The sequence below is a fragment of the Macrotis lagotis genome, chromosome 1 (assembly GCF_037893015.1).
Source record: "Macrotis lagotis isolate mMagLag1 chromosome 1, bilby.v1.9.chrom.fasta, whole genome shotgun sequence".
NCBI classification, from domain to species: domain Eukaryota; kingdom Metazoa; phylum Chordata; class Mammalia; order Peramelemorphia; family Peramelidae; genus Macrotis; species Macrotis lagotis.
Window position 1 is genome coordinate 364,823,724 of NC_133658.1, and position 144,179 is coordinate 364,967,902.

The 144,179-nt window shown below is 35.5% G+C and overlaps 2 protein-coding genes, 1 non-coding gene and 1 pseudogene across 3 annotated transcripts in view; 3 read left to right on the forward strand and 1 right to left on the reverse strand.

The window, feature by feature from the left end:
- Positions 1-26,396: 26,396 nt before the first annotated feature.
- SPINK5 (serine peptidase inhibitor Kazal type 5) lies at positions 26,397-89,277 on the forward strand. Its single transcript, XM_074212354.1, has 29 exons — positions 26,397-26,529; positions 31,773-31,798; positions 43,054-43,184; positions 44,115-44,178; positions 50,253-50,380; positions 52,649-52,730; positions 54,676-54,803; positions 56,251-56,314; positions 57,372-57,499; positions 59,857-59,944; positions 60,721-60,848; positions 63,007-63,073; positions 65,096-65,223; positions 65,791-65,857; positions 68,990-69,117; positions 71,320-71,413; positions 71,796-71,923; positions 72,355-72,424; positions 73,512-73,639; positions 75,717-75,771; positions 78,210-78,337; positions 80,076-80,151; positions 82,641-82,729; positions 84,062-84,164; positions 84,359-84,486; positions 85,315-85,405; positions 86,124-86,254; positions 87,724-87,811; positions 88,472-89,277. The coding sequence occupies exons 1-28, from the start codon at positions 26,424-26,426 to the stop codon at positions 87,794-87,796; spliced, it is 2,757 nt and encodes a 918-aa protein (XP_074068455.1). The 5' UTR covers positions 26,397-26,423; the 3' UTR covers positions 87,797-87,811; positions 88,472-89,277.
- Positions 65,390-65,492, reverse strand: LOC141510526 (U6 spliceosomal RNA). Its single transcript, XR_012474998.1, has one exon. It is a non-coding gene; the product is annotated as a U6 spliceosomal RNA (small nuclear RNA).
- Positions 89,278-109,626: 20,349 nt separating the features above from the next.
- LOC141517924 (nuclear pore complex protein Nup50-like) lies at positions 109,627-110,972 on the forward strand (annotated as a pseudogene).
- Positions 110,973-139,696: 28,724 nt separating this feature from the next.
- The window catches only part of LOC141505983 (double-headed protease inhibitor, submandibular gland-like), a 10,443-nt gene continuing 5,960 nt past the window's right edge, over positions 139,697-144,179 (forward strand). Inside the window, exons 1-4 of the mRNA XM_074212355.1 lie at positions 139,697-139,834; positions 142,375-142,412; positions 143,021-143,145; positions 143,687-143,729. Coding sequence (XP_074068456.1) covers positions 139,768-139,834; positions 142,375-142,412; positions 143,021-143,145; positions 143,687-143,729 — 273 coding nt within the window. The 5' untranslated portion in view covers positions 139,697-139,767. The remainder of the gene's footprint in view (positions 139,835-142,374; positions 142,413-143,020; positions 143,146-143,686; positions 143,730-144,179) is intronic.

The following is a 144,179-nucleotide window of genomic DNA, read 5'->3' on the forward strand; positions in this document are numbered from 1 at the left end:
TGGGTTCATTCAAATCAGAGCAAATCATTTGAACTCTTCAGACCTCCCTTAATTAATCTGTAAAATGAAATGAACCAGCTGTTCTAATTTTTGAATAACTGTATAATGAAGTTCTTTCCCACCTCCATTTTCACCGCTTCAAGTCATATTGTCAACACTCCAGCCACGTTTTTCTCCCATTAGAACTTGGCTCTATGGATGAACTTTTGCCTTATTTTGCACAGAATTAAACCATCATATTATTTCCAAACCATGTTGCAACATATGTACTCCACTCCCCATCCTCTTCTTGCTCTTCTTTGAGCTTTAGTCATTTTTTTAGTTGTGTCCAAGTCTTTCTGGCCTCATTTGGTCTTTTCTTGGCAAAGATGCTGGAGTAGTTTGCCATTTCCTTCTCCAATACATTGTTGTTGAGGAAACTGAGGCAAATGGGTCTAGGTGACTTGTTCAAGGTCACACAGCTAATAAGTATCTGAGTGAACAAATTTGAACTCAGGTCCAGCATAAAGTACCACCTGGGGGTGGCTAGGTAGCACAGTGGATAGAGCACCAGCCCTGGAGTCAGGAGTACCTGAGTTCAAATTCAGTCTCAGACACTTAATAATTACCTAGTTGTGTGGCCTTGGGCAAGCCACTTAACCCCATTTGCCTTGCAAAAAAACCCCTAAAAATAAAACCAAAGTACCACCTGGCTGCCCATAGGGTGCCATTTGTAATTTTCTGGGTGGAGGTGTCCTTATTCTCTTGAATGTGTTCCAATTGCACTTAAAGAACTGTGGGCATATATTTGCTTTTTCATACCTTATTTGAGTTGAAATTTACTATTCTGTAACTCTAAATCATAGCTCTCTCTAGGATCCCATAGAGTAAGTCTCATCATGCCTTCACATGACAGTCTTTTAGACAAATACTTCAATTACCTTTGGAAGTAATTAGGAAATAAAATAAAATTAAAGATTTCAAGGAATCATTCATTATTATTATTATTATTATTGGTGTCCTGGAGCCAGCTTTAACTAACCTTCTTGAACTTATTATTAAATTTGCAATCTGAGCTTAGAAATCAACAAATATTATATAATTCAGAGGTTGAATTATTGCTTTGTTAATTGAATGGACTTATAAAAATGAAGACAATGTTCATAGTGCTTATTAAACACAAAAGTGTGTAATGGATACAATTTTTCCTCCAGAGAACTGGCTATTGAATATTTACCAGTACACCACTGATTATCATCTTACTTATGCTTACTCTTCCCCCCTCCCCAGTTTTCTCTTCTCTATACTAAATGTCCTCCTTTATTCTTAGTGATTCTTCTCTGGTCATCCTTTAACTTGCCAATTCTTTTTCTAAAATTTGTCACTAATTGTTATATTTTTAGTGACACGTGACCTAACAAGGACAGTGAATTGAAGAAATTTTATTTCCCTCAAAAATTATACCTATAGCTACCCTTAAGGTCTCATGAAAAAGTATTGTTACAGTTGTTACAGAGAGAGAGAGAGAGAGAGAGAGAGAGAGAGAGAGAGAGAGAGAGAGAGAGAGAGAGAGAGAGAGAGAGCTGATTTTGGAATCAGGAAATCAGGAAGACTTAGGTCCAAGACTTATCTCAAACACAGATTGGGTAAGTCATTTAACTTCTTGGCATTTCTAGGCAACTCTCAAAGATTACAAGCTTCAGAATTGTATTGGTAGAGGGAGTTTCCTCACTAACAGTTTCTATACCAATGAAGGAAGGATATATTTGGAAATATAAAAACAAAAGATTATTATAGTAAAATGTATATATATATATATATATGTATTTGTATATCATCATGCATATTAAATAAAAAGAAAGTGGATATAAGAAAAGAAAAAATTTGGTAATGACTTTAGCATGAGAAATGAGGAAGAGAGAAGTACCAATGAGGATCTCAAAGTTTGCCATGTGGAATACTGGCTAAGTAGAAAGTACCACAGAAAGAAATTAGGAAAATCAGATGGAAGAGTCAATTTAGAAAGAAGCAACATAATGTCAGATTTGAGCTGAATGCTTGAATATTGAGTTTGAGGTATCAGGGAGACATTCAAGCCAAGTGGGTCTATAGGTAACTGAAGGTTTTAGTTTGGGAAAGATTTGATGTAATAGCTAGACATAAAATCTTGGGAAAGATCTATTCAAAGATAACAGTTAAATCAATAAACAAAAATGTGTCAAGTGCCTACTATGTTCCAGAAACTGTGCTTGACCCTATTGACACAAAAACATGAAATAGTATCTGCTCATGAAATGTTTAAATTCTATTGGGGAATTCTGAGGAGGTTTAGGAACTATTAGGAAAGGTTCATGTAGAAAGAGGTTCTTGTTCAGAGCTTTGAAATAAGATAGAATTTCTTGGAAGCAGAGATAAAGAAGGAGAGCACTCGATGTATGAATGATAAAATTTGCAAAGCCATGAAATCAGTCAGTGAAAAAGCATTAATTTTAAAAATTTAAATCTTTCTTTTCAAGAACCCTCTCCATCCCACCTGCTCCCTCCCCCACAAACAACTATAACTACACAACTTTGTAACAAATTGGCATCATCAAAAAAAATCATATTCCCACATTGGCCACGACCCAAATGCATCTAATCTATTACCTCTCTGTCAATAGCTTATTCTAAATCATTGATTATCTGGAATTGTGGATAATCATTGCACTTATGAGAGTTCCCTTTTTTTTAGGTTTTTGCAAGGCAATGGGGTTAAGTGGCTTGACCAGGGCCACACAGCTAGGTAAGTATTAAGTGTTTGAGGTCAAATTTGAATTCAGGTCCTCTTGACTCCAGGGTTGGTGCTCTATCCACTGAGCCAACTAGCTGCCCCCGAGAGTTCATTTTTAAAATGTTTCTGTTGTAAAACAAATTATTCTCCTGCTTCTACACATTTCACTCTGCATCAGTTCAATGTGTTTTTTTTATTTGTATAGATTTTTACTTTGGCATTCTGATAAGTGAGATAATTTTCCCCAATTCTTCTCCTTTACTTCTCTTGTACATCTTTTTTTTCCTCTTCCTTTACTTTCTTCTTTTAAGATTAAACCCTAGCAAAAATCACTTCAAAATATTATATTTTATTCGACTCATTCTATAACCCCTTTTGAAATTATTGATCTTAGGAGATTCTTATGTTAACTCACTGTAGAGATTAGAATGGAAATACTTTATCTTTATGAAGTCTTTTCAGTTTGTTTCTTTTCATTTATCTTTTAATGTTTCTCATTAGTCCTGTGTTTTTATTTCAAAATTTCTACTATGTTCCAGTCTTTACATCTAGGATATTTTGATTTCCTCTGTTTCACTAATGGTCCATTTCCCCCCATACAATTATACTCATTTTACTGTTATTCTTGGATGAAAGTCTGTCTTTGTAAACATTGTATTTCATGATCTCAGTTCCTTTAAATTAGTGGGTCCCAATTTCTGTGTGATCCTGATTAATGTTTCTTGTTATCTTAACACCTTTTCTCATCTTGCAGTACGTTTTAAAATTTAATTTTATGTATATTTTTATTGCATTTTAAGTTCTGAGCAAATTAAAACAACTGTAAGGTTCCAACTCACACCTATAAGATTGGCTGAGATGACAAAAAAGGGAAAATGATCAATGTTGTAGAAGTTGTGGGAGGACTTGGACATTAATGCATTGATGGAGGAATTGTGAAATACTCCAATCATTCTGGAGAGCAATATGGAACTATGCCCAAAGAACAATAGAACTGAGCATAACCTTTGACCCAGTAATTCCAATGCAGGTCTATATCCAGAAGAAATTATAAAAATTGAGAAAAATTCCACACGTTCCAAAATACTTGTAAGCAGTTCTTTTTCTAGTAGCAAAGAATTAGAAATTGAAGTGATGTCCATCAATTGGGGAATGACTGAACAAGTTATGGTCTAAGAATACTGTGGAGCATAAGAAATTATGAATTGTCCGAGTCTAAAGAAGCATGGAACAAATTGCAAGAACTGATGCTGAGTGAAGGGAGCAGAATCAAGAGAACATAGTATACATTAACAAAAAGTGTGTGGGGGCAGCTAGGTGGTGCAATGAATAGAGCACCAGCAGTGAAGTCAGAAAGACTTGAATTCAAATTCAGTCTCAGGCAGTTAATAACTGCCTGGTTATGTGACCTTGGGCAAGTCATTTAACCTCATTGCCTTAAATAAATATATATTTTTTTAAAAAATAGCATTATGAGTTGATCGACTTTGATGGATACAGTTCCTCTCAGCAGTTCAGAGAGTTATGGAGACCTGCTATGGACAATGCTATCTCCATTCGGAGGAAAAACAAAACAAAACTAAAGAAAAATCTAAATGAATGATTCATTCACTTTTTAAAAATTTCTCTTATGTTTTTCTTTTCTATCTCATGCTTTTCATTCTTTTCCCTTAATCCTATTTCCTCATATAGAAAATGACTAATTTGCAAACATGTTAAACACAAATATGTATGTATTATATTCACTAGACTGTTTGCTTCTGAGGGGAGGGGGCTAGAAAGGGAGGGTGGAAGGAAATAATGTAATTTAAAAATATGCCTATGCATGTGGATGACTGTTGAAAAATTTTCATAAGGTAATTGGAAAAATAAAATATCAATCATTTTTAAAATTTTATGTATATTTTTGTTGCATTTAAAGCTCTGAGCTGTCTCTCTCCCTCCCTATTTCACTAGGCAAAGCTATTCACATGTATTTCAATAATTATTTGTATTTCAATAATTTCATTTCAATAATTATTTAGAACAATTTAGAACAATTTTTCTTATCTATATATAGTGTTTTGGGGTTTTATGCAAGGAAATGGGGTTAAGTGGCTTACCTAAGGCCACACAGCTAGGTAATTATTAAGTGTCTGAGGCCGGATTTGAACTCAGGTACTCCTGACTCCAGGACCAGTGCTCTAGCCGCTCCTATATATAGTTTTGATTTCTTCATTCAAAAATAACCTTTTAATATCCTTTGTCTATCAATTTGGGTATGAATCATTCTTATAAATTTTTAACAAATTCTCAATGTCTTTGAAATCTCAGAAACTGTCTATAATATTTTTTCTCAATATTCTGCTTTCCTTCTAATTTTGACCATTTTGGTTTTATTTATACAAAACCTTTTAAATTTAATTTAATAAAAATTATGCATTTTTATCCCAGAATGCTTTCTATTATTTATTTATTTGTGAAACCTTCTTCTATCCAAAAAGTCTGATAAGTGTTATGTTCCACGTTCTTCTAATTTACTAATATCTCCCTTTACAATTAGGTATATATATATATCCATTTTGACTTTGTCTTGGTAAATGGTCTAAGATATTGGTCTATAAATTATTTCTACCTGACTGCTTTCCAGTTTTCTCAACAAGTTTTACCCATTGGTGAATTCTTATATCACAAACTTAAATCTTTACATTTGTCAAATACAAGGGTAATATATGAATTGCAACTTTGTATTTTGTGTCTCCTCTATTTTACTTTTCTATTTTTTAGCCAATATTAGAGTTTCAACAATTAACACCTCAACACCTCATAAAAGTTTAAAATCTGATATTGCTAAACCTCCTTCTTTTAATTTTTTTCTTAATTCCTTTAATATTCTTGACTTTTATTTCTTTTTTATTTAAATTTATCTATTCATTTTCATCCATATGCCCATGCACATTTTTAAGTTATGAAATTTCCTTCCATTTTCCCTTCCCATCCCTCTCCCCTCAGAGGCAAACAGTCAGGTTACATTATACATACATATTTTGATAAACATGTTTAGATCAATTTTCAGTTTGAGGAATTAGGATTAAGGGAAAGAGATGCATGAGAGATAATTTTTATAAAGTGTTCATCAGATTCTGAAGGGTTATATTTTTTGTGTGTTTTACATTGTTTTGTTTTTCTTCCTCTGGATGAAGATAATATAGTGCAAAGCCAGTCTAATACAGCTATCCTAGCTCTCTGGACTGCTTGAGAGGGACTTTTTAATTCTTTCAAATGAATTTTGTTTTTTATTTTTTCTAACTCAATAGATATCTTTTGGTAATTTAACTGGGATGATAAATAGAAAAGTTTAGATAGACTTGTCATTTTATGTAAATAGTATTTTATTCCTCAAATTATATGTAAAATAATTTTAAATATTCTTTTTCATAAGATTTTTTGAGTTCCAAATTTTTCCCTTTTTCTCCCCCCCCTTCCTAAGATGGCAAACTGATATAGATTATATATGTGCAATTATCATGTCTATAATTCCCCATTAGTCAACAGAAGAAAAAAAGAAAACAACCAATTATGAAAACCACCCCTGCCCCAAAGAAAGATAAAGTAGTATATTTTGCTGTTCAAATTCCATCAGTTTTTCCTCTGGATGTGAGTAGTATTTTCCATTATGAATCTTTTAGATCATTGCTTTGCTGAGAAGAGTTAAGTATATCATGAGTGATCATTATGCAATGTTCCTATTACTGTGTACAATGTTTCGATCACTTCGCTCTGCATCAGTTCATGAAAGTCTTACCAGGTTTTTCTGAAATGCAGCTGCTCATCATTTCTTTAACAAAATAATATTCCATTACATTCATATACCACAAATTGTTCAGATATTTTCTTTTATTTATATTTTATTTTTCCAAATACATGTGATGAAAGTTTTTCAATGTTCATCTATGCATATACATACATACATACATACATATCTATATCTATATCTATATCTATATCTATATCTATATCTATATCTATATCTATATCTATATCTATATCTATATCTATATCTATATCTATATCTATATCTATATCTATATGTTACAAAATTTCCTTTCATCTTTCCTTCCCACCCCCCTCCATTCAGTGGCAAACAGGTTAATATTGTATATACACATTTGTGTTAAATATGTTTACAAGTTACAAGAACTGATGCTGAGTGAAGGGAACAGAATCAAGAGAACATCATATACATTAATAATAAGATTATGGGGGCAGCTAGGTGACACAATGAATAGAGCACCAGGAGAAAAGTCAGAAAAACCTGAATTCAAATTCGACCTCAAGTGAATGCAGTGTTCTTCATATTCTGAAGCTTTATTTTTTTTTTTGTTTGCTTATTTGGGTTTTCTTCTTCAGGATGGGTATAGTATTGTTCATAGCTGGTCTAATAGGATTGTCCTACCTCTCTGAACTTCTGAGAGCAGCTGCATTCATCAGGGTTGATCATCTCACAATGTTTTTGTTAATGTGTATATTGTTCTCTTGGTTCTGCTCCCTTCACTCAGCATCAGATCCTGTAATTCATTCCATGCTTCTCTAGAGTCCAAACATTTATCATTTCTTATAGAATAATAATATTCCACAATATTCATATACCATAACTTATTAACCATTCCTCAACAGACATTTCCCAATTGGTCATTCCCTCAATTTCCAATTCTTTGCCACTACCTGCTAAAAATATTCTTGTGTATTTGGTCCTTTGCCCTTTTTTATAGTTTCTTTGGCATTCTAATCTAGTAACAGTATTGCTGATCCAAAGAAGATGCAAAGTTTGAGCCCTTTAAAGTCCTGTGCATAATTCCAGATTGATCTCCATAATGGTTGGATCACTTCAGAGCTCCACTAATGATTCATCAGTGTCTCATTTTTTCACATGTCCCACATTTATCATTTTCCTTTTTTGACATATTACCCAATCAGATAGGTATGATGTGGTACCTCAGAGTTGTTTTAATTGGGATTTCTCTAACCAATAGTTATTTAGAGCATTATTTTCATATTACTACAGATAGCTTTAATTTCTTCATTTGAAAACTCCAGGGTCATATGCTTTTGACCCCTTATCAATTGGTGAATGACTTGAATAGAATTCCCTTTTCTATTGCATTGATTTTGTCTATCCACGATCAACATTTCTCCAACTATTTTAATTTGACTTTTTCTTTAAAAGGGTTTTCTATTTATATTTATGCAGTTGCTAGGTTTGTCTTGGCAGGTGTATTTCCAGTTATTATATGATCTCTAGCATTATTTTAAATGGAATATTTCTTAGCCTCTCTTCTTTCAGGGATTGCTTGGTGATATATAGAAATGCTGATGATTTATGTGGGTTTATTTTATATCCTACTAGTCTGCTAGAATTCTTAATCCTCTTAGCTAAATTTCTAGAAATTTTTAAGTGTATTATAATATATCTGCATATTACCTTATTGTACATTCTGATTCCTTCCTTTTCATTTTTTTCTTCAATTGTTATTGCTGGCATTTCTAATATAATATGGGTTAATATTGGGGATTACAGTTATCCTTGTTTCACTCCTGATCTCATTGGTAAGGTTTCTAACTTATCTCTATTATAAATAATGCTTGATTATAAATAATACTTAGATATTAACTATTATTTTGGGGGAAAATCAATTTATTCCTATGCTTTCAAGTTTTTTTGTTTTAAAATAGGAATGAGTGCTGCATTTTACCAAAAGCTTTTTCAGTATCTATAAATACAATCATATTATTTTTGTTACTTTTGTTGATATAATCAATTATTTTTATAATTTTCCTTATGTTAATTCATTTCTGCATATGGGCATAATGTATAATCTTTTAAATATATTGTTACATTATACTAACTGGTATTTTATTTAGGATTTTTTGCATTCATATTCATTAGTGAAACTGATTTATAATTTTCTTTCTCTGCTTTTGCTCTTCCTGGTTTAGATATCAGCATCATATTTGTTTCATAAAAGTAGTTTGGTAGGATTTCTGCTTTGCCTATTATGCCAAATAATGTATTTAATAATAAAATTAATTGATGTTTATATGTTTGGTAGAATTTTCTTGTAAATGATGCATCTTCTTCTGTTTTTTTCCTTAGGAACCTCATTTATTGCCTATTCAACTCATTTTTCCCCTAAATTGGTTTAATTTGATATTCTGTACCTTCTTCTATTAATCTAGGTAATTTATAATTATGTAAATATTTTTCCTTTTCACCTCAATTTTTTAATTTTTTAGCATATACTTGGGCAAAACAGTTTTAATAATTAATTTGATTTCATCTTTATTATTGGCATATCCACATTTTTCATTTTTCATGCTAGGGATTTGATTTTCTTTTTTTAAATCATATTAATGATGATTTATCGATTTTATTTTTTTAATCTCACCTTTAATTTTTAGGATTTCCAATTTGGTTTTAAATTGAGGTTTTTTTTAAAATTTGTTCTTTTTCTAGTTTTTTACTTACAAACCCATTTTATTGGCCTATCTTTCCCCTCAGATTATTGATTTTGCTGTATCCCATAGGTTTTATTATGTTGTCTCATTATTTTCATTCTATTTTATAAAATTATTTATTGTTTCTATGATTTTCTCTATTAATTCTTTAAGATGAGGTTATTTAGTCTCCAGTTAACTCCAGTTTCCATGGTCCCTTATTAAATATAATTTTATTACATGATGATCCAAAAAAAGATGCAAGATACATTTAATATTTTTGCATTTAAAGGTAAAATTTGTAATCCACACACACACACACACACACACACACACACCACACACACACACACACACACACACACACAAACAAACAAACACGGTCAATTTTTGTAAATATACTTTATACTACTGAGAAAAAAGTAAATTCTTTTCTATTCCCATTCAGTTCTCTCCAGATATCTATCATATATAGTTTAACCAAGATCCTATTCATATCCTTGACTTCTTTCTTATTTATTTATTTTGCTTAGATTTATCTAGATTGAAATATCCCACTACAATAGGTTTACTATCTTTTCTACTATAATTTATTCAGCTTTTGCTTTAAAAATTTGGATGCTGCAGAATTTAGTGCATACAGATACAATATTCATTTTTTTTTTTGTTTTTTTGTAAGGCAATGGAGTTAAGTGAGTTGTCTAAGGTCACAGCTAGGTAATTAAGTGTCTGAGACTGGATGTGAACTCAGATCCTCCTGATTCCAGGGCCAGTGCTCTACACCACCTAACTGCCCTGTAGTATTCATTTTTTATGATACCTTTTATCTTAAAATAACTTCCCTGTTTACCTCCTTTAATTAAATCTATTTTGGTTTTAAGTTTGTCTAGGATCATATTTGCTATCCTTATTTTTTAATTTTTATTTGAAGAATCCTCCAGGCTTTTATTTTTATTCTGTTAATTTCTCAGTTTTAAATGTGTTTCTTGTAAATAACAGATTGTTAGATTCTGTTTTTTAATCCATTTTGCTATCCATTTTTATTTTATAGGTATATTCATCTCATTTTTCTTTGGTTATAATTACTTGTATATTTCTCTTCATTCTATTTTTCTTCACTATTTATCCTTCTCCTCTCCTTTGGCCTTACTCTTCTTTAGATTTATAATTTATTTCTGACCCTGTATCCATAATATGTACCCCTTCTAATTCTCCCTCCCATATCCTTTCTCCTTATCCTCCTATTCCTTAATAAAACCACCCTTCTAAGAGTCCCTCATATTCTCTCCCCTTATCTTCCTATTTCTTGATCCGCATACACTTTTAAGAATTCCTCCCTTTTTCTATCCCTTCACCCTCACTAAGTTAAAAATATTTTATATGCTCTTCAACCAGTTCTGATAAGAGGATTCTAGCATTATTAGCCCTCCATCCCTCCTACCCTTTACTGTTACAGCTTTTTTAATTCATTCTTCATTTCTATAAGATAATTACTTCATTTTTACTTTATCCTATCCAGTTTCAATTTTTAGCATCATTCCAATAACTCATTCCCAAGCTCTCTATATATTCATGTTCTTTCATATCGTCATAGTAATGATAGCATTCATAAGAATTACAGGAATTATTTTTTCCCATATAAGAAGGAAGCAGTTTGGTCTTATAAAATTTCTTATACTTGGTTTTTCATGTTTATCCTCTTATATTTCTCTTTATTTGTGTAGGTTAGATTCCTAGTTCTATTCTGTTTTTTTAATTAAAAATACCTGAAAGTCCTTTAATTCATTATTAACTTTTTTCTATATGGTATTATGCACAGTTTTGTTAAGTAAGGTATTCTTGGTTGCAAATTCAATTCCTTTACTCTTTGAAATATGTTGTTGGAATATCATGACCTTTTGAACTTTTAATGTAGAAGTCACTAAATCTTTTTCTTATCCTGACTGTAGCTCCATAGTATTTAAATTGTTTCTTTCTAGTTGCTTTTAGTATTTTTCCTTGACTTGGAAGCTTTGAGACAGTATTGTTGTGAATTTTTATCTTGGGATCTCTTTCAGGTGGTGATTGCTGCTTTTCTTCAATTTTTATTTTACTCTTTAGTTCTAAAATTCTAAAATTTTAGAGCATTTTAAAAATTAATTTATTGAGTTATAGTGCCTAGGATCTTTTTTTTTCAGGTAATGAACAATTCTTATATTTTTCTTCTTCCAGCTGTTCTTCAGGTCAGTTGTTATTTTTTCCCTAATGAGATGTTTCAGATTCACTTAGAGTTTTTCATTCTTTTGATTTTGTTTTATCATTTCTTGGTGTCTAATGAAATCATTAACTTCCTCGTGCCCAATTTTAAATTGTAAGGAGTTATTTTCTTCTATAAGTTTTTGGATCTTTAATTGGCTTTCTTTTTATAATTTTCTTGATTCTCTTGCATTTCTCTTATTTTTTTCATTTAATTTTCCCTCAACCTTTCATATTTGATTTTTAAAAGCCCCTTTAAATGAGCCAAGATCCCTTTCTTGAGTTTGTGAACATTTCATACTATATTTGGGTTTGAACTTAGATCTTCTCTATTCCCATAATAACTATCTATAGTAGGATTCTTTCTCTTTGCTTACTCATTTTTTCCTTTTTGGAGTAACTTATTTCTTGGCTGTTAACTTTATGTTAGAGTTGGACTATAGTCCCACAGGTTGGGGATAATATCTCAAACTTTAGAGTTTTGTGTTTTTTTTCTTGAAATCTTTCTGGAGGTCTGACCTCTCCTGAGCTGTGACTTGAACCCTTAAAACACTATTATAACAAACACTCCTACTCTATGTGGTCCCTCAATTGGATACAAGCTTTTCCTTACCTCTCTGCCCTGGAATCAAAACCAGGGATTCTAATCCACTTTGTGTAAGTAAGGTCCTCATTCCTGTGCAATCATACTCATTGTCACGTGCTTGCTCCTCTTTCCCACAATCATAGACACATTCACAACACAACGACAACCCACAGCATGAGACCACGTCTAGTCAGTGCACCTGGGCCCTATGTCCAGTGCTAGCAGAGGAATCCCTGATTAGTCATCTGACCTCCACACTCTTTGATGGGTAAAAGTTCAGGAAACTGAGTTTACCATCAACACAGCTGCTCCCAGGGCTTGTTGTGTGTTGATTGGTGGCATCTGCTGCAAGGCATCTTTTTTTTTAATCAAACATGGACTTCAATACTCAATAGTCTAATGATCCTTAAATAGTCTGTCTTTGATATGTTCTCCAGGTTAGCTATTTTGAAAACAAGTAGTATGTATTTGTTTTTTTAAAAAATCCCTTGACTTGATTTTAATGTCTTGTTAGTATTCATTAACTTCTGATTGATCCATTCCAATTTTCTGGAGTTTGCTACTTGGGTCATTTTTTAAAACTTCTTGTTCCAAGCTATTGTCTATCTAAATCTATATTCCCTAGAAGAGTTTTCTTTTCCTTTTCTTTTTTTCTATTAGTCTCCTTTCACATAGAATACCACTTTAACTTATTTTTAAGCATTTACTTCATTTCTTCTATTTATTATAATTGATCTTCTGGGTGTAGAGTAACATCTGGTACATACTCTATGCATACCTAAAGAAAGCAAGAGGGTCAACCAAAGACAAATGTTTGAGAGGACAATGAAGAGTCATTAGATCAGAGAAAGAAAGAGTGCTGATTGTATAGGAAAATAGTGTCTTATGTTATCTCTGAATCCAAGGAAAGAAAGATTTGAAGTTGGACAAGATTATTGAATTATAAAATTACTGAACAACCATTATTATAAAAATGAAAAGATGAGGTATGGTGATTCATTGAGAGATAAATAGAATTGAAGCAGAAGTCAGATTACAAAGGACTGAAAAAAAAGTTGGGAAGTAGTGATAATATGTAGATCCAATTAATTAAATATCAAATTAAAATTTTATACACACATATATTTGTATATGCATATATATGTATATATGTGTGCAATATACATATGATCAGTTACACGACAGAGTGAATAGAGTGGTGGGCCTGGCATCAGAAAGAACTGAGTTCAGATATGACCTCAAACATCTACTAGCTGGGTGACCCTAGGCAAAGTTGCTTAATCCTGATTGCTTCACTTTCTTCATCTGTAAAATGAGCTGGAGAAGGAAAAGAAATCATTTCAATATCTTGGAAATCACAAAGAGTTGGATATGATTGAAATTATTGAATAACAATATTATATATATGTATTGTTTGTATATGTATGTATATTTGCACACATGTCATTTCTCTATATAGTCAATCCCCCCCCCCCCCCCAAGAAATGTAGTAATTATGAGAAGAGGGAGAAATAGGATAGTAGTTGGAGAGGTAGACCTGGTAAGTATATAGACATATTAAATATACACACAAATCATATATATATATATATATATATATACAAATTATATATGCACATATGCATATATAAATGAAATCTACAGAGGGAGAGAGAGAGAGAGAGAGAGAGAGAGAGAGAGAGAGAGAGAGAGAGAGAGAGAGAGAAAGAGAGATTCCATTTGTTTTTAAATGTAATATTCTATACCTAATGTTTCCTGCATCTGAAAAGAAGGGAATTAGGACCTAGTTATTTCTTTTCTTTGGGGCTAAGCTTGGTCATTATAATTTGACAGCATTCAATTTTATTTTTTAATTGTTTTTTCAACTTAGATTGTTATGTTTATTAGATTTAATGTTTTTCAGGTTCTGCTTATTCCACTTTATAAAAATTAATTTGTATATTTCCATACATCCTTATAACTATCATATTCACCATTCTGTATAGCATGATAATATTCCATCTTATTCATGTATCACAACTTGTTAATTCATTTCCTCATTTATGGATATTTCCTTTGTTTTAGTTCTCCACTACAAAGAGTGAATCTAAAAATATTTTGATGTATTTGTAGCCTTTCTTTTACCTAGCAATGGAATCTCTGATTCAACAGGTATGAACATTTTAGTCATTTTCTTTAGATAATTTCAAATTGCTTTCCTGAATGCTTAGACCACTTTATAACTGCACCAGCAATAGTCTAGTATACCCTTCTTTCCACAACTCTCACTATATTGATATTCCTCTTTTGTCATCTCTCTCTATATAGTCAATCCCCCCCCACCAAGAAATGTAGTAATTATGAGAAGAGGGAAAAATAGGATAGTAGCTGGAGAGGTAGACCTGGGAAGTTATTTTAATATTGATTTTATCACAATTCCTAAAGCAAGAGGTAGATAGAGAAGTATGTGGAAGAGTTAGCCATGTTAAAATATAACATGACCAGGGTAAAGAAACAATGATTGAGTATGGGGCTGGATCAAGACAGAAGACATGAGTTAACATGGTAGCAAAGAAAGGGAATTATTGATCTGGAGCTAGAGGACCTGGTTTCCAATGTTCCTCTGACACAACCTTTCTGACCTTGATTAAATCACTTAAAGTATTTGAGGCTCATCTTTCTCATTTGTAAAATGAAAGAATTGGATTAGATGACCTCTGAGATTCCTAACATTTTTATTCCTACAAATCCATAAACCTCAGAGCAGAAGTTCCAGTTTGGATGGGTCAGGCCAGAGCAAAGATTTATGGCCATTATTGGATCAGGCAGTTGCTGAGGATGGAGTACCTGTCAAACAATCTGGCCAAAGTTTTGGGCCAAGAATTTAGATCAATTTTTTGATTTTTGTACATTGAAGACCTCATCCACTCTGGAGTAAATAAGTAGAGGAGTTTAGCTGTAGGAAGTTATTCAGAAATAATGATTTATAGTAAGGGAATAGTGGAAAGTTGAGAGTTAGAGAGTCTAGGTAGGTTAGTAGCTGGTAAAGTACTAAAATGTCAGACAAGCTAATTTAGGTTGGTGAAGTGAAGCCACAGAGCAACTTGGAAAGGGAAAAGGATAATAATCTTTGGTGGAAGATTGAAACTTTCAAGCTTCCTGATCTTGGAAGAAACTTTCCTCAGAGATCATGTATTCTTAGGTTTGATAATGCCGATTGTGGCTGAAGTGGAAAAGGAGGTCAAAAGAGGGCAGAATTAGTTAAACATTTAACTAGTCAGGTTGTTGCAACATTCCTCAGTATGAACAGAAGTCCTTGAGGATGAGGGAGGACAGTGGTTTTTGACCATTTGGGACTTTACAGTGATGATTCAAGGAGGTTTACCAGTAAATAACTATAAATAATATTAAACTTTATAGTGACTTCACAATATATTAGTTGTTGTAGGATGGGGTTTTAGTAACAAAAAATATATTAGGAACCATTTAGGTTGGAAATTTAAAGGATAGGAATATCATAATGAAGTGAAACTACACCTTTAGGAATATCAACTAAGTAAGAAATTTGGGAGAGAGTCTTAGAGCTTGGTAGATGAGTGCAACAGAAATGAGGAGGTCTTATGTAAATGAATTTTATGGACTTCAAAAGAGGAAAGATGATTAGAGTATGGTAGTAGAGTCATAGCCTAAAAGTGGTAATGGGAAGCAAAGAATATGCTTAACCTGCTTTCTAGACTTCTGGGGGAAGTATAAGACAGATTGACCTCTAGGAGATTTATAAGGAATGTGATGGTTTCTACTTTCTGTATTCTAAGGTTCTTTTCAGTTTTGACATTCTATTATTCTAAGATCCTTTCCAACTCTGACATTATATGTTCTATGATCTCTTCCTGCCATGAAATATTTGATTCTAATCTCTTCTGCGTAATACATAGTACATAAATTCATAGAGCATATCACATAAGGAATGGAGGGAGGAGAGAATGCCTGGTCCAGTGGTAGAAATTCCAGTCCTATTAGTGACAATAATACTCTGTCTGTCTGGGAGAGGCCTAGTACTGTGGGAACTGACTATTGGCTCTGGGAGTACTATCTGCTCTAGCTTATCACTGAAAGGGGAGATGAAGGAGGTATTGGGGGAAAGTCTCTTTTGGTGTAAAGCACCTTAAATCTCCTATTTCCTATTTCCCAACTGTCTTCTTCCTCATCAGGTTCCCCTTCTTAAGAGGAAAGGGGAAGGGAGCATGCTTAAAGTGAGGTGGCCCAGTTCAGTTTCATCGCACACCAATTAATTAGACACTGAGACACACTGGGGTGTGGTGATACTGGAGGTCCCCCACACCCTGAGTGAGCATTGGCTTGGCCTTCTGCCTCCAACCACCCCAGCAGCTCTGGCATCTCATATTGCAACTCCACCCATATGGCAATTCTCTGTCTCTATATCTCTCCATCTCTGTCTCCCTCTATTCTCCCCATTCTGTCTCTCTGTCTCTGTCTCTGTCTCTGTCTCTGTCTCTGTCTCTCTCTCTCTCTCTCTCTCTCTCTCTCTCTCTCTCTCTCTCCATCCCCTCCATCTCTTACATTTTGCTTTTAAAAATTGTAATAAGATTTGACAGAGAGTTTTCAGCTAGGTTCTTTTCAGTTCAAGTTTCCATAGCAGAGTGAGCTATTCTGATGCTGGGAGATATTTATACAGGGGAAGGTAGAAGAATGCAGAAGAATGATTATACTCCAAATACATATGGGGTTTAGAAAAATGTAACTAAATTGAAGTGTAGCGCTTAAAGAAACCTGAGGGGAGTCAGAATGGTTCATGAAAGGTGACAATACAATGTGAAAAAAAATACTGTATCTGAAGTTAGAGGGTTAGAAACTGGCTCTGCTGTTTAATATTTGTATGATCTTGGGCAAATTACTTAACTTTCCTGGGCCTTAGTTTCTTCATCTATTAAATAAGTGTACTAAGCCAGAACCCTTTGAGGTTTTTTCCATATACAAATCTATGATTTATGCAAGGGGAAGAGGACATATCTGGGAGTAAGTATTTGAATCCAAGATTTTCCACTATTTATATAATCTAGGCTAAATCTCTTTATCTCTCTATGGACCTCAGTTTCCATGTCTATAAGATGACTGTCTGTAAGATGGTTTCTAAAATCTCTGTGTGCACTAACAATTTGTAATTCTGTATTCTGGGATGACTGGGAAAGAGGACAAGAGGACTATGCCCCTCTCCCTCTTCTGGATACTCTGCATCTTTTAGCAATGATGAAGTCATGTTAGGGTTTTGTTTTGTTTTGGTTTTTTTGGTTATGATGTCATGCTCTATACAGTTACAATTTCTAACAGTTATTGACTCATATTTCTATAGTATTTCAAAATACCCTTCTGAGGGAGGTAGTGCCAGTATTTTTTCTTTTACAGAAAGGGAAAACAAAGTTATATACTTTTTCATGATTATAACTCATTATTGATTTGTTCACTGGGATTATGTCATTACTATGTAGATTGTCACATTGGGGCATATGTGTATCTGCATATTGCAACTGAGTGTTACTGACAATGACATTGAATTTCTTTTCAAGTGAATTTTTTGGAAATAAACAGGTCAGTGAATCATCAATTCACATAATTGTTATGTGCTGGGTGTAAACACAGTCCCTGGATTCAAGGGGCTCCTGAAAAAGATAGGGCTTTCATTGAGTGCTGAAAGAAGTCCAGAAGCTAAGATCAGTATAATTGGATCACAGAATATATGGAGGGGAGTGAAGTGTAAGAATGTTGGGAAAGATGGGAATAGGTTGGGTTATGAAGAGCTTTTAAAGTCGAGCAGGACATTGCATTTTATTTTAGAGTTAATAAGGGCCAAATGGAGTTTACTGATTGGGGCAGAGAGTGTGAAATGTGCTCTAGAAAAGTAACTTTTGATAGATAATAAGTGTAGTATGAATTGGAATGCAGAGAGTCTTGAGGTAGGAAGATCCACCAGAAGATTATTTGCAGTGGTATAGATGAGAGGTAATGAGGGGATTGATGAGGTGGCCATGTGAGCACAGAGAAAGCAATATGGACAAAAGATGTTGTGGATCTATGTAGAACAAGATTTGACGACCTATCATCCCAACAGTAATTCTGTTGTTGATAGCTTCTGGGAGGATTTTTAAGCATTGTAAATAACTATATTATGGCATTAGAGTTTGGCATGCTCATTTCTCTTTTCCACTTGGCTCAGCCAAGTCTCTAAAGACTAATCAGTGAAACTCTCCTCTTACGATTTCTTGCTATGACTAGACAATAAAAATAATAACCATAAATAGCCCTCACCACACAATCAACAGCTGTTGTAATATTATGCCATTCTATTCTAAGGGCAACCCATTGGATTGCTTATCTTAGTTGTTGCTGGGCCTATGTCACAAACACAGTCTACTTTATAAGGAGGGGCTGAAGAATCAAATTGTGAGAGGAATATTATGAAGAGATGGTGGTAAAGCAAGATCTGGTCTATCCAGTGCTTTGCAAATGAGAAAACAGATTCTTAAGTGCAGGGAAGAGAATAGAATCACCAGACTGAGTGGGAAGGGACCTCAAAGGTCAGTAAGTCCAAAACATTTCTAAACAGGAATTCTTTCTGTCTACCTCTTTCTGGATAAATGGTTTATCTAATCTCTACTTGAAGATCTTTGCATGAAGGTAAACTCACTTCCATTCCACTTTGGAATGGCTCTACTTGTTCAGAAGATTTTTCTTTATATTGAGCTAAAGTTTGCCTTTTCACTTTTGCAGTATGAACTTTTTCTTGGGTTTGTCTCCTAGAGTCAAACAGAACAAGGTGAATCCTTTCCCTAGGTATTATAAACATCTGGAGCTAATTTGTCTCTTCTCCATGCAAAACCTGCCTAGTTCCTTCTTTAGATCCTAATATGATAAACGGGTTATTTTTTTTCTGTTGTTACCTTGAATATTGTCCTCTGGGTACCCTTCAGATTGTCTGTGACTTTATGAAAAATTATCTCCCATCATTGGACACAATCTTCTATGTTAAGATTACAGTAGAAGATAGTATGACTTCTACCTCCCAAATAGTGCACACTCTGTTTCAATTAATACAACTTAATCCTCAGGATCTTAGCTTTGGAGTCTGCCTTGTCACACTGCTGACTCAACCAATTTTATAGCCTACTAGAATATAATAATATGGAAGAACAGTGGAGGGGAGATATCAGATTGGGAAGAGGTGAAAGAGGACAGATGAATTCCATGTTGACAAGTCATTAAGGACTCTGTTGCAAGCATAGAATTTCTGTACCTGATGACTGTTGTGTGTGTGTGTGTGTGTGTGTGTGTGTGTGTGTGTGTGTGTAAAGAAAATTTCATATCTTCAAGTCACAGGATATTAAAATTGAAAGGATCTCAGAAGTCAGCTCTTATGTGGAAAAGGAATGAGTTCTAGAATGTTTCAGCAAGTAATAATCTAGACTCTACTTAGAAACCTCTAGAAATGAAGAAATCACTCATTCTCAAGACAATTCCTTCCATTTTGGGAAACCCTTGACCATTAAATGGTTTTTCATTATATGAAATCCAGAAATCCTTCTGCAGCTTTTATTCATTGCTCCCAGTTTTATTCTCTTGGTCCTGACATATGACAGGATTTTAAAAACTATAAGATAACTATTATTTTACATTCCTTCCCAAATCTCCTTTAGTATTGTCCTCTTTTTCTATATCAGAAAATAAAGCATTATTTATTATTCATCACATGATTTATTGTTTGCAAAGATTTGGTTTGTTTGTTTACTTTTAGAATTTCCAGGATAATTGCATCACATCTTTTTTTTTATATTGACTTGTGTCTATATAATTTTTAATTTGGGAGTATTTCATCTAAGATTGACATTTCTGGGGTAAATGAGATATTGATCATGATGGTGATGGTGGTAGACATAAGAACCTACTCAACTTTGCTTAAACATATTCTTTGTCCAGGGGAGTGTTTTCTTTTCTTTCTTTCTTTTTTTCTGAGAAGAGAATAGCAATCATTTAATTAGAATAAGCATTTCTTAAGTTCTTACTGTGTACGGGGTACTAATAGCTGGAGGACTGAGAAAAACCACTTGCAGTAGAGGGCCCTTAGAGTAAGTCTTAAAGGAAGAAAGGGAATTTTAGAGGCAGAAGGTAAGATGGAGAGCATTCCAGCCATAGAAGTCAGCCATGAGAAGGCTTGGAGTTGGACTTTGGAACATACTGAGTGATGTCAGTGTGAGGAGTAATCTCTAATAGGCCTGGAATGATAGAAGGGATCAAGGATATGAAAATCAAGATATCACTGGAGGCCTCAAATAATGAATATTTGCTGAGAATTCTTTACTCATCAAAATTGGTTCAAAGGGGGAATAATATACAGACTCTATTGATTATAAAAATCCATTGTTTCCTATAGGATAGTTAGGAGGGAAATGGGATAAGAGAAAGAAGGATGATGTAAAGGAGGGCAGATTTAGGGAAGGGATAGTTGAAAGCAAAACACTTTTGAGGAGGGGCAGGGTGAAAGGAGAAAAAATAAAATAAATGGGGTTGGGAGGAAATACAGTTAGCAAAAGTAACTAAAAAAATTTCTCAAGTAAGTTTCTCTGATAAAAGTCTCATTTAGTAAATATAGAGGACAAATTCAATTTTTTAAAAAATAAATCATTCTCCAATTCATAAGTGATAAAAAGAGATGAACAGTTTTCAGATATGGTTATCAATGCTATCTATAGATATATTAAAAAAAATTTCCAACTCACTATTGATTGGAGAAATGCAAATTAAAACAATTCTGAGATACTGCCTTATAACTATTAGATTGGCCAATATGACAAAACAGGAAAATGACAAATGTTGGAGAGAATGTAGAAAAATAAAGCACTAATGTGCTGTTGGTAGAGCTGTGTATTGATTCAATCATTCTGTAGAGCAATTTGTAAATATGTCCAAATGACTACAAAACTTTGCATACCCTTTGACTAGAAATGTTACTAGTAAGTCTAAATTCCCCAGCAGAAATGAAAAACAAAAAAGAAAAAGGACCTATACACAGATGGATATTTATTTTCTGGTAATTGGACATTGAGAGGATGCCCATCAATTGGGGAATGTCTGAACAAATTTTGGTATGCATTTATGATAGAATGCTCATTCATCATAAGAAATGATAAACAGTATGCTTTCAGAGTTATCTGGAAAGACTTATATGTTCTTATACAAAGTGAAATATGGCATGTACAAGGTAAGAGCAATATTGTGGAATGATCAACTATGAATGGCTTAGCTTTTCCCTCCTCTAAGGCATGGCTCCCCTCCTAGGAAGTGGAGTGGTATGTGCCACATCTTGTTGGTAATGAGGTTCTAAATAGCAGATTCAACTAGTCCCAAAAAGAAAATTTAGTTTCATAAACATTCCACAGTTAACATGTAATAATCAAGATATATTTGTTCTACCAAGGGTCATTAATGTCCCAGGACAACTCTGAAGGACTTATGATAAAGAATGCTATTCATCACCATAGAAAGAACTGATGGTGTCTGAATATAGACTGAAGTCTACTTTTTAATGTTTTTTGGAAATTTCTTTTGGGAGGGCTGTTTTTCTTTCACAACATGACTAATATGGCAATTTTTGCATGACTACACATTTATAATTTGTTAAAATGTTTGCTTTCTTACTGGGGGAGGGATACAAAGGGAGAGAATTTGGAACTCAAAAGTTTTAAAAATGAATGTTAAAAGTTATTTTACATGTAACAGGAAAAAATAAAATACTAAAAAAATGCAAGCCAAGATCAAACTAACAAGATAAAATATGATTCAATTATTTTTTAAAAAAGAAGATAAATAATTCTTTATGATGGAGAGGAATAGTAAAGATTGGATGGAGAAAGTAATCCCTGAGCTGGGCCATGAAAAAAAAGACACTAAATGAGCAAATAAATATATTAAGTAAATTTAAAAAACATATAAAAAACAAGGTTTTAGAACATCATAAACAGGTTTAAACAATACAAAAATACTTTTGGAATAAGCTAGTAATACTTTATTAAGCAATAATAAGGTTTATAATGGGAATATGGTAGTGGATTTGTCAAATATGATAGACTGTCTTTTATATCCAGATAGAGCTTATAAAGTGACTAGGATTCAATAGTGTAATCAAAAGGCCTCCCAAAGGTGACTTCTGTATGAACTGAGTCAACAAAATGTCAATAAAGAAATGTAACCAATATTTAAGTCATGCTGATTTATTTGTGGAAATATAGTTTAGGATAGCAATTCAGAAATTAGTGATCTATGTAGTTCATGCAAGGAAATAGGAGATACTGTGACTATACAATTTAATATATTCTAAATATATAGTAAAAAGTGATCTAGTGCATCATATATCAGAAGTTTGCTATCAATTTGGCTGAATTATAAAGCATTTGAAAGACAATTGGGTGGAAATGTGGTTTGGCATTAGATTTTGGAGGTCTTTCAAGACTAGATTAATGAGATTGTGTTTTCTTCTGGAATCAATAGAGAGATGCTGAAAGTTTTTGATGAGAGGAGTGACATGGTCAGACTGGTGCCTTAGTAATTTATTGAGGCAGCTGTGTAAAGAAAATATTATAGAGCAAAGAGATGAGAGATGAGAAGATCAGCCTCTAAATAGGCTATCTCAATGGTTGAAGAGAGAGGTAATAAGAGCCTTTTAAAAGTGCAAGCAATGTGAATGAAGTAAGAGAGAACATGTGGAAGACGAGGAGATAGAATCATTGAGAGGTGAAGGTGAGAAAAGAATTGGTGACTGAGGTTTTGAATCTAAATGGCAGGAAAGATGTTAGTATTATCACTAGAAAAAAAGAATTTTCGGGGAGGAGGAGATTTTTTTTTTCTTGAGAGGAAGTGGGTTTTGGGGATATGATGACTTTAGTTTTGTATATGTTGAATTGGGTTCAGCGGAGATGATTAGTACCAATTGGATATGTGAATGCTATAGCTCAAACAAGAAATTAAGGTGGGAGATTTACATATATATATATGTGTGTGTATGTGTATACATATTTATACACACATCCATATATAGCTATATGTGGATATACACATAGATACATTTATATGATTTAGAAAAAGATAGACACAGAGAAATGGTCATGATATTTACTGCACACATATTATACATGTACTTATGTAAATAAAAAGATAGAAATATAGACAGATAGACAAGACTGACAGAGAGATGAAGGTTGTGATTTATGGAACTTCTGAATAAGGAAACTTCTTTCTACTAATGCTGATTGGTATCTTTTCTGCAGCTTACAGCTCAGAGAGTTACTAAAAGCATGGAAAGGTTATTTGATTGGCTTCAAGTCAGGATTTGACTCATGGCTCCAAGGCTAGCTCTATCTGTTTTGCCAAGCCTTCTCTTCCCCCTCAGCTCCCTCTGGAAATGGATGGCAAGATCATTTCCTGAAAGATAGGAGTTGGGGTAGAGAGAGAAGCTTAAGGCTTAGAACAGCTATTGTGGAGAACCTGATAGATATATTGAGATAAACAGAAGGATTCCTATGTACCAATGAGAGTACTGTTGAGATTGGACAATAAAGATTTGTAGTAAATATGTCTTACTGCAACATTGTCACTGGTTCTGTGGTAGGTACAGCAGCAATTTGTATTGATCTCTAGTAAGGTGTAAACATTGGGAAGGCTAAAGTAGCAAAGAATCCAGGGGTAGAGGACAATGCTTTGTGGAGCTGCTTAACAATAAGGTAAAGATTGTGGCATGGTGAAACATAAAGGTCACTGGAGCTACAGTTAAAGGAAGGACCTGATTCAAATCCTGTCCTTTCTACTTTTTACATATGGAACTTCAGGTTATTACTTAACTTTTCCAGATCTCATTTTCTTCATATTGTAAAGTGAAGAAGTTGGATTAAATAACTTCTTAGGTTCCTTTTAACTATGACCCTTTCACTATGACAATGAAGAAAGGAAGGCAATATCAGAACAGGGGTAATTAGTCCTAGGTGAACTAAGAGTCAAAGAGAGACTATGGGAACAGAGGTTCTAATGAAATATCAGGGATTTTGTAGAGAAGGGCACTTATCAGGTAGAGATTGTGTTAGCTACCCTTGAAGGTCCTTTTTATCTCTGAGATACCACAATTATGTAATTTTTGTTTTGTAATTCCGTTCTTTGTTGAGACAAAGAGGGTCTTCCTTGGTATCCTGGCATTTAATATCTGATGCTCTCTGACTACTCCCTAAACCTGACCGTGATTTTGACCCCAACCACCTCCCCAATCCTTCAGAGCCTCCAATCCATCCCTGGGATTTTCCAGGCTCACAAAAAGATTAGCAGAGTGCTAAGTGATTCATCTCTAGATCCACAGCATTCCTTAGCTAAAATGGAAAGAACAGCATAAGAATAGCCCATCTGGAACATTCTTCTAATAGATAGATTCTCTAAGCATTCTCCCACAGATTCTCTTCTCTGAGGAGAATGTCTTAGGTTGGTCCTTCTTAAAAAAATTGCTCAATTTTTGAAGTTTAATAGGCATTTACATCCTCTATTTCAGTCATAAGAAAAGCAACTCTCACAATCTTTCCTCATAACTTAGATTCTTCAGTTGGTCAATCATCTTATAACCACTGGCTCTGCCCTCCTCTAAGGCATGGTTTCCCTCCTAGGAAGTGGATTGGTGTGTGCCACATCTTGATGGTGGTAAGGAGGTTCTAAATAGCAGATTCAACTAGTCCCATCAAGGAAATTTAGTTTCACAAACATTCAACAGTTAACATTTAACAATCAAGATATATTTGTTTTTCTAAGGATCATTAACATCTATCTAGGACTGAAAGTACAGGCTTTAGGATAAAGATCTGGTTAAGGGTCATCAAGTGCTTTAATGTTTAAAAAAAATAGAATCAGGAAGGCATAAAAATACAAATCCTATTGCTCCTATCCTATCTACTTTACCAGTGACTGAACACTGGAAATGATCTCAGAGGCAATTAAAAATACAATTATACAACACAGACCATAAGAAAATTTCTGTGAGAAGGAATACTAAATGATAGAATATCACAGATTGACAGAGAATATTCTTCTGAAATTCTTTATTTTGCAGTGAAAGAGAAAAGAAAAAACAGAAATACAGGGAGAACTTGATCCAGTATATATATATATATATATATATATATATATATATATATATATATATATATATAACCAAATTAATGGCAGAGATAGGACTCCAACAGCAATTTCCTGACTCTCATACTAGGAATCTTTCAATTATACTAACTTGAGCTTCAACAGTAATTCCATTTGTTTTCTTCAGTCACTAGTTTAGTGGAATCATAGATTGGCAACAAAGGGATTAAGTATTAACATTTGGGCAATATCCTACTTAAAGAGGGCAAATTTTCTTCAATTATATGAGAGTATTTTTAGACAAAATAAAGTTGAGTGGTTTAAAAAAGTGAAAGATAACTATGGTGTAGTTCTAGGAAGAGAACTAGTCTTTGAATCTGGAGTTCTAATGCCACACCTGCTATAATATTAATCTGGACAAGTCTTTCTTTTTTGTTGGCAATCATTTAATCACTATGGCTATTTCCAGCTCCATTCATAGCCTATATTATCATTTGCCTTTCAGAACTACCATTCTATGTTTTGAGTCTCCTTCTAGATGTATCATTCTATATTTTCATCTAACTCTAATATTCTATGTTCTAAGATCCCTTCTAGCTATGGCATTCTATGCTCCCATCCTGGTTTTACATTCTACCTCCAAAGACCCCTTCTAGCTCTGAAATTCTATGTTTTTAAGACCAGTGCCCATTTTCTCTGATTCTTGCAATGAATGTAAGTGGAGTCAATGGCATACATTGACAAACCTTACTCTTTCTCTTGAATTCTGGGATTTTCTTTTGCCCAAAGTCAGGGTCCAAAATATCTTTGACACAGGTGAAATACAAAACATAGAGGAATCTTTCATTTTAGATTTGAGGAAATTGTATTTCAAAGAAGGGCAGTGTTTTGCTCTAATACTAGTCCAGTTGGTGGGAAATTGGGGACGAGTACCCAGGTCCCTTTTCTCTCAGTTCAGGTCTCTTTCCTATATATTTACAAAATCCCTCCATTCCAGGGAAGTAGCCACTATCTACTTGGGATCTGCTATTTGGGCATGATCTCAAATATGTCCTATGCTATGGAAACTGCTGTGCACATTCATCAGCACTACTCTCAACAAACTGGTTTATATTGTTAATGATGGCTTTCAGAGGAAGGATGGTGCAACCCCAGGGGGGTGGAGCTCTTGTATAAAATAATTGACTCCCCATCAGCCTTGTTCCCTGTCACAGCATCCGGTTAGCGATGCAATGTGCCCAGTCGACTCATAGACGCCTTGCGAGACCTGTCTTGACAATGAAGAGTTCAGCCCTATTTGCTCTGCTTATCGTGGCCTTGGGCTCCATTCCAAGTAAGTACTTGTTGCCTGCCACCTGCAGCTCTGTCTAACTGGGAAAGGGTTTCCATCCATAGTGTCATGCAAAGAAGGAACTTTATAGGATCTTAGGATAAAGAGCTGGAAAATGTTATGAGTTATGGAGATCCAGTGAGCTCACTCATCAGATTTTAAGAGATTTTACAAACCTTAAGTGCTGGTACATGTCAGTGGTTGCCATTATTTGAGATATATCTAGTTAAACCACTTCATTTGACAGGGGAGGAAACAGAGACCCAAGGAAGAGAGTTTGTTGGTTGAATCACTCAAAGAACCTCATATAGCCAGCAGCAAAATCAGGTCTAGAATTTGGGTTTTCAGAGCTTTGATACAGTATGTTACATCTTATCCCATGGAACCATTCATTCTTCTAATGTCATCCACTAGTACTCCAAAGCTCTTATATTTCTTTTTTCAGATTTGCTTATGTCTTAAGTAAATACTAAACTTAATTCAGTCAGAAATTTAGGGATTTAAAAAAGTACTAGAGTATTTTTTTTAATTTGTGTTTGTTTTGGCAAAGAAGAGGAAGGGGGGATGTGAAATAAAATGTTTTTTTCCTTTCTTTTCCTTTTTTCCTTTCCTTTCTTTACCTCTTACTTTTCTTTCTCATTTCTCATTTTTCTTTTTTCTTTTTTCTTTTTTTCTTTCTCTTTCTCCTCTCCTCTCCTCTCCTCTCCTCTCCTCTCCTCTCCTCTCCTCTCCTTTCCTCTCCTTTCTTTTCCTTTTTTCCTTTCCTTTCTTTTCCTTTCCTCACTCTCTTCTCCTCTTCTCCCCACCCCTCTCCTCCTCTCTTTTCTTCCCTTTCCATGATTTTTTCTTTAGAGCTTGCATAGCATGTTCATGATATTTTTGATCTTCTTTTCATGTTGTTAACTCTTTCCTTGTCTATCCTTGAACCATGGGAAAAATAAAAAGATCATCAAATGGTTCTAGGTTTAAGGTTGGCTCAGAGATTATTCATGGGCAGGAAGAGGGTCCTCGAGTTATTCATACCTTGAATCAGATGCTGAATCATGTTCAGTGATTTTACAAAACGGGGAGAATGGCAGTTATCTTTATGAAAGATCATCCTTGGGGTGATAGAAATTGGTCTAGAGATAAAGAATGGACTAAGTAGGAAGTGCCAAAATCTTCAACACTGGGAAAGTGTGAAGCATTGTGCTGAAATATAGTGAGACATATACAAAAGGGATGTCTTTCCTGGGATAGTATTGCATTCTCCCACTCTGGAAAGACTGGATAACCAAAATGAAAGCATTGAATCCTTGTCCAATCTTTTAAAACTCAACTCAAATGCCATAACAGTCTTTAGGAAACCTTTACTGATCCCTAGAGCTAGCAAAAATAGTAACACATTGCTATAACACTTTAAAGGTTATAAAGTGTTTTCTCTATGACAGTCTTGAGAAATGACAAATGCAGGTATTCTTATGAAATGAAGGTCAGGGTATTGAATTAAAGAGACTTCAGGTTTCACATAAGTTCAATATAAAAACCCAGAAATATAAAAATCACCAAAACAATTTATAGAATTCTCATAACAAAGCAGGATAAGACCTGGAGAAGAAGCCAGTACCATAGTTCCTATTAATGGGCTAGAGTATCCTGGGAATACTTTTTCTCGCCCATTTTGGATTATTCCTATGAAGTTTTGATCTCCTTGGTTTTTTTCAAGCTTTCCTATTAATGGGAACCCCAGAAGAGTAAGTAAGCATGGGGACAGGTCTCATCTGAAGGGCCTTCCTCCAAACTCAATTCTTTGGGTTGAGATGTGAGATCAAAGCAGCTTTTCTGAAAAATCTGTTTCCTCCAAGGAAAGCCAAATCATCAGTCTGGCTTAACTGGACTAGCTATTAAGACACTTGAGTTCTCAGTCTTATTCCAATACCAATTCTGACCTCTGTTTACTTTTTAGTAATAATAATAATGATGATGAGAGAAATATAGTGCTTAAATCTTCATAAATCCCTTTACAAATATCTCATTTAATCCTCACAACAATCATAGATGCTATTATTATTCCCATTTTACAGTTGGGGAAACTGAGGTGAATAGCAATGAAGTTAGAAACCTGTTCCCTGGGATATTATACTGATAATTCTATTCCTTCCTAGCTTTTATGTATAGGAAAAACTTCTTGGTAATGAGAGAACAAGAATACTTTCAAGGAGTTATGAAAAAGGTATTCTGTGAACCTTAAAGCACTAAAAAAAGAGGCGCTATTATAATTCTAATTACATACAAGTAAGAACAGAAGCAAAGTACCATATTCTCAAGGGAGAAACTGAGTCCCTAGGGGTCTTACTTTCTCAAGTTCACTTAGTCAGTCTATGGTAAATTCTGAAATAGAACTTTTGAGTCCACATCTGATCCACTTTATTCAAATAAAGGACAAGCAAACCCAGGGTTTTGTAGTAACCTCATTTAATAATTACTCTTCATCTAGTATTTTAAGCTTTACAAGGTTTAATAACCCTGAAAGGTATATAGTACAAGTATCAATATTTCCTTTTTTACAGATTAGGAAATTAAATGGCACATCTAAGTTTACTAGACTAAGAAGTTCTAGAATATAATGTGGATCCTGGATTCTAATCTCTAAGTCTCCCCCATTTTTCTCTATACCATACTACTTTGTTTAACTGTGGATAGATTTGGGGTCTATGAAACTATGTTTAGAGCACAGACCTGAAGGGCAAAATACATAACCTAATTGAAGTAGAGCTATCTTATGTCTAGATTTTGCTGTTGTTCAATTGTTTTCAGTTGTATCTTTATGACCCCATTTGAGGTTTTCTTAGCAAAGATCCTAAGTAGCTAATTCTTTAGCTAATTTTGCAGATAGGGAAACTGATGCAATTGAGGTTAAGTACTTTTGAGCAACAAAATTTCCTTCCAAACTTCCTTCCCAACCCACCTCTCCTCAGTGGTGAACAGTCAGGTTAATATTATACATACACATTTGTATTAAACTTTTTTACAGGTAAGTCATTTTTCTGATTAAGGGAAAGAAATACATGAGATATTTTTTTAAAATGCAGTCTAGTCACATAACCATTAAGTCTGAGGCTGAATTTGAATTCAAGAAGAAGAGCTTTCCTAATTCCAGGTCTGGCACTCTATTTTTGCATCATGTAGCTTCCCTTTATGCATAGATGTAAAGCATTGTATTAGAATTAAGGAGAGCTGAGTTTGTGTTCAAATTATGTATAATCTAGTGGTCTTAAGTCTGCCAGCTATTGCAGTGAATATAGCACTGATCTTGGAGTTAGGAGGACAGGAGTTTGAATCTGGATACAGTCACTTGGCAATTATTAGTTGTGTGACCCTGGGCAGATCACTTAATCCTGGTTGCCTCATATTCAGAACCACCTCTAGTATTCCTGATTGATAATTGTCTTTGGACCCAGATGATTCTGGAGGAGAAAGTGAGACTAGTGACAACACAGCTCCCCCTCACTCAAATCCAGTTCATGTATTTATCATGGCATCACCTCCCTGATGTCATGGTATATTTGAGAATGAAGGACAAACATCATTATCATCAGTCATGACTTCAGAACATATATTTAGAACTGGAAAGGACTTTATAAGTCTCTCTTATTTTATAGATGAGGAAAGTGAGTCCAAGAAGTTATGTGACTTGTTCAAGGTCGCCAAGCTTGCAAATGACAAAAGTTGAGATTCAAAGTTGGTTACTCATCTTTCAAATCCATAACTCTTTCCTCTATGCCATCAACGACTGTGTTTTTCTCTTTTGTAAAAAGTAGTGACTTTAATGATTATCTTAAGAATGAGACTTGGAGGGGCGGCTAGGTGGCATAGTGGATAAACCACCGGTCTTGGAGTCTGGAGTACCTGGGTTCAAATCCAGTCTCAGACGCTTAATAATTACCTAGCTGTGTGGCCTTGGGCAAGCCACTTAACCCCATTTGCCTTGCAAAAACCTAAAAAAAAAGAATGAGACTTGGAACAGTGCTTGCATTTTAAAGTTTCATGGGAAAAGAGTGTTATATGTTCAAAAGTTTTTCCTGGGTCAGGCATTTATTCTTCTAGTACCTCTTAGCTACAAGACACTATTCAGTATCAAGGAAATATATACCCCATGTTAAGTATTCAATATATACACATACCTGTATACACACATATAAAAATAAATATACATATATGCATATATATGTAAATGTATGAGACTCCTCTCTGATCTCAGGAGTTTGGTTTTATTGAGGCTTACAGAACATCACCCTCACAATAGCTTTGGAGTAAAGTGATATAAGTATCATCATGCCTATTTTACTGATTAGAATACTGAGACTTAGCGGAAAGTACTGATTTGCCCAAGGTCACACAGATAAGAGTAAGTATCAGAGCAAGGTCTTAACTTCTGGTCTTTTGATTCCAGGCTTAAGATTCTTTGTACTATGTGACCTTCTCTCTCAAAAGGATAAAAAATGAATACAGATTATTGTAAAACAGATTTGACTTATGGGAAATGCTTGAGAAGAATATTAGGTGCAACCAAGAGAACAATATACACATTAACAACAGTGTGAGATGATCAACCTTGATGGAAGCAGCTCCTCCTAGCAGTTCAGAGAGCTTCCACAACCTTCTTAGACTGGTTATGGACTAAACTATACCCATACAGAGGAAGAAAAACCAAACCAAACCAAACCTTCAGAATCTGATAAACACTATGTTCACTTTTTTAAAAATATCTCTTATGTATTTCTTTCCCTTAATTAGAAAATGACTTATCTGTAAACATGTTTAACACAAATGTGTTTGTACAATATTAACCTGACTGCCACTGAGGAGAGGGGGTGGGAAGGGAGTTTGGAAGGAAATTTTATTACTTAAAAATATACATAGGTATATGAATGAATGTTGAAAAATTTTTATAACATGGGTTTGGAAAAATAAAATGTCTCTGAAGTCAAATGAAGGAAAAATTAGTTTAAATGGGTGGGAGAAAGAAGTAGCATTGAAGGTCAGCTAGATATAGTTTCAATAAGCAAAGAAAAGGGAGGGGCAGAATTAGGAGAAAATGTTAAGGGATCATTTGAGATTTCATGCTAAAAAGCCCTAGTGGGTTCCACTGACAACACTCACTTTGGGGGAGTGGTTGATTGGGTTCAGAAACTATACTGTCTGTGAATTATGTGCTTTTGATGATTTAATTACCTTATCTTCTGCATCTCTGCTTTTTTTCCCAGATGTTGCCAGTGAAGATGAAATTCAGGTTAGTCCAGCTTTTCCTCTGTTCATTGATTCTATTCCCAGCCTCCTGAAGACAAATGATTGGTGATGGACACCTGGGTGTTAACACTATTCAACCTACTGAGAGGTGCTAATGGTTTGCATCAGAAACATAAACACAGCTCCTTCATGAATCATTCATGAGCAAAACTTTACAGGGCATGATGGATGTCTACAAGGGTTAGACAAGAGATTTGAGAACAGAGACTGTTCTCTGAATCACTGAACCTAGGATATTAGAGTTTGATGTAAACTTAGAATGCACATCAGAGATAATAGAGCTGGGTATATAGTCTGTATGCACAGTATAGAGCATCAAAGAAGAATTTAATGCTAGAACATAGGACATAAACACAAAACTTCAGAAAGGATAAGATTTTTAGAATATAGAATATCACAGCTAAGAGGAAATTTAGAATATATTATGTCAGAGCAAGGAGGAACCTTAGAATATAAAATGTCAAAAGTGGAAGAGGTCTTAGCGAATAAAATGTCAGAGGAAGAAAGAACCTTAGAATATAGAACATAGAACTGGGAGGGATCTTAGAATATAAAATGTCAAAGTTGGAACAGGACCTTAAACCATAGAACTTGTTCTATATTAGAATTGGGAGGGATCTTAGCACACAATCACTCAGAGCTGGAAGGCATTATAATGCCCATTTTTATACTGATTGAAGGTTTACAAAATGGTTTCTTTACAATGACCCTTTTCATATATATAATAGTATCTTCATTTTATACATAAAGAAAGGAAGAGGTTCAGTTATTTGCATGGGTTTATATTTTTGTAAGTTTCAGAATCAGGATTTGAATCAACTTCTCTTTCCTGAGTCTATTACTCTTCTCCTTGCAACCACAACTCTCTTAGAAGATAAAATATCTTAGTTTGCAACTCAAAATAATAGAACAGAAAAGAATCTTAAAAACAAGAAACTAAGAGATAGTAAAAATTCTTAGAATATTAAAGTTAATAAAGGTCTATAGTTGAAGTGAGTTAGATTACCTTGACTCATCATCTACATCAGTCTCTTGATTTTTCAAATGAGGAAAATGAGGACCATAGAAATGCAATGATTTGCTCAGAATTATACAGTAAATGAAAAGAATGAGACTCAAATCTAAATCTCCAGATCCTCCCCCTGATAGAGGAAGGATCTAAGTTTTCTTCATGTTTTTTTAATTAGCTTTACTAGTTTTTTAATTGGTGTTTTCATTTGAATCAATTTAAAGTATAGACTTTTAATATTCATACTGTTAATACCTATTAATAAAGAGAAAAATTCATATATTAAGTTTAACATACAAAAAAAATCTTAGGAAATAGAATGTTATTTGTGGAAAGAGCATTAATTTAGAAGCAGATGTTCAGGGTTCATATCATAATCATATATTACTTGTGTGACCCTGGATAAATCACATATCTTGATGTATGAAATTGGGCAATATTACTTCCCTTGTTCCACATCTGAAAAATCAGGGTATTGGACTAGAAAATCTTTAAGATTCTAGCTCTAAATTGGTGATGTTATAACCTTGTTTAGAAATACTTTCTTACTTTAAAGCATAAGGATAAAATCTGTAGATGACCATTTCCTTTCCTTAGAAGATAATGATGGTAATGGTGATAATACATCTAGTAATAATAATAAAATACTAACACTAAGATTTGCAAGACAGCTTGTATCTGAGGCAAGATTCAAACCCAGATCTTAGGATTCCACTTTCAAGTCTCCATTGTTGCTGTGGTCTTGAAATAAAATTGTATATTTGTTTGTAGTTTAAAACACTTGTCTATTCAGTTAGAGTTCCCATAATCTTTTTTTTTTCCCTTCATTCACAAAGAACTGTTCACCTAATCAGAAGGAACAATTAGGAAGACCACACAATAAAGTGTGGGGTAGTTTGTAAGGAAGTCTGGGAGATTCAAAGTCAGATCATACAACTCCCAAAATCTGGGCTTTTCCCAAAGCACCTAGATCAAGTTATGCATTCTCAATGCAACCCCAATTTCCAATAATGGGAAAATGGAGACATGGAAATATACTATGTAAAATATCAGGAACAAGAGAATTAGAATCTTATTGTGTTTTCTGGAAAGATAAAAATATTTCTTAGAATGGTGATATAGTGGAAAGAACTTTGATCTTGAAGCCAGAAGTTCTGAGTTGAATCTTGCCTCTGGCACCTACCAGCAGTGTTTTTGAAGCAAATCACCTTTCTTAGCCTAACTTTTGTCACAATTAATAGAGGTTAAAAATTTCTTAAGAAACTAACCTCACAGGGTTCATGTTATGAGAAATATGTTTTGTAAATTAAGTGTTCCAGTAATGTGGGTTGTTTATTATTAGATGTTACAGTTGTAGTAGTAGTATTAGCAACAGTAACAACAGCAGTAATAGCAGCAGAAATAATTACCAGCACAATTCCAAAATAATAGATTCCCAAAACTTTATTACTGGAAGAGATTTTCAGGATCATTTAGTCTAACATTTACTTTCTACTATTATACAAAGAACTTGAAGTCCTTTTTATTTCTTCCTTAAGGATATGATTTCTCTCTCATCACACTCAATTTGGATCAATGTACAACAAGGAAACAAAGTAAAGACTGACAGATTGCTTTCCATGGGGGGTTGGGGGGAGGGAAGTAAGATTGGGGAAAAATTGTAAAACTCAAATAATATCTTTAATAAAAAAAAAAGACTGGAGCAGGACAGGGAGTAACAACCTTCTTGCCAAACCTCCTCATGTATCAAGTCCCTTCCTCAGTTCCTTTTGTCAGCTGATCAGTTGGGTTTCATGAGGAAAGATATCTATAAAGTTAAGTGACCCAAGGGAAATGAACCTTTAAATCCTTACATGGATATTTAGTTTAGCAATGGCTTAGAAAAGGGATTTCTCTGTAATATGACCAAGTAAGCCAACTAATCTTTATTAAAACACTTCTAATGAGGGGAATTCACCTCCTTTCAAGGTACTTTTCCCCCTCCTTTTATTAGACAACCTTCTTTTCTTAGGAAGACTTTTGCTACAATGCACCTAAATCTGCCTCCTTGCAATTTTTTCCCCCTTTGCTACCAGTTCTATTCACTGAGACCCTGAAAAAAAGTTGGATCTCCTTATCCTTTGTCAGTCCTTTGGAAATGGTCATTTGGATTACATTGAACACATTTCATGAAAATGAACATACTATCTAATGGGTGAACCAGTTCTACTCTTGGATAGCTCAAATTATTAGAAAACTCAACCCAAGTCCACCTCTCTGAAACTTCCCTAAATTAGTCTCAACTCTGCTCTATGGAGTCAAGAAGAATAAATTTAATCCCTCTTAGCCAAGATAAGCTTTCACACAATTCATTAATTAGGTCTGCTCTTCATCCTTTTTCATCCTTTCATCCTTGATCTTTATTCCCCCCATGGATCAGTTCTTAGAGGGCATAGTGAAAAGGACATTGGCACTGAAAATAAAAAGCAGATACAATTTGCCTGTGACACATTGAGCTAACTAGGCATGGATAGTCCATCCCTCTCAGTGAGCACTCAAGCAAACACACCTAGACTGGAATGTCTAGACCACAATTCCTTTGCCTCCCTTCCAGAGAAGGAGAAGTCAAAGGCTAGAAATGGGTCAACCAGGTAGTGAAAGATGCTAACATTCCTGCTCCATCAAACAAAAGACCACTTGCCACAAATTCAAGAGAATTTTCCTATTAAATAGAGAGACTAAAATATATTTATTTTGTGTTCTTTTAATAATATTCATTTCTATCATGCTTTAAGGTTTGCAAAATACTTTCCTTAGCACAGAACTGTGAGACAGATAGTGAAAATGTTACTATTTATCCTCATTTCATGGTGGAGTAACATGATTTCATAGTGGAGTGAGACCAACTTATTTCTAGTTGTAGAACTTAGGGCTAATGGTTCAATCCCTTTAACATTAAACAAGGAGGAAATGGGGATCTTAGATTGGGAGACTGACTTGTTCAAGCTCACGTGGGTAATAAGTAGTAGAGTTGGAAACCAAAGCCTGGATTTATGGCTCCAAATCCAGTGGCATTTAGTGCTACTATGCTTCTTTCTGGGATGCAGAAAGTAAATTTGCTCCTCACAAATCCAGAAATTCTGCCTAGATTGATAAATAGACTGAAATCAGGACAAAAGTAAGGTCAGAAAGGGATGAGATTGGGCAGAAAGCATCAGTCAGTAAGCAAACATTTATTAAGTCCTCATTAATATCAGGTACTACGTTGATCCTAGAGTATACACAGAAAGATTCAAACTCCAGACCTGCACTCAATTGCCCTCATTCCAATGGGGATGGGAGGCACAAAAATGGAAGTAACTATGCAAATGAAAAAGAGATGGAATGTCCTGTGTTAGGTCATTCTCTCTGAAGATCAAAGAAGTAGAGGAAGTCCCTCTCAAGCTAGACACTGAAAGTGAGAAAGGATTTCATCTAGTGGAAATTGAGAGAGAGAGAGAGAGTCACATGGAAGATATTGTGAATAGATGCATATAGGTGGTGGGCAAGGGTAAATGCAGTCTGACAGGAACATTGAGCAAAGGAAAAGCAGTGTGAGATCAGGCTAAAGAAGAAGGTTAGAATCAGATGTACAGTCTTGAAATGCAAGGATTCAGAGATTTATCCTTGATTTTCTGTACATGGGATAGATTCAGTGGAATGATTGCTAAATTAAGAGTCAAAGGTCCTAATGTGAATCATGGTTCACTTACTAGATTTGTGACCTTGGATAAATCAACTCCCCTGTCTATGCTTTTATCTATATAAAGAACAAATGGGACCAGATGTTTGTCTTTCATTTTCAAAGAAGGTCATCACACCAGGATGGTCACACTATGGCAAGTACATGAATTGGATTTGAGAGGGGGGGTGCTGTTCTAAGTCACCAGCCTCACTTTCTCCTCCACTGGGTAGAGTGACTTTTGTGAATCAGGATGGCCCTGAATGCAAGGCAATCAGGGTTAAGTGACTTGCCCAATGTCACACAGCTAGTTAGAGTCAAGTCTGAGGCTGTATTTGAACTCCTTTTCTCCTGAATTCAAGACCAATACTCTCTTCACTGAACCATCCAGCTATCTAAGTTTCCTGATCAGTGAAGGACAATGTCATATTCTCTGATCTAGACATAATTAAAGTGTTGAATAGTCTGTGTGTGTGTGTGTGTGTGTGTGTGTGTGTGTGTTTTGAGAAGGGAATAAAGGTAGAGAGATACAGTTAGACTGTGAAAATAGTGCAGGCAAGAAGTGATGGAGATCTTAAGCAGGATAATGGTTTTGGCAGTGGAAAGAGACTGAAATGGGAGACTTTCCCATCTTACCCGACTCAGGCAAGAATTAGGTTTAGTCAATCTCATCTGTTTTTCTAATGAACAAAAAGGAGTCCAAGTCAGCCTTTACTGAACTGGTGAATTTGGAAGGGATTCCCACAAGTGAATACCCTGCCCTCAACTTTGTGAGCTACAGTCCTGAAGCCTTCATAATAGCTTGAGCCTTCTCAAGTACTTTCTCTGGTTTCCCAGAAATACCCATTCCTGATTTAACTGGCAGAGCCCTAGCCTGGATATAATATACCTCACACACACACACACACACACACACACACACACACACACACACACACACACACACACACACACACACACACACACACAGACACACTCACACACAGAGATGCTCCAGAACTCCTTTAACTTCTTTCTTTTAGTGATAAGATTTCTCAGTTGTGTAGGGCATGGCAGTTCACAAAGATCTTCTTCTGAGGATCTTTGCCCAAATGCATATTAGCTTTGTCAGGAACCTTAGAGATCACTGAGTTCATCTTCCTAATGTTGAACTAGAGAGAGATAAAATGACATGCTAAAAGTTAGCTGGATTCTCAGAGGTGAGAATAAAACTCACATTTTTCATTGAACCATGTTTCCTCCCCTCTGTTCTCTATCACCCACTCATTTCCTATAATTCTTCCTCTTCCTTTCCCTCATCCTTCATCTTTTGTATATTCTTGGTTCTCTCTCTTGTATTTGACAGATGTCACAACTGAGGATCTGAGAGATTCAGAGCTTTGCCCAGCTAGTAAAGGTCAAAGCTGAGATTTGGACCCAGGTTTTCTAATTTAAGGAATCTAAAAGAGTAGTTAGAACTGGGCACCCTCAAATTAACTATTGCATTTAAACAGTCATCTTCCATTGCAATATTTCTCAAGTGTGCCTCATGTGTCTGTTCCCATGAGATATTCAACTAAGACTGCAAACTGTTACTCCTCTGCCCAAGGCTCTGTTTGGACAGCCAGAGTGTTCAGCAAAATTTTACTGAATTGGACTGATTGCATGGAATTGTCTTAGGTTTTAGCCAGGTTTATGAAGTTCAGCTCTTAAAACAAGTCTTTGATCTCTATTCTCTACTATGAAGTTCTGCTTCTATAATCATGAGAAGCACCCTACATGGTCTGAAAGAATAAAATCACAACATTTAGCACTCAAGGGTACCTTAGAGATCATTTTCCCTCACTTTACAGAAAATTAAATTGAGGCCCAGAGAGGAAGATGAATGTGCTTAAGGTGGCAGAGTCCAGATGCAAATCCTTCTGTAGTCTCTATGGAGTGTTCCTTTCCCCCTTTGTGTAGAAAAATGATTCTTTTAAAAGGATGAAAATAATGGCTTCAACAGTGACAGCTTCTGGGGGGTGGGGGATGGCAGTTTTATGGGTTAGGTTATAGACTCTGTCTGAGAAGTCAAAGAAGAAAAAGATCCATATGCACAAAAACATAGGAATTCTTTTGGGAATTCCTTTTGGAAAAGGGCTAGAGATTAAGAGAGTGCTGATCAATTGGGGAATATTGAATTTCATCAATCAGTAAACATTTATTAAATACTATTTACAAACTATTGTGCTCATAATATAAAAAGAGGCAAAAGAGAGTTCCTGCTCTCAGGGAGCTTATAATCTAATTGGAGAGAAAAAATGACAATAAACAAACACAAGCAAATTATTAATAGGTTGAGTAGGAAATAATTAACAGTAAAGACATTGGAATTAAGAAAGGTTTGGAATAACTTCCTTTAAAAAGTTAGATTTTAGTTGGACCTTGAAACTAGACAGGTCAGTAGTGAGAACAGACATGGGAAGCAGTCAGAGGGAATAAACACCCCAGACATGGAGTGTCTTGTTCATGGAATAATCAGGAAGTCAGTGTCACTGGATCATAGAGTGTGTCACATAGTAAGAAATTTGGAAAAGTAAAAGTGAGGCCAGGTGATCAAGAGACTTGAAAGTATTTTTGTACAGATCTTGAAATCAATAGGAAACCATTGGAATTTATTGAGTAGGAGGCTGACATCAGATTTGTGTTTTAGGAAAGTTTTGGAATATTATTGTGCTGTAAGTAATGATGAATGGGATAACTTCAGAGAATCCTGTGAAGACTTGCAAGGATTGATGGAGAGAGAAGTGTGTAGGAACAGGAGAACAATTTATATACTAATAACACATTCTGGAGAAAATAAAAATACATTTTCTACTAGTAGATGTTTTTAATAGTATTAGCATGAAGGGAAGAGGCCAGAGGAGACTGAGTTTTAAGTAACTGAATGGAATCAGTAAGTTAATATATTCCCCCTGTGTATTAAAATGTGCAGGAAAGAAGACCTTTCTAAGATTTTATTCATAGAGAACTAGTTCTTCCTCAAAAAACAATGAGAATTGGGGCAGCTAGGTGGCATAGTGGATAAAGCAGCGGCCTTGGAGTCAGGAGAACCTGGGTTCAAATCCGGTCTGAGACACTTAATAATTACCTAGCTGTGTGGCCTTGGGCAAGCCACTTAACCCCGTTTGCCTTGCAAAAAAACTAAACAAACAAAAAAGAAAATAATGAGAATAGAGCTGTCAAAGTCTATTTTGATCATTTATATAAATTCTCAGCTTAGGGTGGAAATGTTCTTACATAGGTTAGTCATTGGTATATCAATTTTTTAGCTATATAAACTAATCAAACTAGCTACTAAGCATTGTGAAGAGAGTGAATGACCTGGATTCAAGAAAAACTTGTGCAGCAGCTAGGTGGTGCAGTGGATTGAGCACTGGCTCTGGAGTCAGGAGTACCAGAGTTCAAATTTTGCCTCAGACACTTAATAATTACGTAGTTGTGTAGCCTTGGGCAAGCCACTTAACCCCATTTGTCTTGTAAAAAAAAAATGAAAAACTTGATTTAAATCCAGTTTTAGATATTTAGGCCTTTCAGCAAATTACTTGACTTTAATTTTCCTCCATTTCCTCATGCATAAAATGGGAATAATAATAATAATAATAATAATAATAATAATAATAATAATAACCATTTTCTCTAGGGTTGAACATATACTGGAGGGACTTTAGAAAATAGAATGTTAGAACTGGAAGAAACATTAAGAAGCAGAATATTGGAGGATGGTGTGATAAAAATGAATAGACAAGTACAATATATATTCTATGTATATCCATGTTCTGAAGGTAGAGAAGAAAGTGTTTCCTTCATTTCTCATCAAAGTCAGAACTTGTTTGGTGTCTTCTGAGACAGTAGACATTGGTCATGTAGTTAAGGTAAACTGAGTTCTAGGCCAGGTGCTTTCAAATTCATGTTGTCACAGTAACTTCTACCCACTCTCCACCCTAAACATACCAAAGCTGATGACTCCAGGGAGCATTCATGGGTGTGTCAGTGTGTGGGCCTGAATCAGCCTTGTGATAGGTGGGCGACATTCATGTGAATTTGGAACAATGGCTCACATATGGCTCTGTAGGCAGGAGTGGAGTGGTGAGAAGGGTGACTTGGTGAGTGGTCCTGACTGATCATATTGAGAACCCTCCAGCAAGTTTAGCTCAATGCCAGGTTAATACTCAATTGGGAAAATTGACAGTCAGAAAATTAATTTGAAAGAATGGGAAATTCAAACTTCTTTTAACTGAGAGTTCGTATATTCAACAGTTTGCTTTATACTGGGAGGGCCAGAAGTCTATGTGGAATGTGGATTCTTAAGGCAGAAAAACAACTGCTTAGCATTGGGATATTTTTACATTTACTCACCAGATATTTCCACAGAATCAAAGTTCTCTACATATCTTCCTCTGCTTGTTTACAGTGGGAAAGTGGCTTGGATGACTTTATCTCATTAACCCTACAATTGTTCCTAGGAAATGACTCACCTATTACTATTACCTTATATGATGAAACTAAGGAGCAGAGAGTTTAAAGAACAGGGAGAACATGTCAAAGTAAAGAGCAGCATCAATTAATAAATATTTATTAAGTACCTGCTATATGTTAAGCACTGTGCTAGGTACTGGGGGTATAAAGACAAAAATGAAACAGTCCTTGACTTCAAAGAGTTTATATTCTATTGGAATAGAAGCCAGACTTAAGGAGCCTCTGGCTATCTCTCCAACTGGTAAAATGCTGCTCCTTTTTGAATGTCAGATTTTTTTTCCCCTGAAAAATAAGAAAATTGGGGACAAGATGGTTTTTAAGTATCCTTCCATCTCTGAAATTGAGTGTTAATTATTGAAGATCTCTCCCTACTTTTGACATTCTTATGTTCCTTACTCTAATGTCCATTCCATCTCTGACATTCTGCATTCTAATGTGGACTCTAGATATAATATTCTTTGACTTCTAAAACTTGATCTCCATAAACAACCACGGACAAAGATGTTATTTTTAAAAATTTTATTCCTATGCAGTCATGCAAAACTTCTTTCCATTTAAGTAATGTTGTCGAGGAAAACAGAAAAATAAACAAGAAAAATGAAGTTAAAAAGAGGATCTTTGATCTCCATTTAGATTTCAGCAGTTCATTCTCTGGAAGTAGATAACAATTTTCATCATAAATCCTTCAGAATTGTCTTGAATTACAGTATTTCTGAGAATAGTCATTCATAGATGATCATAATATAATATTGTTGTAACTATAAAATGCTCTCCTGCTTCTGTTCATTTCACTCTGAGTCATTTCTTGGAAGTCTTTCTAGGTTTTTCTGAGACCAACCTGCTCATCATTTCAATAGTTCAATAGTATTCCATCATTATCATATGCTACAACTTGTTCGGTCATTCCCAATTTCCTAATCTTTCCTACCACCAAAGAAAAACTACTGTAAATATTTTTGTACATATAGGTCTTTTTCCCTTTTCCTTTAGTCTGTTTGTGATACTTATCTAGTCATACTATTGCTAGGTCAAAGGGTATGCACATTATACAGATAGAGCCTATATTGAATTATTTGCCCTCTCAAGGAAGGGAGGAGAATTTGGAACTCAAAGTTTTACAAATGGATGTCAAAAATTGTTTTTGCATATATCTGGAGCTAATAAAATTCTAAATAACCTAAAAAAGAGCAGGATATGCTCAGTTTTAAAATCCTTTGAGCATAGTTCCAGGTAGCTCTCCAGAATGGTTGGATCAGTTCACAATACCATCAACAATGCCATACCTCATCTTTAAGTCAGATGCCAAGGATTTTCTTAGATTAAAGAGATATGCTTAATAAGGCTTTCTTAGGAAGGGACCACACAAAGGACAGGGAAGTTTTATTTGTGATGTACTATAATTGAACTGGATTTCCTACTGTGGAAGGATTCTTGAACTGGGAGTCAAGTAGCTGGATGCCTCTTCGAGTTTCGTCATTAAGCAACTGTGTATGACACACACACACACACACACACACACACACACACACACACACAAACATTCCAGTTTTCACTGAGCCAATAGCCTCATCTTTAAAATAAACAGAATTATACTATATGGCCTCTTAAGATTACTTCTGACCCTTAAAAAATGAAATAACCATAAGAAACAAAATAACAGCAGCAAACTTCTAACTAGAAGGCATGACAGATTGCTCTGTCAGAAAAACCTTGATTTTGTCTCTTCTAGACTATATTTATGACCCTGGACAAGGTTCTTTTTGCCCTTGGATATAGTTTTTATCATCTACAAAATGGAAAACAATAATTTTTGAACTACTGGTTTCAAGGGGTTGTAGTGAGAAAAGTCCTGAATAAACTATCTAGCACTCTAGAAGGTGGGTCTATTATTATGTTGTGATTCATTCTTGCTAGGACAGTCTCATCCTCTCAAAGAGTAGCAATTCTTTTTTTACCCTTCTTTTCCTCCTCAGATGAGTATTATAGAGGAAATAACTCATTTCATTATTTAGAATTTTTTTTTACTTTCCAGGATCCATGTAGTGATTTCCGGAAATTCGCAACTATTGAAGGGAGGCTTGCCTGCACAAGAGAAAACGATCCAGTCCCTGGTCCTGATGGCAAAACCTATGGCAATAGATGTAGCATGTGTGCAGAACTTTTGTGAGTACAGAAACAATTATATATAATGATACAAATGGGCTATGAGATACTTGAAGGATTGTGAAAGATCTTTTCCCAGGAGACAGGTTCATATGGTTCATTCTACAACTAAGATGAGAAAATCTAAAAAGGGAAAGATAATTGCTGACTTGTGTGTTTAATTGGACTATCCCACAAAAGAGGGATTAAATTTGTTCTATGTGAGCCCCCCCCCAAAAGCACAAAACTAAGATCAATAAAGGATACAGATTTGACTCAATGGAGGTAAGAGCTTTCTAACATCTGGGACCTCTCCCCTTGGGGAATGAATGTTCTTCTTGAGTGCCTAAGCAATAAAACATTTATTCAGAAGATAGATGAACTCTGACTGGAAATGTTCTGGAAGGCATAGAAATCATTGATGTTCAAGGTACTCCTTTGAGAATTTATTCTTCTTCATAAGAGACTTTTAATGGACAATCAAGGAGATGGGTTCATATAACGACTTAATCTGGGACCAACAAAATTCAGAAGAGAAAAAAAAGTGAAACCAGGGAGAGAAATTAGGTGGTTTCTCCAAGCCCATGAAGTCACAGACATTTATGACTTATCCATATCCTTTGCAATGATATTTTCCTGTTTTAGTAAAATATAGTTTAGGATTAGGTTTTTGATATAGGGTCCACAGACTCCCAGAGTTCCACAGACTTTTTTTTCTGGAGTATTCATGAATTTCCCATAGATATGAAAAAAATCATTAATGTCCTACTAAAATTTAATACTTCTTTCAATTTTTAAATGTAAATGATAAAAATTATTTGAAGAAGGATCCACTGACATCATCCAACGTCCAAAAAAGCCAAGAAACCTTGGTCTGTTACGAGCATTTTCTTTTCTTTGATGAAGGGGTTTGATTGTATTTCTACATAGACCACTCCTTTTTCCACACAGCCTGAAAGAAGCTCAAGATAAATCAAAGGAAGATGGCAAAAGATCCCCCAGAAATCTTGATAAGGTGAGTACTGCCATATATGGAATTTTACAATTTACAAAGCGCTTTGCTTATAATACTGGTAAGGAAAGGAGATAGAGATGGCAGGTGCTCCCATGTCTCCTTTACAAATGAGGAATGTTTAGAGAATAGAACTGACCTATAGAGTTACAAAACTATCAAATGGCAGAGCTTGGATTCATCTCAGGTTGATTCCAAGTCTAATACTCCCTGAGATTGGCTGCTTCTCTTGACTTTTTGGAATTAACAACAAATGAAAAATGTTTCCTATGACTGCTTCATGAACTAGGCAATCACATTCACTTGTTTGTTTATCATACATAACATATTTTCTTTCATAGATGAAATTATCCTGAAACCATTTCCAGACTATTATTAACTAAATCTTGAGTTCTGGATATGTTTTCCTTTTCCTTTTCCTTTATTCTTTTTCTTTTATTTTCTTGCCATTTTTATTCAGTAAGAGAATATTTGACACTTTATGAACATAGTAAAGAACTCAATTCCTGTCCCTGTCTCTCTCTCTCTCTCTCTCTCTGTTTTTATGAGCCCTCACTTACAAAGTATATGACATAGATTTATAGACTATCAAAGTCTGAAAGGAAACTCAGGGATCATTTAATTAAATCCCCTCTTTTTACTAAAGAAACTGAACCCAGAGGTGTTGTAGAAATAAATGTCCTGGGTTCTAATATTCTGCATGTAAAAGTCCCTTCTATATTCTGATACTTTATATTCCATGTCCTAAGGATTGATATCCTATAATCTTTGTTCTATATCTAAGGTTTCCTCAGCTCTTTCATGCTATGTTCTAGATTTAACCATCTATCTTTTATATTTTAAGTGTTAACAGTCTATATTTATTGTTTTAAGAACTGACATCTATAGTCTAAAAATCTTCTAGTTTTGAAATTGTACGTACATGTTAAGATTCCATTCCAAGGACCCTTCTTCTCTGACAGTCTATGATCTGTTTTTTAAAGACTGGCAATTTTAAGTTCCATGTTTTCAGGCCTGACATTCCGTATTCAGTGATCTAACAATCTTCCAACTCTGATGGTCTATATTTTGTGTTTTAAGGAATCCTCTTGTTCTAATAGTGATGGACTCTATGATATTTCTCTGCTTCTTTTTTTTTTGCTCCTTGGTAATTACCATCTTTATGAGGTACATGCACGTGATTATAACAAGTGAGCTGTCTTGCAAACAGCTTAATATCTGCCACAAAATTAGCTTGTCAGTGGGTTGGCCACAAAATGTTTTTGAATGAATCATACCTTATAAACAAGATTATCATTGTTTCTCTGATGAACCAAGGATCATCAATGTTATGGCTGTGTTTGGCTACTCTGGTGATTGCTGCCTGCTTAGGAACCATCAATAAAGGAAGCAAAACTATTGCTGTCCAACAGATAAATGACTAGGTTTACACTATCCCTGCTCAGACATTAAGGTCTAGTGTGCAGTTAATTCAGCTCTAATAGAGAGTGAGATACTGTTTTAGGTTGTAACTTTAATAACAAAGTTAAAAGTGGCAAAATGGAGCAGCAGAAATAGCTTTGGACTTCCAAGATGGTAGTGAACTGGTCTCTCTGAAATGAACATTCTGCCTCTGCAGCATTCATGGTGAGACTAAAGGTTCTCTAAAATTCCTTTCAGTTTTGACATTCTTAATTCTATAACACTGTGTTAGCTTATAAATGGGTGGATAGAATCCAGATGCAACCCCCCCCCAAATAATCCTAAATCAAAACTAAAAACTGATCAGTTCAAGTCACATCTACCAAGAGAAAATCAACTACCAGGAAATCTAATAGTTGTGAAGTCTTGTATTTGAATTAAAAATAAAAGGTCAACTGTTTAAGAATATTGTGGACAGGTCTGGATTAATAAAAGTTTTAAGAAATGAAAACGTATTAATCACTGAAAGTTTAACATAAATCTGCAATGTGGTGTGGCAACTAAAGATGCTAAAGCATTCTTAGACTACATTGAGTACAGTATGGTATCCAGAAAAAAAGGAAGCGATCCTTTTATATACAAACTAGCTCAATATATTTAATTTTTGATGTAACACTTTAGAGTAGATATTATTAAGTTAGATAGTATTGAAAGGAGGGCAGCTATGTTGGGGGGGCAGCTATTTGAAACCATGTTGCAAAAGAAATGGTTTAAAGAACTGTAGATATTTAGTCTGAACGAGAGAAGGCTTAAGGGTTATATGATTTTTGTGTTCAAAGGGTAATAATATGGAACACAGAGAACAAAGATTAATAGGGAGAAGGAAAGGGAGAGATTGTATGATTAAGTAATAAATTTTGCATTATTAGAAATCTCTAACAAGAGTTCCTTTTCATCTACTACTTGAACTAAATTCTTTATGTTCATCATTTAGCTAAGTAGATAGAGTGCAGTGGGTAGAATGCTAGACCTGGAATCAGGAAGACCTGACTTCAAATCTAGCCTCAGAGACTTACTAGCTGTGTGAGCTTATGTGAGTCATTTGACTTCTGTTTGCCTCCATTTACTTATCTGTAAAATGTTGATAATAAAAACACCTACTTTTCAGGATTGTTGTGATGTTCAAATGACATAAAAGCCTATCAGAACTATGCTGAGATGTTGCTTTCTTGACTGAGAAATGATTAAGTCCAACCACTGTATTTTTAATAGATAAGGGAATCAATACCCAGAGAAGTAAAATGATAGAAATTATAGAAATATATTTTATATTTACATAGAAATAAATGATAGATCCAAGTCAAAAACTCAGCTCTTTGATAAGCCCACACTTTCAGTGAGCAAAGTTTTGGGGTATGGATTTGATTCTAATTTTCCTTTGGGGTACTCTGACTTGTTGGATCAGATGAAACAGGGAAATCTCTGACTATGAGATTCTGTATCAAAATTATATTGATGATCAGTAGCAATGGCTAGCTTCAGTTCTAGATGCTCACATATACCAGCAATTAATTTCCAAGTATGAAGTCTTTTTCATTTATTTGAAACTAACCTGGGCATAGAAGAAAGATTCCTACATAAATTTAATCAATCTGGATTCTATCCCTTTTCTATCCCTTTGCTATCTCTATTTCTTTCTTTCTTTCTTTCTTTCTTTCTTTCTTTCTTTCTTTCTTTCTTTCTTTCTTTCTTTCTTTCTTTTTCTTACCTTCCTTCCTTCCTTCCTTTTTTCTTTCTTTCTTTCTTTCTTTCTTTCTTTCTTTCTTTCTTTCTTTCTTTCTTTCTTTCTTTCTTTCTTTCTTTCTTCCTTCATTTCTTTTGTTGGAACTTAAGTATAGTTTTCCCTTTGGGGGCCTCAATTTCCTCATTAGTAAAATGAATCAGTTGAATGACATGATATCTAAGATTTCTTAGAGATTCTCTAAATTGAATGCAAATTTTGGAAGGCTCAAGGAGGCAGAATTGAGTTCAGAATAAGCAAGAACTTTGCAATAATTAGAGCTGTACAAAAAATGAAATAAGCTTCTCAGTTTTGAACAGAGTTTGGAGAGAGATTCTGCAATGTGCATCCTGCTCATATAAAGACCAGACGCTCTCTGAAACCTCTTTCAGCTCTAAGATTCCATAATTTTATGATACTTTGAGTATAGAAACACATTCTTCTGCCATAACTTGGATTCACCCTCTTCCAGATAGGTTATTGCCCCAGGTTATGAGAGTCCCAGAACTTGAGTTTTAACTTTCTTTATTCTATGGAATAATTGAATACATGTCTAAAGATTCAAAATACTTTATTCCTCATATGTGATTCTCCAACTCTGGTCTTTTGCTCTGCCTATCTTCCCCTGTTGAGATTCACTCTCTCCTTACAACCACCTCATGGAGTATGCCACTTCCCTTTTCTTCCCTCAGTTTTCTCATCATTTAAATAGATATAATAATTCCTGCACTTTCAGACAAGTAGAGAATGAGTGTGAAAGGACTTGTAATTCTAAAGCAATCTAAATTCAAAGTATCATATTCGTTGTTAAGATTGTTAGTAAGATTGCTAGTCTGATCATTGTTTCTAAAATTGTATTATCATGTCTTTTTTTTTTAAGTTTTTTTTGCCATGTAAAGGGATTAAGTGGCTTGCCCAAGGCCACAGAACTAGGTAATTATTAAGTGTGTGAGGCCAGATTTGAACTCAGGTACTCATGACTCCAGGGTCGGTGCTCTATCCACTGCACCACTTAGCTGCCCCAGTATCATATCTTTTAATAATAAAGGTGATATTTTTGAAAATATATAGCATAATAATAAAAAGACCTCATGATAATAGCCAAAATTTATATAGTGCTTACTATGTACCAAATAATATGCTAAATGTTTTATAATTATTTCATTTGAGTCTCACAACAACTCTGAGAGGTAGAAACTATTATTATCCCCATTTTGCAGATGAAGAAACTGAGGTAAACAGAGTTTAAGTAACTTGCTAAGGGTCAGAGAGCCAGTAAGTATTTGAGACTGAATGTCATTTCAGATCTCCATGACTCCAGACACAGAGTTACCTGTTGTAATTATTCCACCAGTGTTATAATGGTAGGAATTCCAGTCATTGCTTACAGAAAAGGAAAGTAAGTTTCTTCAAAAAGGGAAGTGATTTTCCCAGGGGTATAGGGCTAATCAAGTGGTAGACTTAAGGGCCTAGGCTTCATATCTTTCATTCTATGGCTTTTTTCCATTATATATATAGATAATAATTTAATTAAATTTATAAATTCATCCATTAAATAACCTTTGTTCATTTATCTATTTATTTATTCATATATATATATGTGCGTGTGTGTGTATGTTTTGTGTGTGTGTGTGTGTGTGTGTGTGTGTGTATGTGTGTGTATGTGTGTATCTGTCTGTCTGTTTGTTTTGATCGGGGTGGGGAATGACTAGTTCTCAAAATCATTTTGTCTGGTGATGCCATAGCAACCACAGGCAGGATTTGAAATTCAATAGATCGAGTTTTTTAGGAGTGAATTAATCAAATGTTTGACCAAATATAGCAGGCTATTTTTTCAGTTGATAATTTTGTATAGCCCACAAATGATGTTATAAATATCCAAATGACCTTTAGCTGAGGAAAGATTCCTCATCCCTGATTTAGAGTAATGTTCCATTACTTTAATAGAAAGAATCAAATAGATGTTCTCAAATATAATGAGTTCTTCAGTTCCAATCCATTCACCAATCATTTATTAAGCACATACTATTTAAACAGCCCTAAGTCAAGTAATTGGGGGATACTATACAAGTTTACAGATAAGAATCTCTGTCTTTATGGAGGTTATGGTCTAACGGTTATATGAGATGTCAATATAGGTCACTATAACCCACAGTAATTCATGATAAGTGTGATAGATGAAAACAAAATATTTGAAGATTTTCTTCATAAGCATATATAAATTATATTGTATTAGGAAGGGGTTTACTAGGGAAAATTGGAGAGGTCTTCTTGAATGAGGAAGAATTTAATTTGAGCTTTCAATAGTGGATGGGGGGGGTGTAAAACTTCATGTAAAAAAGGCAGAGTTAGGGAATAATGTGAACAAAGACACAGAAGCAGTATATTTTGGCAGAAGAAATGTTGCCAATTTTGACTGCAGCACAGAGTTTATGGCAATAATATAAGGTTGTATGCTAGAGTGGCATTAAAATGTGGAGGGCCTGGGAGTAGCTAGGTGGTGCAGTGGATAAAGCACCGGCCCTGGAGTCAGCAGTACCTGGGTTCAAATCCGGTCTCAGACACTTAATAATTACCTAGCTGCGTGGCCTTGGGCAAGCCACTTAACCCTGTTTACCTTGCAAAAACCTAAAAAAAATTGTGGAAGGCCTTGAATGCCAAGAAGAGAAGTTGAAACTTTACTTGAGAGGTAAGAGAGAACACTGGAGATTTGTAAAAGCAGAGACATTATTAATGCCTGAGAAAAGAGTATAGTTTGAGGAAAATTTCCCTGTTATTTCTTAATTAATTTTGCCTCCAATGGTAAGTACATTAGAGATATATATATACTTTATATCTCATGCATATAAAGAATGAACAGGAAACTGAAAGGCAGGTATCTGTCTTCCTTCTGCAGACAATATGCAGTGAATTCCGGAACCTATTGAGGGATGGCAGACTCTTTTGTACCAGGGAGAATGACCCTATCCAAGGCTTTGATGGCAAGCACTATGGGAACAAGTGCTCCATGTGCAAAGCCTTCTTGTAAGTATGAAGAGGGACAACAGGAGCTCTAATTCAGGTTCTCTAGGGGAGAGTCCTTTTGAATATGACAAAACTGATTTCTCTTTTTCTAGCAACATTCTTTTCCTGGAAAAGTAAATCCTTCCAAGGGTTGAGTGATTTTCTTTAGAAGCAAATATTGGGATCTGAATCTGGAGGCAGTTCTTTGGAACTATTTCAGGATAGGATTCTGGACTAATATTCAAAGAATCTTAAAATCTTAGATGCTTTTCACTTTTATTTTAATTTGTATTGTTAGCTTTTGCTTTTCAGTCATTCTAATTTCCATATATCTAAAGTTTCCTCCTTCCTACCTTTTGGTCTGTCCCTTGTCATGAAGAATAAAAACTAGAAAGATGCAAAAGACTGATGGTATTTTCACTGTTATGGTAGGAGTCATAGCCTCCTATCTCTGCAAAGAAAGGAGGGAAGTGCATTTTCTAGACTCTGGAACCTAGCTTTTTTGTCATTAAATTATAATAGCATTAAAGGTGTTTTTTTCCTTTTTCTTGTTCTTTCCATTTGAGTCATTGTAGTAATTGAGGATAGTTCTCTTGATTCTGTTTCCTTTATTTTGGATTGACTCCCACCAGGTTCTTCATGCTTCTCAGAACCATAGTGTTACTAGAAACCAAATTTACCTCCTACAGATCTTCCCAACACTCCCTCACATTGCACTTTGGAGTCTAGGTTTCTTTTGCCTTTCTGTCTCAGAATTGAGTCAACTCAAATTTATGTCTATTCATGCATTGTCATTCTAGGCCCAGACATTTCCACTAGGATGACTGTGAATTACTTCAGCAGTTATTCACATGGCTTTTTCACCTGCATCTAGAGTCATCTTGTTCTGTCCCCACTCCCATCTGCCCACAGCATGGGACTAAACTCTGTATTATGGAGGTTCACCCACTGACAGAATGTAGACTATCCACTGTCTCCAAAGTTTGGCCTGAGTCCACTCACATATTTCACCTGTCTGTTGGACTGAATGAATAAATGCTTTCTGAGACTTGTCCAGGGGACTACATCTCATATATGAATTTGCATCTAGTATTTGTATTCACAGTGCATGTAACAACTCAATACCCATACCAAATATACATACATCTTGGAAAAATTTTCATACTCAGTTAAAAAACTAGAAACACTTCTGAATCCCCTTCTCTAAGGTTTCCCCAGACCTAGCTTTACCACCTGGTCCTCAAGTTCTGAGGTCAGGAAAAGGTCCTAATGTTTCTCCTATGTGTAGGGGTTGGTTTAACAAGTAGGTAGGAGGCTATTTTGCTTGTCCTACAGTTGCCAAGCCCCAACTTTTACTACTTTAGTGTCTCGGAAAGACAAAATTCTAAAAACTCTAATTCTTAGAACTGAAGACTCAGAACCAAATCTTAATCTTTCAGGACTGTATAATCTCAGAACCCTGGGATTCCCATTCACCTTATACCCTTGACACTCTTAGACTCTTAGAAACACAGAACTCTAAATACTTATCAGTTCTAAATATTTTTTTTAAATTCACTGTTAGAATAATAGATTCACAGAATTTTAGACTCTAAACCTCAAAATATGAGAGTCAGAAGTGATTTAAGAAATGACCTGGCCCAGTCTTGAATTAGGGTGGAAATCTCCTATTCACCAACCTTGACAGGAAATCATTGCCTTCCTGATTAAATACATCCAGGACAGGAACTTGTCAAATTAAATAGCTGGACAAAACACAATGCAAGCCAGTATTTATATAATGCACCACATTTTTGAAAGTACTTTGCATTTGTTAGCTCATTTGGATCTTCACACTAACCCAATGAGGTAGATGCTGTTCAAATTCACTTTACAATTTAAGAAATGAACACATGGAAGTTAAGTTGACTAACTTGCTCAAGGTCACACAGCCAGTAAAGTACCTGTTATGGGATTTACACTCAGATCTTTCTAACCCCAAGTTCTCTTGATTCATTTTACTACCTAGTTGCTATCACTAAGCTTGGGACAGATTTTGTCTACCTATAACTTTTCCCTGTTGTTCTTGGGTCTGCCCACTAGGGACAAGTTGCTTCTCTCTAGATTATAGATGACTTTCCTTGGAGTGGTGGTGTTTGGAGAAGGGTTGTGACACAGCAGTTTCCCCACTGGAAACATCTTTGTTGAAAGATTCTTCTGGGAGATGAGAGCTGACAAGTAATATTCAAGAGGGAGAAGAAAATGGTATTTCCACACCTAATAGAGTTTTTTCCTTTCTCTTCCTTACAGCCAAGCAGAAGCTAAAGAAAGGGAAAGAAATGAACAAAATTTAAGGAATAAGAGAGAATCAGCAAACACTGTCTCATTCAAGGTAAGAGACAACAAGGCACCTAATTAGACCTTCTTACTTTGTGATGTGATCTCATTGTGGTCCTAAATTTAAGTCATCTTGAGATCAGGGGTGAACATCAACATTAATGAAATTATATATCTATATCTATATATCTATCTATCTATCTATCTATCTATCTATCTATCTCTATATATGTATATATATATATATATATATATATATATATATATATATATATATATATATATCCATAGTGTCGCAGAATTTAGAGACAGGTTGGACCTTGATAATCATTTAATAAACCTCTCACTTTAGAGTTGAAGAAACAGAAACTCAGAGAAAAAAGAACCCAGCCATGCTCACACAGTGATTCACACAAGATCAATACAATGTCACACAAGAATCACAAATCAAGTTCTCTAATTACAAAATCATGAAGCCTTTCCACAACACTTTGTGATCCCTTGGAGGGAATTAATCAATTCTTTACAATACTTATATACCTATGTTGTACTGTGCCTGTTTTTGTTAAATGAAGTGAATCAAAAATTGTGTGACTTTTTCCTATCACAGAAGCTTGGGAACCCCAGCATTGTATCCCTAAGACTAAACAATCAACTTGATTCCCATAAGACTTGAGGATACCTGTATTGACCCACTCTTATGGACTTGTGTGAGAAATCACTTTAGTTTTAGAAATAATTATGTTGGGGCGGCTAGGTGGCCCAGCGGATAAAGCACTGGCCATGGAGTCAGGAGTACCTGGGTTCAAATCGGGTCTCAGACACTTAATAATTACCTAGCTGTGTGGCCTTGGGCAAGCCACTTAACCCTATTTGCCTTGCAAAAACCTAAAAAAAAGAAAAAAAAGAAATGATTATGTTGTGATCCACCTGCCCCCTTCCTTCATGTTTGTGATTTAAATCTATACTCTCTGCCTTCCTTACAGCAAAGTGGAGTCCTAATCAAGAAAATTCCCAATTTACAAATCTGTTCTTCACCATGAACTTAATTAATTAATTAAACTACTACTTGATTACTGGCACCCTGTCTCTGATCTGCTCCATTTCACCATTCTCAAGTTCCAGACTGGCTCAATAAAATTCTGTTAGCAAGGGTTAGACAAACCTGATCACATACCCAACATTCTAGTCAAACAAACTGTAGGGTACTGCTCTACAAATCCGTGCTAAGATCATCCACCTTCCAGGCTTCCCATGGCTTGTCACTAGTTCCAGAAGTCATATCCACTCCTTAAAGTTCTGCTCAAAGGCCACTTTTGCTAGGAAGCCTTTCCTAGAACCAGATAGAAGAACCTTTCTTCCTCTGAACTAACATCTATCTCCTGAAATTATCACTGAAAGAATCATAGACCAGAAGGGTTGAGTTTTAAAATGATTTAGCTAGTTCAATTCCCCTCATTTTACAATGAAGGAGATTGAAACCCAGAGGGGTATGGCTTGTACAACAACAATTATCATAATTGCATCTTTTTTCAGTATTTTAAAATGTATAATGAACTTTTTTCACAACAATTTTGGGAAGTAGATACTTCAAGCATTACTGCCTGAGGAAATTGAGTCTCAGAGAAATGAAGTGATTTGCCCAAGACTATGTATGCAGTTAGAGATCGACAGATATGGGATAAAGGCAGAAGAGGAATTCAATTTAAAACTCTTTTAATTGCATCATGTTATCCTCCTTCCTCTGTTTTTTAGACCTCAGGTGCTAAAACTTCACTATAGTAGGAAAACAAGTTAAGTGCATATTTTAAAAAAGTAATTTAACTAATGAGAGAGACAGTTTAAGTTTAATTGAGCTCCTGGAGAACTTGGAGATTCTTTAAGTTAAGGGCCCATTTTTTTTCACCTTTCATCAAGTTAAAAAAAATTAGAATGGAAATGCTCAGGTAGAAAAACAAACAAAATTGAAAATGTCAAGCTTTTCCCCCTTCTCATGATAGGAGCTATGCAGTCCCTATCGTGGCTATATGAGGAATGGAAGAATGGCCTGTACAAGAGAGAATGACCCCGTTCTGGGACCTGATGGTAAAATGCATGGCAACACATGCTCTATGTGCGAAGTCTTCTTGTGAGTACAATGAGGGTGCTGAATTAGATGATTGCTAAGAGCCCTTCCAGACTTAACATTCCATGTTCTGTGGTCTAGGGTTCTTTCCATTTCTGATAGTCTCTGTTCTAAGTTCTAAGGTGACTTCAGTTCTGACTTTTATGTCTCAGGGTTCTTTTTAGTTCTGACATTATTTTATATTCTAAGCTTTAAGAGCCTTCCCAGTTTTGACATATGATGTTCTATGTTCTAAGTTTCCTTCAAATTCTTAATATTTTGTGATTTGTCTTCTTAAGTTTTTTCCAGCCCCTATGTTAAGATTCCATTTAGCTGAAATTTTCCATATGTAATATCCTAATATTTTATGATATATTTCTTTTCAGGGCTGATATTAACAGGTATCTTCCAGCTTTGACATCTATAATCTAAGACCCCTTCCATTACTGACCTTTTGTTATTCTAAAGTCTAATAATAACTTCTTTGAATCTGTGAGGAATATGTTTATTTGGGGACCTCAGGAAATGCTAAAAAACAGACCTAGTTTGGACAAATATTGCCTTGGCATACTTAGCCTAGCAAATGGTTATGCATATTCTCTCTCCTCTCCTCAATGCTTTTTGTTTAATGTTGTTTGCCATTTTGGTTGAGAAAATTCTTGACTATGCCAACCAGGACTTCTGATAGACTGTATTGTCCTGAGTTAGGAACTTATGAAAGGGGCACAGTTATTGGAGGAGGGAGTGTGCCATTGCCTGGCTATCAGAAATGAATGTTCAGTCTACAGGATCAGGATAACAAAAAGACTTTCAAACAACAATGGTGGAATTAAAAGGGCACTAATTGTGGAGTCAAAGACCTGCTTTTGAGTTTCAGCTCCTTTGCTTATTCTCCATGTGATGATGGGTCAATATGTTAAGCTCTTAAAATTCCTATTTCCTTATACGTTAAACGGATGCAATAATATTTGAGAATAAAGTTCTTTGTAAATGTTAAGTCACTATATAGATGGAAGTTAATAACAAAAACACAGCTGTGAATCAGGTAATGTCAAGATTTTATCCCATATTTCACATATTGAAAATGATGTTAAGGGCAAATGACTTCTGTAACGTCACATAGTCAGAATTTGTGCCCAGTTTTTGAAATTAAAATTTAACATTCTTTCCATCAAAACAGACTGCTTGTGAAACACAACCTAAGGGAAGGAATATGGATTCTACCCTTCTTCAATATTAAGCAGTGAATCTTAACTAAGACAGTATTCTACTGAACATTATATATTCCCTCATGAATAATTTTCCACCATTTGTTCTGATCCTTTTTTTGTCTTTTTCTTTCTATTTCTGTCTGTCTCTACCTCTATCTCTGGCTTTCTCTGCCTCTGACTGTCTCTCTGTCTCTGTCTTTCTATCTTTGTGTGTCTCTGTCTCTGTCTCTATCTGTCTCTGTCTGTCTCTCACTCTGCAGTCAACAAGAAGCCAAAGAAAAGGCAGCTGAAGCCAGCAAAATAACAAGGAGAGAAGCTGACAAGGTAGCTATATCAATATTACTCATTGTGGGATGATAAGGAAAGGTGTGTGGCTTGAGATTTTGGAATTGAGGTTCAAAGAACAGGAAGGAGATGATAGGGGTGAGAGGAGGAAGAATTAGTTTCAGAACAGAGTAGAGGCACCCTCTCTTCTGAGAGGGCAAGCTTGGGTTTTTCTTTTTCCAGATTTAGTGATTTATCCTTTTTTTAGCTAATGGCTGCTCCATGGTGTGAATATTTTCCATGTTTACATTCATTTTCCATAACTATCAACTAAAACACTTCAGCACCATGATACCTATAGTATAATAGAAAGGTCTTTATACTTGAAGTCAGGAAATGTAGGCATGTATTCTGGCTCTGTCATTCATATTCACTTTATCTCTATGGGCCTCATTTTTTTCTTTTCTACAATGAGGGAGGTAGACTAGATAGTATCTATATTATTCTATGATTCTGGGGCAGGGCCTAGGCAGAGCTTGATCAGATGATCATGGTCTGAAACTAATTAATTGAAACCAAATAATTGAACCCTATTTATTTGACTGCTGAGGAAAATGAAGTTCAGACAGATTAGGGGACAAACTTTTCATATAGGTTCAAAATCATACAGGAGGTAAATAAATATTAGAGGTATAATTTAAACATTGACTCATAAACTTTACCACACTGCCCCCCTTCCCCCACCCTACATGAGAGCTGGTAGGCATTTGTGCTAAGAACCAACAAGGGAAGGGGGGGGGGGTTTCCAATGCTCAAGAGGTTGCCTGGGATAATAGAAAGGATCTGGATTGAGAGTCAGGACCTTGGATTTAAGTTATGTCATGGATTACTTTGGGCAAACTACCTAACAACCATGTTTTTCCAGTTGCTCATTTGTCAACTGAAAGGGTGGATTAGGTGATCTTTAAACATCCTTCCAGCCCTAACTTCTATGAAATTTAAGAAATCAAACTGGAGGACAGAGTATGCAAAGAAGAAAAGAGGGTTATTTGGAAAGGGGAAGAAGAGGGAACTAGTAGAAACCTTCACCCCAGCAGCATCCTTTTGGTTTTCATAGGATCTGTGCAGTGAATTCCGAAAACAAGTGAGGGATGGGAAGTTGATTTGCACTCGGGAGCATTTTCCTATCCGAGGCCCAGATGGCAAAATGCATGGGAACAAGTGTTCCATGTGCGCCAGCATCTTGTGAGTATATAGGTGACACTCCTCCTGCTCCCCTCAAACAAGTGGAGTGACAGAAAATTCAGAACCTAGCCTGGTGCCTGATGGATCTAGAAGAACTCGAATGGTTTTAGTGAAAGAAGAATCAAGAGTCAGTAGCCTGGGGTTGGATGTCTTATTCTGTCACTAAACAGACTATGTGATCTTGTTTCTTCACCTATACAATGAATGATGAAACTGGATTAATGAATCTTCTCCTGTTTAGATATTTTGTGTTCTCTATTGTCTTGGGCTCCCTTCAGCTTTGACATTCTATGTTCTTAAAAAAAAATAACAGAGTTGTCAATGATTTAGTTTTTACCTAATCTATATTTTCCATCTATATAGGTGGGTGGTATGTAGTCCTGGAACTGTGGTTTAAGGAATGGGAAGGGAAGGATAGGGATGAGAGAGTCTCACCTTTCAGAGAGTCATTCTTTATAACACAAAGTAAAAAAGAGGGGGGATCATTTTAGCAAAATTAACCAACATATCTTATGAACAATGTTCTAATGATTCTTCCTTCTTCATATTCTTAGTCCTCAGGCTCTGTCTAGCATTGATACACTCTGAACTAAAGTTCCTTTTGGTTTCAAACTCTTTAACTCATTACAGTAGTTAGGGCAAAACAATATAGATTCATTAGTAACAAGCCCTCCAAATGCAATCTGAAAATTAGATGCAATAGAATAATCTAAATCAAGAGCATAATCTTTAAGATGAAAATGCCTTGAAATGAAGTCTTCTTTCTGTTTATCTCTACAAATTAGCATGGCAAGTATTTGGTTTTTTCATAGGTATAAAATCATAACCAAAGAATAAGTAGAAAATCCGCAAATATATGGGTATATTTGTATATAAATTACATATGGGTGAAAATATAAAGGTAAATTTGTATATAAATCAGCATGTTTTGAAGTCACTTTAGGGTAGAAATAGGGGAAACTTTCTGTCAAGGGCTCTTGATATACCCAGGCAGCTAAGTGGCATAGTGGATAGAGCACTGGCCTTGGATTCAGGAGGATGAGAGTTCAAATCTGGCCTCAGACAATTTCCACTTACTAGCTGTGTGACTTTGGGCAAGTCACTTAACCCTGATTGCCTTGCATCCAGGGCCATCTCCAGTTGTCCTGATTCATATTTGGCCACTGAAGACTCTGGAGGAGAAACTGAGGCTGGTGACTTTGCACAGCCCCCCTTCATTGAAATCCATTTCATATGCTTGTCATGACTTCACCTCCATGATGTTGCAGTATTCTTCAAAAATGAAGGACAAACATTATGATGATGATGATGATGGTAATCTACCTAATGAAAAAAGCAAAAGACAAATGACAATTAAAGGCAATCTATAAGGATAGGGTTAATTAACTTTTAAAATTTCTTTAAAGAAAAAATGAAATACTCAAACTACATTTTTTTACATTACATAAGGAAGCATACTTTTTATGTGTGTGTGTATGCAATACATTGACTGGATCAAAAGAGAGTTCTAAGTCAGACGAGGTAGAAAGAAAGAGCAGAATCAAAAAAGGGAGAGAAAGGCAGAGAGGCAAGCAGGAGAGACATGGGCTAAGAAAGTACCTGAGTGGATTTTGAGATGAAGATATTAATAATCTCTTTTTGTGACAAGATCATGTTCACTTTTAAATAGTGGCTATACCAGAAAACACAATAGCTTATATTTTGCAACACTTTAAAATTAGTAAAGTCCTTTCTTCACAACACCCCTATTTTAAAAATAAGACTTAACTCCTGTTTCTATAGAATTTTTAGACCTTTCCTCCCAGAAACTTTCAAGGCTATCTATTATAAATGTGATACCCAATTTATAAAAGAAGAAACTGAGGTTCATAGAGGACAAGTCCCTGATCCAACATAGCCTTTATCAGAATTAGGGCTCAAATTCTGATTTCAAATCAGAACTCTTCCCACAATGGTATATACTTTTTTCCAATTAATGTCAATAAATTAACATAAAATGTAAATTAGCTGATTAGAAACTCTGTTTTGACAAAGAGGAAATTATTCTCTTACCTACAACAGTGGCAATTCATTAATATTGCTCCATTAGTGAAATAAGATATAACCAAGGACTTAATCTTGCCTGAAATCAATCTGGCAATCAACATACATTTATGAAAAACTTAGTATATTCCAGACATTTTGCAGAATCAAAGCAAAACAGCTCTTGCCCTCAAGGAGCTGACATTCTGGCACAAAGGATCATTTGCTCTGAATTTAGGCAATTTAGTAACCAGAAGTGAGGGGAATACTCCAACCCAGTTCTCTAAGACAAGGTGGCATGTAGTTCAACTTCTGACTTTCTCTCCTCCATGCAGGAAACTAGAAGAAGAGGAGGAGAAGAAAAGCAGAGAAGATAAGAAAAAAGTGGAGGCAGAAAATAAAGTAAAGAGAGAAACAGTGCAGGTAATTCCTGTCACCTTCATAATCTCTTCAGTGTATCCTCAAATAGATTTTGTTTTTTGAAAAGCAAGCATTTGAACCCCAGGGCCTCTTTCTTCCACTCTGGAATGCAGCAAAGAGAGTGAATAATGACACCTTAGAAATATTAATTTCTGAAATAATATTTCATTACAATGGTGGGGGGAATGTGGCAGAAAAACAGACAAGGATATCACTGGAGACATAAGGTTAACTAGTGGAACTGACTTAGAAGGTCCAGCTGTCTATCCTCTTAGGTGTTCTTGAAAATGGAAACCTGGGGGCAGCTAGGTGGCACAGTGGATAACGCACTGGCCCTGGAGTCAGGAGTACCTGGGTTCAAATCCGGTCTCAGACACTTACCTAGCTGTGTGGCCTTGGGCAAGCCATTTGCCTAAAAAAAAATGGAAACCTGTTTCAAATATTCCACCTTTGCAGTGTGTTGCTTGGAGGCTAGGATTAGAAAGAAATGTCTAAAATCAAATTCTCACTATTGGGTTCTAGGGTGGTTGCTTGTTATAACGAAATGAGAACTAATCTTAGAGACAAGAATCTACTTGCATGCAGTCTTCTATATTACTGTTACTGTTGGGAAACTTTTCTGAGTCTCGGTTTCTTCATCTGTAAAATGAAAATAAAAATGCATCTAATCTCTGCCTCATGGGAATGTTATGAGAAGTAGACTTTGTAAACTTTAAAGTGCTATAGAAATAGGAATATTATTACTATTGTTGTTATAATTATTATTCCTCTATGACCAGGAGCTGTGCAGTGAATACAGAAACTACATGAGGGATGGACGTCTTGCCTGTACACGAGAGCATGACCCTATCCTGGGTCTGGATGGCAAAATGCATGGCAACACATGCTCTATGTGTGAAGCGTTTTTGTGAGTATGAGCTGAGTTACAAATAGAATTGGAAAAAAAGAGGGATTAACTTCTAGGGTATGGGATGAGGTGAGACTTCTTAGAGTTTCTTCATTTCTTCTGGTAACTTGACTGAAAGCAAAGATTACATCCTGCAATGAGAAAATCTAGGACTGTGATAATCCATTTCCTTGTAGGACACCCAGTACTACTTAGTTACAAATCTGGATAGTAGTTAGGGTTGTCTTCTAGAACTTCAAAATAACTTAAGATATCATACAGTACAACCTCATCATTTTATAGCCAGTGAAACCAAGTCCCCAGAGAACTTAAATGGTTTATTCATCTGAACTCAGATATCCTGCTATTAGAATCAGAGATTTCTCTTTTGCACCATACTGACCCTAAAGTTTTAACAATATCAAAGCTTCAGACTTCTGCATTCTATAGGAATTAAGATGACTCAAAAAAATGGTGAATTCCCTGCAGACAGGAAATTTTGGCAGTTCCTCTAAGAACATGCAGTACACTCTGAATTGCCCCAGGAGAGAACAATGTAGGGATATTATTTATTAGAAGGGTGACAAAAAACCTGTGTAGTTTCTTGTGAAAATTCTTTTATTCCTATAGCACTTCAGGATTTAAAGATTGCCTTTTTTCCCAAAAGTCTATGCATTAGTAAGAACAGAGATTATCATCATTTCATTTTTATAGATGAGTGGACTGAGGTGCAAAGCAGTAGAGGAATTAATCAAACCATGAAATTTAGAATCAGAAGGTACTTTAGGAATCATTGAGGCTAATCCACTGACTTTGAAAAGCAATATGGTAGAGTGGATATCATCTTAGACTTGGATTTAGAAAGACTTCTGCCTTCAAATGATACATAAGAAATTTATTAGTTGTGGGACCACAAACAATGCATTTAATTTCCCAGTCTCATTTTTCTTTTCTCTTTTCATATATTTTTATTTCATTAAATATTTTTCAATTACATGCAAAAAATTTGACAGTTTATAAAAAATATGAGTTTCAATTTCTCTCTCTCTCCTGCCCCTGTTCTACCCTTTAGATATCAAAATGATATCATTTATATGTATCTTATTTTTTGTAATCAGCAAAACGGTCATCATAATACACTCAGTAACTACCTCATAATTTTGTTTTTGTTTTGTTTGAGCTTTTTTGGTGAGGACCAAATGAGATAATATATGTAAAACATTTTGACAACCTTAAAGTCCTTTATAAATATTGGCTATTGCTTTTGTTTAGAGATTTAAGAACTAGAGAACTTGATGAGCCGTGAGCAGCAGTTTGTTAATTAATTAATTAAATCAATATTTTAAAATGTTTTTGCCTAAAGATATGTAAAATATACAAACTTCCTGCTTTTTGCATTAAGATAAAAATTTCATATTGTATTTAATATACATTTATATTTGCATGCATAGATAACATCTTGATTATACTGTTATTCTTTTAGAAGTTTTATTATGAAATTATGTTTTAAGGTAGTAATATTGAAGCCATTACATTGCCAGATATCAAACTATATTATAAAACAATAATCATCACAACTCTTTGGTATAGTTAAAAAATCCAAATAAACATAAAAATATATTAAATAATTATAATAAGAAACAAAAGAAGGGAAATAACAATGGACAGGAAAGACAAGCATAAGAGGTTGTGAGGGAAGAAAAGAAATGAGAGAGGAGAAAAGGGGAGGAAGAAGAAGAGAAAAACAAAATAGAAGAATATGAGAAGAGAAAGAAGGCCAGAACTCAGAGAGACAGAAAATAGAACAGAGAGCATGCAAACAGGAAGAGGGGGAAGAGTCATAGTGGTTTCTTGATTAAATGTACTAGCCATTCTTAAGACATCCTATCCATTTCAGATAATCTCACTATTCATTAAATATTGAATTAATTAATTAACAAACTGCTGCACATGGCTCATCAAGTTCTCTAGTTCTTAAACCTCTAAATTTCGTGAGAAAAGACTAAAAAGGAAATTGTGGTCTAGGCCGTACCAATCATGGCTGTATCAGTGTTTTTGGTCCTGATATAATCACAACTAGGGCTATATCTGGCCTGGGGCAAGAGGTTGTTACAAAGATGAGATTCCCTGGGAAGATGATGGTCTGGGTTCAGTTTCTACCATTCTCTCCTATGTGCAGCAAACTGGAAGAAGAAGAGAAGAAAAAAGTAGATGCAGAAAAAAAGGTTAAGAGAGAAACAATTCAGGTAATTATTTTCACATGCTATTTTTTTAATACCTGTTGGGGACCCTCCCATAAGGAACAACCACCAGTGCATAGGTGGCCTCTACCAAATGCATCTCACCTCTAATACTGATGACCTTTGATGCCCTTGGATCTTAGAAAGGGCAAACCCTGCTTTTGTAAACAAAAGGAAGTTTAGTATAGTAAAACACTGAATGGGGAGTCAGAATCTAGGTTCATATCTTGACTCTTTTACTTACTAAACTGTGAGCATGCTTAAGTCCTTTCAATTTTAGTTTCTTCATCTGTAAAAAGGAGGGAATTTTGGCTAGTTGATCTTTAAATTCTTTCTGACTAAATCCTACTAAGCAGATTTTTCAAAGACACATACATGTATGTTAACTTTTTTTTATCCTTGTTAAGGTAATATGCTTTTATCCTTGTTATTCATTAGTTAATTGGATTTAGAAATTGAAGGGATCTTAGAATTAATGTTATCTACTTATATCCTTTTACTCATGCAGAAATTAAATCAGAAAGGTTGTGGGTTTTCCAAAGGTCATTCAGGTAGTGAGAAGCAGAAACAGGATTTGAACCTAAATCTTACAACTGCAGATTTAATGCCTTTTCAGGCCTTGCTATACATAATACATGTAACAGATGGATCCCTGCACTGAAAGTCAAGAGACTGGGAAAAAATTTCAACTCAACTTTTAGATTCTTCTTTTATCCTAAATTCTTACTCTAGATAATGGGGATACTATTACTTTTCCTTATGCACAGGAGTGCTGGGATGCTCAAATGAAGTGAAGGATATGAAAGTTATTTTTAATCACAAAATTCTATGTAATTGTAAATGATGATGGCAATTATGACAAAAACAATAATTATCCCTGCTACTAATAATGACTTTAATATCTCAAAAACCCTATTACTTTGTCAGTGATGGTATTCCTTTTGTTAGGAGCTGTCCCACTGGGGTCCCAACACAGCTTTCTTTCCTTTCTCTCTTCTTCTCTCCCTCCTTTCCTTCCTTCCTTCCTTTCTTTCTTACCTATCTTTCTTTTTCTTTCTTCTTTCTCCCAGGAAAGTGACTTGCCTAATGCTACATAGGGTACTGAGTGATTTAGGCAGAATTTAAACCCAATTCTTCTGACCCCAGAGTCATTGGGTTTTGTTTCATTTTTCATTATAATCATAGGAGTCTAACCAGGTCAAATGATTATTTTTTGGTTTTCTGGAGAATTTTTGAGATGGGTAGAGGGTGGATTATGACATAGAGTTCAAAGAGGACAGAGAATTTCCTTTGAATTCAGGGAAAGCAGTGGGGCAAGGTGGGAATGTACTCTGAATTGACAGGGAATAGTAAATTATAGTGGATAGAACTTTCAAGATTTTCCTATACCTGTAATGAAATATACTCAAGCTTCACTGGGCCTATTCTGAGAGTGCAATTGATTGAAACGTCCTTGGAGCAATGAAATATTCAGAGTTTGATGAGGGTGATCCAGGTTTAAGGTTAACTGAGAAGGGGCATTTCTCTGTTTCACTGAGAGGTTTTAATGTTGGGGAATTGATTTAGGATAAAGAGTTTTCTGGGGTTCATCAGAGGCAGGGACTTTTCTGGAGGAAAAAAATTTCTAGGGGATTACAGAGAGCAGTCTGGTCTTGCTTTGTGTTTCATGTATCTAATGAAACAAGTCATCCATAATCTACCACCTCAATTCATCCATAATCCATAAATATAGTTCCAATGTGCTGAAATCCTTTGCCAGACAAGTCAAGGATCCACTGAGGCAAAGAGTAGATCAGTGGTTCCCTGAGAGACTCAGGAGTTTCCATGACCATTCTAGTCACTTCCAGTGCTTTCCTGGATCATGTCCAGTGGGCTATGAATATAATTGGCTCTGAGTCTGGGACCTGAGTTCAAGTTTGTTTGGAAAAGGCAGACTAAGTTCTCTCTGTCACATAATGAATTACTTTGATATGAATAACCACTTAAAACAATAATGAGCCCTGTTTTTCTTCTCTCACCCATGTACAGGAGCTGTGCAGTGAATACAGAAACTACATGAGGGATGGTCATCTTGCCTGCACACGAGAGAATGACCCCATCATGGGCCTGGATGGCAAGATGCATGGCAACACGTGCTCCATGTGTGAAGCCTTCTTGTGAGTATGAGAGTCAAGAGAGCTCTGCAGAAAAGCTTGTGGAAATTGGGGAATGGAAGTTGGGAGGAGGGAGGTCCTGGTAGACAGCAACTCTGCATTTTCTACTCCCTTTCCTTGATCACTTTGCCAAGGGGGTTCATTGTGTTTGGTTGAAAGTATTCAGGACTGGGATATTCAATACTTCATGAATTTGCATGTTATCCTTGCATAGGGGCCATGATAATCTTCTCTTTATCATTCCAATTTTAGTAAATGTGCTGCCTAAGCAAGCATTGGCATACTCAATGGATGAGGGTCTCAGAGCTCTTACATTAGATTCTTACTCCTGGACATTTCTTTCTGAATGCACTTATGAATGCTTGTTTGATTATTGTGAATTTTTCCTTAGGTCAAATTCAACAAAACCCAGGTCTAGGGACCAGGAATATTTGTTCATTTCTTTCAATATTAAACATACCATTGAGAGATTAATCTTCTTCTATGACAGCAGTTCTGTACCCAAAATGATCCCTATTTCTCTCTCTCTCTCTCTCTCTCTCTCTCTCTCTCTCTCTCTCTCTCTCTCAGCCAACAAGAAGCCAGAGAGAAGGTTGCTGAAGCATCCAGAGCAATCATGAAGAGAGAAGTTCAAAAGGTATTTATCCAAATAATGTTAAGTCAGAAATAACAGACCAAAGTTTTGGATTTTTCTACCATGAGGAAACTTCATGGAACTATAGAGCCAGAGAATATAAAACATCAGAACTTAGAGCATGGAACATAGGGTCTTATAGGATTAGAAAGATCATAGATTTGGAGTCCATCAAATCAAATTTACTCATTTTACAGATGAAGAAACTAAGTTTCAGGGCAGTAAAATGACAATCATATAGACATTCAGAAATGGGATTTGTAGAATTACAGACCTAGAATTGAAAGAGGTATCAAAAGTTATCAATTTGAAATCCCTTATTTTACAAATGAGAAAAATGAGATCCAAAGAAGTTGAATGACCTGCAAAAGGTTATACACAAATAGAATTTGTATACAGATCTTCTGACTCCAGAACTAGCATTATTCACTTGAAACAGGATATCAGAGCCAAAAATTAGCTTAGATATATGAATATGAACTCTTGGAGATAGAAGAAACTTTAAAATACATTCTGAGCTAGAAGGACAGGTTACTGAAACAGAAAACATCAAATACCTCAGTTGGAATGAAAGAATGAAAAAACATTTTAAAAATACTTATAGAAAGCACCATACTAAGCTCTCGGAGTACAAATAGAAGAAAAGTCTCAAAAAGCTCATATTCTAACTGACAAAGGTAATCTATCTATCTATCTATCTATCTATCTATCTATCTATCTATCTATCTATCTATCTATCTATTTATCTATCTATCATCTATCTATCTATCTATCCATATAGCAAAATTTAGCTATAGACTAAGTGGCTCCTAAAGTTGCGTATAAAGGACTGATTAAAAAAGCCTGGTCTCCCTAGACTATGACTACCAAGAACTATATTATAGTTCTTGCTTCATAGGAATATCCCAACAACACAGAAAGGGGAGGGTCTAAAGGTCAAATAGAGAGAGATTCTTGGTTCTCTCTGGCAAAGATATGGATGAAGGTCAGTACAGTAAAAGTGTAAGTACATTAGCAGAAGAATTGAGGGGAGTGTTGATCAGACTAGATGACCTCTCAATATCTTGAAAGTTCTAGACCTATCATTCTAGAATTTGCTTTTGGACATAATCAATGTTACTGTTTTACAACAGTAAAAACGAATACTGTATTTTTAGTCAGAGTTTGTAGGTTCAAAAACCCTATTTTACCACTAAATATATTTCTGACATTGAACCAATCTCTTAAAGTCTATTGATCTTAGTTCATTTATAATGAACTAGAATGATTTCTAAGATCCCTTAAGTTCCACGTAGGGTCCTAGGAGTATATTATTAATGTAGATGGAAAGTAAATCATGGAAGGTCTCTTAGAAGAAGTGTCAATTCCACCTCTGGAATATTATTCTCACCATAAGCAACCCATTGCCACCTTCTAGGACCTTGCTACAGTCTCCTAACAGGATTTGCTGCCTTTATTTGCTTTGTATTCCATTTCATCTTCCAAGCAGCAGTAAACTTATACTATGCAAAGATCTGAACAAAAAAGTGAATATAGCTCCCTATTGCTACGAAGTGAATTTCACCATTATTCAAGGATTATGTCTATTAGGCACCACCACCCAGCTTCATCTCTTTTTGCTTCCTTTCCTTCACTCAAGCCAAAGGACATGAACAAACTACCTTTCCCCCTTGTCTTTGGTCATTTTTTCTCCTTTTCCTGATATTCTTTTCCTCTCTCTTCTTAGCTATTGAAATAATTCTCATAGTCCTCAGTCCATCTGAAGTGGACTCAGTCACTCCACAACAGTGACGCATTCCCAGTCAGTAACAATATTACCCACTTGTACTTCATATATTACTTTTCTTGAACCTGTCTAATGCAAATACTATGTAATATTATGCATTAACCTTTTCTTGATGTCTTGTGCCTCTATTAGACTCTCAGTTTACAGAGGAACATCTTATCTCAAATTTGCATATTTCTAAATGTACTATAAGGTATGGAAGATGTGCAATATATGAATATTGAATCAAATTGAATTCAGAAAGATAAAGCTGAGTCATGTGAGACAACACTGAAAAAACAGCCTTTGAGGGAGCCTTTAGAGTCTAGACAATAGATGTCTTTGTAGATTTCTGAACCCAGGGAGAGATGATGGAAAAGAAATCCTCCAATGCTCATGCAGACAAAAGAGTCCTATAAGAGAACATTGGGAGAATTTCTAGAGGACCACAGATATCCACTACAAATAGAGCATAAAACCATTTAAAAATTATAAGGAGTTTTTTACTTTTAACACCTTTATTTCTGAATGTAGCCCCCATCCCTCCCCTCTCCTGAAAGCAAGGGGAGGAAAAACAAAGCAGTTTAACAAAGTAAACTAATGCATTGAGTTTATGCAATTCCTTTATAATTCTTCCAGGTCAAGTGTGGCTTTATGATTAGCCAATGTCAACCTTCAGGCTGTTGTTATTGTTTTTCCTTTTATGTTTGCAGTCAATAGGTAGGCTAAATTTTTTAATTTGTCCTATGAGAACTTCTCCCACTTACCTTTATTTTTTTACTTACAGATTGAGAGGATTACCAGTTTTTATATCACAGGTCTTGATATTCAAATGCCAAGTCTTCACAGCCCGCTTTCCCCAAAGCAAGCAAACAAATAAACAAAAATCTTGAAGTTAGGAAGTAGTCTTTAGATCATAATCATTGTAAAGAGAACTCAGTATCTGCTTAAATACAGTCACTGATGACTCACAGTCAGCTGCTTCCAGTGGTTGTATAAGGAAGAATCACTGGAATTCACTAATTGAGCTAAAGGTAGGAAATTTCAGAGCAACATCACACTTATGGAATGGTTGAAAGCTTATTAGTCCTGAGATTTGGGGACCTGAGTTTTATTCCAGTTTTTTTCCATCAAGCACTCCTATGGCCTTGGGCTGATCACTTTTGTTCTGACAGGTGTCAGGAGCTTCCTTTGAAAAATTACAAACTTGGACCATACCCTCTTTAGGGTCCTTTTTATAGGAACTTCTCTCCCTTCCAGCTCTGATATTCTATGTTTTTGGTCCTAAGGTCCTTTGGAGCACTGACATTCTAAAATCCATTCAGATATACTGAAATACCAAGATCACCATTATTCTCTTTTCTTTGTAGGATGCATGTGATGAATTTCGGAGTCTTGTGAATAATGGAAACCTTTTCTGTACCAGAGAAAATGATCCTGTCCGGGGTCCAGATGGAAAAACACATGGCAACAAGTGCGCCATGTGTAAAGCTTTGTTGTGAGTAGACATAGTGAGAATCTTGAGGCATCAAACACGGGGCTTTCTATTCTCCTAGACAAAACTCAAAAACTCAGTGACTTGATTCCCAGTACTTTTTATACCACTTCTCCCCACCAACAAACTCCTCTAGTGATTTTCAAGGTAATACAAAATAATAAGAAAAATACATATAACATACATATATATGATACATACATGCATATACACTATATATATATATATATATATATATATTTATATACATGTTTGTATGTATGTATTTTTATCTGAACTGAAAATTTCCCGGGAATATGGCACTATCCATATGGAAACTTTCTCCACCAATGTTGACTGACTGTTCATCTGAAGTAAGTAGTTAAGAAAAATGATCTGGGTGGGATTGAAATGTTAAATGATTTGCCCATGATCACACAACCAGTATTGACAGAAGCAGAACTTGAATTCAAGGCTTCCTGATTCCAAAGCCAGCCCTCTGTTCATCATGCCATGTTTCATCTTAGAAATAACAATAAAAGTATGAATTTTATAATACCCCTGGTAACACAGTAGATCATAGTGTAAAAGAGCACTGAATTGGAGTAAAAGTACCTGGATTTGATTTCAGAGTTATCTGAAAAAAGCACCTTAACTCTGTAGTTTTCAAATTTTTCATTTATATGATCAGATAGTCAGAAAAAAAGCATTTATTAAATGCTTCCTAAGTCTCAGACACTGTGCTAAGTCCTGGGAATACAAACAAAGGTAAAAACCAGCCTTTGACCTCAAAGAACATACATTATAAAGGGGGAGACAACATATCAATAACTAAGTCCATTCAAGATATATTCAGAATAGATAAAGATTTATGATAGATGAATGTAAGTGTATCAGTAGCTGATGGAACTGGTTCCTTCAGAAGGTGGAATTTGAACTAAGTCTTGAAAGAAACTGGTTCAGCTAAGAGATAGAAGTAGAAGAAATAATCAAAGATATGTAGAAAAGATAATATATAGATTCTTCAAGGGGAAGAAAGAAGTTCTTTGGTCTGAAGTGAAGGAAAGGAACTGAACAGGGATAAAGCTGGAATGATTTAGTGGTTGTGCCTTAGGTGGTACAGTGGATAGAGCACCAGCCCTGGAATCAGAGAACTTGAGTTCAAATCCAGCCTTAGACACTTGACATTTACTAGCGGTGTGACCTTAGACAAATCACTTAATCCTGATTGCCTCACATTCAGGGCCATCTCCAGTGATCTTGATTCATATCTGTTCACTGAATCCAGATGACTCTGAAAGATAAAGTGAGGCTGGTGGTGTCTTTGCAATGCCTCACCCACCCTTCAGATTCACTTTAGGGTTATGACATGGTATCACCTGCTGATGTCATAGTCTACTTCAAGAATGAAGGCAGAACATCATCAATTGTCGTGGTTCTTGAACAATTGTCTAAGATTTTCTTGATAAGTTATAGGGAATTATATTCAGTTTTTGTTCAGATCTTTGCATAAGGACATGTGTCTACTGCTGCATGGAAGATGAAATGAAGTGCAGAAAAATGGAGGTAGTGTTTCCTATTAGTAGACTGTTGTAATAGTCCTAGAAGGTAGCAGTGAAGATTGTATTGAAGTAGCTGAAAGTGGAAATAATATTACTGAGGTGGAATGGACACTTCTTCTAAGAGGTCTTCCCTGATCCATCTTCCATCCAAGTTAATAATAATCTTTCCTCCCTAAGACCTCCCAAGGAACATAATGAATTTTGAAAGTCAATCTAGTTCATTTTACAAATGAGAACTCTAAGACTAATAGAAGTTAAATGAACTTAGCATGGAGACTCAGTTATCCAACCATACTCTCCATCTGCAGTCAGTGTAGTTGGAACCTAGAATGGTGGAGGGCAGTAAGGTATATAAAAAAAAAACTAGAAAGGGACATTTAAACTGATATTCTCTAAGTGTTTATGGCTCTTAAGCTTGAGAAAAGATAGGAAGTAAAAGTACTGCCAACATTTTACAAATAAAAAAACTGAGGCTCCTCAAGATCAAATGACCCAGATCTTTCTGCCATTCTATGCTCCTCCTCTTCATAGAGTGGCCATAAATCCAAATATAGCCCACAAAACAAAGACAGTGATTATAAAGTTGCTATCTATGTCTATGTGTCAATTATCTCCATTTCATATTTCCAACTCTGTAATCTCTCTTCCACTTTTTACTTTCCAGCCAGAAAGAAGATGAAGATAGAAAGAAGAAAGATGAAGATCGGAAAAATGCTGAGGGAAACAACCACGGGGGTGGTGGAGCAGGAAAATCCCAGGTGAGAGACATCCTTCACCAAAGTCAGTTTATCTTTTGTATTCAATTGACATAGCTATTTGAAAATATAATTCAGTTTAGAGCCTGCTGAGCAGGAGTATATGAATTCTGAATTCACTCTCATACAGTCATAAGGTTAAAAGCTGAACACCATCTTATGATCATTTAAATTACATTATGTAGAGTAGATTATTAACTCTGTTTTGCAGGAAAGGAAACTGAAACTCAGACTTCACCAAGGGTTATTTAGGGCACTTCATACAATTCCCAAATCACCAACTTGGCTATTTTTTTTCCTAATCACAGGAATTAGCAAAATGATTAAATAATACTCCTTGTCACGTTCTATACTAGACTTAACTTCTTTCTGATCACTATTTCAGGATCAATGTGCTGAATTTCAGGAAGAATGGAAAAAAGGAGGTATCAGTTGTACCCGTGAGAGTGATCCTGTGCGTGATGCTAGTGGCAAGTCCTATAATAACAAATGTGCCATGTGTAAGGAAATCCTGTGAGTATCTGAACATGTCTGGTGCAAAGAATTGATGAGGAAAGAGATGGGGTGGGAGGTACTTCTCAGGACTCTGGGAGGTCATTCTTCCTGAATTTTACAGACCTGTTAAGTAAAAGAATTGATACTGGTTCATTCTAAGCAAATGTTTCCTAATCATCAGAGCTCTCTCAAAATGAAAAGACTGCTTATAAAGGCTGCAATTTCCCTTCCCAAAAGTTAAAGACATCTGATGATGGGATGGACTGGCACATGAGTTAATAAACTCACTCTCATAGATTTAGATGTTTCAGTGGAAGTTAAATTAATATTGAAAGTAGGGATGCCATCATGGGACGGCACATTGGAAGAGATGAATTCTCAGGCTTCTCTCTGGTACATGGTCTGTTCATATTCACTAGATAGAACATTTTCCCCTCCATCTCTTCTAGAGCTAAAGAAGATGAGGAGAACAAGAAAACTACCAATTTCAGGAATAACAATAGTAGCTCCTCAGAAAAGGTAGGTTATTCCTTTGACAGTGATGGGTCTGGACTTTGAATAAACTTCCATCTGATTTGAACAATCTCAGGTCAGGTCAAGGATGTATAAAATTAGACTGGCTAATTAGGAATTTCCTTGAAGTCTAGAACCTGGAAAAAAGATAAATTATATACAGAAGACACAACGGAGCTGTGTGTTCTCAGAAATTTTCCTAATCAATCAACAAATATTTATCTATAAAACACATATTATGTTTTCAAGCAGTGAGGACACAAAGATAAGAATCAAACTTTTTTTACCCTCAAGAGACTTACATTGTATAACAGGATATGATGTATGCACATTCAATTATACACACAGAACATACAACAAGAGAAATAAATAGTTAGGGGGGACATTAACAGCTGGGACATCATGAAAGATTTGGCTTTGAAGGCAATATTATGGATATCATAGTAAATTTAAAGAAAAGATCTGGGTTTTCTATTCCTAGATTCCACAGAATCTGATTATTTAAAGGGAGCTCATTGGTTATATAATCAATTGGAGGGTCCCTTTCATGAAAGAAATCTCCTTGTGACCTTGAGACATCAGTTACTTCAACTATAAAATGCAGTGGTTGGTTGACCTAGAAATTTTCTAAGGCATCTCTTACCTTTTGACATGCTAAGGATTCATCAGACTCTAAATCCTATAATTTTTTAACTCTGCTGGATGGGAAATGGGGATGCTACAACTCAGAAGTTTAGGACTAAATACTGGCATGTTTCCCTTTAATTTCAAACCAAAATCCCATCTTCTACAAGAAGCTTTGTCCACCCCCTCTTATTCTAGTTCATTTCCTCTCTTATTTATCTCCTGTTTATCCTGTTTATATTTTGCTTGTACATATTTGATTTGCCTGCTGACTTCCCATTATTTTGTGAACTCCTTGAAAAAGGGGATTGCTTGTGCATTGTTTTGTATTTTCAGTGCTTAGCAGAACACCTAGTACACAGGTGTTTAATAAATGTTTATGGACTATTTGTTGACTGACTAAATTTGTCCCAGATATGAAATCCTTTCTGAGACAGCTTGGGTATTTCTCATCTCTCTTTACTTTCAGGCCAACTGTGATGAATTCCGTAAACAGATGAAAGATGGGAAACTTATTTGCACACGAGAAAGTGACCCAGTGAGGGGCCCTGATGGCAAGACTCATGGCAATAAATGTGCCTTATGTAAAGAAATATTGTGAGTATAGCAAAGTGGTGATTCATGCTGTTCCAGGTGTTCAACTCCTATTACCTTGGAGCTGGTTTTGAGGCAGGGCAAATAGAGAGACCAAAATAGTCCAATTCCACTCAATTTGATCAATATTTATGAAGGGCCAACTATGCGTGAGATGCTATGCTCAGTATAAGGATATCAGCAAAGATTGGATATAAATCCTACTTTCAAGGAGCTTCCAGTCAAATGGGGAGAAGGGCAAGAACATGGATAGCTGAGAAACAAAGGAGAATTAGACATGTGTATGACCAGCCCAAGTACTGAGGGCATCCTCTTCTTGAGGTCCTCTGTTGCAATGTAATGTAGTGGCTAAGGTGCTTGGATTTAGAGGAAGAAGACAAGTAGTGGAGTACCAGTTCCTACTTACTAGCGATATGACTCTTGGCAAGATACTTCTGTTTAGAAGCTCAGCTTTCTCATCTGTCTAGAGTAGATAATGTGATAATTGAGCTACTTATTTCACAGGTTGTAGAAAATTTTAAATACTATAGACAGGGTAATTGTTAGTATTTTTTGCTCCCTATGGAATAGAACTTGAAGACCTAATGGGGGAATAAAATATATTCAACCTGGGAAACTCAGTGGTGCAATGAATAGAATTGCTGACCTGGAGTCAGAAAGACTTAATTTCCAAATATTTTCCAAATCTGACCTCAAATACTAGTTGTGTGACCCTGAGCAAGTCACTTTATCTAGTTTGCCTTAGTTTCCTCATCTATAAAATAACTTGGAGAAGGAAATAGCAAGCCACTCCATTACCCCACTAGAAAATACCAAATGGGGGTCACAAAAAAGTCATCAGAACAACAAACAACAAATACCTACATAAATAATAGTGATATAGACCATTTGGGATGAGTACCAGGTGCAACAAAATATTGCAAATTTAGAGGAGGAAGAGATCAGTTCTAGCTGTAGTAGTATTTGGAAAGGTTGTCTTTAGGGAGTCTTTAGGGTTAGGTTCTAAAGGACCATTCAATTCTATCAGCCTTTTTCAAATGTCCTCTACATAGAAATATTGTGCTGATTTCTGGAGTTACGAAAACAAAATGAAAAACAATCTCTGCAATCAGGGGAAAGCAAAATCTACAAAGATCACTAGGCATAAATTATTTGAGGTTGGGAAGAATCTATAACAAACCAATGTTTGTTACTAGAAAAGTTTGTTTCAAGAAAGGTTTTAGATGGAAATGAAATATAAAGGAAGTTGGGAGATTCTATCCAGTGGAAATAAGGAGGTAATTTATTATAGCAATCAATGATAACCCAGGAAAGAGGAAGCACACAGTGAATAGAACAGCAAGTAGGTCATAGAGAAGATGTACCAGGCAGAAGGGATGCTATGAGCAAAGTCATAGAGGCTAGAAAGCCCACATCACATTCCAGGCCTAGCCTGACCTGGCCTGAACACAGTAATCAGAGAAATATGATCAGAATTAAGGTCAGAGGAGGAGGTTGGGACAGGTTGTAGAGATGACTTCTTGGAGACAAACTGGTATTGTGAAAAGAGTATGAGAGAGTTGAAAAGTGTTTCTGATCATGCACCTAAGATGATCATTTGATTCATATCTAGAAGAGACCTTAGAGATCATAAAATCCTCCCTCATTCAGTAGCTGAGGAAACAGACCAATAGACAAAGAATCTCATTTAAAGTAATATAGGATTTTGATCTAAGTGTGGTCTTAGATCTTTTGACTCCTAGTCCAAAAATATAATCCTTCTGTCTTCAGATCTGATGATGCTATGTGGGTAAGGGCATAAAAATTTCTTAAAACACTACAGAAATTTATTTAAATAAACCAATGGGAAGTTCAAGAATTATTTGATCTAGAACTGGAAAGGACATTACAGCAACTTCCTCATTTTACGGATAAGAGCATCAAGGCCTAGAGACATTAAATAATCATTATCAGTGACCACAGATAAGAAGACTTGTAATTCAAACTTAGGCCATTTGGAGCCTCAGTGAGATCCTTTTCTACTGTAGTATAACCCTTTCTTTGCAGGATTCAATGTCCCATTTCTTTCTCTTTATTACAGAGAAAAGGAGGCTCAAGACAAGAAAAGCAATGAAGAAAAAAGCAGCAAAGAGAAGGTAAGAGGCAGTTTGTGGTGTTCAGTGAGTCCATGACTAGCAACTGAGAGTTGCAATATTATCTAGATTTTCAGCCAATTAGTTTGAATACAATGTCTCTGCTTAATACTTTTTTTTAGGTTGGATCAAGTGTTGGTATACACCCACTTCAATAGCTCAAAGGTTATAGTTTCTAAAGGAAAAGGGAGATAAAGCCAGAAGTTTAGACAAAATTCTTAGCTCTACCATTAGCAGTACCCAGAGACAACAATTATTGGGATAGTCTGATAGAAAGCATTTGGAAATCTGAGCTTCAGTTCTAGCATGACTGCAAACTAACCATAAGACTTTGGGTTGATCGCTTCTCCTTTCTCACACTGAGAAAGTTGAAAGAAGCTTCAATGGCTATTTAATAGTTTTATTTCACAGATAAAGAAAAGGAGATCTAGAGAGGGATATTGATTTGCCCCCACGGTTCTGCAACTAGGTAGAAGACTGTGTTTGAATCTTAGTTCTCTCAAGATGTCCTCATTATAAGTTCCTTCAATTTCCCTTGATGAGGAGTTGGCCTGAATATAAATACTCTTAGCCTTTTTTTTGACCAATGAGAGAGATAGCACAGAAGAGATAGCACCTTTTAAGCTATTTGATCCTCTATAAATGTAAGTAATGATCATGGTATGAGTCTATGAAATAACGTGTTAAAATGGAAGGATTGAATTAAGAATTTAAATTTAATTTAAATTTAATTTAGAGTTAGAATTATGGTTTTGCTGTTTACTATGTGACCATCTCTTTGGATGTGAGTTTTCTTTGATATATATTTATTGGGTTTCACTGGGTGAGCCCTGAGATTCCTTTGGTGCTCTCTTATAAGATGATCTATGGCAAGATCGACATCTAGTGTTCCTTATGGAGTAGAGCAAACAAAGATTGACTAGTGGGTAATAATGCTTCTATACAAAGTTGAGGTTACAAAGCATTTTCTTTTCTGCAATACAGGCAGATGAAGTGCAAAATTAAGGTGGAAAAAAGTTATTTTTGTTTATCCTATTGATGACAGCATAGGAAGATTGGGGATTCCCTCAGGATATACTCCTTCCTATCAGTAGAAAAACCTGGAATCCATTAGGGATCAAAGTGCAACAGAAAGAACACAGATTGACATTTCGGGAGAATTGAGCTCTAAGTTTTCCATGAATTCCTCTTGGAACAAATCCCACCCTCTAGCTGTGAGCTTTAGATTCTTCCTCCGCAATGGCAACATGATTCAATGAATAGAAAAATGGACCTGGAATCATGAATAATGGAGTTCAAATTTGGCCTCAAACACTAATCATATGCACGCTCCTGGCAAGTCATTTAAATTATGTTGTCTCAGTTTCCTCATCTGTAAAATGGGGATAATAATAATTATTATCTCCCAGGATTGTTCTGAGAATCAAACTTGAGTTAATTGTAAAGCAGGGTGACTGATATAGTAGGTACTATATAAATGTTAGTTATTAGTGTTATCATTTTTATCACCATCATCATCATCATAATCAATCACCACCAGGGAATTGAACTAGACAGTTTCCAAGGTTGCTCTCAGTTTAGAAGTCTGTTACTTAGACTGTAACATCCTTTCTTAGAGGCAGAGAAGTAAGGTCAATGCTCCAAATGCTGGACTTGTAGTCAGAAAGACCTGAGTTCAAATCCCAGGCATCCATTTAACTATGAATAAAGTACCAACTTTCTGAATCTCAGTTTCTTCCTCTGTAAAACTGAGATAATGATGATTCTAGAATCACATTGCAGACTTATTGTGGCACTTAAATGAAATGATGCATGGAAAATGCTTTATGTGGTATAATTATTATATGATGTGATGAGTGATTATATTTTTATATGTATATGGTACATGATAAATGTGTATTTATGTTTATTATATATATACATACATTATATCTCTATCTACCTTTGTATCTTCTACTGATCTTAACTTTTGAAAATCCCTGGAAGGGAGATATTTATGTAAGTGTCTATTTCTACCTATATATATTCTGCAATGTGTCATATTCCAAAAGTCTTAGGATAGTTTTGGTCCATATATTTCTAGGTATATATATGTACATTACATACATATATGTAGGGTGTGTGTGTATATGTAGGGTGGTGTCTATCTCTCTTGGGTATGTATGTCTAAGTGTGTATATATTTGTGTATATATGCATGTATATATAAACATATATGCCACCTATATATCCTATATAAAGCATATAGCAGTAATGTTTACACATATGCATATATATATGTGCAAAAATATATAGACTGTAATATATATAACTATAATATGCTTTATATAGGATATATATGTATGTGGTAAATGCATTTTTCATTATGCTCTAAAATCAGCCAAATGATATTTGAATAACTCAAACTTCCCAAAACGGTAACATATTTTCTTAAATCATCAGGATCAGTGCAGCGAGTACCGCAGTCTAATGAATAATGGAAAATATATCTGCACCAGAGAGAATGATCCTGTTCGGGGTCCAGATGGCAAAACCCACCTCAATAAATGTGCAATGTGCAAAGTTGTATTGTAAGTAATGAGGCTGGCAAATGGGTTGATGATGTAGTCCCAAAGTTACCACCTTGGTCATGTCCCTATTTCTTTGAGCATCCTTTCCATCATCTGTAAATGACTGAGTAGGATTTTAGCCTTTAAGATTCGTTCCAGTTCTGAATCAACAATTCTACAAACTTTTCTTACAAAGAAACATGTGGGGTACTTCATTTGTTTATAACATTTCCAACTCTGACTGTGTATCTACAAAACTAGGTTTGCTGGGTTTAATTACAATGAAAAAGAAAGTCTCTTTCCAAATCCATGGCCATTTTAGAAACTCAGATTGAAATTCAACATTTAAAGGAAGTTGAATTTCAATCTGAGTTTCTAAAATGGCCATGGATTTGGAAAGTCTCCAAATCCATGGCCATTTTAGAAACTCAGATTGAAATTCAACATTTAAAGGAAGTTGAATTTCAATCTGAGTTTCTAAAATGGCCATGGATTTGGAAAGAGACTTTCTTTTTCATTGTAATTAAACCCAGTAAACCTAGTTCTTGACAAATCAGTGTGAAAAACTGAAGCTGTCATTTCAAAGTAATCAATTGCAAATTTCCTGAGACTATCTTATTTACTTTGATGTTTTTTTAATCACATAAACCTTTGATTTGAAGAAATAAAAATGAACTTTGATAAATTTGATGGGCAGCTACTGGAAGCTTCAACTTATAAATCTGGCAACCCATTTGATAATATTAGCCTTTATCCTAAAAATCTGATGCCTTGTTTTGGTGGAATTTCTGATAGGCAGATGAAATACAATCTTCTACTACCCTGCTCAATATCTTTCCCTTTCCCCTTAGTTGTGGGGAAAAAATTGTTTTCAAGCAGGGAGCAGACTGATTTGAATACTCAGTCACCATCCACTTTCCTTCTTGGGTACCTCATAGCTCTGAATTAATATTGAGGCAGCACCATTTATTCCACTTCCATATGTAAAAAATGTCCCTAAAGCTCTCCTCAGTTAAAAAGATAGACTGAGGTCTCAGTAGAAAAAAAGTGGGAGCAAAAAACTCCACAGAGTTAGTAGCATATGGGGGAAATCTTACTTCTCTGTGACTCCCATAGAAACTCTGATCTCATTTGCTCAATTTCATGCTGACTTGGGGTTGTCAGGTGTTGTACAGTGGTGTCTGCAGAAACTCCAGATACTTGGATCTGATCAGAAATTCACTTTTACATTTTTGATTTAATTGAATTAAAATAAGACATTCACTCTGAGTGGGGAGAAGGGGTCTGGAAATTTCTATTATCTTGAAGACAAACTCTGGCACTTGATACCCAACTGGAAAGACTTTGAATATAGGCTTAATGAGTTCAGGTTATATGTGGGGTTTAGGGGCCATCTGAGGCACCAAATGCTGATTTTTAGTTGTTGTTAACAACAATTCATGAAGACTCTAATTGAGACACAAATTGATTATGTTCTACATTGGGAGATAGAACATCCAAATGAATAAAATTGTTGATGATAACATATAATAGATTAAGAGTTAGAATAGATCTTGTAGGTCACCTAGTCTGAACATTTCATTTTATGGATATGGAAAATAGAGACTAGAATAGATATGATTTGTGCATAGTCATGCAAGGGATAAGTGCTTTAAAATGCTAAAGATTCCATTTGACAGAGATTAGGGTTGGAGAGAGATCTGGTTAAAATGTACACAGTACAGATAAAGACCATAACCACTCCTCCTTTCTTTTATAGGGAGAGAGAAGCCAATGAAAGGAAAAGAACCAAAGAAGAAAACAAATCCAATGACAATAAAGCAAAAGGCAATGAGGTATTTATCTTCCATATTACCAGATTTGACTTAAGGTCTGTTGGCCCTTATTACCTGCTGCCAATTACCTGTAATGTGTCTCTTTTATAATAATTGTTAATATTCCTGGTCTTGGCACTTTTCATGTCCCAATTAGTAGAAAGTAGCTTTCTGGTTTCAAGATTCACTAGTCATAAGAGAAGTTGTCCTTGATGAGACTCTACCTAAAAATGAGGGACTGAGCAGGAGTTTGGACATCTTCTGAGATTTTTCTTCCAGTTTAGTAGAGAATGAATAAATGAACAAATGAATGAATGATTATAAAAGCAAGCATTAAAGGCTTGCTCTCTGTGAGACTATGGAGTCTGGGCTTTTGACTTTCACAGTGCATTATTTTTTCTTCTTCAGTTTCTTCTAGAGAAGCAGAAATACATATATTGAAGACATAGGCTTAGTTTTGTCCAATTCTTCATTTGCTTCTTGTTCAAATATATGAAGAAGATCATTGCATGCCATTCACTCTAGGGATATGAGATAAGACCAAAAAGAGGTAGAATAGAGTTAAACCTGAATTTCAAATCAGAATTCCAAATTTGAGTCTTAACTCTGAAACTTCCTAGTTTTGTAAACTTGGGCAAGTGAAACTTGTTCCAGGTAAACTCTTCAGGTCTCAGCATCCTCATGTAGAAGATAAGGAGAAGAGGACTAGACTAATTGAATTCTCAGATTCATTCAAATTTCTTAATAGTCTAATTCATGTGAAAAGAAAAGCTTCCCTGACTCTTTCTCTATATCCTTTCACTTTTCTCTCCTCTAAATTCTTCAGATCCATCCCTTCATACTTACTCTTGCATTGAGCCAACCATGTCTATTAAAATAGCTGTCAATTCCTCTAGACTATCAAAGTTTTTTGAATTTCAACAGTGATATCTCATTTCTAATCCTGGAGGAGACAAGTGCAAACACCTAAGTACCTCTAAGATATTTAGTGTATATGAGGGATAATGTCACAGGGAACTCACTGGTGGGAGAAGGGGGAACCAGGAAAAGTTTCTGAAGAAGGTGGAATTTGAACTGAATTTTGAAGGAAATTAGGGAATCCAGGAGACTGGTAATGAGGGAGAGCATTCCAAGAATGAGGAATAATTAATGAAATGTCAGTCAGAAGATGGACTGTAATGAATGAGGGACAACAGGAAAGCCAGTGTTGCTGTATTGTAGAGCATATGGGGTCAAATAAAGTGTAAGATTACTGAAAAAAGGTAGAAAGTGTCCAGACTGAACGGCTTTAAAAACCAAACAACTGATTTTATAGTTGATAACTAACAATAATGTTAAAGATGACTTTCCCATTCAAGTGGTTGAAGGACTGGTGTTGGGAGAGATGATTCGGGCTATTTCAATAGGGGTTTGTTCCAGGATGGCAGCTATGACAGAGGAAGGATGGGGATGGACATATAGGAGAGATATTGTGAAAGTATAAGCAGTAAGATACAGCAACAGATTAAATATGTGGGGTGAATGCAAGTGAGCAGTTGAGGATGATTTCAAGGTTGCCAAACTGGGTAATTGTGAAGATGGTAGTGCCATTGATAGTAACAAAGAAGTTCAGAAAAGGATAGGATTTTCAGAGAAAGATTTAAAAGTTTGGCTTTGGGCTTGTTGACTTTGAGATACCTATAGGCTAATTGAAGAATCTCAGAGTTGGAAGGAACTTGGAAGGTCAGAAGTGACCCAGCCCAACCAACCTTTGATGGAAAATATCAAGGCAAGGGATTAGGGATTGGAGGAAAGGTAGGGCAACTATTTCCCAATTCTTCCCATTCCATTGGTGGGCCTGTCTAATCCTTCCTTCCTTTGATTTTGAGGCTATACATATATATATATATATATATATATATATATATATATACATACATATATATATATATATATATATATATATATATATATATATATATATATACACACATATATATCTGTAAATGGTTCCCATTACTCCTACTTCTTTTCTTTGGATCCAAGAAGAAGAGGCCTAATTCCTCTTCCTCATAACAGGTGTGATAGTCCTTCAAATACTTGTAGGCCTGCTCTTTTTCAGGCTTCTCTAGTCCAGGCTGAATATCCCTAGTTTCTTCAGCCAATTCTCTAATGGTAAGTTTGAGACATTTTAACATGCTGATTGCTCTTCTTGGAAGCATTGGATTCCACATATGGATTTATCAGGGCAGAGGACTGTAAAACTTTTACCTGCTCTGTTCTGGATGCTTTTTTTTTCAAGGCAAATGGGGTTAAGTGGCTTGCCCAAGGCCACACAGCTAGGTAATTATTAATTGTCTGAGACCAGATTTGAACCCAGGTATTCCTGACTCCAAGGCTGGTGCTTTATCCACTATGCCACCTAGCCACCCCTGTCTTCTGGATGTTAAAGTGCTCCTAATGCAACCTAATATTGCATGGAAGATTCAATAACCAAACCATGGTAGTAATATGTTTCCTTGCTTTGACAGGATAAATGTCAGGATGCTCATAATCGACGGAACAGTGGCAGCCATGGGTGTTCCAGGGCTGCTGACCCTGCTCAAGTTCAAGCTATATTGTGAGTAAAGGTTGTTGTACCCCTGCTACTGTTCTGGAAAATGGTTTGGTAGCTATCATTGTTATGGTCAGATGAGATTTTTAGACTTCAAGGAGGTTAACATCCATTTTTTCTCCTTATCTTAAAGACCAAATTAAAAGGAAATAATTTTCTAATATCAAAATAGATTTGGAAGCAATGTTGATTTTTCTATACAATTTAAATAAACAAAATTTGCTGCAGAAAACAGAAAAAAACTTAACTGTGATATTAAGAATAGCTTATTTTTTTTAGTTTTTGCAAGGCAATAGGGTCAAGTGGCTTGCCGAAGACCACACAGATAGGTAAATTATTGTGTCTGAGGCTGGATTTGAACTCAGGTACTCCTGACTCCAGGGCCACTGCTCTATCCACTGCACCACCTAGCTGTCCCTAGAATAGCCTTTCGTATTATTGAGTAGATGTAAACCTCATGGGACTCTTAGTGATACAGATGTATAGACAGATTATGAATTTACTAGATGACTACTCTGCTTGACTGCATAACTATGGACCTTGAGAAACCTGAACCAGGGCTCCACAATGATGTAAATTGTGATCCCCAGCTGATCTGGAAGCTTCATCTTGTAGATCTGAAAAAGCAAAAAACCATAATTGAAGCCATCACTCATCTTTCCCACCTCAAATCCCCATTAGGATTACCCTCCCGACCACTTCCTCTTATTCTACTCACAAGTTCAAAGTGGAGCTGGGGATAAAATTAATTAAGTTTATATTGTCTGGGATTTAGCTGTTTTGGAACCCTGACATTGCAAAGTGCAAACATCATCATGCCTTTGGTCAAAACTTCAAGCACTCTACTTTAGTCATGGAAGCATGGAAGTCCCTCAATGGGGTGTGTGTGTGTGTGTGTGTGTGTGTGTGTGTGTGTGTGTGTGTGGTGTGCTTCTGTCTTATAGGATCATAGATAGAGGACTGGACAGGCTCCTAAATGTCATTTTGATGACATTTGATGTTCCATTCACCTCTAAATCTGTGACTTTTATGATCTTTTAAGGCCCCAAAATCTATAAATTGTGTCAACCTTTTGAGCATTCCCAAAGAGTAAATCAGAGATGTTTTGACCCAATGAGGAAGCTATTTGACCAAAGGGTTTAAAGTGGAGAAATTATTGCTTAAATTAAATTTTAAAATGTTAAAAAAATCAGCATAAACCATAGAAGGTAAATCTCTGCCTCTCTCTATCTCTCTCTGTCTCTCTCTGTCATCTCTCTCTCTCTCTCTCTCTCTCTCTCTCTCTCTCTCTCTCTCTCTCTCTCTCTCTCTCTTTCTCTCTCTCTCTCTACTCCCCAGGAAGAAAGAAGGTAATGAAAGGGAAACATTTGAGCTCCCTGAACTCACTGAGACAAACCGTTTGAGCACTCATAAAAAATCTGCCCAGCCTTCAAAGTTTGGGGTAAGTTGGATCAAGAAATTCTCCTACCTCTTTTTTCTATTCTTCTTGTGAAAACCAGATCTAAGAGACCTTCAGAATGATATTTCCCCCTTTTACTTACTTGATATTTTAAAATACAATTCCTGATGAAGCATAAGAACACAGGCCATATGTAAACCAAGGTCACATTCTTCTTCTTTTCCCCTCTTTACTAGGAAATGTGCCAGGAGTTTCAAGCCTTTATAAGAGGTGACAGCCTCATCTGTACCCGGGAAAATAGCCCTGTTTATGATGCCAATGGAAAGGTCTACAGGAACAAATGTGCCATGTGCAGAGAACTCATGTGAGTGAGGATGAATGCCTATGCCGAGGCCTATCTTCTCTTGATACTCTTATCTCTCATACTTAAGTCCAACAGTTTACTGCCGCCTCAAAGTAAGCCTTCCTTTGAGTCTGTACTTTCTTCTACTATTTATAACTTCTCTGATTCCTAGGATGTAAACTTTACTGTTTGAAATCAACCTATCCTTTGAAGACAAGTTCAGTTATACACACACACACACACACACACACACACACACACACACACACACACTTATATGTATAGTCTATCTATCTACCTATCTATTCATCCCTCTATCTTGTCTTTCTTTCTGTCTATATCTATATCTATAGCATCTATATCTATGTCCATCTATCTGTCTGTCTGTTTTTTTCTATCTGTCTATCTATCCATCATCTACATAGGGAGCTAGGTGGTACAGAAGATAGAGCACCAGTCCCAGAGTCAGGAGGACCTGAGTTCAAATCTGGCCTCAGACACTTGATCCTTAACTAGCTGTTTGTCCTTGGCAAGTCATTTAACCCATATATCTGGCCACTGACCCTAGAAGGCTACAAAGTAGAAAGTGAAGCTAGTGACTTGGCGTAGTACCCCTTGCTCAAATCCAATTCACATATTTGTCATGGTATCACCTCCCTGATATCATGGTTTTCTTCCAAAATGAAGGACAAGCATTATATATATATATATATATATATATATATATATATATATATATATATATATATTTGGTATACACACATCTATTTATGTGGGGGGGTGTAGGTGTATGACATAAGAATCAGAGTACCTGTTTAGAATATTTATAATTTTCTTCCCATTCTATAGTAAAAGAGAAACTAAAGAGAGAAGTAAAGAAAAAACATTTATAAAGTCTCTGGAAGAAGATAAAAATGAGACCAAACCTTTTTTTTCTGTGGTAAGTATAATTGTTAAAGCTACTACTTCTTAATCTGTTGTAAAATTCTAGGAACATTCCTTAAGCCACTGACTTTCCAGAGAGAATATAGGAGAAAATCTGAGTCAAATTAGTGATTTTTCTATAAGTAGCTTTCACAAGGAATTGAAGAAGGCAAAGAAATTGTTTGAGGTACTAAAGAGATTCTTGGAAAATTTTCATGTTGCATGTTCCTATCTGTGCTATCATCAGACTTATATTATCTACAAGGTTCAAAAGATAAGTATCTAAGGTCTTCTAGAATAAACAGAAGATTAACAATTAGCCTTGAGTTACTGCCTTCCCAAGTCAAGAATTTTCATTTTCGTTTTTACCTATTAAGAAGGAATTGGCTTGGACAAGTCACTTGACCCATTGCTTTTCAAAAACCTAAAAAAATATACATATATAAATAAACAAACAAACAAACAAGTAAATGAATAAATAAATAAATAGGGAATTGGAGCACTGTACTTCAACTCATAAGGAATAAAATGGCAAACACAGACAGGAACATTCTTTCTTCAGTGGAAGATATTTATTGTCAAAATGTCTATTCCCTCTTTGTCATCCACAAAAGAAACTATATGATTCTCTTTACCTCTTATTTCCTGGGATTACCAGAAGAGAGGTCACACAAATTCTACCTTTCAAGAGAGAGGATACATACAAAATGACTTTTCATTTGGTTCCTTTTCAGGAGTCTGAAATGTGCCAGCAATACAGGGTCATTCCCAGAGTGGGTTACCTGTGTCCAAAGAACTTGTATTATGTCTGTGGTGAGGATGGCAGGACATACAACCACCCCTGTATGCTGTGTCACGAAAATCTGTAAGAACTTTAGGAAGGTCGCAAACACCCTGAAACTTTTCACTGAGACCAGTTCCTCATTTACCATCCCTTTTCCCATTCCCTTCCCTTCTCCCTTTTCATTTTTTTTTTTTGGTAGAAATCTGGGTTAAGGAACTTGCCCAGGGTCACAAAGCTAGTAAGTGTTAGAGGTCAGATTTGAACGCATGTCCTCCTGATTCCAGGACCAGTGCTTTTTATTCTTTCCTCTCTTCCTCCCTCATTCTTTTTGTCTATACTGAGGGAGATCAAAAAGAGAATTTCACATATCTTTAAGTTTGAAATATACTCATTCTTAAAGAGTGAGTATTGGAAAGAACACTGAGATAAGTGCTAAGAGATAAGTCAAAAGACTTATTTGCTAATGTCCTGGCTTTACCATCAAATTGGTATGTGACCTTGAGCAAGTCACTTCCCTTCTCTAAGTCTGAGTTTCCTCGGGGGGATGGGGAATAATGATCTTTTCAGTGTCTCCATCAACAACTGAGCTATTATGAAGATCAGATGAATATGAATATACTTAAGGAAGAGTGATAAAGTGGCTTGGAGATGGTTTTGAAGTTCTAAAGACCTATGTTCAAGTTTTGCCTTTTACCTTGTGTTCAGTTTCTGATACATACTGACTGTGTAACCCCAGGCAAGTCACTTATCCTCTACATATCTCCAGTCAGCTCTATAATATTATAAACTGTTGATTAAATGCCAACTTGTATCAATAAAATTTGTTTTCATAAGGGAATTCCCCATTTTAATGAAGTAATAGATCCAAACATATGGGACAGGGGCACTAAAAAAACCCAAACAATTATGTGTGTGTGTGTATATATCTATATCTATATCTATATCTATATCTATATCTATATATATATATATATGTATATATCTATATATTCAGATAATGCTTATTATATCTATGTATTATATACCTAAACACGCATATATGTGTAATGTACATGCAGTCGTATATGTATACATTTATACATATACTACTATATATATTATATTTGCACTTATATTTACACACATATCTATCTAGTTATATGTGAATATAGATGCAAACATACTTTAAATACATATATTTTGTTACAGATGCATTTGTATATATGTTTACATGCTTAAAACATATATATTATATATGTTTCTATATATATTATATATATATATATACATACATAAAATCACTAAAAGTACAAAGTACAAAGTACTTGATTGTTTGATTTTCATAGCAGACCAAGCAAGAATAATAAAGCATTATATATGTTATTTTATTATTAATTATAAATATATTTTAGAAAGCAATTTTATTTTATATTTTTTACAGAAAAGGAGAATGAAATTCCTAGAAGTTGTTAATTACCTAAAGCCATAAACAAGGCAATGGCAAAAATTGGAACTCACATCTGACCCCAGTCTGTTGGTCTGTCTTTTTCTTCTTTGTCTTCTTATTTTAGGTTACATCAAACCAACATCAAAATGCTGAGGGAAGGGAGGTGTGAAGATGAGCCTTCAGAACCACTTCCATGAAATTCTTCAGGCACTGTAAGTAGAAATATAGTATTTAAAACTGATTTAAAACTGAAAGGGTACTTAGAATTCACCTAGTCTTTCTAATTTCTTCATTTATTTCTTAGAAAATTAATCTGATTTTTTTTATGCCAAGTTCACAAATATTAAATCCATTATTTACTTTGTCCCTCAACTTTCACTTGGCCGTGGACCTTTAGGAAACTGAAGCTAACCTCAGTTAGAGAAGCCTCACAATTTTCTCCTCCAAGAGAAGGGAAAAGCCCAGATCTTAGTGGCATATGACTCTATTCATACTAGAACAGAATTTCTTGTTGGATTGAATCTTCTGCTAAAGTTTAGAGGGGGGGCTTCTAGTCTACCTCTGTCATTTACCAAGGCATAAATAGATTCTAAGTGGGGATGGGCTTTATATTCACCAAGATCCATCATGAGACCCAGTGATGATGCCTTGATCTAATTCAAACTCAATATCAGATCTTAATTTATCATATCCATTCTCAAAGATCCAGTCTTTCAAACCTCCTAGTCTGCATTTATTCTGAGGCTGTTTTCATTCATATGAGAGAGAAGGGAAGAAGCAGAATGGAAAATGAAACATAGAGAAGACTGACTGGATTATCTGTTGGAATTTCTCCTAAGTTTATTGTCACTGGTCTTTGTCATTTCTTCCAGAATGAATGAGTGGTGAATCAATCAAAACCTTGAAGGAAAGGTTCAAATGCTCAGCCCTGGAAAATCTGCCTTCACCCTTCTGTATATATAAGGAACTCTTCTGAGCACGTATTATTTACTGTGCAGAACACTCCTGAGCTTCTGGGGAAAGGACATACTGATTTTCAGTCTTCCATCCTTCTCTTCCCGGACTCTATGATCCTGGTGTGGAGACACATGCTGCATTCAGCCAGTGCTCTGGGGCCCCTGGTCACGGTGCTGTCTGTCCATTTGCTTGTGCAATAAAACTAAACTTAGCAGAATGGCCATCCAACTTTTTGCTTCTGTTAGGACATGAGAACAAAATGTTATTAATCTGGCGAGGGTTAAATAATGACTTTTCTGATCCTTTGATAAGAGGAAAACTTGCTGGAAAGGTTATACAAAGTCATTCTCATCTCTATTATATAGAAGCAAGGAAAAAGTCACTCTCCCCTTTTACCTCTAACCTTTAGAGAAAGTCATTCTTCTTCATATCTATTCAAATAGTCAGAAATATCCCTTTTATCTCTATCTCTATAAAAAGAACTGTTTTACGTCTTTTTTCCATCTCACCAAAAATGGTCCACTCCTAAGAGTCTCATGAGATCCCTTATGGACATGAGACAAGATGAAATTCACCAACTTCAGTCCCACATAGAACATGGGTAGACTCACTTTTTTATCTTTCATTATACAAAACTACTGTTAATGTGGCCTCTAGTTGCATTATATTTCATATCTCCTAATTCACATTTTGAAGATTTAATAAAGCATTTTCATTTCTCTACATTATTCCTTACCTTATGCCCCTGTCCAGGCTAGTTTTATTGGTGACAACAAGAATAAAATGCTAATCTGTAAATTAGCTGTAGGAGTAGTAATAATAAAAGAAAGGAGGAAAGGTCAGACAGTTAAAAGGGGGATTAAGAAAGGATGCTGTCTCTGAAGCTAAAGATAAAAAGATCACTGAGTGTCTATGAGTAGTAACAGGTTTCAGACATAAAGAGAGGTCAAGATGGATAAAGATGAAAAAAGTTATTTTTAAATAGGAAGTGAGGAATGATAGCAATTCAGTGTAATAAAAAATTAAAGGAAAGTTTCTCATACTTAAGAATGTTTGTGGTCAGATGAATAAGAACAAATTGTAACTAAGATACAGGAGATGCATAGGAGAATGGGAAGAGAGATTTGATTATGAGTTGTCCTAGAGAAGGTGGGAGGAAATGGGACAAAGTAGAAGATTAGTAGTGTCTCCACTACAATCTATTCTGGGTAATCTGCCATTTTGAGTCCTCAGAATTTATGATACTTCAGGAATTAGGGCCAAAAAATGAAAAAAATAGAATGAGTTAAAAAAATATTCTCTGTTTGTGTGTGTGTGTGTGTGTGTGTGTGTGTGTGTGTGTGTGTGTGTGTATGGGACCAATTGTGGTCACTAAAAATGTTGTACAACTTCTCAAATTCAATCCAATATAATTCATTCAATTTAATCTATCCAATTCATTATCCATAAATAATAACCTATCCAAAAAGAAATCTCCAATAGGTTTGTAATTTTCCTCTGAATGACTTTTATTAAAGTTTCTCTGCATCATCCTGGATCTTAATGTGATCAACTCAAAGGAATCACAAGCAGGAGTATATGGAGAACCTCATCAGTCTAGAAAATTCTTCTTCCATTTAGCCTGTAGGACACACTTTATCAGATGTAAGATATCTTTGAAAAGCACTGATCTTCCAAATTGATGCTTTTCAGATGATCACTGAACAAAGTTTTCTGCATTTTCTTGTCAAGGAATGGATACAGGATCTCAACATATTCAGAGATGATATCTAGTTTGAGGTGAATTTTGTTCTGAATCCATTAAAAAATCAGATGAAATCTTGAATTTTCTGCCTTTCAATCAGTTGTGTAACTGTGAAGAAAAAAGTTTAAATCAAATCATCGATAGAGGTTAGAGCAGGGGCTGGTCTTTGATATCAGCTAGACCAGAAATGTCATATATGTGACCTCTATGCTTATACAGGCTACAACACTCTTAACTGAACCATATTAAAATGTAATGAAATATTTATTGACATAAATGTAAATATAATAGATGCAATGAAATGCAAGATAGATAATCAGAAAATCAGAAAATATTAAACATAGATAATTTAAAAAATAAGGCACTAAGTGTGGATTAGTGGTTCATGGTTTCTGTTTGAGCTTGATACCACTTATTTAGACTCTCTGCCTCATTTTTCAGATGAAGAAACTGAGGCCTATAAAGTTCAGATGACCTAAAGAAAAACTGAGTATAATCTTTCAGGGGGGAAAAAACTGATCTTCAATGAAATAAAAGAGTTTCAAGCATTCCTGATGAAAAGGGCAGAGTTGAATAGAAAATTTGACTCTCAAATAGAGATCTTAAGAAAAGCAAACAAAAAAGTAAATATGAAAGAAAAATCATTTGGGATTCAATAAGGTTTAACAGTGTATATTCTTTCACAGGAAGATACTTGCAATTTCTAAAACCTTTACCACTATTAGGATAGTTAGAAGGAGTATACAAAGACTATGACTGGCTAATCTAAAAAAATTAAGAGATGGAATAGGGATTTAAAGTGGGAAAGGGGAGAAAGAACAGGTAGAATAGAGAAAATTATCTCACATAAAATTTATGATCAAAGAACTTTTAAAATAAAGGGGAAAATGGGAGGTGGTGGCAGGAAATGTTTGAATCTCATTCTCATCAGATTTAGTTCAAAGAGGGAATAACGCAATAAGTTGAACATAAAAATCAACCTTATCCAACAGAGAGGTAGGAGGGGGGAAGGGACAAGAAAATGGTGAGAAAGGGGAGGGGAGATTAAGAGAGGTAATGATAAGAAGAAAAACAGATTTTTGAGGAGGCATAGAGTGGAGAATTAGAGAGAGAAAAGAAAGAGAGAGACAGAGAGGGAGAAGAGGGAGAGGGAGAGGGAGAGGAAGAATGGAGGGATATGCACATTTAATAACCATAATTGAATATGAAGGAATGAACTCATCCATAAAATGGAAATTAATGTGCAATATATTAGAAACCAGAATCCAAAACTCTTTTTTTTTGTTTACAAGAAACACACTTGAAACAGAGACACACAGAGTAAAAATAAAAGTCTGGAACAGAAATAACATGACTGAACCTACAGCAACACTAAATGAAAACAATTTTCCTTTTGAAGAAGAAAAAGAGTGGTAGATCAGAGGAATAGATAAAGTATACAATATACAATAATAAATAACTATAAGTAATCTGATGTTTGATAAATGAAAAATTCCAAAATTTTGGAGAAAATTCATTATTTGACAAAAAATTACTGAGAAAACTAAAAGCAATTTGGCAGAAAATAGGAATAGACCAAAATCCCCATATTTTTTAACATTTTATAAAATAAAAATGGATAAATGATTTAGTCATAAGAAGTGATATCATAAGCAAATCAGAGAATCATGAAATATTTTACCTTCCAGATCTACTGAAAAGGGAAGATTTGTGACAAAAAAAGATAGAGAACATTATGGGATGCAAGGTGAATACTTTAAAAACATTAAATAGTTAAATTGTGCACTAACAAAAACAATGCAGCTAAGATTAGAAGGAAAGCAGGAAAGTGGGGAAAACTTTTATAGCAAGTTTCTCGATCATTTCTCAGATATATAGGGAACTGAGTCAAATCTATAAAAATAAAAGCCATTCTTTAAGGGATATGAATGGACAGTTTACAGAAGGAAAAATATCAAAGGTATCTATATTCATATAAAGAAGCTTTGAATTGCTATTGATTACAGAAATACAAATTAAAACAATTCTGAGGTACCACTTCACACATATCAGATTGGCTATTATGAAAAAAGGGAAAACAAATACTGGAAGAAATATGGAAAAATTGGGACATTAATGCACTGTTGGTGACATTATAAACTTCATTCATTTTGGAGAGCAATTTGGAATTATGCTCAAAGAGCTATGCAATTAAATAATCCTTTCCATAACAATTCTACTTCTATATCTGTATTCCAAAAAGATCAAAGAAAGGGGACAAAAGGCATAGTTGACTCAAGGCAAATGTAGGTATGTTCAACAGTTCTGGAGAATTCAGGGGAGAGAAAGATGAAAAAATGTAGAGGAAAAAGGCAGGGGAGTTTTTCTTTTCATATAAATTAGACTATAATAAAATTGGAATGTATCTGAGAGATGAGCTAGTTCTCCTCTCCTTATCTTTCAGATGAGTATTTTGAGGCTTAAAGCACTTCCCTGATGCACATTTCACTTACAAAACTGGAAAATTTCAAAGTTCAGATTCAAATTTAGACTTCTGACTCTAAATTCAGGACTCATTTTATTCTATTCCATTTTGGTTTTATCTGTTGTCATGAGTGAATGGTATGCAATGTCCTTCTTCATATCGATCTATCTATTTTTCTATCTACCTATATCTATCTATCTATCTATCTATCTATCTATCTATCTATCTATCATTTATACCCTCAGCTCCACAATCTTGCAGAGAATAAACCCTAAATACATTCTTTTTATATTCATTCATTTGTTCATTTGTTCATTCATTCATTCTTACTAATCCAGAGGGAAAGGCTCAGGAGTTGTCCCACCTTCTGCTTAGTCCCTTGTTTTAAGGTCTAGAGTGCCTTATCAAAGACATCTTCTCTTATAGCCAGTAAATCCTGACACCAGCAAACTACTTTCCACCATTTGGAACGTGAAAAAGTGATAAGACCAGGATAATTTATGGCTGCAATTAGCTACATCACAGGCAATAGGCAATAAGCAGCAAAGATAGATAATGGTCTAAGGTCAGAAGTGTCCTTTTGTGATATGGTGAAATGGAAGATAAATACTTTTGCCTTCTGCTTTATTGTCACTAAATTTTTCTTCTTTGATTCTTTGCCTTTCATTGGCTTTTCTCTTTCGAGAACAGGAAAAGAAAAGGAGTCTTCTTAGTCTTTTCTTGGATGTATTTAACCAAAATTTTCTCCAAACTTAATTTTTATCAAATGGAATCTTCAGTATTTTAATTTTTTTAAAAAAAATACCACTTATGAGATCACAGGCAAATGACTTAGATATACTCTGGTTTCCTCATCTATAAAATGAAGAATTTGGATTGAATGCCTTTCAATATATTTCATCCATATTGATATTCTATCTCCCAATCCAGAACACAGTTCATGTGTGCTTCAGTTAACAGTCTTCATGAATTGTCATCACCAAAAAATATCAATATATGGTAGCTAGATAGCTCTTTGGTAAGTCATCTCTGCACTTAGCTCAGTTGACTCTGTTGTTTTTTGGTCATTTTAGTTTTGTCTGACTCTTTATGGCCCTTGGACCCTATATATAGTCTATATTTTTCAGGCCTATACCTGAAGTCTTCCTCATTTAGTACAGTGTGCCAGTAAAACTTTCAAGACCCTTCTCTTTAACAAGGTTGGGCAAATTCAGGGGAAATAAACTTAAGTATTATCTTAATTGAATTAGCCTAAAACTGTAGAGTGAATTTCTTGATCACATCAAAATTCTTGGAATCTCTCCAGATATCATTGGGCAAAATTTAACAAATGTGAGTAAACTCAGAATTGATCCTATGAGCTTAGGGTCTCTATGGAAAGAAGAGAGAAGCAACTTTTTCCAACATGTGCTGCTATTTCTGTGAGATTTTTTACCCTACTCCTTCTCTACTGAGAACCCAGAATAGGTTCCTAAGGTACTATATATGTAAAAGTGAAGGTGAGTATAGTGGAGCTACTTGAGTAGCAATTCAGGGCATATAAGATACCAGGAAAAGAAGAGGAAGACCAGTGACTGATGACTGAACTGATGTTTTCAACTGTGAAGATCAGCCCCAGATACATTTTTCACAATTAAAAGGAATGGGAAGGATATTAAGTTAGATATTAAGGATTTTATTACATATTTAAAATATTCCAGGGGTGGTTAGGTGGCTCAGTGGATAGAGCACTGGTCTTGGAATCAGGAAGACTTGAGTTAAAATCCAGCCTCAAACATTTAATAATTACCTAACTGTGTGACTTTGGGCAAGTCACTTAACCTAAGTGCCTTGCAAAAACAAAAAAGAAAAAAGAAAATATTTCATTAGAGTGGAAGATTGCATTCCATTTGCCTTATGGAAATTCTACCAAAACATGGTATCAAGTTTTCAAGAGAAAGGTTGACAATGTCAAATGGATTGACAGATTTATAAGTTGAGATTTCCAGTAGCTCCCCATCATTTATCAAAGCTCATTTCTGTGTCTTCAAATTTAAAGTCACAATTAAAGGTTTGTCTGGTAAATCAAAACAATTTAAATCATACAATCAATTAACCCAGACTCATGAGATTTGTGATTGATGAATGTGGTTAGCAGCTTCAGTTTTTCAGAATAATTTGTTGAGAACAAATTTTACCATATTTACAACTAACCTTTTTTTCCAAATCCATGACCATTTTAGAAATTGTTTTCCTTTTCCTTTATTTTTGAGGGTTTTGCAAGATAATGGGGTAAAGTTACTTACCTAAGTTACTTACCACAAAACTAGGTAATTATTAAGTGTTTGATACTGAATTTGAACTCAGATCCTCCTGATTAAGGGTCGGTGTTCTATCCACTTCATCACCCAGATGCCCCTATTCTAGAAATTCTTATTGAAATTCAACTTCCATTAAACATTTTAATCTCTGATTGACAGTCATGGTGGTGAATACTGTAGCCAGATGAGGTACCCAACAGATTTCCTTGTAACAAAAAGTATATAGAATCATTAATACAGACCCTGGAAAGGATCTTAAAGACTATCTAGTACTGTTTTATCATTTTACAGATGATTGAAAGAAGGTCCAGAAAGATAGGAATTTGCTCAACTTGGGGGTTCATCATCAACCCATTTGCAGACCCCATTATGATAGCACAGTTTGATATCCTACATATCTACTGATGTGGATCTTGCTATCTGAGTCCTTAATGGGGTGGTTCCCTGGACTGCATACATAATTTCCACATAATTATGCAGTAGACTGCAAGACTCATTGTATTGATTACTTTGATATAAGAAGATTATGTTGGATTAATTTATAGATTCTATCTAGGTTAGTTTGAATTGTTCAAATATGGTTGGTATGATTTTAACCACAATAAAATATGTGTGTGTGTGTGTGTGTGTGTGTGTGTGTGTGTGTGTAAAACCTGTATGCATCTTATATGTAGCATACAACATCAGGTAGAGATCCAGAGGAGAGATACATAATGATTCTCCAGCTAAAAACATATACATATATATATGTATATATATATATGTATATATATATATATATAAATGTACACCTATATGCTTATTCATTCATATATATATATAGATAGATATGCTCAAAGATTACATTACAATTTTTGCAACAGGATATATGTGGGGGGAGATAACTATATATATGTAAATATATATGTATATCTATATATATTCATATTCACTCTGGAGGGTATGGATGAGATACAGATGTGATATAGCTATAGTGTTATAGATGTAGAAAGATATAGCTATCTTTCTCCAGGATCTCCCAAAATTCAAACAAGATAGATAGATGATAGAAATATTGATTATCTATCACTATAGTTATCTGAAATATACATATATTTATATACATACATATTATAAACAGGTGTAGGGAATGTGTTTACACACATAACACACCAAGTATTTTCCACATATCACTTCATTTAAGCCTTATAAAAACCCTGCAAAATAGTTCTAGAAGTATTATAATCTTGATTTTAGGAGAAAGAGATTGAAGTTCAGAAGGTTGGTATCTTGTTAATAGTTAATAGTTGGTTAATTAAGATTTGAATTCAGATATTCTTGAGTACAAGTTCAGCACTTGGAACACTGACTACATCTGTTCTGCTTTCAAAATAGTATATTAGAACCTAGGAAGCAAGTTGTCTGAAGATTGTCTAGTCCAGTCTCCTCATTTTATAGATAAGGAACTGAAGCTTAAGGAGGTGAAATGATTTGTTCCAGGTCACAAGAGGAGTTGGGGAAAGAACTAAAACTGAAACTCGATTCTTCTGACACAATATCTAGTATTCTTTCCATTGTACCTTGGTACCTAATGGACTTCACACTTTTAAGAGAATGAAGTATATTCTGGGGGAAAGCCTCCAACTGGCATTAAAGAGAATAAAAACAAGTGACATGTTTCTTTTTTCCACCTTAATTGTGCACTTCTTCCTGCATTGTTGAAGAAAAAAAGGCTGTTATCACTATTACTTATAATCACAGGTTGACCAACTTTTGTTTGTTTTACTTCATAATGAACACTAGATGTCACACATGCCTTAAATAAAAAAGGATCTTTAGTCTGTGAACTGTTCATTCTATAATAGTAGTTTATAGGGACCTTAGGGCTTATCTAATGCATCCCAATTATTTTATATCAGAGGAAACTCATATCCAAAGATATGAAGCACTTGCACCAGACCATGTGCTAAATAGCAAAACCAGGATTCGAACTCAGGATCTCAGATTCCACATTCACAGCTCCCATTATAATGGGCTTTCTTTTGTACTTAACACCATCATAATTGCTTAAATTAAAAAAAAGATAAATAGTTTAGCAATTGATTTCTTCATAACAATAATTTTCCTCATTGATGAATTGAAACTAGTAATATTTACATTAAGATAAATTATCATTGGGAAATTAAAATTGAACTTGAAAGTCCAATCTTAAGTAGGACTCATTGATAGAGTATGATTCAAACATTGGTCTTCTACCTAGTTTCAAAATCTTAAGAATAAGTCTTTGCTTTTCTCTGGACCTCATTTCTCTCATCTATGAAGCAAAACTATTAAACTAAATAATCCCTAAAGTCTTTTTTCAACTCTGACTCTGTGAGCAAGGGCACGTGAACTTGCAATCATGTTAGAACTGAGTTCAGGTCTTCACAGTTTTCTTTAATGATACCAGCTTTTCCTAGTAATTAGTGTCTCTGAGAACTAATACTTTGCAATAAGCTACTGAACTTCTCTTCCTTTTCCTTCAGAAAACTCCTCTGAATCACTGAAATTGAGCGTGTACCAACCCTTGGCAGGGAGCTAGTACAAAAAAAAGAACATGTTAAAGACACACCCTTTCCAACTTTTGGTGATCCCTTTTGGCATTTTCTTGGCAAAAGTAATGGAGTGGTTTTCCATTTCCTTCTCCAGCTCATTTTACAGATGAGGAAACTGAGGCATCAGGGTTAAGGGATTTGCCAAGGATCACAGAGTTTGCAAATGTCTGAGGTCATATTTGAATTCAGGAAGTTGATTTCAAGGCTGTGTGCCACACACACAAATATATGTGTATAAATAAAGATATTCCTCAATGCATGCATACATATATATCCTTTGTAAGTTTGTTTTACTAGTCACTCTCAACTATTGGTCACTGAGTCACTAAATCATAGTTGTCTGTCTTTTGTTCTTTGTTGATTTTTTCATTGATGCTTTGTTGTCTTGAGTTTCCTTTTCTCTGTAAGAAAAAAGGAGAAAAAAAGAGAAAGGGGGCATTGGTTCCATACAGTAGAAAAAAGATTTTGCTGTGGCCTCTAATGACTTAAATATGAATTCTAGACCTTCTTCTAGTTAACTGTGATCACTGGGGCTAGTCACTTAATGTCTCTAGGTCTCAGTTTTCTTATCTGTCAAATGAAGAAGTTGATCTAAGGTCCTTTCCAGCTCTAGATCAATTACTTTTTGAGCTTGCCAATGATTGAGTTAAATTAATTTCTGAACTGCTTTAAGTAATTTCTAAATCCATTACCCCCACATATTATCACTATATTTGAAGGCAGAAGGAATGTAATCTAGACCTGGAGTCAAAGGATCTAAAATCAAACACCTCTTCTTCTATTTGTTAGCTATATGACTTTAAATGCCTGTCTCTTGGTTTGTTTCTTTATCTACCAAATGAATGAGAATGGATTCCATGGTCTCTAAGGTCTTTACTAGATACAAATTGAATGATCATCTTAGGTACACGATCAGAAATATTTTCCAACCCTCTCATATTCTTTTCATGATATCAATTGGTCTCCATGAAGTTATCTCTACAACTTGTGCCAACCTCCCCTTCTGATCTTAATTCTGACCATATTATTCTGACCTCTGTGTTCAGATCAGGCCTGGATACTGGCCTACCATGTGTACCATGTGTACCAAAGTACCATGTGTACTTTCCATTCTTTATGAATTTGCCCATAGCACCCCTTCTCCCTAGTACATCTTCACTCTGACCTATTTACTGTTCTGTCTACTTCCTCCTTCTCCTTTCCTGGGTTCTCATTGAATGCTATAATATGATACCTCTTCACTTCCACCTGGTAGAATCTCTAACTCCCTTTAAATTTCATATCTTGTACCAAATTACAGTTAAAAACTTCCTTGAAACAAATTTTCTAATTTATTTTTTATTCATTCACCCCAATCTCTCTCTCTCTCTCTCTCTCTCTCTCTCTCTCTCTCTCTCTCTCTCTCTCTCTCTCTCCCTCCCTCCCTCTCTCCAATATGATTAAGTGATTTGCCCAAGGTTACACAGCTAAGTAAGTATTGAATGTCTCAGGCTAAATTTGAACTCAGACCCTCCTGACTCCAGGGCTGGTGCTCCATACACTGCCCCATCTATCTGCCCAGTTCTTCCTATTCTCAAATTATTTTATATTTACTGATTTTGGTTGATTTGGATTCTCTCTTATAGAATGCAATCTCTTTGAGTCCAGAGATAGTTTTTCATTTTGCTTTTGAAACTCCAGAAATTAGCACAATATCTTATACATAGATGATACAAGGTAAATGTTTAAAGGAGTGGATGGATTCTTTAGAACCAGACTATTTACCTCCTCTCAAAAATGTCTTTCCCTATACTATCCCAACTAGGACTGATCTGTTCCTCCTGTACACTTCACATCACTTCATTTACTACAGGATATTGACACTCATCCTACATGGTCGTGTGTTGCTGTTATTTATGTATGTATCTTATTCCTTAATTGTGGCTTGAGCTCCACCAGGGGAAGAACCTTATTTTTCCCAAAAGTTCCCTTATCTATACTATTTAAATTTTATAACAGCCTTGTGAAATTTATATCTTTATTTGGTAGAAGAGGAAACTAAGGTTCTTGAAAAGAAGTGACTTGCTATGGGTCACATAGCTAGTAAGATGAAACTGATGCTGTACTAATCTTTTTTCCTTCCAAATCCAGTCCCTTTATCTTCTATAATTACATTGCTTTAGAGCTCAAACAGAATCTTCAAAAGAGAAGAGACTCAGTGCTTAGCCTGGATATGTATTTTTCTCACTTTCCCTGTTTCTCAGCCATCTCTGTATTTTTCTTATTTCATTGGAGGCTCCTTGAAATCAGTGCTTTTGTTCTTTGATTGCATTCCCCAAACATAACGTGTGACCTTTTATATAGCAAGTTCTTCAGAAATATTGACTGAATGTAATTAGGTTTTTTTATTCCTTTTATTTGACCTTGTTCAGACCAGCTCCAAGTTGACAGAAGATGACTATCTGGAGCAATCTGAACCTCCTCCTTCCAAGAAATCATCATTTAGGGAACAGTTAAGTAGTGAAGTGAATAGAGAACCAGCCCTGAAGTGAGGATGACCTGAGTTCAAATTTGGCTTCAGACACGTAATAATTACCTAGTTGTGTGACCTTGGGCAAGCCACTTAACCCCATTGCTTTAATAAATATATATTTTTTAATCATCATTTAACTCTATTTACAACATTTCTTCTCTATGGTCCATTCATTTCCATGAGTCTTACCACCAGGGACTTGAACTAGATGACTTTCTGATATTCAAATCTGTTTCTCATTTTCAGCCTGGCTATGTATGGTAACTCTTCAAGAGCAGTTTGATGCCACTGTAACCCATAGAGTCTATGTCTGGAGTTAAGAAGACTTGTTTTCCTGAGGGCAAATCTGGGCTAGACAATTACTGGCTGTAAGACCTTGAGCAAGTATGGTTCTTAACCTCTAGTTTCATTTGCAAAATGGATATGATAATAGCATCTACTTCATGCAGTTATTGTGAGGATCAAATCAGTTAATAAATGTAAATTGCTTTGCAAAACTTAAAAGCATTAAATAAATATCTTTTTTTTTTGCAAGGCAACAGGATTAAATGACTTGCCCAAGGTCACACAGCTAAATATTAAATGTCTGAGCCTAGATTTGACCACAGTTTCCTCTGACTCCAGGGCTGGGACTCTATCAAATGCACCATCTAGCTGCCCCACAAAAATATTCTCTTGCAATGAGCTCTGCCCATTTACTTAAATGTCAGTCCTCAATTTCCTATTTGTGGAAATATCTAAGCAGAAGGTGAATGAATTCCTGTGAAGGAGGATACATAGAAGATTTTCAATCTTAGTCAAGATATGTTAGGTCATTTTTGAGGTCATTTCCAATTCTTAGACTTTTAGGTTTTAGAGACTCTAAAATTATGAAAATCTAAGATTCTAAGGGTGAATTTTTTTAATGCTTAAATTTAATGGACATTTAGAGTTCTATGTTTCTGAGAGTCTAAGAAGGCTAAATAAGATTCTGGAATCTAAAGGATTGAAGTATATAATGTCATGAGAGATCAAGATTCTATTCTCAATCCAGTTCTAAGCAGGTAGGTTTTTAAGTTTCTATGGTTCTAAGACCCTAGAATCCTGGAAATCATAGGCAAGATCATCTCTCTCTGCTTATTAAGTGATTGTAAACCCCATACTTCCTCCACCCCATCCCCCCAGACTAAGGAAGCATCAGCATCTTTCATTAACCTTAGAATGTGGGCTCCAATAAGTTAAACTGGGGTTTAAGGGCAGAATTTTCAGGAAAAATTTGAGAACTTCTGAAGTCATGTTCCCTTGAGTGTGAGGAGTTTCCAAAATGTCTGAATTTTAAATGTACATGTCTTTTGTATAATCTTTGAAGAAGCATAAGATGTGAGTTCACACATGCTTCTGTGGGAATACATCTAAGTGCATTCACCTTGAGCAAATCTGAGAGAGTTTTTACCCACTCAAGTATTTCAGAGGATTAGGATGGGCTGTTTTTAGATGGAATTAGGCCAAACATTTTAAATAATGAACAGTCTGCATTCTGTCAATGGGTGATCCTCTGGAAAATGGTTGCTGAATCCTATGATGTGTCAATATGGGGCTGAGGTCAAAACAGAATGGATCTAGATGTAGGTGAACAAATTCTGTTTCTAGTTGCTGGAATGACTGAGATATATAGTGTTTATCATCTTAGTGGAAATGTCTGGGTCTGTGATTACAAAATGTGAATAGACATAACATTTGAATTAGTCTCCTCTGAGTTCCATTAGACAAAAATTATTAGGGTAATGGTATTTATAGTTGTGTCTGTGTTTATTTATGTGTGTGTTTGTGTGTATATGTGCATTTTCTATATGTAGGTATATGTAAATTTATATGTATATTTTCTGATAATATTATGGATCTGTGAAGAATGGAAAGCCTTACTGTGAGCCAATGCAAAATGAAGTGATCTCAACCCAAAAAAACCACATAATTTTCCTACAATAATAAAAATGGAAAGAACAATAAGAAGAAAAAAATGAATGCTATTGTAAATGTTAATGGCAAAGAAGTTTAATCTTGGAGAAGATAGAAAATTTATTTATTTACCTTCTTTGTAGAGTATTTGAAAATACTATATATATATATATTGCCAGTCTCAGTTGATACATTGGTTTTCTGAGCTACTTTTTCTATATTTGGTATATTTTTATTTTATTTTTTCCAATTACATGTAAAATTAGTTTTCAAAATTCAATTTTTTGTAAGAGTTTGAGTTCTACATTTTTCTCCCTCCCTCCTTTCCCTCCCCCTTCCTCTTGATAGTGAGTAATCAGGCATTATTTATACAAGGACAACTGTGTTAAAATATTTCCATATTAGTCATGTGGAAGAAGAATCAGAACAAAAGGGGAAAAAAGTCATGAGAAGGAAAAAACATAAAACAAATTTTTAAAAGTAATATACTTTGGTCTGCATTCAGATTCCATATTTATTTCCCTGGATGTGGGTGGTATTTTCCATCACAAGTCTTTTAGAATTGTCTTTCATAACTGTACTGCTGAGAAGAGCAAAGTCTATCATAGATGATCTCCTGCATTTGTCCTTTTTTAATTTTTAATTTTAATTTTTATTCCTGATGAAAAAGGATGAATCAATGGAAATGAAGGTGACATAAAAAAACTATCAACACAAAGTAAAAAAAAAGACAAAAGATCTCAGACTCTAAGTTTCTAAGACTCTTTGAATATTGGCCTAAAGTCCTAGCTGCAACAGAATCAAAGTACAGTTTCAAATCCCAATATATGCTTATAAAACAAAATCACTCAATCCTGGGAGAGAGTTACTTTCCTCTGGTAGAAAGTAATATTAGGGAAATAAGAACTCAGAGAATGGAAATAAAGGCTTTTCTTATGCAAAAGAACACCTTATTGAAAAGCTACAAAAGAGATCCTGCTGCCTCTCTTTATACTCACAAGTTTTGCACATAGAACATTTACTTCCACAATGCTACCTATCAAAATCCTGGATTGGGTCATCATTTCTGCTGCAAAAGAAACTGTTGTCCCTCATCTGGTACTGGAATTCATGCTGCCTGAAGAAGGAAGATAAAGAGATATAGCTTTTAGTTTTCTCTTTATGAGATACTGGAGGAAAGTCTTCATCAATCATCTCCACTTCCATCCTATTGCTTTAGCTATTGGTAACATTTATTTTTAAATATCTTCAAGTGACTTTGTATTGGCTCCCAAATAAAGTTCTAATATCTCTGCTTGAAACTCAAGACCCTTAACAATATAACATTACTATACTTTACAACCTTGTGTTACTTCCAAATAATTTGGAATGCCATCAGAATTAGCAGTTTTTGCTATGTCTATGTACCCTGAACCATCCTGTTTCTGTCTCTTTGCTCTCATTATTCCCTAAAGCTGGAATACTCTATTCTCCTTCTTTATATAAAGAATCCCTACCCATCCATCCCTTAAAAGTCAAATTAATGTGTACAACATCCAAGAAGAATATGACTTCCCTCTGACCCAGATGGAAACAGCTTAGGATGCTGAATCTAAGAACCTTGGGAATGCAGTGCCACTTAGATTGTTGGTTCTGTTTTTAACCCAGTCACCAATTTTCATTATGGTAAAGAGCAATCATTTGTAGAGAAGGAGCCTACTTTTCTTACCATCACTGATACAAACTGTTGATTAGTTACCACTGATTGACTGCTCATCTCAAGACCTTTGGTGAGGCAACAATCCTCACAATACAAATTCTGGTCCAGCTTAGACCAGGCAGCCTAACATTAACCCAGGGAGCAGGTTCCATGGAGTATGAGTATGAGTAGTGACTAGTGTCTGGTAGTCTAGTGACTACTTCTGTGACTGTTATAATAACAGTTACTGAAGACCCAGAAAAGAATGTTATTTCTAACTAAGACCTTGACACTGTTCAATAGTTTAGCATAAGAAATTGATATGATTTTATAAATGGAAATTACTTCTACGAGTAGTCCTTTGGTAATGAGGAGGATCACACCTATGAATCAAGTGATTGATGGCATGAATTGTACAATTATGTTTAATGTAGTGAAGGGTATGCTGTGCAATGCATCCTTCCCACTTGCCTTTAACAGAATCATTTCAAATCATGGTCTGATTAATAGGAAACAGGACTATTGGAGATGGTTTGGCTACGGTGAAGTCTCTCGACCTTAAATTGATTTCTTTCTCCCAAATCAGGAGGCACCATGGTGCATCATCCAAACACCAGCATGTGATATTTGTGAACAGAATTATACAAACCAATATATCCTAACCTATCTCTCTACATGGTCTAACCAACAGTTCAACCTTTCCTTTCAGACCTTCCACCTTTGAACTACTCATCAATATAATACACTTACCCATGAACAACTGCTGCTCACATGTAATTTTTCATTTTATCTTCCAAAGTTCTCATTTGAAATTAAAGAGAAGGTATTGTCACATGTTTTGTAGTAGCCTAAAGACCCTACAATTTTGTCCTATTCAACAGTTTGATTTGAATAAAGGTAGAGTGGCATGCTTATCAAATGTTCAGAGAATAAAAAGCTTAACAGCAAATTGAATAGGATAGTAGGATACAAAGAGATGTTGACAGGTTAGAATATAGTGCTCAATTTTTAAGATAAAGTTTATTAAAAGCTTTTTATCCAATAATTGGATCTATCTCAGAGTCATTTTTCCTTAACCAGAAAATGACCTTTGAGGATGACAAAAGATTCCTTTTTCCAAGCTCCAAGAAAAACTTCCTTATTAACATTTTAAAGACACAGCATGCATATTTGAACTAATTCTTGCAACTCTAAGCCCCATGTACTCTATAGAAAAAAATTTCTCCAGAAATCAGTTAGTCCATAAGAATTTTTAAAGTACCTATTTATTATGTGCCTGTCATTCAGTGTAGTCAAGAATTGTAGATACAATAAGAGGCAAAAGACAGCTCTTGCCCTCAAAGAGATCACAATCTAATGGAAGAAACAAAAAATAGCAATTACATACAATCTATAAAGAATAATAAGAAATAATTAAAAGAGGAAAGATACTAGAATTAAGAGAGATTGAGAAAGGCTTCCTGTAAAAAACATTTTTATTCAGTATTGATGAAATCAAGGGAATGCAATAGGTAAAAATTAGGAAGAAAAACATTCTAGGCATGGTCATCCATGTCAGAGGGGGGGGGAGTGAGAATTAGAGTATCTTATTTGTGAAGACCAGTGTCAGTTTATTGAAGAGTATGTGGCATAAGAAGTTTAGAAAGGGTGATAAGTTATAAATGGCTTTAAATACCAGAAAATTTTTTAATTTAACCCTAAAATTGAGAGGAAGTCAGTGAATTTTTTGAAAAAGGAGGTGAACTGAATGGAGCATTTCAAGGGGAAATCATTTTGATGGATGAACTGAAGATGACCTAGACTGGGGAAATACTTGAAGCAGGCAGAACCATTATGGATGAACCATGGGCTTTAGTAAGAGAAGACCAAAAGATAGATGAAGAAACAATGGTCAGATAAAATGCTTTCAAAACTTTTGAACACTGAGGTGGGGTATTTGTCCTATATCCATTTCAATGTAATTTTGAAATAGGGTGTGTGAGATGTTGGTTTATGTCTAGTTTCAATGATACTATCTTACAGTTTTTCTAGCAGTTTTTTTAAATCAATTAGTGAGTTCCTATCCAGTAGCTGGAATCTTTGGGTTTTTCAAACAATAGATTACCAGTCATTTATTACATATACACACATACATACATACATGCATGCATACATATATATATATATATATATATATACCCATTCACAAACACAAACACACACACATCTATCATTAGTAAAATAATTTCTTTAAGAAATAATGTAGTGAAAAGGGTAGAAAATAATCTTAGCAGTCAGGAGAATTCTGTTAAAGTCTTTGCTGGAAGTCTAAGTTCTTGATGCTGAGCAAGATGAGCAGAACCAGAGAAACATTGTACACCCTAACAGTAACTGGGGGTGATGATCAACCCTGATGGACTTGCTCATCCTTCAGTGCAACAACCAGGGACAATTTTGAGCTAGAATACCATCTGTATGCGGAAAAAGAATTATGGACTTCGAACAAAGACCAGACTATTACCGTCAAATTATTTTTAAAAAGCATTATATTATAATATAATTTTACTATCTCATACTTTATATTTCTTCCTTAAGGATATGATTTCTCTGTCACCACATTCAACTGAGATCAATATATAACATGGAACCAATGCAAACACTAACAGAATGCCTTCTGTTGGGGTGGGAAGCAAGAATGGGGAAAAAATTGTAAAACTCAAAATAAATAAAATCTTCCTTTAAAAAAAAAGGAAGTCTTAAGTTCTTCTGGGATTTCAGTAAAGCTTAGGTTATCAATTTTCTTCCACTCCCCCCAGACAGTAGAATTCAGCGAAAAGAAAAAATACTTTAAACTGACTTCACAAAACCTGGATTTGAGTCCTGGTGCAGTCATTTCTTATATTTGTGACTTTGGACAAGTGACTCATCTTCTCAGCATCTTACTATGATCAACAGTTACATAAGAGAATTGAACTGTATGACCTCTAAGGTATATGCCTACTAATATATCTATTTTTAGAGAAGTGTTAGTCAATAAATATTTAGCAAACATCACAATGTTTCAGATACTATACTAAGTACTATGGATGTAAATGAAAATAAAAACTAATACAGTAACCTAAAGGAGTTAAAAATCAAATAAGAGAAAGAAAGCAGATAAAATGAAGTTGAAAAGTATGTGTGTTGTGGGGGAAACAAAGAGTTTCATGACACATGATAGTGGTGGAGCATGACAGTGAATTCCTAAGAAATTCAAAAACAGTGTAGCTGATGGGGAAAGTGAAGGAAAAAGACATCACCTACTCAAGTAGCAATTCTGGAGCCCAAATCTCTCCCTCCTTCAAAGATTTTAATAGAAGTGAGAGGATATTGATAAAATCTGAATACCAGGAGATTCAATCTTGCAGCATATTAAGAATTCTCAAGATGAGTTTCATATGTATGTATATTTATATTTATATATATATATATATATATATATATATATATACATATATATATACATACATGGACTGCTAATGTTCTCTCATATGGCAAAATCCTGGCTTTCAGTGTCCAGAAGGCCTGAATTTGAATTTCCATTTTAATACTTACCATATGTAGTGCCCAGGGAATGTCTGAGTCTTGGCTTTCTTTTCTTTATCATAGGAATAGATTATATGACACCTAGGATCCAACCCAATGGAGAATCATATGATATTTTGAAGATGGCCTTCACATCAGGTTTAACTCTATTACCTATGCCTAACTTTTAAGAAAATCCTAATTCAATACTAGACAAAGAATTCCAAAGAAAGTCAAATATTACCTCTACCAGAAAGATTTGAAACTTCATTGTTAGTGAGCTAAGGAACCATGGAATCTTGGAGTTGGGAGGAATTCTATAGCATATTTAACCTAGAAGTTCTTAGTTTTTAGTGTGTGTGTGTCATGATATGGTGATGCCGCTAGTATTTTTCTCCACATAATATTTTTAAATGTGTAAAATAAAATTCATAAGATTACAAAATAAACCAGTTACATTTATATAGTTATCAAAATGTTCACAGGCCATATTGTTAAGAACTTTAGTTGTAGTCCAACATACCAACAATGTAGGAATCTCTTCTAAAACAATCCTCACAGAGAAGTTACACTCTGCCTGAACGCTTGTGGATTATTCACCAATTCCAAGGGCCAAGATATTGTCATACAGTTCTGATTTTTATTATGACTAGAAAGAAAGTTAGAATATAGAATTCAGAAATGGCAGAAAAATTAGAAAAGAAACAATTAAAACTCAACAATAACCATTTACAGTAAATGCTTACTTTTTTTGCTAAGCAATGCAAGCACTAAATCAAATATTAAATACTCCATTTCAAGCAATATAGTTGATTCAATGGCAGTATAGAAGGAAGAGTTAAAAGGAACCTTAGAATACTGACAATGAGATTTAAAAGTGACCTGTAGAGACCATCTACCAATCCATCCATTTTACAAATAAAGAAGCTTAGACTGACAGAAGTTGTGGCAAGTGTGTAGAACTCAGTAAATAGACATTTTGTCAGTATCCTGATTTATGGCAAGTAATGTACTAAAAACTGGAGATACAAAGAAAGCCAAAAGTTGATCCCTGATATCAAGGAATTCATAGTCTAAAGAAGACAATATGCTAAAAATGATGCACAAACAAGATGCATTTGCATATATTTTTATTTATACATATATTGATATTAAAATATAACTGTAATATAAATGTAAATATACAATATATGCAAATTATATGTATATTTTCTCAACACCTCAAAAATAAGATGTATCACCATTGGCAAGCAATGATCTATCTTGTTAATAGTAAAAAAAATTCAATATCAATATAAGACCAATTCAGTTACATTTTGGACTTCTCATTATTAATGGACTTTAAAGGAAATAATGTTCCAAATATGCCACTACCAAGTTAATCTGAAAAGAAATACTCATGATACTAATCACTGAAAGTGTGTGTCCATTCCCTTAGCAACAGTACAGTTTATAACTCTGATTACCAGCTAGGAACCTTAAGTCACCTCAAGTCTTGGACACTCTGGTATGCCAAACTGATCTTTGGTGTCTTTAGAAAAATGATTCCATGAAGTGGAAGTGTTTCCCTTCTCCCATAATATGCAGTCTGTTTCATTTTGTGAGAGTTCCTTACAATCATGCTTCTTAAAAGAAAGTATGTATATCTCCTACAAGCACATTCACAGGACAGCTGGGAAAGTAAACGAGGTAAGTAAAATACCCTAAGAATATAGTAAAATTAATAAAACCTATTTATGATAGTCACCCAGCCTACGGGTATACTAAGTACAAAAGGTCTCTGAGGATAAATTGGACACTTGGGAAGTAAAGAGAAAATATAACTGAAAGACCTTTCTAGGATATATCCACTCTTTATTTTTAATTAATATATTAAGCATATGCATATGCATATTTTAAGTTACATAATTTCCTTCTATCCTCCCTTCCCACCATCCTCCCCTCAGGTGAGCAGTCAGATGAATATTGTACATACACATTTGCGTTAAACATGGTCACAGATTAGTCGTTTTTGGTATGAGGAATTGGATTAAGGGAAAGAAATATATAAAAGAAATTTTTTTTTTAAGAAATGAATGTAGATCTCTGGAGGCGGCGCCTGCGAGACGGAGGAACAGGGTCCGTTCCGGGAGTCCCCGCGCCCCGCGCCCGCGCCCCTGGCCCCCAACCCCACCGCTTCCACCGCCCGTCCCGGCCCCCCGGCGGGGCGCGCGCCCTGCGGACACGCAGCGGCCTCCTCGGGCTGAGGCGAAGGCGAACAGGGAGATGCTGTGCGGCCGGGCCCGGGGAGGGAGGAGGCGCCGCCCGGCGGGTACCAAAAAATGGCCAAAAGAAACGCAGAGAAGGAGCCGACAGACCGCAACTGGGATCAAGAGGACGACGCGGAAGAGGTGGGAACTGTCTCCGTGGCGGGTGAGGAAGTCCCAAAGAACAGAGCGATCAAGAAGGCGAAGCACCTGAAAGTGGAGGGGCTTTTAAAGGTTTCAAAGGCTGCTCCAGGACGAGGCACCAGGATCAAGCCTCTGGAAGGCCTGTCCAGTGGCAGTACCATGGCTTCTGTGTCCAACCTGGCCCCTGCCAAGACCTCACCAGAAAAGAAGGTGACTTTTGGCCGCATCACAGCCAATGGCTCCAAGTCTCCCTTGGGAATGGACAGGAAGGCCGCTGACCCCAAGACCAGCGGGCACAAGCAGCAGCCTTCCTCCTGCCCCGAGCCCAGCTCCGGTGCCCGCCACAGACCCGGTGCGTGACTGGATCGTCAACCAACCCGCCCTGCGCCCTGACGCCCATCTTTAGGGACCACGAGAGATACCTCAGCAGCATGGAGCAGCTGCCCGGCCGCAGTAAGGATGGCAGCGGGCAGGAGGAGACCCCGGCCGGGCCCGCCACCACCTCTTTCCACTTTGGCCCGAAAGTGGACGGCTAAGTTCTGGGCCCCTTGGGTTCGGGTGCGGCGGCCGGCTTCTCCTTCTCTGCTGGAAACAGGCATGTTGGGCCAAAGTGTGAGCCAAGCCGGTCCCATTTCTTCCTTCTCCAAAGTGCCGGAGAGCCGTGCTGACGGGCCTGCTGAGCAACGCAGGGGTGCTGGCCAGGAAGAGTGAAGAGCCACCGAAAGCCATTGTGACTGAAGTCAAAGAGGAGGACGCCTTTTACTCCAAGAAGTGCAAACTTTTTTACAAAAAAGATAACGAAAGGGCGGCTAGGTGGCGCAGTGGATAAAGCACCGGCCCTGGAGTCAGGAGTACCCGGGTTCAAATCCGGTCTCAGACACTCAATAATGACCTAGCTGTGTGGCCTTGGGCAAGCCACTTAACCCCATTGCCTTGCAAAGAAAAAAAAAAACAGCTAAAAAAAACCCAAAAAAAAGATAACGAGTTTTAAGAGAAGGGAGTGGGCACACTGCACCTGAAACCCGCGACCAGTCAGAAGACCCAGCTGCTGGTTGGAGCTGACACCAATTTAGGTAACATCCACCCGAAAGGCCTGGTTCCACCCAACATGCCCTGCTCCCGAACCGGCAAGAACAATGTCCTCCATTGTCTGTGTCCCAAACCCACCGGTCTGCGAGGAGAATGCTTCCATCCTAGTGATCATGCTCATCCGGGTGAAGACCCCCGAGGATGCTGAGGAGCTGCACGAAATCCTACTGGAGAAAAAAGGGGCATGAAGCTAGGCGGAGTGTTCAAAGACTTGTTTGCCAAGTTGCTGCTTTTTCCCCTGAAACTGAATCCTTTTATTCTAAACTTTCTACTTTGACATTCTAAGAAGGTACAGGTATTCTGGAAGCTTTTGTGGGGGGAAAATTACTATGGCCAATAAAAAGCTTTAACTGAACTCAGGAGTGTGTTGCCTTCCTTTCCTGGAAGAGCTGCCTGCGCATGGCCCCGAGGGACCCCGGGATAAGGCAGAGGATGGGGTGACTCTCCTTTGGACCCTGATGGCCATTAATGGGGCACCTCCTGCGTGGCCACAGCCAAAGACCCAGAAATGGCCTTTTAAGGGGAAGGGGGAGTGGGAGTTGAGGGGCTGAGCCCCTTGCAGCTCTGGGCTCTCTTGAGAGTGGGGGCTCTTCTAGCGGAACTCCCCTTAGGTGGGCATCCTGTTCTAATGTCCTTTGTGAATGAGGTGGAGAGGAAGAAGTGGTGGATCCTTGGAAGCCTCGCTGCCCTTCTGAAAGGGGAGAGGGGCCCTGGTGACCCTCCCACCCAATCCCCCACACTCTTGTGTAACTCTGGGAACCTGGGGTTGGTTTTCCAAAGGAAGACTATGAGTGCCCAGGGACTCAGGGTCTATGCCTCCCTCCTGAGACCAGACCCTTTCTTGGGGCTCCTGCCCCTGGGTGTGGTGGAGAGCCTTCTGGGGTCTCCAAGTGTCCCATTTCCTTCCCTGATGTCAGGGATGGACGATAGCGACATGCTGTGTTCTGCTGAGGGATGACACCTCACTCCCCAGTATCAGTGCCAGGAAAGTGCCCTGGGGGTGGGCATGGTTCTGCCCAGATTCTCAGGCAGTGGGCCTGGTGAGAACCCACGTTACTGGTGGTTAGCCATTTTTCACTACTTCTGAGAGGTGACAATAGGGAAACAACCCAATGGGTAATGTACCCTTAGCTGCCACTTGGGGTGACGTCCCCCCCAAGGTGGGTACCTCACTCATGTGGGGCATTGACCACAGCTATTTCTAGCCACAGAGCTAGATTCCTAAATTAAAAGAAATTAGAAACCACTTGGAAAGCAAGGAATTGTGTGTAGGTTTTCAGTGAGCATCTGATGGGCAGTGGGGAACAGTGGTTGAGCCACCTGGGGCGGACCCACCCCAACAGAGCTACAGAAGCATCAGGGGCCCTGAGGCCACCCAAGGGGCTGGCAATGTCCTTTATCCTATTGTGCCAGCCCTTGAGGCTCACGGTCTGCTATCCACTGGCATTTGGGGTTTGTATTGGTTTGAATGGTCCCACTGAAGACATGTAACAAATCCACAGAATGTGAATAAACAGCAAGTTAACAAAAAAAAAAGTGAATGTAAAGTTCATCAGATTCTGAAGGGGTTTTTTTGTTTTATTTTGTTTTGTTTTTCTTCCTATGGATGGGGATAGCACTATGCATAACAGGTCTATTAGGGTTGTCCTAGCTCTCTGAACTGGTGAGAGGAGCTGCATTCATCAAGGATAATCAACTCACAATGTTGTTGTTAATGTGTAGAATGTTCTTTTGGTTCTGCTCCCTTTGCTCAGCATCAGATCAGAGTTTGACCATTTATGGTTTCTTATAAAGTAGTATAAGATTCATATATCATAGCATGCTCAACCATTCCCCAATTGATGGGCATCCCCTCAATTTCCAATTCTTTGCTGCTAGAAAAAAGAGCTTATGTGAATATTTTGGATCATGTGGGATTTTTCCCATTTTTTATGATTTCTTCTGGATATAGGCCTGGTATTGGAATTTCTGAGTCAAAGTGTATGAACACTTTTATTGTACTTTAGGCATATTTACATATTGCTCTCCAGAATGGTTGGATCAGTTCACAACTCCACCCAGCAATACATTAATGTCTCAATACTCCCACAACCTCTCCAACATAGATTATTTTCCTTTTTTGTCATCCTAGTCAATGTGATAAGTGTGAGATAATAATTCATAGTTGTTGATTATATATGATTATATTATATATGATTATATATAGCTTTAATTTCTTCATTTGAAAATATCCTTTGACCATTTCTCAATTGTGGAATGACTTGTAACCTTATAAATTTGATGCAAGTTTCTATATATTTTAGAAATCAGATCTTTATCAGAACCCATAGGTATGATAATTGTTGCCCAGTTTTCTGTTTTCCTTCTAATTTTGGCCACATTATGATTTTTATTGGCGCAAAACTTTTTAATAAAGTTAAAATCATCCATTTGGCGATTTATAATGTACTCTATTACTTACTTGGGCATAAATTTCTCCTCTTCCCACAGATCTGACAGACAGAATATTTCTTGATCTGTTAATTTATCTTTGGTGCAGCACTTTATGTCGAGATCTTGTACCCATTTTGACCTTATTTTGGTAGAGGGTTTAAGATATGGATCTATGCCTAGTTTTTAACCACACTATTTTCTAGTTTTCCCAACAATTTTTGTCAAATAGTGAGTTATCCCAGAAACTAATATCTTTTAGGTTTGTCAAAAAGTAGATTGCAGTAGTCATTTACTAATACTTCTTTTGAACCTATTCATTAATCTATTTCTTAACCAGACAGTACCAGGCAGCTCTATAGTATAGTTTTAGAACTGGTAGAACCAGGCCACCTCCCTTTACAGTTTTTTCCCATCATTTTCTTTTATATTCTTGACCTTTTGTTGTTCCAGATGAATTTTATTACTATTTCCCAGCAAAACTTCCTTGACTGCATCCCATAAATTTTGGTATGTCTTATTGTTATCATTCTCTTGGATTTAAATATTGATTATTTCTATGATTTGTTATTTGATTTACTCATTATTTAAAATTGTTATTTAGTTTCTAATTAATTTTTGGTTTATCTTTCCATGATCCTTTACTACATGTAATTTTATTGCATCACGATATGAGAAATATGCATTTATTATTTCTGTCTTTCTGCATTTGATTATAAGGTTTTTATGCCCTAGTACATGGTCAATTTTAGTATAGGTGCCATGTACTGCAGAGAAAATGGTATATTATTTTCTATTTTCATTAAGTTTTCTCCAGAGGTCTATAATATCTAAATTTTCTAAGATTTTATTCACCTTCATAACATCCTTCTTATTTATTTTTTGATTAGATTTCTCTCATTCAGAGAAAGGGAGGTTGAGGTTCCCCATTATTAAAGTTTTGCTGTCTAAGAGTCCTTGTAATTCACTTAATTTTTCCTCTGGAAATTTCAATGTTATACTACTGAATACATGTTTAATAATGATATAATTTCATTGCCTAAGATGCCTTTTAAGATGCAGTTTCCTTCTTCATCCCTTTTAATGAAACTGATTCTTTCTTTTGCTTTATCCGAGATCAGGATCACTAACCCTGATTTCTTTTTTTTTTACTTCAGTTGAAGCATGATATATTTTACTCCATCTTTTTACCTTTACCCTGTGTGTATCTCTCTGCTTCAAATGTGTTTCTTGTAGACATCTTATATTTTTTTGGTTTTTATTTCATTCTGTTATCTGCTTCTGTTTTATAGAAGAGTTCATCCTATTCACATTTACAGTTGAGATTACCAATTCTGTATTTTCCTCCATGCTATCGTTCCCTGTTTATATTTTTCACTTTCCTTTACCCTTTAACTTTTTTAAATTAAATTTTTAGTTATTTTCACTTATACCTTATACCTTACAAGTGAAAATAACTAAAAGTTAAATTTTAATTTAACCTTCCTTTTTATCAGTCCCTTCTTCCATTTTCTTCCCCTTCCCCCTCTTATCTGTAGAATAGGATAGTTTTTTAAACTCAAGTTTGACCCTCTCTGGGACAAACTTATTGAACAAAATTTGCTTAGTGTTCACAACCTCCCTTCTTTCTACTAACAGATCTTTGTGCCTCTTTACCTGGTGTTATTTATCAACCATGTACTATTAATCAGGTACTATAAAAGCTTGATTAATTGATTGAGTGATTCCTTGTTTGAGAAGCAGCATTGCTTCAAAATCACTAAGTACCCTCCTCTCTTCTGTTTCATTAGAAAAACATTTCTCAAGAGTCTTGAATTATATCAAAATATAATCATTTTATACCTTACCCCCTTGTCAAGTACTTCCAAGGACACACAATCCTCATGAGTCAAAGTATCATCCAAAGCCAAATCATTTCATTAACCATTTGTACCACCCCCAAGCATACTCTCTCCCATATTCCCCCTTTAGGTCCCCAACCAGGATACTTAAACCCTTGTTAATTGAAGTATAGATTAAGTCCAACTCTTCTATGTAGATTTTCACCCTCTGTCCCTAAAGTTACTTCTAATTTAATTGAGTATAAAGTCTCAAAGTGTTCTAAGTACCAGGAAACTCTGAAGGTCTTACTTAAGAAGTTTACAATAGATTGCATGGTATGGGAGACACTGATTCAGGACCACCCAGTGTATAATGTCTTTATCAGAGAATGAGCTAAGCTTTGAGGGCAAAGCAGAATTAAAGTTGGTCAAAGGAAATTGAGACATATAAGTTCAGATTAACAACCCTACTTTTCATGATGATTTTTTGTCTCAAACATAATATTGTCATCTTGGTCCTCTTCAATGGAAAGACAAAAACCAATCATGCCCACATCCACTAAGTCCAATTTCTTCAATTATATTCAATCCTTTAAATATACAAAGAGAAATACAATTCTCAAGAATTGCAAATGTTATATCTTCCCTTATAGGGTTGTATACAATTTGATGGTCTTGATTAACATTTGTTTTGTTTTGTTTTATTTTTTCTTTATCCTTTTCATTTATCTTTTATGCATTTCTTGAGTCATGTATTTGGTGATTGAATTCTCTATTCAGTTCTGGTCTTTTTATCAGGAAATTTTGGAAGTCCTCTATTTCAAGGAACATCCATTGTTTCCCCTGACATATATGCTGAATTTTGCAATCCAAGGTCCTTTGCCCTCCAATATATGGTATTCTAGGTCCTCTAGTCCTTCAGTGTTGAACCTGAAAAGCCCTGTGTAAGTCTGATTGTGTTTCCTTCATATTTAAATTTTTTTCTTTTTTGCTGCTTGCAGGATTTTCTTCTTTATTTGAGAGCTCTGAAATTTGTCTATTATAGCCTTTAGAGTATTTATCCTGGTTCTCTTTCTGGAGGGGTTCTGCGGATTCTTTCTTTCTTTCATTCTTCCTTCCTTCCTTTCTTCCTTCCTTCCTTCCTTCCTTCCTTCCTTCCTTCCTTCCTTCCTTCCTTCCTTCCTTCCTTCCTTCCTTCCTTCCTCCTTTCTTTCTTTCTTTCTTTCTTTCTTTCTTTCTTTCTTTCTTTCTTTCTTTCTTTCTTTCTTTCTTTCTTTCTTTCTTTCTTTCTTTCTTTCTTTCTTTCTTTCTTTCTTGGCAATGGGGTTAAGTGGCTTGCCCAAGGTCACACAGCTAGGAAATTATTAAGTGTCTGAGGCCAGATTTGAAGTCAGGTACTCCTGACTCCAGGGCCAATGCTCTGTTGACTGTGCTACCTAGCCACCCTGATAATTTCTTGAAAGATGTTTTCCAGGTTCTTTTTTTTTATCTAGGCTTTCTAACAGTTCAATGATTTGTAAATTATCTCTCTTGGATCTATTTTCCAGGTTGTTTGCTTTTCCTTGAATTTATTTTACATTTTCTTCAATTTTTTTAGACTTCTTATTTTGTTTGATGGAATCTTATATTCATGTAGATTCATTGACTTCTATTTGTTCAATTCTAATTTTTAGGGTTTTATTTTCTTTAATTAACTTTTGTGTTTCCTTTTCCAGTTGGTTGATTTTATTTTTTTTAAGAATTACTGTCTTTTTCCAATTTATTATTTTTACTTCTAAAGGAGTTGATTTATTTAGTCATTTTTTCATAATTTTCGTGCATGACTCTCATTTCTTTTTTTCCATTTTTCTTCCTCTCTTCATTGTTTTTTAAATTCTTTTTAAGCTTTCTATGAGCTTTTAGATTTGAGTCCAATTCATACACTTTTGAGACTACCCCTGTAGGTAATTTTTCACTGTTTTAGTCTTCTGAGGTAGCACTGTTATCATTATTATTTGTTTCTTAACTTTCTATAGTGAGCACTCTTAGTATTTTTGTTTATCTTGAAATGTCTGAGCTCTAATTGTGGGGTATAGGGAGTATAAACCCAGGATTTTTATGGTTGACCTGGGATCCAATCCCTGGCTTGTCATTAGCCAAGATATTGCCTATGCAGTTCAGACTTTGCCTTTGCATAGGTGTATTTCCTCCTTTATGTCCATGTTTTGCTTATGTAGTGTTTTTGTTCACAGCCCAGTCCTGTCTTTTGCCCCAGTGTTCCCAGGCTCAGACTTTATTTGAGGTTGGAACTCTCTCTGCTGGCTTGCTGTCTAGCTACCAGGACCTGTGTTGTTTTCAAGCTATTGGAACCTGAACTCTTCTGTGGCTAAAAACTTCTCACTGGCTTTCTCACTCACCTACCTTGCTGGGTTTTACTTTCCCTTTCCCCCCAAAGAGACAGAACTTCATTGAAGATCCTCCATGATATCTACCATTGAAAACTTCTTTGGATCCTGTCTTTTTCTTGGTGATTTCTACAGCATTACTATCTGATTACTATCTGTACAAAAGTTTCATTTAGCTTTGTATAGGGAAAAGCTCCAGGGGCATGCTAGCTTTACACCACCATCTTGGCTCCACCCTGGAAGTCCCCTACATGTCTCCACTCTTTTTTTTTAGGTTTTTGCAAGACAAATGGGGTTAAGTGGCTTGCCCAAGGCCACACAGCTAGGTAATTATTAAGTGACAGAGGTCAGATTTGAACTCAAGTGCTCCTGACTCTAGGGCCAGTGCTTTACCCAGTGTGCCACCTAGTTGTCCCCCCATGTCTCTACTCTTAACATGTCTGACTTCTGGATGAAGGAACCCTGTTTTTTACTGAACAGCAGAATGAGTGTGATAAGTTTCTATTTTGTTTGTCCTTCTCTGCCTCCTTCCAAGGATTGGATAGTAAGGGAAGCAGGAAAAAGTGCAGATTGAGACAGGGGATGTGATAGCCTGATCAGCACCAGGACCTGCTAGGTGTAGTTAAAACAGATGTCAACAACAAGGGTCCACTAAGTGGTAGTCAAAGTGATATTCAGAACCCAAAAAGTTGGCTACTGGGAATAATTAAGCCAAGTTGTGAGGGTCAGTGGGATGATGGAAGGTGAAGTCAGTCTTTGAATTTGCAAGCATTTGTTATATATATTTCCAGCATGCCAGACAATGTTAGGTACTGGATTTACAAAGACATATATGAAATTTAGTCCCTGACCTCATGGAGTTTATATTATATTGAGGGAGATGATATGTAGATGAAGTTGGATCAGAACATTGCCCATGGAGCTTGCTATGAATATGTGACCCTTCCTCTGAGATATATCCTATGACCTCTTGCTAAAGAATATGCATATCCCGTGAATATGGGGGTGAAAGTTTAAAGTGATGAATGACTCATATAGCCCACTTTTTTTCTGTAATTATGGAGGAGAGAGAGAGCTTCCAGAATCTTTTTGAAGTAACTTTATTATGAGAGGAGAAACACAGTTAACTCAGATTCTCCTTTGGGCTTTACAATGGACAGGGAAGGGAATTTCCCCTAGCCTTTTCTTCCCCTGCAGATCTTGTGATTACATACACATGGCAGTGAGAACACTTGCTTTCCTAAATTTGTTTTGAATCCTTAGGTGCTTTTTTTGCTTGGTGTTTCTTTCCTTGAGAAAAGTTTGTTGAATAGTAATCCTGAGAGATGAATGTGCTTGAGTAGGGCAGGATTGTCTTGAGGCTGAAGTTTCACAAAAATAAGAAGCTTGGTTAATTGTCCTGAGAAATGTCATCAATTTTGAGGGCTTAGTGGGATGAGAGGAGGAAGAGGAAGTTGTTTTGCAGGTATCTGGCAAAAATACATCTGAGCCCTAGGCAGTTCTATTGAAACTGAACTACTGCTGCTCTCTGATATTTTTGAAATCTCTGTTGCATAATTCACAAATACCAGTGTTTGAGCAGATTTCTTCTCAGCTCTCAAATTACTTCCTTGATACAACCAAGATTCTTGCTTTCTTCTCACTCATATTCTGTTGGTAGAATTGTAGATTGGTTCAACCATTCTGGAAAAAAATATTTATGTTTAAGAAAGTAATGAAAAGGTCTATGACTTTGGATCTAGAGATTCCACATTAGATGTCCAAGGAGCCCAAAGAGAGAGAAAGATGCTATATATACTAATATATTTTAGATGCAGTTTTGATGATAGCAAAAACACTACTGTCTGACAAATGTGGAATGACTAAATAGTTATGATTTATGAATACCATAAGGCTTTATTTCACAAAGGAGGAAACAGACCCAGAGTAACTTACCCAAAATCATAAAGCTAAATAACCAACTACCTGGGACCAGATCCGATTTCATGATCTCCACAGTCACTTTTTTTTAAAAACCACATCACACTGTTTTTACAAAAAAAGTGAAATGTAGTTATTTGCTTCATTTAGAAAAAAAGAAACAGGAAATACATTACTATTAATACTATTTTTAAAGCATACAATATTGCTTAATAACTAAAATAAGGGCATTATAGATATTCATCATATATATAAATATATATACATATAGATAGATAGATATGTATGCATAAGGGAATCAAAAGATCATGGTGGATAGTGAATTGACCTCAGAATTAGAAATATTTAGATTCAAGTCTAATTGAGTAATGATTACCCATCAAAGATAAATGTGACTTGATTGTCACATTTATCATCACATAATACAGGCTAACGCTTTCCCAGCATTGATGATATGTTCATCATCATGTGTTTCCTATAAATCAGACCCTGGGATGGAACAATTCTGGCAAAGCCAAGTGAGAAGGTTGCTTTACATAGCATACCCCTCACCATAATAAACATAATTGTGCAACTCAAGCCACCAATCATTTGGTTGGTTGTTGGGGTCTTCTTCAATCCTAAGCACAAGTAGTAGATACACATAATATGTGTAACCCTGGGCAAGACCCTTAGCTTGAGCATATCTCTAAACAAGTTTCTAATGCTATAAATAGCAGGGGTCACTAGTATCAATGTCAAGGATGACTCCAAGATTTTGAATCTGAGTAAATGGAAAAATGAGTATACTACCAACTGCAACAGCAGCTAGTAGCAACAGTAAGAACAATAGCAACAAGTTCAGGGAAGGAATGGAATAGGAAAAAGGAATAGCAAAAGTTCTATTTTGACATTTGGAGTTTGATATACATATGAGATATCCAGATAGAATTATCTAGCATTTGGCTGGCAGGGTGAGACTGGTGTTCAAGAGAAAGATTGGATATATAGATGTGAGAGTTTTCTTCATAAAGAAGATAATTGAAGCAATTGAACTAATGTAACAAATAAAAAACATGAGAGATATGAGATCAGGACAAGACCTGGGGGACACCCACATAAAATGGGAATGAATGGTGATATGCTTTGAGTAGCTTTTTTCTAAATCTTAGTTTACTTTCTTGTTCTTTCTGTAGCCCTTTTCCACATGTGCAAAATGAAGGGTTCAGATTAGACCAACTCCAGGGCCCCCATTTCCTGAAAGTTCTATAAATTTGTAAGATTAATTTTAGAATTTGACCATGTGTAAAATAAAAAAATGCTTTCATTCCCTGAACTTCAGTTCCTCCTTTGTAAAAGATAAAAATTGAATTAGGTATTCCCTAATTGTAACTTTAAACATTTTTAGAGTCTCAGGTTCTGGAACTTTCTCTGATTTCCTTCCTTAGGCATAGACTTCTCTTGACTTCCTTTTAACATTCTAGAAACTCCTTCATGTCTCTTTAGAAAGTGCTTTCCTCCTTTGTAATTTGGAGATGCCCTCAGGATTTTAAACAAGTTCTCTTTCATATTAGCCATCCACTTGATATTTGCTCAACCACTCTGAAATGAGTCCAGAGACAAGCTCTTCTAAGAAAGTTCTTTCAAGGAAGGTAGAGATGGGGCAAGTGGTGATGAAGATTTTTTAACATGTACTACCTTCCAACTGTACCAAGGGTTAGGTTAGATTATTATGACTAAAGAATTTCAGATTTGAAATGTACTTCCATAGAACATGAATCATGGATTATAGAATATCAGGTATAAAAAAACATAGAGACAATCTATTCCAAAAAAAATTAACTTTTTTTTGATATATATCATAGATCTCTTTGGAAATTTGACTAAGATGGTCTATATCTTAGAATAAAGTTCATAAATGTATAAAATAAAAATAGGATTACAAAAAATAAAATTGTATTGAAATAAAGATATAATTTATATCTTCTCTTTCAGGTTCATAAATCCTACTTAATAACCCTGATCTAGTCCATCACTTTCATTTAATGAAGACAAAAGAAGTCCAAGAGAAGGGAAATCCTGAGGATCATCACTGTGATTGAATAAGTGACTTGAAGAAAGTGAAGGTGAAGGTAGTAGCTGAGTCAGGATTCAAATTCCATGTATCCTGGTTTGTACTTTTGATACAGAAGTCACCTTTGACTATTATTTAGATCTTCTTACTTTAAAATGAATGTGTTGGACTGTATAATATCTTAGTAAATAATATTCTATGTCCTAAGATCTCTTATATATGTCACATTTTGAGTCTACATATTTTCCTAATAAGTTAACAACTCTTAAGATTCTGTTATCAAAATAGTTGTCTGTGCAATCTCTTTTCATATCAGGGTTCTACTTTTTTGCCCTACTTTTTTCTTTACTCCTCCCTTTTACTCTTCTCTTCTTTCTTTCTATTCTACCATGCTCTATTCTTTTTGTTTTGGATTGGGTCCTCTAAAAATATTTTTATCTATCTGAACCAATATTGTGGGGTGTAGAATTTAGGAGACCACACCAGTTAGAATATGTAGGCAATGGAATGTACAGCTTACAATGTACAGCTTACAAAGACTTAGGAAAAGAATACATTCCCTACAAAAGCAGTACATAAATTGAGTTTTAAGAAATTTTTAAAAGACTTTTACACTTCTGTTTTTTTTTTGCAAGGCAGCAGAGTTAAGTGGCTTGTCCAAGACCACACAGCTAGGTAATTATGAAGTGTCTGAGGTCAGATTTGAATTCAGGTACTCCTAACTCCAGGGCCGGTGCTCTATCTACTCTGCCACCTAGCTGTCCCTAGACTTTTACACTTAACAAGAACCTATTCTATACTTTTTCTGCAAGAATGATTGTATTATTGAAGAAAAGGCATCATTTGAATATAGACAGACTTCAGAATTAAGTACATCTTAATAGTTTGTTAACATTGGTTGGCTTCACTTTGAACTTACACACCCTTCTTGGTAAGATCTAAAAGAAATATACTGCTGATGAGAGAGGTTAAGTAATGAGCACTGATATTGCAAGCCAACAGAATTGGCTTTTTATTTTCACTATCTCATTGAATTCCCATGTGATGCTAGGCAAAGTATTCACAGTCAGAGTCTTTGAATATCACAGCTTCTAAAGCTGGAATAAACATTTGAGAAGATTCATCCTAAATCAGATGTTTTATAAAAGGGGAGAAAGAGACCCAGAGAGGGCCAGTTAAGTCAAATCAATAAATGCCTAAGATTTTGTGCCAGGTAAAAAGTAGCAGGGCCAGAATTGGAACCCAGACCCTTTTATTCCAATTTCAGTGCCCTTTCTGCTTCAGTTTCCTCATAAGTAAAATGGGAATATTTATACTCTGCTTCTCACAGGAATTTTTTGATTAAGATGTTGTAGAGGTGATTGCTGTTCACACTGGGAACTAGGATGGAATCTACATTCACAGAATATCAGAACTGAAAGAGATCTTTAATGCCATTTAGTCTAAACGCCAGTGAACAATTTAGCTGTAATTCTGTAAACCTGAACTAATCATGTCAGTTATCTTGAACAGTCATCACAAGTATTTCTGAATATGCACCCCATTGGAAAAAAAATGAATAACTCTACTCTCTCTCTCTCTCTCTCTCTCTCTCTCTCTCTGTCTTCCCTCTCCTCTTTCTTTCTCTCCTGTTTCATCCCTCTGCCCCTCTAAATTTTTAAAAGAGGAAATAATCAATATTTAAAAATATTTCTATTTGATTAACCAATGGTTCAAATAATTCATATTTTGCTATCACTTCATTATTTTTTTTAAAAATTTGGCCTGACAGTGATATGAATATTTTATAGGATTCTCAAATTGTCATTCATTCTGTAAAAAAAATGTAATTAAGCATCTGCTATGCTTATACCAGTACTAAGCTATGCTGATACAAAGAAAGGTTTAAAAAATGAATCATTCTTAGACACTCCCATTGCTGAACACTCACTCTTCCCTCGAGATATATCACACATTATTTTTGATTTGTGAGTTTCTCTTATGTAGAATGAGTACCTAAGTGTTAGGTTATAAGTGAAATATTAGTAAAACTTTATATTTTTCTTTTTTTATGGAAACTTGTTGTTGTTATGTAGTCACACTATTTCCAATTCTTCATGACCAGTGCCTGGGATTAAGATACTGGAATACTTTTCCATTTTTCTTCTTCAGTATAGCCCCATTTTACAGATCAGGAACTGGGGCAAACAAGGATTAAATGACTTTCTCAGGATCATCCAATCAGCAAATATCTTAGGCCAGATTTTTGAACTCAGTATTCTTAACTCCAGGCCCAGAACTTTACCCACTGCACCACCTAGCTTCTCTTTATGGAACATTCTTTTAATAAGAAGATTTGGGAATAGAATAATAGAAGGGGAAATTGCATTCACAATTGTCTCTTTTACTATCCTTCCTCAATCTTCCTTTGAGCAACCAGGCGTCTACAATAGAAATCATATCTGTTAGGGTCTTAAGGAGTGAGTGAATGATTCTGAACTTTCCTTCCCATTTCTATATTGGAGAGTATGCAACTAGTCAAAACACTGGATAAATACCTCATTTTCACAGTTAAACTGTATTTTCTAACAATAGATCAGACATATAAGTTCTAGGCCAGGAAGTATAACAACAGAACAATCAGCATCACCTTCTCATTCAATGTTCTTCTATATGACTAAATCCCCAGGGTTGTCCTATTGCACACTCAAAATATGAACAAAGAATCATTATAAAATGCTTGCATTTGAGAAGATTACTAATCAGGAGATTCAGTCAATTCACTAGTTAATTGACCCTCAGATAATTTTTGTCCATTCTACTGAGGAAGAGTGTCACTTTGGATTTTTATATTTTTCGTTGGATTCTCCAAGTCCTACCCTGTCTCCCAAACCATAATAGTTCTTACATTAGAAGATAAACAAAAACTCAAAATCACAGAGATCATTTGAAGTCTAGGACACTACTATTGCCTGTTTTGAAGGCAGATTGAGAATCCTCCTTTCATCCCTTCTTCCCAAACTTTTCTGGAAGGGTTGTTATATTCAAAAATAATTCATACTTTTATAATTTTTAATTTATTTTTCATACATGCATACAAGTGCAAGTAATAATAACTGACTGTCATAGTGTTATTTAGCAGTATCAGATCTGCTATGAAGAACAAAAACACAGAAAGGCCTATAAAACTGCACTTAACCTTTGATTCAGCAATATTACTACCATGTTTTTATTCATAGAGATCCTAAAAATAGGAAAAATACCTACATATTCAAAATATTTTCATGGTGGCAAGATACTGGGAACTAAGGGGATGTTGTTTACTTGGGAAATAGCTGAATAAGTATATGGTATATAAATGTAAGGGAACACTATCATGCAATAAAAAAGGTAAACAGATAGATTACAGGAAAATCTTAAAAGACTTGTATAAATTGATATAAAGTAAAATCAGCAGAACCAGGAAAACAGTGAATACATTATCAGCAATATTGTGAGATGATTAACTTTTAAATGATCCAGCTCTTCTCAGCAGTAGAGTGATCTAAGACAAGTTCATATGACTCACAAAGGAAAATGCTATCCATATTCAGACAAAGAACCAATAGCTTCCGAATGCAGATTGAAGCATATTTTTATTTGCTTTTTTCTTTCTCTTGATTATTTTTTTCCTCTTGATCTGTTTGTTCTACAACTGAAACTAATATGGAATATGATTTACATGATAGTACATTTTTCAAACTGCCTACCATTTTCAGAAGAGGGGTAGGTGGAAGTGAGGGAAAAGATTTGGAAATCAAAATCTTGTAAAAGGAGTGCAAAAATTGTAACAATATGTAATTGGGGGAAATTTTTTAAATGCTATCAAAACAAAAATAACAACAGCACTTGGGGCAAGGTGGACTCTGGAACTTATTATTTGAGGATGGGAAACAGAAAGTATGTGAGAAAGTATTCAACTTCTTAAAAGAAGTCATATTATAAGAAATTTAACCTAGCTAGTTTATTGGAAAGAACCACTTTATTTTAGAATATCAAAATTTTGAACTCAAAATCTTGTAAAATGAATGCAAAAATTGTCACAATATGTAATTAGGGGAATTTTTAAAAATATTATAAAAACAAAAAAAACAACACTAGGTACAAGGTAGAACCTGGAATTTATTACTGTCCTGAAGAAGATCAAAATGACATCACTAGGGGCAACTAGGTGATGAAGTGGATAGAGCACTGACACTGGAGTCAGGCGGACATGAGTTCAAATCTGACCTCAAACACTTAATAATTACCTAGCTGTGTGACCTTGGGCAAGGCACTTAGCCCCATTGCCTTGCAAAAATAAAGAAAATGACATCACTAAATGAGAGACAAATTATAGTGTGTCTGACTATGTCTGATCAGTGCAACACAAGCTTTCAAATTGCTCTACTACAGGTTGGGTACAAGTAGTCCATGTGACTATCTGAGGTGTTTACTCTAAACATACATATCTAATATTTCCTTTGAGCAGCTTCAATTCTGCCATAGACCTTAGAACCTTCTCTGATGAGGGCATGCCATGTTAGGTGATCCTGGGACAGTATTTCCCATGCTGCACAATCAAGTCCAAATTTCCCAAGAGAGACCTTCAGGGTGTCACTGAATCACTATTATTCAGGATAGATCTGGGTTCAAGCCTTACCTATTTACTAACTGTATGATCCTGGGTAAGTCGCTTAACTTCTCTTAGCCTCAGTTTTCTAATATATAAAATGGAAGTAATAATAACCCTTATTTTACATGGTTGTTCTTAGTATCAAAGGAGATACATATCTTGATGCCATTCTTTAAGTGCTATATAATTGCTAAATCTAAATATTATTTTATTATGTAGATATTATATTAATTATATAATTATATAGTATATCATATTATATCATATTCCACTTCAAGAAAGTCTACAATACTATACATTCTATTCAAAATTGTTCATCTTTTCTTCTGTAAGTTTTCTTCTTTTCTCTGCTGTTCACTGTTTACTTTTTTCCTCATATATATGTATTAGGGGCGGCTCTGGACTGGGGCCCCCTGAGAGGACCGTGAGACGCCCAGAGGTTAGAACCTGCCTTCGGGTACTGGGATGGCCTCGGTATGGGCTGGCTCCACCCTCAGGGGGAACTCAGGAGGAGCAAGACCACCTACTAGGAGGACTTAGTTCTGGGGATAAAAGGGATAGTACAGAAAGGCTCGGGGGATTCTTAGTAACATCAATAAAGAAGTGAACCTCTCCTCGGGTGCTCTGCCTGGTTTGTTCTCCCCTCCCCCACCCCGGGTTGGGAGCCAGAGACGTCTGAAGACCTTGGGTTAAGGTAAGTAGAGGGCGGTGGCTGGAGGGTCAGACAGACCCCTCCCGCAACATATATGTGTATATATATATATATATATATATATATATATATATATATATATATACATGCAATATATATAGCTTTTACATGCACATATATCTGTATATATACATATAGCCACATAAATTCCCATATGTGCATAAATATATGTGCCTATATGCATATAAGTATATATGCAAGCACACACATGTAAATACACATATACAAATATTCATATAAATATATATTCATAGATATCTATATATTTGATTTGTATCTCTCATTTTTATATAATTTCCTAAAAGCAACAACCCTTAATCACTCCTCAACTTTACTTCTACTCATTACCTTGCCTTTCTATTCTTTAACTACCACTCTTCAAATAACCCCTCCCTTACACATCCTTTAATCCTCCTCTCCTCATTGATCTACACACCTTTCTATTACCCCACATTGATCTACCAAACCTTCTATATACCTCCTTATCTTATTCCTTCACCCTCTAATTTAGTATCCTCCCTATCCCTTTTCATTCCTTTCTGAATTTAAAACTTTTATACATACATACATACACATGCATGTATGAAGATGTGCATATGTAAGTATGTATGTAGGTAAGTTTGCATTCATTGTTCCTCTTTAACCCAATCCTGCTGAGAGATTTTCAGAACTATCAGCTCTCCTTCCATTGAATTCCTCTGTATTAATTCTTCTTATCACATCTCATTTATATGAGATGACAACTCTTTATATTTTTCAATATTATTTTACTTTTGAGAATGCTATCCTACTCAGCTCTACCCCAATCTTTTCTTCAAATTACCCAATTATTAATAACAATTACTAAACAAATATTTTATATTTCTTGTAAAACTAGTAAACAATTTGTTCTTATTTAGTTTCTTTGATGTTTAATATATATATTTCTCTTGGATCTTGTATGTCAAATTTTCTAGTTTTTTGACACAAAATGCTAAAAGCCTAGCAATTAATTTAATGTCCTTTTCGTTTCTTCAGGATTATGCTTAACTTTGATGGACATGATATTTTTGGCTAAGTCTCAATTCTTTTACTTTTTACTTTGTAGTACTCTAAGACCTGAGGTATTTTAATGGAGTCACCGCTGAATCTTGTGCAATTCCTGTGACTCCACAGTATTTTAAATACTTTTTTCCCATTATTGCCCTTAATATTTTCTCCTTAACCTGGGGATTGTGGATTTAGCTATGATATTTCTGTCAGTTTTTATCTAGGATCTCTTTCAGGTGGTACTCTTTATTTCTTATTTTTTCCATTTCTATTTTCCCCTCTTGTTCTAACACTTCAGGACAATATTCTTTAATTATTCCTTGTATTATTGCATCTAGATTCTTTACTTGATCATAGTTTTCAGGTAGCCTGATTATATTCATATTTTTTCTTGTTTGTTGAGTTCCCCTGTCCACCTTTGGGATTAATTCAGTTTAGGAGAGAAAAGAAACATGCATACATTCAGGTGGGGATGCTAGTGGGACAACTACCCGAGCCATTTATGCACAGTATTGGACAGTTCTTTATAGCAGAAAACCACAAAATTAGCATACAGGATAAAACAGTGATGTTTCTCTAACTTGCACAGGATGTATCCTAGCAGGATATAACCTAGGTTGGGATGTTCGAGTACAGGGCAATCACCAAGTGAGGTCATGGGTGACACAGTTGTGTTATCACAGCAGAGTTCCGTGCAAAGCCTTCAGCTTGAGGGTCAACTAAGCTTGGGCTATTAATCATAACTGACCTTTAACCCAAACTCACCTGAGCATCTCTCAACACTTGTTGATCTACTCTCTGAGTCAGTTGTTTTTCTTATTAAGTGTTTCATGTTTTCTTCTATTAGTTTTCATTCTTTATCTTTTGTTTTATCATTTCTTGGTCTCTAAAAACTTCAATGATTTTCTCTTGCCCAATTCTAATTTTCAAGGAGTTATTTTATTCCTTAAGATTCTGTATCTCCTTTTCCAGTTGAATGGCTTTCTTTTCATAATTTTATTTTTTTCTTTATCTTTTTTCTTAAAGTCTTTTGTGAGTTCTTCCATCAATTCCTTTTTTGAAAATAAGGCAATGGGGTTGAGTGACTTGCCCAAGGTCACACAACTAGTAAGTATCAAGAGTCTAAGATCAGATTTGAACTCAGATCTTTCTGACTGCAGGGCCACTGTTTTATCCATTGTTCTGAAATGGATTCTAAGAATTTTAATGTAACTTTAAGGAATTCTGATTATTTCATTTGACCTTCCCAGAATCATGAAGAGGGATGTGGTATAAGTTTTAATTTCTTCATTTTATAGAGTATGGTGATGAGGGGCTCTTGAAAAGGTATAAATTCATAGAAAACCTATCCAAAATGGAGTGAATGCTTTTCGAATTAGCCTCCAAGATTTTAGTGTTTGGAAACCTGAATTTCTTCATTTAGCCTTGGTTGAGAACCTGAACTCTAGTTGAACCCTTTCATTTATCATACAAGCATATTTCCTATAATTTGGAGAATGTTTTGCCTCATATTATCATAACCTGATGAAGATCAAATAGTAGAAGAGCAGGAGATGTTACTTAAAGATTTAGCAACTTTGGGACTCTCTTGTTCTTTGTTTAAAAAACTGTATATAGGGGTGGCTAGGTGGCATAGTGGATAAAGCACCGGCCTTGGAGTCAGGAGTACCTGGGTTCAAATCTGGTCTCAGACACTTAATAATTACCTGGCCGTGTGGCCTTGGGCAAGCCACTTAACCCCGTTTGCCTTGCAAAAACCTAAAAAAAAACAAGGTAAATTTTAGGGCAAATTTGTAACCTGAATGTCTACATTCAAGGGTCTTTGCTATTACAAAAATCTTTAATAAAACTTTCAGTTTTTCTCCTCAAACATTTATGATTTCAGATTTATGACCCATCACTCTCAAACTGTGAAAGATTAGAGGAAGGAACATTTCAGAAAAATATGAAATCATATCTAACACATGGAACCAGGTCACTTGCTAAGGACATCCAGGTATTACTTGATATCCAAGAAAGTGTCCAGTAGAGAATGAGTAACTTTGTGATTCCATCAGGTTTTCCAAGCTCTGTTCTGCACTGTTGCTAAGGGATTAGACGAGATACTTTCTGTGGTCACAGTTTCATGAGTATTCAGGGTAACTTGGCAGTGCTACTTGTGCTGACTTCATTTCTTTAAAAGGCCATATGCAATGAGAAACCCAGAGACATGGCTGAATTGGTTTTGTATTGATAATGGCAATAGTTCATGTTATTGCTTCCTCTATATTTTTCTAGTTTTAACAAGAGAGATCACTGATTCTCACTGGTGATATGCCCTATTGTCCTGGCAGTCAGGAACAGTGAGGTAGTTTGGATATTTTCCTAATCCCTTGTAAAATAGATACATTCCCTCTGCCAATTATCTCCAATTTATCCTGAATATATATATATATATATATATATATATATATATATATATATATATATATTTGTATTTGTATATAGTTTGTTAGTTTGTTTTTTGTTTACACTTTGTTTTTCCCATTAGACTGGAAGCACTTTCACAGTGGGCACTTATTTCTGGCCTTTCTTCATATTCTCCGTGCTTAGCACAGTATGGGCATGTAATAGAAGGCTTTTAAATGTTTATTGACTGAGTCCTGAACCCACTTTAGTGGATTATTTAACTGCTGAAAGCCTTGACTTGTTTATTTAAAAAATGGATGGATTGATTTAGACCATCTCTAAAGTAATTCCTAAACTTTAACATTTTGGATTAGCACAGAATCTAGTGCAGTTCCTGGAAGAGAGTACAGATTTCATAAGTGCTTATTGGTTGATTTATTGATTGATCTTTTAATGTTCTGAACTTTTAACCATCTCTTAAATTCTCTATTCTGAGGTCCTTTGCAAGTTGAACAACAATGTCATGAGTTTGGGGTGGAGCCCAGATGTCAGATTAAAGGTAGGGGCTCTCTTGAGCTCTCTCCAAAACCCCTCCTAATGCCTTAAGATAATGACTCTAAACAACTTCCAGCATAGCAGAACCCACAAAAAGGAGTGATGCAATTTTGCAGCCCAAGACAAAATGGAAGATCGGCAAGAAGGGTCAGTTGCTCCCAGGTTAGAAAGGACTCACAGCACAGCCCTGGCTGTGCCAGAGCAAACTAGGCTTGGTCATCTAGAAACAGATTGCAGGGTGACTGGGTCAGTCACCAAGGACAGCCAAGGACAACTTGAAAGATCATCGGGAAAAGTTGACATTACCAGGATGCGAGTGGAGTACAGTCCAGCACAGACCTCAGTAGCATAGACCAGACCCTAGCAGACCAGGTTTAGATCTTGAGAGTCAATTATTATCATCATCAACTACTTCTAGAACTCCCAACCCACAGACCATGAAGAGGGTCAGAAGCAGATTGCAGGGGTCTCTTTGCTTCCACTGAGGCAGGACTCTGTTACTTTGCCCATACTCAGAACTGGGTTGCGGTCTGCTGATCCAGGCCCAGGAAAAGATGCAGGAGCACAACAGAGCTTACTACCATAGCATAACAAGGACGCTCCTCACAGTTTCAGGGCAGAAAGAATTTTTGATTTATATGGAAATGTGATTTTCATAACTATACATATATAAACTGTGTCAAATTGCTTCTTTTCTCAATGGAAAGAGGAGAGGGAATTCAAAATTTGAAAAGAAACATTAAAATTGTTTTTGCATATGATTAGAATAAGAATAAAAATTTAAAGAACACCCCCCCAAAAAAAAGAATTATTGGACTATCGGAAAACCCTAGACATATTTTTATAAGAAAATATCAAGGAACCCTTCCCTGTTATTCTCAAACCAGAAGGGCAAAATGACAATTGAAAGAATTCATCAAACATGTCCTAAAAGAGATCTCAAAATTTTAAAAAATGACAGAAATATTTAATCAAATTCCAGAGTTTTCAATACAAGGAGAAAATATTTCAAGCAACCAGAAAAAAACAATTCATGTTTTCAGGAAGTCCTATAATTTTCAGGTTGCCCCTCCTCGATCTATTCTCAAGGTCAGTGGTTTTGTTGATGAGGTATTTTACATTTGCTTCTATTTTTTGATTTTGTTTAACTGACTCTTGCTGTCTCATGAAGACATTAGTTTCTGTAGACGCTGTTCTTTTTTGCGGGGAGGAGATTTCATCATTAACCTTTTGCAACTCCTTTTCCAATTGGTCAATTCTACTTTTGAAAGAGCTTTCCATTTGACCAATTGTGGTTTTGAGAGAATTAATTTCTTTTTGAATTTGCTCATTTGAGGACCTAAGAGATTTATTCTCCTTTTGTGTTTGTCCAATTGTACTTTCTAAGGTTTTGTTTTCGTGTTGCAAGGTATTAATTGTCTCTCCCAAATTTTTAAGCTCCTTCCTTATTTCTTCAAGGAAGTCTTTCTGTGCTGGAGACCAGATTGTATTCTCCTCAGAAGTTCCAAGTCTCTCTGACTTGGGGTCTTTCCCTTTCAGGAATTTTTCTATGGATCCACCTTTCCACTGACCCTTCTTCAACTATGCTAAGATCTTGAGTTGGGTGGGGGGTTGGTTCACCTGGGCTTGGGATCTCTAAAGGGTTTACTGAATGCAGTTTCTCTGGCTGGCCAGTAGGAGGTGCTGGTTGCCCTCTCTGGAGTGTCTGTGACCTGGGTTGAGAGGCCTTCTCCCTTTGCCTGAAGCAAGGAGTTGGAACTATTGAATTCTTTTGCCTTCAATCAATGGTGGGCTTTACCCTGGCCTGAGGTCATTCCTCAGCTGGGCTGGTTCTTCTGCTCACACACCTGGGCCTGAGGCAGAAGTAGTTTGCATTTGTTTTGGAGGAGGCCTCTGTGCAATGGAGGCGTGGAATCAGAGTTTCTCAGACCTGAGGAGCCCATGGATGGTGTCCTCAGCTCTGCTGCACCAGAGCTCTCCCTGCAGCCCCCTCCCAAGCTCCAGGGGGACAGCACCAACACAAGCGCCTCTGCTTCCCCACGGACCCAAGCCCCCTTCGTACAGCCCTACCGCTGATTCAGCAGGTCAAGCTCTCAGGCCCTCAGACTCCTGGTTCCAATTCAGCTGTTAATCTGGCTGATCCCAGCCTGATCTTCCCTCGGAGCCCAGACTCACCTGCTGGTACTCAGCCAAGGCTGCTGCGGGAGACAAATTCTGAGGTAGATTTTCCTCTCCTGGCTTTTCTTTCTGGATTTCCTGGTTCATATTTCTTTTTAGAGGTTTATTTCATGTGATAGATGGGGGGTGGTAAAAGGAAAAAAATGCAATCCAGTAAATTGAAACTGGTTAAATTCCAGCATGGGGGTGGGGGTGGGAAGAGACTCTCATAAATCCTGAGAAATGTAACTCTAACAGAGAGGATACACCTAGCCAGAAATGATGGACATCCATGACCTATCCATGAGACTGCTATCTAATGGGATGTAACTGGCTTTAACCCCACTTGGGAGAAAGACTCTAATAACTCTCAGGAATTTTGACTCTATTCAATAGAATATACTGAACTAGAAGGCACAGACACTCAGAATTTTCTATGACCTAGATAGAATGATCTAAAAAAATACACTACCTCCCTTAAAAGAGGGACAGGAAAGAGACGGGAGGAGGGAGGGGATTGAATGGGACAAATCTCATTACGCTAAGAGTTACAAAAAAAAAACCTACAGTAATAGAGGTGAACAAGGGAGCAGAGGAGAAACACCTGAATCTTCTTCTCATCAGACCTGGCTTAAAGTCAACCTACACATACTCAGTTAACCTATAAAACATCTAGCATTTCAAATATTAAAAGGGGAAAAGGGGAGGGGGGATGGAGAAAGGGAAGATGAGTGGGGGAAATAAGGGGAAATAACAAAAGGAAGGGAAGGGAAAAGGGAAAAAGGGAAAAGGGAAAGAAAGTGGAGGGTGTGATATAGGAGGGCACACTGAAGGGGGTGGTATTCAAAAACAAAATACTGGGGAATAACGATAAAAAGGGGGAAGGGGGAAAAATAGGAACAGAGGGAAGATAGCACAGAGGGCAATAAAGAATTAGTAATCATAACCTTGAATGTGAATGGGATGAACTCACCCTTAAAACATAAGCAAATAGCAGAGTGGATTAAAAACCAGAATCCTACAATATGCTGCTTACAAGAAACTCATTTGAAGCAGAGAGATACATATAGAGTAAAGGTAAAAGGTTGGAGCAAATTATATTTTGCTTCAGCTGAAGTAAAAAAAATCAGGGGTAGCAATCCTTATCTCAGACAAAGCAGCAGCAAAAATAGATAGTGTTAAAAGAGATAAGGAAGGAAACTTTATCCTCCTAAAAGGTACCATAGACAATAAAGTCATTTCAATATTGAATGTATATGCACCCAGTGGGACAGCACCCAAATTCTTAGAGGACAAGCTGAAAGAATTGCAGGAAGACATAGACAGCAAAACTTTACTAGTGGGAGACCTCAACCTCCCACTATCAGATCTAGATAAATTAAATCATAAAACAAACAAGAAAGAAATTAGGGAGGTAAATAGATTGTTAGCAAAATTAGATATGGTAGACTTATGCAGGAAAGTGTATGGGGATAGAAAGGAATATACCTTTTTCTCTGCAGTACATGGAACTTATACAAAAATTGACCATGTACTAGGACATAAAAACCTAATGATCAACTGCAGAAAGGCAGAAATAGTAAATACATCTTTCTCAGATCACAATGCAATAAAAGTCATATGCAATACTGGGCCAAGGAGATATAGACCCAGAGCAAATTGGAAACTGAATACCTCATTTTAAAAAATGAGTGGGCCAAAAAACAAATTATAGAAAGAATCAACCATTTTATCCTAGATAATGATAATAATGAAACAACATACCAAAACCTAGGGGATTCATTCAAAGCAACTCTCAGGGTATATATTATAGCTCTAAATGCTTATATGAATAAATTGGAGAAAGAGGAAATCAATGAACTAAACATGCAACTAAAAATTAGAGAAAGAACAAATCAAATTCCCCAATCAAATACCAAATTACAAATTTTAAAAATTATAGAAGAAATTAATAAAATCAAAAGCAAAAAAACTATTGAATTAATAAATAAGACCAAATGTTGGTATTATGAAAAAACCAATAAAATTGATAATCCTCTGGTCAATTTGATTACAAAAAAGAAAGAAGAAAACCAGATTGCTAGTATTACAAATGAAAAAGGTGAACTCACCACCAATGAGGAGGAAATTAAATTAACAATTCGAAATTTTTTGCCCAACTCTATGCCAATAAATTTGATAATCTAAGTGAAATGGATGAATATGTAAAAAAATATAAGTTGCCCAGCTTAAATGGAGAAGCGATTAAATACCTAAACAACCCTATCTCAGAAAAAGAAATTCAACAAGCCATTATTGAACTCCCCCCAAAAAAATCTCCAGGGCCTGATGGATTCCCAAGTGAATTCTATCAAACATTTAAGGAACAATTGGTTCCAATCCTATATAAACTCTTTGGATAAATAGGGAAAGATGGAACTCTGCCTAACTCTTTCTATGAAACCAATATGGTACTGTTACCTAAACCAGGAAGAGTTAAAACAGAGAAAGAACATTATAGACCCATTTCCCTGATGAATATAGATGCAAAAATCCTAAATAAAATCTTAGCAAAACGACTACAACAACTTATCACTAGGATAATACATTATGATCAAGTAGGATTTATTCCAGGAATGCAGGGATGGTTCAATATTAGGAAAACTGTTAGTATACTCCATTATATCAATTACAAACCTATCAGAAACCATATGATCATATCAATAGATGCTGAAAAAGCTTTTGACAAAATACAGCATCCATTCCTATTAAAAACACTAGAGATTGTAGGAATAAATGGACTGTTCCTTAAAATAATTAGCAGTATCTATCTAAAACCATCAACAAGCATTATATTCAATGGGGAGAGGCTAGAGGCATTCCCAATAAGATCAGGGGTCAAACAAGGGTGCCCATTATCACCACTACTATCCAATATTGTATTAGAAATGTTACCATCAGCAATTAGAGAAGAAAAAGAAATTGAAGGAATTAGAATTGGGACAGAAGAGACAAAACTCTCACTCTTTGCAGATGACATGATGGTCTACCTAGAGAATCCCAAGAAATCATCTAAAAAACTACTGGAAACAATTAGCAATTTTAGCAAAGTTGCAGGTTATAAAATAAAGCCCCATAAATCCTCAACTTTTCTATATATGTCTAGCAAGATACAGCAGGAAGAGCTAGAAAGAGAAATCCCATTCAAAGTAACCTCAGAAAGTGTAAAATACTTGGGAGTCTATTTGCCAAGAAGGACTCAGAATCTTTTTGAAAACAATTATAAAACACTTCTCATACAAATTAAATCAGATTTAAATAACTGGGCAAATATCAACTGCTCATAGATAGGGAGAGCTAATATAATAAAAATGACAGTTCTACTAAAACTAAACTATCTGTTTAGTGCCCTACCAATCAAAATTCCAAAAAATTACTTCAATGAATTAGAAAAAATTGTAAGTAAATTCATATGGAGAAATAAAAAGTCAAGAATTTCCAGGAGCTTAATGAAAAAAAATGCAAACAAAGGTGGCTTAGCACTACCCTATCTAAAATTATATTATAAAGCATCAGTCATCAAAACTGTTTGGTATTGGCTAAGAAATAGAGTGGTGGACCAGTGGAATAGACTAGGTGTAAAAGCAGGAGAGGATTATTGTAATCTGCTGTTTGATATACCCAAAGAGTCAGGCCACTGGGATAAAAAATCCCTCTTTGATAAAAACTGCTGGGATAATTGGAAGTTAGTATGGAAGAAACTCAGATTAGACCAACACCTCGCACCCTTTACCAAGATAAGATCCAAATGGTTACAGGACATAGACATAAAAAACAATACTATAAGCAAATTAGAAGAACAAGGACTAGTCTACCTGTCAGATCTATGGAAAGGGAAGAGTTTATGACTAAGGAAGAGTTGGAGAACATCACTAAAAACCAATTAGATGATTTTGATTACATTAAATTAAAAAGCTTTTGCATAGATAATACCAAAGTAATCAAGATCAAAATAAAAGTAGTAAATTGGGAAACAATCTTTACAATTAATGATTCTGACAAAGGACTCATTTCTAAAATATACTGAGAACTGAGTCATATTTTTAAAACAAAAAGCCATTCCCCTATTGACAAATGGTCAAAGGATATGCAAAGGCAATTTACAGATGAGGAGATCAAAGCAATCCATAGTCTTATGAAAAAATGCTCTAAATCATTAATTATTAGAGAAATGGAAATTAAAGCTTCTCTGAGTTACCACCTCACACCTCTCAGATTGGCCAGTATGACCAGGAAGGATAATGATCATTGTTGGAAGGGATGTGGGATATCTGGGACACCATTACACTGTTGGTGGAGCTGTGAACTTACCCACCCCTTCTGGAGAGCTATTTGTAACTCTGCCCAAAGGGCAACAAAAATGTGCATACCACTTTGACCCAGCAATACCACTACTGGGTCTATACCCTAAAGAGATGAGGAAAAAGGGTAAAAACATTACTTGTACAAAAATATTTATAGCAGCCCTGTTTGTGGAGCAAAGAATTAGAAATCCAGTAAATGTCCTTCAATTGGGGAATGGCTTAGCAAACTGTGGTATATGTATGTTATGGAACACTATTGTTCTATTAGAAACCAGGAGGGACAGGATTTCAGGGAAACCTGGAGGGATTTGCATGAACTGATGCTGAGTGAGATGAGCAGAACCAGAAAAACACTGTACACCCTAACAGCAACATGGGAGTGATGTTCAACCTTGAAGGACTTGCTCATTCCATCAGTGCAACAATTGGGAACAATTTTGGGCTGTCTGCAATGGAGAGTACCAACTGTATCCAGATAAGGAGCTGTGGAGTTTGAACAAAGTACAAGGACTCTTCCCTTTAATTTGGAAAAAAAACAGATATCTTATTGTCTGATCTGGTTACCTCTGAGAATTCTGTTCTCTTTAAGGATATGATTTCTCCCTCATTACACCCAATTTGGATCATGGTACAACATGAAAACAAAGTAAAGACTGAAGGAGTGCTATCTGTGGGGTGGGCATGGGGGAAGGGAAGCAAGATTGGGAGAAAATTGTAAAACTCAAATAATATCTTTAATAAAAAAATAAAATAAAAAGAACAATTCATGTCTTGTGAAGACATGTTCAGCTTAACACAAAATTTATTTTTATATTTTATATATTAAAAGTTTAGCGGTCTTGTAATATGATATTAAATAGGGCAAAGGGGTAATGATTACAGCTAAGAATCACCTACTTAGTAAAACTGAGTATTATATTTTAGTATTAAAAATGGACATTTAATTTTTGATGAACAAATCAGTTAAATGGGAAATTTGACTTTAAAATACAAAATTCAAGAGAAATGAGGAAATACAAGAGAGGAGAACAAGAAATAGGTAAAAGAGACAGGACTAGTATTGCAAATAAGGCCCTGAGCCTCTAAATACAGTTTTCATTTTTTCTCATAGCCTGCTTTGACATGCAAAGAAATAGAAATCTAAAATGATAATTGAATAGTCAGAGATAATAGAGGATCATGGAAGCCAACCAAAACCCAAAAAGCAGAGTCTACCTTCTCAATTATTAGACTTTTCAATGAAATTGCTTTCCCAAAGTTTGAATTATTTTTTAAATCCCTCTGATTATGGTTTTAAGATATTCTTTAAAAATAGAGGTCATAAAATCATCTATTTATAGTTGGCTGTGACCACAGAGATCTTGTAATCTTCACACCAATTTTATAGACTAGGAAACTGAAGCAAGGAGAGATTGAGTTGCTTGGGCAGGATAATACAGCTAGTAAGGGTCAGAGCCTAGATTTAAACTTAAGTTATACCTATTCTGGTCCCTGCTCATTATCTAGTGCACCATTTAATATTTATATATTATATTTGGAAACATAAGATTTAGACCTGGAAGGGCATAATTTTAGTTTAATTTCCTCATTTTCATGCATGATTAAATTTATGCTCAGAGATGATAACTAACCTGCTCAAGATGATGAAGTGAGTAAGTGGAATTCTTGTTTCTCCTTCATACTTGAAAAGGACTAATGACATCATAAAGTTATTTTCTTTGCATGGTCATGTATTGGCTCTAAAAATGGCAAAAAGTTATCAGCTTCACTCCCCCAGATTCATCAAAGTTTAGTGACAGGAGTTAAGTCTAGATGATTGTTGATGTCAGGATGCAGTAGATGATTTTGGCCTTTCAAAATTAACTTCTTTCCCAGGTCTCAACTGACTTTCCCAGAATAGAAAAAGATATCACAAAAATATTTATCTGTGAGGGGAAGACACTAGATATCTAAACAATGACTTGAGGGCTGTTATTGACCAGTAGATGAAATTCAACATGATTAGACTTTAAAGACCTAATCAAGAAGCTCCATTATAAACAGAGCTATTACTTCAAAAATCATTTTGGTGCCTTTTGACACCAAGTCTTTTGCAATTTTTCTACATTCAGATCTCACAATTTTATCATGCTTTTATTTTTACTCACTCTAAGAAGATTGCAAAGGAAATAGTGAAGGGATTACAAATCAAGAGATAATAGCATTTTAAACATGGTAAAATACCCGTTAGATTCTAGGATTTGTAACTGTCTGTTAGATTGTGGCAAATGCTAGATTTTTTTAAGTTCTTCAGCATAATTATTATTTTGGGACAGGAGCACATAGACTTTAATTGACAAACTCAAATATTTAATATTTGATCAAATACTAAATCATATAAACAAGGAAGTTTTTCTTGGACCTTGGGAAAGGGATTCTTGTGACTCCTCCCCCCGCCCCCCTGCTCCAAAGGGAATTTCCTCCTGGCCTGGCTCTATTTATAGGACAAAGAAAGCTCTTCTGCTGAGCCTTTGCCTTCAAAAACTGTTTCTATCTTCTGTTATTCCAATTTCTGTCTCCATGATGAAATCAACAGTTCTGGCCTTCTTGGCGCTGGTCACATCTACCTGGGCTCTCTCTATTTTTGGTAAGTTAAAATCTAGTTGTGGAAATTTAGTGGATCTGATTTATTATTAATAGAATGATATAATGTTAAAATTGGAAGCAAGTTTACAAACATAGAAAATAGACTTTCGGAGCTAGATGTAATTGGAGAAACTGATTGAATTTGAACCTTAGAAATTGAACCTTAGAATTGGGAAAGGTGTCAGAAACAATAAAATGAAGCCACTACATTATTACAAGAGTCTATCTAATTTTTAGGAATGTTTCACTTTGTTGCTGTTGTTTAGTCATTTTCATGTCTGACTTGTCTTTGCCATATTTGGGGTTTTTATGGCAAAGATACTGAAAAAGTCTGTCATTTTCTTCTCTAGCACATTTTATAGAATAAAAAACTGAGGTAAATATGTTTAATGACTTCTCAGGACCACACAGCTATTGTCTGAGGTCAGATTTGAAATCAGATCTTTGTGAATTCAGGCCTGGCACTCTAATCCACTCTGTCACCTAGTTGCCCTGTTTCTACTTGCATTAAGCATAAATTTGTTCAAATATAAGTCCTACCAGTTCCTTGTCCCATTTTTGCACAATAAGGTCAAGCAAAATGAACATAGTTAATTTGACATCTCTGCCAATACCTGAAAAATTATTTTTTGCTTGTGTTTTCTTTATCAGCCCCATAAGTTTCAACCAATATATGATATGAACATATACTGGTTATCTACTTTATAATATTATAAGATAAAGCATGAACTTGTGAAATATGATCCCTAGCGTTGAATGAAAAGCATTTTTCTGCTTTCTGGCAACATGGGATCATTGCATTCTTGATCCCATCTTCCTTCTCTCCTCTATCTCTACCACCACTTTGATTGATGTTTTCATGAATTAAGTCCAGACTACAGGAAATTCTTCTAGTTGGTTTCAAAGTCTTTCCCTACTCCAGTTATTCTCTACCCAGCTAACCAAAGTGATTTTTATACAATGATAGTTTGACTAGATCTCTCTCTTATTGAATAAATTCCAGTGTCCTTATTATTTTCAAGACCAAATACTGAATGTTTTGGTTTTTAAAGCCCTTTACTATTTTGCTTCTTCTTTTCCCACAGTTTTCTTACTGCTTACTTCCTTTTCTATATTGAGATACAATAACATTGCCTTCCTTGTTTTTCCTTAAACAGTGCCCTACATCTACTCATTCCAGGAAATTTCACTGGGCATTCCTCATATCTGGAACTCTTTCCTTTCTTATTTTTAGTTCTTCAACTCTCCATCTTTCTTCAAGTCTCTTGTGTAAACTTCTTCCTTCTGCATAATGTCTTTCCCTATTCTTCTTAATCTTAATGTCTTAACCTTTCAGAATATCTAAAATATGTCATATATGTGTACATATGCACATACACATATATACATTGTATATAACTGTTTGCATACTATCTCTCCCTTTAGACTCTGAAAAAGATTTCTTTTCTTTTTTTGCATATCTAGTGTTTAGCACATAAAATCATTTAAAAAATGTTTATTGTCTTGTTGAATAGGACTATCTCTCAAAGTATTTAAAAAGTCATGCTAACTTTATGAATATACAATATTGCTGTCTCATAAACTCAATAATCAATCAATAAATATTTGTTATGTGCCTACTATTTGCCAGGCATGGTGGTAAATGTTGAGAATACAAAAAAGGTAAAGGACAGTTACTGTCCTCAAGGAGGAGGGGAATTATGCTAACAATTGTATACAAATTAAACATACAGAATAAATAGGATATAAGTAATAGAGGAAAGAGACTAGAATTAAGAGAGTTTGGGGATGATTTCCTGTTTAAAAAATGGGAGTTTTAGTTGTAACTTAAAAGAAATCATAAAGGGGAGAGTAAACTGACTTGATAAAGGAGAACATTCCATTCATGGAGAGCAGTCAGAAAAAATGTCCATAACCATAATTGGAATGTCTTGTTAATGGAGCAGTCAGAAAATGGGTGTGACTGTATTAAAGAGTATGTGGTATGGGGATAAGGAGTAAAAAGACTGGAAAGTTATGAAGCTATGAGTATATGAAGACTGAATGCCAAACAAGATTTTGCTCATCTTCTACTGTGCTCCTTTCTAATGTAAGATAATACATGGTGGGGTGGCTAGGTGGTGTAGTGGATAAAGCACTGGCCTTGGAGTCAGGAGTACCTGGGTTCAAATCCCGTCTCAGACACTTAATAATTACCTAGCTGTGCGGCCTTGGGCAAGCCACTTAACCCCGTTTGCCTTGCAAAAAAAAAAAACCTAAAAAAAAAGATAATACATGGAAAATTTCAGCTATGTCCGATGGAAAATCCCATAGTCCTTTAGGTACATTTGATTCTGAGTTTGTCCAGAGGGAGTGCTGAAGTGAACATAAAGTCCAGTACCTGTTAGAATGAACACCATTTTTATTGCTGCTAAGGAATAATTACAATCATCATCCTTCCTGACTATGATCTTGCCCAAAAGAAATTAAAGAAGAAATGGAAATATTAGTTGTTTTAAAGTAGGGCTGCTCAATCATTGAAAACTTTTTTCTCCCTTTCAGATAATCAAGTAAAAGTAAGTCAAGTGAAAGGGACAGAGGTGAGTACAGGTTTTTTTCTTGTTCTGTTAGTTACAGAAATAAAAATTTGGGTGTTTTTTTGTTGATTACCTGTTTTGGGTATAGCACTGTTTACTTGAAAAAGGCTTACATTAATGTCTCATGAAAAGAGTTCTAGTTATGACTTTACCATTAATTTACTGACTAACTTTGAGCAAGTTGCTTTTTCCTATCTGGGACTTAACTTTTTCATTAATAATTTTGGGGTCTAAAATTTCCTTCCCATTGTTAATAATCTGTGTCCTGTAGTGCCAGAAAAAAATATAGGGCAGCCAGAACATCTAATGGTATGTGATGTGCTTTCTCTCCCCTTTCCTTTTCAGTGAAGTATATTCAGGGCAGGAAAATGTCCTGTTACAAACCTTCAAAATCTGATGAACCCTACATTCACTTTTTAAAAAATGTCTCTTATGCATTTCTTTCCCTTAATACTAATTCCTCATACTGAAAATGACTAATCTATAAACATGTTGAACACAGATGTGTATGATGAAGAGCCACATTTCCCTTCATAGTGGTTGTAGGAGCTAAAAGAGAGGATTAGTTTTTTTTCACTGAAACAGAGGTTTTAATCTTGTTTTTCCAACAGATTGACTGCAATGGGTATGGTCTTATGAGAACTAGATTTTTACCTTGTCCCAGGAACTTGAAACAAATCTGTGGTACTGATCAGAATACTTACGACAATGAATGTTTATTATGTAGTGCAAATGTGTGAGTACTGAATTTTGTGCCCTTCTCTCCCACCTTGATCAGTCAAAGAATTGGACACATCATAATTTCAGAGTTACAAGAGGCTCCTGAGAGCACTTAATCCAATCTTTGTATGATAGAGCAAATCACACATAAATATGAATAACAAGTGATTATCCAGTGTTGTTTCCAAGAAAAAAAAAAGTTGTAGGAATGAGAGGAAGTTCATTCCATTGTTATGCAACTCCAAATATTAAGAAACTTTTCCTTATTTTTGGTTTAAAATCTGCCTCTTTGTAGCTAAAAGGAACAGTATTTAGTGGAAAGAATATTGTTCTGGCAGTCAGGAAGTAAAAAATTTGAATCCAGATTTTGTCACTGATTCAATACATGGCATTTAGAAAGTTACCTCCCAGCTAAGGATGGATTATATTTCTTTGTGAGATTCTCTTAAGTCCTAAGGTTTAATTGGTCCCCAGACAGTTGAGACAAGAGAGGAAAGGACTCAATTCATGTTTTTCCCTCAATAATAATTATTAATCCTTAACATTTTCTCTTCTAGGGAAAAACAACTGAATATCAGAAAGCTTCATGATGGACCATGTGTAAGTACTGCTTTTTAAAAATTGTATTATAATTATATTATATAATCATATCATATCATATCATATCATATCATATCATATCATATCATATCATATAGCAAAGTAAGGCCAGTCTTCCCTGAAAGTTACTTTTACATGAAATCACATTCCTCTAGATTTCAGACAAGAAAGAGACAGATGCAGACACAGACTTTGAGAAGTCAAAATAGGAGAGCCTCTAGGTCTAGTCATTTTTATTTTAAATATTTCTCTAAGTAATTTCTCTAAGTTATAATGTGGAACATTTTATATAACATGACCAGGACCTAAAAGATAGCAATTTTATATTGTGTACCAACAGTAAAAGAACTGGTATAAATATTTATGTACTTATAGGGTCTTTTATTTTTTTGTTTTTATGTCATTAGACATACACTTAGTTAGAAGTGGAATTGCTGGGACAAAGTCATA

Excerpts from the sequence above, each read along its gene's own strand:
- SPINK5 (XM_074212354.1), top strand. The coding sequence starts at position 26,424 with ATGCAATGTGCCCAGTCGACTCATAGACGCCTTGCGAGACCTGTCTTG. Across the intron at positions 50,381-52,648 it reads TCCATGTGCAAAGCCTTCTT|CCAAGCAGAAGCTAAAGAAA; the intron begins GTAAGTATGAAG and ends TCTTCCTTACAG. Across the intron at positions 65,224-65,790 it reads TCCATGTGTGAAGCCTTCTT|CCAACAAGAAGCCAGAGAGA; the intron begins GTGAGTATGAGA and ends TCTCTCTCTCAG.